This window comes from Triplophysa dalaica, chromosome 25 (genome assembly GCF_015846415.1).
Source record: "Triplophysa dalaica isolate WHDGS20190420 chromosome 25, ASM1584641v1, whole genome shotgun sequence".
In the NCBI taxonomy this organism is placed as follows: domain Eukaryota; kingdom Metazoa; phylum Chordata; class Actinopteri; order Cypriniformes; family Nemacheilidae; genus Triplophysa; species Triplophysa dalaica.
This window is the reverse complement of record NC_079566.1, coordinates 4,282,458-4,426,636: the sequence shown is the minus strand read 5'-3', so window position 1 is coordinate 4,426,636 and position 144,179 is coordinate 4,282,458. Positions and strand designations below refer to the sequence as shown.

At 39.7% G+C, this 144,179-nt stretch overlaps 5 protein-coding genes across 6 annotated transcripts in view; 2 read left to right on the top strand and 3 right to left on the bottom strand.

The window, feature by feature from the left end:
* Positions 1-10,997: 10,997 nt before the first annotated feature.
* Positions 10,998-31,174, bottom strand: slc39a7 (solute carrier family 39 member 7). The gene is made up of 8 exons (XM_056741157.1): positions 30,823-31,174; positions 19,511-19,920; positions 18,250-18,418; positions 12,981-13,040; positions 12,763-12,879; positions 12,584-12,673; positions 12,313-12,509; positions 10,998-12,125 (listed from the first exon to the last, which is right to left on the bottom strand). Exons 2-8 carry the CDS (start codon positions 19,913-19,915, stop codon positions 11,871-11,873), a joined length of 1,293 nt encoding a protein of 430 aa, XP_056597135.1. The 5' UTR covers positions 19,916-19,920; positions 30,823-31,174; the 3' UTR covers positions 10,998-11,870.
* Positions 31,175-49,051: 17,877 nt separating this feature from the next.
* On the bottom strand, positions 49,052-54,192 carry rps18 (ribosomal protein S18). Its single transcript, XM_056741319.1, has 6 exons — positions 54,047-54,192; positions 53,115-53,213; positions 52,952-53,038; positions 52,776-52,877; positions 49,850-49,941; positions 49,052-49,156 (listed from the first exon to the last, which is right to left on the bottom strand). The coding sequence occupies exons 1-6, from the start codon at positions 54,047-54,049 to the stop codon at positions 49,081-49,083; spliced, it is 459 nt and encodes a 152-aa protein (XP_056597297.1). The 5' UTR covers positions 54,050-54,192; the 3' UTR covers positions 49,052-49,080.
* A 125-nt stretch (positions 54,193-54,317) lies between these two features.
* vps52 (VPS52 subunit of GARP complex) lies at positions 54,318-93,014 on the top strand. Its single transcript, XM_056741316.1, has 20 exons — positions 54,318-54,469; positions 54,911-54,983; positions 58,762-58,814; positions 59,331-59,406; positions 60,833-60,900; positions 61,234-61,409; positions 61,711-61,861; positions 62,777-62,877; positions 64,508-64,640; positions 70,439-70,496; positions 70,739-70,872; positions 70,962-71,117; positions 71,212-71,330; positions 72,228-72,351; positions 73,793-73,888; positions 73,966-74,073; positions 74,158-74,223; positions 88,271-88,382; positions 92,435-92,553; positions 92,633-93,014. The coding sequence occupies exons 1-20, from the start codon at positions 54,335-54,337 to the stop codon at positions 92,777-92,779; spliced, it is 2,205 nt and encodes a 734-aa protein (XP_056597294.1). The 5' UTR covers positions 54,318-54,334; the 3' UTR covers positions 92,780-93,014.
* A 201-nt stretch (positions 93,015-93,215) lies between these two features.
* LOC130415537 (CMP-N-acetylneuraminate-beta-galactosamide-alpha-2,3-sialyltransferase 1-like) lies at positions 93,216-120,066 on the bottom strand. Its single transcript, XM_056741317.1, has 7 exons — positions 119,930-120,066; positions 119,504-119,756; positions 116,604-116,797; positions 107,245-107,424; positions 107,123-107,168; positions 106,272-106,391; positions 93,216-95,048 (listed from the first exon to the last, which is right to left on the bottom strand). Exons 2-7 carry the CDS (start codon positions 119,735-119,737, stop codon positions 94,884-94,886), a joined length of 939 nt encoding a protein of 312 aa, XP_056597295.1. The 5' UTR covers positions 119,738-119,756; positions 119,930-120,066; the 3' UTR covers positions 93,216-94,883.
* Positions 120,067-139,792: 19,726 nt separating this feature from the next.
* The window catches only part of LOC130415833 (uncharacterized), a 5,407-nt gene continuing 1,020 nt past the window's right edge, over positions 139,793-144,179 (top strand). Inside the window, exons 1-7 of one of the 2 annotated variants that reach the window (XM_056741799.1) lie at positions 139,793-140,039; positions 140,784-140,926; positions 141,331-141,471; positions 142,201-142,365; positions 142,599-142,665; positions 142,842-142,960; positions 143,093-143,297. In XM_056741799.1, the coding sequence (XP_056597777.1) occupies positions 139,835-140,039; positions 140,784-140,926; positions 141,331-141,471; positions 142,201-142,365; positions 142,599-142,665; positions 142,842-142,960; positions 143,093-143,297 (1,045 nt within the window). In that variant the 5' untranslated portion in view covers positions 139,793-139,834. Of the gene's footprint in view, positions 140,040-140,783; positions 140,927-141,330; positions 141,472-142,200; positions 142,366-142,595; positions 142,666-142,841; positions 142,961-143,092; positions 143,298-144,179 lie in introns of both variants that reach the window. The other variant, XM_056741798.1, reaches the window with a different exon arrangement.

Genomic DNA, 144,179 nt, shown 5'->3' with positions numbered 1-144,179 from the left:
ATACATTTTGTGACATAATTGCCTAAAAGCCTAACTTTATTTTGTAATCTGCAAACATCTCCAAACAACTATTCACGTCCTCAACAAGTTGCTTTAATTTGAATGTGAGCATTTCCACCTATTTTGTGTTTGCAAACAGCGATGTCTGAACTGGTGACAAAAAATAACATGGGTCAGTGCTAAAATCAGCCTGACAACATAGGTTTGTTGATTGTCCGAACACCTTATCAAATTATTCAGCAGAAGAACGGTTGACGTTAATAAGGTAACCCTAAGCAACAAGTGGATGTTCCCTGACCTGTACACACTCTCAGGTCACTGGTTGAAGATCGTGGTTATTGTTCCTTTACAATCCGCAACTTTACATTTACATTACATTTTTACATTTAGTCATTTAGCAGACGCTTTTATCCAAAGCGACCTACAAGTTGGGTAAACAATGGAAGAAACTTGGTAAACATTAGGACATCAAAAAGCATAAGACCAATAAAAACATGTCTCACAAAGCCTACTACAGTGTACAGAGCCAATGCTTTTTTTAAAATTATTATTGAAAAGATCAGAAATCAGAAAATCATAAGTGATCAATCAGGTGCAGACAGAAGAAATGTGTTTTCAGCCGATTCTTAAAGATGGTGACAGAATCTGCTGATCTTGTAGCAGCAGGCAGGTCATTCCACAAATGTGGAACCAGTCCAGAGAAGTTTTTTTTTTTTGGATGGCACCACAAGACGTTGTTTGTTTGCAAAGCGTAAGGATGTGGCGGGTACATAAATCTGCATAAGTGAATGAAGATAAGGGGACGCCAAACCCGTGGTGGTCTTGTAGGCCAGGAGCAGAGTCTAGAATTTGATGCGAGCGACTATAGTGAGCCAATGTAACTTAATGGAGAGAGGAGTGACGTGTGCTCTCTTCGGTTCATTGAAGACCACTCTTGCTGCTGCATTCTGGATTATCTGTAGAGGTTTGGTTGTGCAAGCAGGAAATCCAGCTAGTAGCACATTGCAATTGTCCAGTCTGGCCAGAACAAGAGCCTGGACTAGGACCTGCATAGCATGCTCTGATGTGAAAGGTCTAATTTTCCTGATATTGTAGAGGATGAATCTACAGGACCGAGTGGTACTGGCAACCAGCTCAGTGAAGTTTAGCTGATCATCGATCAACACTCCCAGGTTTCTGGCCATTCTGGAAGATGAAGTTGTGATGGAGATTAGGGTCGGACGGGATTACAAGCAGTTATTGCAAGGTTCAGCTTCAGGTGATGGTCCTTCATCCAGAACAAAATGTCACTCAGGCATGCTGAAATGCGTGCAGAAACCGTCAGATCGCCAGGCTGAAATTTTAGATTAGATTAGATTCAACTTTATTGTCATTACACATATACAAGTACAGTGTAACGAAATGTAGTTTAGGTCTAACCAGAAGTGCAATTAGCAAGAGCAGGATATACAGTGTGAATAAATACAGAATACAATATTAGGAAAATACTATACAATGGTCATGTACTATGAAAATGTGACAGTCGGTATGTACTATGAACAATATAAACAGAAGGATATATACTGTGAACATTAATGTACAGGTGGTTATGAACAGATAACAACATAGACTATACAATAGTGCAAGTGACTTGAGTTTGCATTAGTTACAGACTTTAGCTATTAAAGTTACAGTGCAGTAGATGAGTTGATGCGGTTATTAAAGGTACAGTGCAGTACATGAGTTATTGAAGTTATAGTGCAATACATGAGTAGATGCAGTTATACATTTACAGTATAGTAGATGAGCTAGTGTAGTTATTGAGGTTACAGTGCAGTAGATGAGTTAATGCAGTTATTGAAGTTACAGTGCAGTAGATGCGTTAATGCGGAAATTAAGGTCACAGTGCAGTAGATGAGTTAATGCAGTTATTGAAGTTATAGTGCAATAGATGAGTAGATGCAGTTAGTTATGCAATAGATGCAGTAATGCAATAGATGAGTTACAGTGCAGTAGATGAGGTAATGCAGTTATTGAAGTTACAGTGCAGTAGATGAGGTAGAGCAGTTATGAAAGTAACAGTGCACTAGATGAGGTAATCTAGTTATGAGAGTAGTTCATTAGTGCAAATGAGCATTCAGTGTAATATTCCTGGTGTGCAAGTGAGCAGTATAGAGTGCAAATGATGCTGTGTGTGTAAACAGTCCGATAGAGCAGATACATGAAGTACTGGTGTGTACAGTTCAGTCATGCATGGCAGCCCTGTAGTGCAATGTAAACAATGTAATAGCAGCATTAAAGTTAAAGTTATGAAGGGAAAGTGGTATCAGTGGGGAGCAGCAGCTCTGGGAAAAAAGCTGTTTCCTAGTCTGCTGGTTCTTGTCCGGAGGCACCTGAAGCGCCTGCCGGAAGGCAGGAGAGTAAACAGTCTATGAGCGGGGTGAGAGGAGTCCTTGAGAATGCTGCGAGCTCGACGCAGACAGCGTTTCTTCTGGATGTCCTCAATGGAAGAGAGTGTAGTCCCTGTGATGCGCTGGGCTGTTTTCACCACCCGCTGCAGTGCGTTGCGCTCAGCAACAGAACAGTTCCCGTACCAGACTGTGACACAGTTGGTCAGGATGCTCTCTATCGTGCAGCGATAGAAGTTCACCAGGATAGTTGAAGACAGTTGGTTCTTCTTCAGTGTCCTTAGAAAGAAGAGACGCTGGTGAGCCTTTTTGACCAGGCATGAGGTGTTGGTGGTCCAGGACAGGTCCTCTGAAATATGGGTCCCCAGGAACTTAAAACTGGAAACACGTTCAACAGCCATCCCATTAATGTGGATGGGGTCGTGTGTGCCTCCTTTCGCCTTCCTGAAGTCCACTATGATCTCCTTTGTCTTGGAGGTGTTAAGCAGCAGGTTGTTGTTTGAGCACCATGTGGCCAGGTGCCGTACTTCCTCCCTGTAAGCAGTCTCATCGTTGTTGCTGATGAGACCAATCACTGTTGTATCGTGTGCAAACTTGATGAGGGAGTTAGATCCATTCACAGGTCTGCAGTCGAGTGTGAAAAGGGAGTAGAGAAAGGGGCTCAGTACGCAGCCCTGTGGTACACCAGTGTTGAGGGTGATGGTGGTGGAGCAGATGTGGCCTAACCTAACAATCTGAGGCCTGTTCGTCAGGAAGTCCATAATCCAGTTGCAGGTTGAATTGTTAATGCCTAGGTTTCCAAGTTTGATGATTAGCTTGGAAGGGATGACGGTATTGAATGCAGAGCTGAAGTCTGCAAACAGCATGCGTGCATAAGTGTCCTTATTATCCAGATGTGTTAGCACGGAGTGCAGCGCCATGGACACCGCATCATCTGTGCTCCTGTTGCTACGGTAGGCAAATTGGTATGGGTCCAGTGTGGATGGTAAAGAGTCTTTTAGTTGTGACAGGACCAGCCGCTCAAAGCACTTCATAACAATGGGTGTGAGAGCTACAGGGCGGTAGTCATTCAGGCATGTCGGGCTGGAATGTTTTGGAATGGGCACAATGGAGGTGGATTTGAAACATGCTGGAACCACTGCTTGGGCGAGGTACAGGTTGAAGATATCCGTGAAGACCCCAGCGAGCTTCTCCGCACATGCCCTGAGTACGCGACCAGGGATGCCATCAGGACCAGCAGGTGGAGGTGGAGTTGACAGGTGGAGTTGGGTTTTCCTACCACTGCTATGCGGATGATACACATGTTTCCGAATGAAAGAGCCTATGGATGACATGTATACAGAAAAGTGCAGCGGCCCAAGCACCGAGTCCTGAGGCATCCCAGTATATATGTTGGGACTCTGAGACCTCTCCAGGATACTCTAAATGACCTACCTGAAAGGTAAGACCTAAACCACTGAAGCACCATTCCAGAGACACCCATACCCTTGAGAGTCGACAGGAGGATATGGTGGTTAACATTGTCAAAGGCAGCAGATAGATCCAGCAGGTTGAGTACAGATGAGTTCGAAGCTGCTCTTGCCAGTCTCAGGGCTTCGATGACAGAGAGCAGCGCATTCTCAGTTAAATGACCACTCTTGAAACCTGACTGGTTGCTGTCCAGCAAGTTATTCTAGGTGAGAAAGGAGCAGAGCTGGTTACATACAACGCGCTAGAGAGATTTAGCAATGAAGGGGAAATTAGCATTAGTAGTTATGTATGCATGTTTTCTCTAGTTATGTATGCATGTTTTCTCTAGTTTGTGGGTTTAAAAGCTTAAGTTAATGTTGTTCCTAACAACCATGGATTTTGCTCAATGACTATATTTTTATAAACACTATACTTAGAGAATGTTCAATATACTTTATATGAATGTTTCACATTCTGCCCTTATTGTTGTGTGTGTTCAACAACATAGTTAGTAGAAGTTGGAACATTGATTTGTGTACATTGCAAAAAAAATCTTCATTTTGTCTACATTAAGTCCTTTAGTTTCCAGTTAAAGAAGATAAACTTTCAATATTTAAACTTTGTTTCTTCTTTAAATCAATATTTATTTGTCACATAATTACGTACACAGCTGACTTGTACTGACTACAGTAAACAATATTTTTAGATATTTTAGAAACAATTGAAACAGTGGCATATACAGGTACATTTCACAAAATTATATTGTGAAAAAGGTCAATATTTTTTGTCACTCATTTCAGAAAGTAAAACGCATATATTATATAGATTCATTACACATAGAGTGAAATATTTCAAGCCTTTATTTCTTGATATTTTGACAATTATGATTTACAGATAATGAAAACCAAAAATTTTGTGTCTCCGAAAATTAGATGTCACATAAGGTCAATAAAAAAAGGATATTTTAAACAGAAATGTCAGGCTTCTGAAACGTTCATTCTATGCACTTAATACTTGGTTGGGCCTCCTTTTGCATGAATTACTGCATCAATGTGGCGTGGCATGGAGGCAATCAGCCTGTGGCACTGCTTTGACAGCGTCCTTCAGATCATCTGCGTAGGAATGGTACACTGACTTGAAGCTGCAATAAAAAAAGAATAGTACAAGGACACGTATAATAACAAATATGGTAAGAAGAAAGATGACTGGGGGAGAGTTAGGTGATGAGGATACAAAAAGAGAAGGACAGATAGAGTTACATACTACTTTTCCATATTGGAAACCAGATAAAGAGGCAGTGAGAAGTGCGCTCAGAGTACTTGATGAGGTGAGGTGATAAGGTTCAGGTGCATGTGCTTAGTATTCTGGTGACTGGGTGCTTTTAAGACGTGAGAACGACCCCATAGAGTTGGAATTCTGGCAACAGATTTAACGGTAAGAGTTAGCATGTGATCACACTGTGCTATGTTGTCTCTGAATCTGAGGACACTCGCATGCAACCGCTCGTGTGACACCAACGCAAAACTAAGACTTTAAACTGTCTGGATATTTCCCTCTGCCCATCTTGTATTCTTTGTAGGGCGTAATAAATGTGCGAACAAGTGGCTGATTTGAGGCGCCTCTTCTGCAGCTTTCATACTCGCGTGGGTGGAGATTTTTGGAGTCTAAAGCAGATATGATTTGACAAAAACTTTGACGAGAGGCTGAAATGTAGCGTTATGTCATGCAATTTCCATTTTTTTATGAGCGCGCGTTCCAGGTCGTCTGCTTTGTATGCTTATATTTTCAAAATGTGAATTTTGTCAGCGCATAGGAGAATATCTGTTTATTGAAGCCCTAAAGGCAACTATTTTTAATAAAAGGAAGAAAAAAAAACTTTCATTGTGATTTCACTGTGGCTTTAAAGTGTCCTTTATGAGCTGAGGTGATGAGGTTCAGTTGACTGGGTGCGATGAGTGGTGAGCGAGCCTTAAATTGCTGTGACATTAGAACATATTTGGAAAACTTGGAATAATACCTACAATTAAGTAGGGATGTGACCAGATCTCATCTCGTGTCTCGTCTCCATTTTCAGAGGTTTTACACCCACCTGACTTTACATGAATGGTGTTGACTTTGTGGGCAGCACTAAATGTTTCTATCTATTGTAATAGTGTGTATGAGTCTCTTGAATCTCCTCAATGTAAAAAGATGAATCTCAACATCTTACAGTAACTGCTGGACAGGAGTAAAATATCCAGAAATACTGAAAAAGCAAGATTGTGGAGGACCTGTGTGATTTGTTTAGAAGATCATTGCAAAGTCTAATGACTTATGACAAAGAAGAAACCCTTAAACAACTATGACGAAACATAAAAACTGTCACATGATTGTTTAGGTAGCATCATAAAGGATTGAGAATCAGTATGTAAACTTTTACCCTGGGCTATTTATAAAAAAATCTGTTATTATTCTTTGGTGTGAACTTTGTTAACATTTCTTTAGTGAAATAACTTGCTCAGGGCAGGCCTAAATAAATAAAAATCCTCTTATTTATTCAAAAGTTTCAGCTTTTTCCAGATTCTGCAAGGGGTATATAAACTTTTGAGCACAACTGTATTTGCTGCAGAGAGACATGAAGACAACAGATGTGATCAGAGCAATAAAGCGATATATATAAGGCAACGAGACCGAAAGAACAGCTTATTGTCCTAGCAGAACAGTTATCTCTAGAGCCAATCTCTCACAATATCCAAAACTTGTTTTTTGGTCCCGCTCCATTTTCTTCGACGTTCAGAAATGTATCTGTAATTTCTATTTTATATCCCCATATATCAATTATTTCTATGTTTATGCAAATATTTACATACTTGTTAAATATGCTGAAGTGAAATCAGTTTGCTAAGTAATTATAAATATATGTACTTGTATTTCATTTAGCCTTTTTCTAATGTCTTGTCTGGCCTCAGTCGGTGATGTGAAAGGTGAGCCCTCAAGTGCAGAGCTCCCACGAAAACATTTTATTTAGGAAGGTAAAAAACAGAGTGCCGCCTTAAGCTGTCATATGTGCCTCAGCCAATCGGAGTGCATGACTGGAAAAAGAGAAGTTTCCAAAGACATCACATGATGTGCAGCAGCATAGATGTGCGAAAGCAAGTGTCAGTATATTACATAAGATGAGCACACACAGGGCTTTACTCTATCTCTCGCTGTATGGATTCATTCTCACAGCACATGGTAACATCTGTCTTTACATTCACTCTGTATACTGTGTAGTCTGATCTGGCAGTCTGTGTGATGATTTGTGAATTTCTCTCAGCTCTCCAGGACCAGCGAGTCCGACTCAACGGCATGGGCATTCTGTCCTGTGGTGACGTGAAGGAAGGAAAAGTGACCTGGAGCAGATTCATAAATGGAAGTCAAGTGTTCATCCTAAGCACTGATGATGACGGACAGATAATCAGACATACGAAGAATAACAATTACAGTGTTTTAACAGACCTGTCTATGATCATCTGGTTTGTCACACCTCAAGATGAAGGCTTGTACTATTGCAATGGAAGAGCTGTGGCATGTCTAACGGTGAAATCAGGTGAACAGTCTTTACTGAGCGTTACACTCACAATGTCTGAAGCAGAGCTTAAGCACTTAATGCCTCCACACAAAATGAAATGAAACAATCCAAAACTCTGAACCATATAATCACCCATGATTATATAAGCACACAAAGTCTTGAAATGATGGTCAATGCAGGAACAAAGTTTATGATGTTTAACCTTTTAAGGCCATTTGTGTAATATACAGCTAACCTTCTTGTATTTGAAACAAACACATGAGCACAGAATTCTGCTATTCACTTATTCAAAATTGATAATTTCTAAATGTGGACTGTTTGACAGCTAATGGACAGACTCTAGAAGATCTGGCATGTCTCACAGGTCAGTAGAAAACAACCACTTCTTTATTTTAACGCTCTAGAAGGAATATCTTAGGTATGAACTTTACAGATTTTGTTTTCATATATACAACCTAAGCTGTTTATTAACGGAGTACATTCTTAACACATACCTGCATTTATTTAGCTAAAACTTTTATCCCATTAAAAGTTGTATGTGTGGTTTGTATTGGTAGTATGGCAGAAATATATTACCCAACTGTCTAAATATGACCACAAAGCAACAGAAAGAGGAAATTTGCTTTAGAAGAAGGACCTTAAGAAATTTGTTTTTTTAAGAAGAATCTGAAATTGAAAAGTCATATGTTAAATACTGAATCCACCACAAAACACATTAAGTTGAGCTGAGAATAGATGCTCAATGCATTTATTATGAAATGTTATTCTTTCTTCTGAGGTGCCTAACAGTGCAGGTAAGCAGCATGCTAAATTCACTTATTGTGCCTGTCGATGAGTAACATACAGGGTTTTTGAGCTGCTGTCATAAAATTTGACCTGGTTAAAATGATGTGATGTAATGAATTGTGTTGACTGATCTCCAGATGCTGTAAGTGTGATGGAGCGAGTGCTGATGTTCTCTGGTGTTGGACTGGCTGCTTTCATGCTTCTGGTTGTAACTGTAATTGCGCTGAAGAAAAGGCAGATTGTATACAAGACTGACACAGCGAAGCATCAGAACGAGATAAACTACATAAATCTGAGATCAGTCCATCTCTGAACACTGAATTCTGCTACATTCATGTGTGGATCTACTTCAATAAAATTAAAAGATTTGATTGTAAAATGCAGAGCTGGTTTGTTGTGTCCATTACCATAAGAATTTTACAGGCCCCTATCTTTTGCCTTAACTAATATGGTTTAATTTATGTAAGAAATAAAACTTGCGTATGCACAGATAAGCTTTTGGTAAAGGATCATTGATGTTTTGTTTAGAAGCTAATGGTCCAGCCAAGGGCGTCGAAATGTGTAGTAATGGTGACTGGTAGATTATTATTGTGTGTGTGTAGTGACGCAGATGCTAAGTCTGTTTCTGACGCGTGCTTTGCCTTGAATAAATAGTCATTGTCCATACTATTGGAATAAAGTCGGATACGCCAATCCACTTATTGTCCTTTGGCATTGCAAATACCTAAAATAAAATAAAAACTTCATACTTAGATTTCTATTTAATGAACATAAATTCCATTCAAAACCTACTGTGCATGAGCACAGTCCAGCACATTACGGTGCACGCTCGACACTGCACTGTCGAAAAGTTAGTTTGACCTTCCATTGCGCCATCTGTTACTCATCAGCACTTGACTTAAATATACTCAAATACTCATATGCCCTCTACTGTTACAAACAAAAATGACAATTCAATAAAATGGCTCCAACAGTGTGTCGGTGTCCCTTTGTCTAGTTTTTTGTTTTCTCTCTTGTGTTGATGTTTTGTTTCTTGTGAGCAAATAGTTTGGTAATAACTTTCCATGTGCTTTCTTGTAATTGTTATGTTCCCGTTATTTTGGACTTTTAGGTTACTTCCTGTTTACGTACAATGTATGTAGTCTTTTGTAGTTTTTCGTGTTAATTAACTCGAGCTAACCCTAACCTAACCCTATAATCACCAAAGAGACGGTTGTAGATCCACACTATTTTCCAATGTTGTTTCATTATCCAAACTGTTACTTGAGTTGATCCACATGTGTTGGCCCTCTATATGCCCACAGGTTGTTGCTGTTGACCGTTTTTGTAGGTTAGCCCGTCTCATAGTCCGGGCCGTTAGTGAATTTGTTTCGGTGTTATGCTGAAAAATGCACCCCTCCCAGATTATGCACCCCCTCATCCCCACAATGGTTAAAGTGAAGATTAAGTGTTGGGGTGGGGTTAGGATTAGGTGTGAGGAGGGGTTAGAATTAGCCATCAGATAGCGTGTTTTTGAAGGGGGTGCTTAATCTGGCAGGGCTGCATTTCTCAGCACAACACTGGCAGGAAACAGGAGCACATTTAACCGACCGAACAAAACTCTGTTGCTGTCACAGACTGCCTGGGCAGATGAATTTGAACGTAGTTTGTCTGTAAATTTTCACATCATTTCCCAGACGGACATTTGATTCTCTAAGAGTTACATTGAGGTGTAAAATATTACAAATGTAAATGAGAGTGAGAACAGCTTTTTGCATTGTGTTGTATAAAAATGCAGCACAATATGTAACAGTTAAGAGAGTAAACGAAAGTACGACAAGATGACGCAATGAATATGATGATTCGCATATGAAGAGTTGCAAAAAAACCTTGCTTATAAAATGTTTAAAAAAACATGTTTGTATTGTGAACTCAAATTAATATCAATGAAACTGCAGTTGGGTTCTTTTGATTAAGTAATCATTTAAAATACAGCCAACTAACAAAATTTAAAATCCAATAAAAACATGATAAAACATGATTTAAAAAAATGTAAATCTGTTTTTTTAAATAAACTCTTCATATAGAGTTGATTTGTTATTCAAAGTTATTTATAATGTTCATTAAAAGCAAGTTAGTAATAACAATTGTACCGGACTAAAATCGATTTCCAATGTGTCTTAGTCACAACCAAACACAAGCAATAAAAAAACGTGACACAATATGCTTTGTCAGTGGCGCATGAGCAAGTAGTGCATTGAGCGCACACATGCAGACAGTTAGGAAACAAAGGCACTTCTTCCCGGCAGATTCTCACCATGGATTGACTTTTGTTAATGGCCATTATGTAAACTTCTATGAAATTGAATTGTAATCGAATGCTTCATACTGTAACAAAGAACTCAAGTGAAATTAACTGAACATTTTACAAAGTCTTGAGAACCTATCACATCTGACTGTACTTTTAAAAGGCCAATGAACTTGGTGAATGGCAAAGCATGCCAGTCTCCGCCCCGTACATACGGGTATAAAAAGGAAGATGGTGTGCCCACTCATTGACTTTTGTTCTTTAGTTCAAGTCTGATGCAGATCGTAAACTTATGCCGGTAAAGGTTTAATCTTGCCTGTATATTTAGTGGCCCCAAAGAAGAACACATTAACGCCCCCTTTTAAATATCTTGCTTCCATCGCCTCACAGAAATCACCAGAAAACAGTGATAACCTGTGAAGTGTCTATAGTAACAAATAGGTTAAGTAGGATATTAACAGCATGGTAAACAAATATATACTGTACATTTTGTATGTATGTGTGATCGACTAACATAAGAAAAAAACCAGGCCTGTAAATCCCAAAATCATTCATTTTTATATAGAAAACAGTTAATCACACACAAAAGACTTTAGACGGTTAGGCTTTTAGTAGACAGATTGACAGAAGGTTGTTTCTACTCAAAATTTATTTCTAAAGCAAATGCTTCACGAAAAGTATACAATTGAATGTTTCGCACCCGAGTTATAAAGCATTTTCATTAAAGGGAATTATTGTTATACAGACATTCAGGTAACGTTTACCAAAACAAATTGTGAATAAGGCTTCAAACTGCAGCAACATCGTTTTTCTTTTAAGAAATATGTTTTAGAGACTAAACTAAGAGCAAGTTAACTAATAATGTGAATGTAGAAGGTGAAGTGTGTGCGTGTTATAAAGATCAAACAGAGACAAACTGAACGCACATACCGACTCCTCCGTCAAATGTATTGCTTCCCAACAGCTGACAAGAAATAACACACATTTTCAGCAGAAGGAATGAAATATCAGTGGTGTCCAGCAATAGTCACCCTGTCAACACTCAAATGACTTCCTACGTTCAATCACAGTCAGCTGATGAACACACAAATACAAAATAGCAACAATGCATCATGGGAATGAAAGGGTGATCGCTGGAGAAAACAGTACCAGAATTCTCTGACATCACCAGCAGAAACGTCTGGAGCCAATTTTCTAGCCATTGGTCCCGGGAACTCTGCTTTGTTCCTCTAAAATGACTAAGCGGTCCATTTGTCTTGGTCTTTGAGTACAATGTCAATTTTCACTTGTTCTTTCAGTCACGGATGTTTATCTCGGTGCTCATCTGGAACATTCCTTAGAAAAGGTTCTTCTGCTTTACTATCTTTAATGATTCAAGGATCACAGGCCACCGGTCTGTCTCGCTCCTTCACTCATACTCTGCAATGAGGACCATCATTCCCACTCCGAACAGAAGGGCCAGGATCTCTAACATGGACTGACAGAAACTAGAGCGTCCCACCAGCAGCTCGGGCAGAACGGTGACAGTGGCGATGTAAACGAAGCCTCCGGCCGTGAATGGGAGGATCCATGCGGTGGCCGCGGCACCTATCCCTTCGGCCAATAAGGAACAGGCGGTTCCGGCTAATGCTCCAATAGCCGTGAGAAGCTGCAGACACATGGCCTGGTAATAGCAAGAGGTGAGAGTTTACAGGCTTGTTGTCAAGAAACTAAAGGTTCTGTCAGACGAGCCCACTCAACTTTGACATAATTTTGGACCAAAAATGTTGTCTTGGTATTCAATTTTTTATTCTTTTATCTGAATTAATATGCATTTACTGTAAAGCTGTTCCGCAAAACACTATACGTACCTTCCTCTTGGTGCAGCCCGACTGGACGAGGATAGCAAAGTCTCCAATCTCGTGTGGCACTTCGTGTAGAAGGATGGTGATGGTGGTCACGGCACCAACCGCCGGGCTGACCAGGAACGACGCTCCGATTGCAAGACCGTCCGTAAAGTTGTGTGTAAAATCAGCAGCAAGGTTGAGATAGCCAGACACTTTAATATCTGCAGAAAGACAGATACACACTTACAGATGCCACAAGACAACATCATGTGAACGTCATCTGTCCTGCTCATACCAGAGGTCTTCTCGCTCTTCTTTTTAGAGTCGGTCTTCTTTTTTTCTGTCTTCTCATCTTCTCCATCACTATCCTTTGCATTATTAGCAGCTGAGAACATGCAATAACAATCAGTGTCCAACAACACACACATGGGAAACATTTACAAAATTAATTCTATGTTAATGCATCACACATACCATGAGAGTGAGAATGTCCTCCCTTCAAAAGACGAACGAATTTCTCGACCATGAGAAACGCAACAATGCCACCCAATACCCACAATCCCACAGACATCATGTGACCGTGAGCCGCTCCTGTGACACACAAACAATGATCTCGCACTGTAAGCACTCAGATTCTCGAAAAACAAAAGAAAAGCCACAATATTTAAATGCTTGGACAGGCAATCACCTACCATGGGAGTGACCATGTGACTCCTCAGAGTCGTGTGATTGGCCCTGGTGTGAATGAGGTTCTGTGATGGGGGACGAAGAGAAGCAAAATGAATACATGACACAAAACAAATAAAAAGTTGATTTTGAGACTATATTTACAGGATGAGATTGCATGAGAATATAATTATAAGTGATTAAACACAAATCATGTTCATTCTGTTCTTGGGGTCATAGTCAACATTTCTCTCCCTACAAACATATGAGCCAATTCAAGCTTCTGTCTCTAGCCTATTCAAGGTCTTTGCAGGTCTACAATCTTGTCCCGGACATCCTTTAAAACCTATTTGGTCTAGACCATGGTGGTGGAGACGTTGAAATTGAAGATACAGATTCTGTTGGCAGGCATCTTTTATATACTTAAGAAGCTGATATAGGAGCACTTTCTTAAAGTGACAGGACTAATCGGTGGTCCTTATAGGCACATGAACAATCTGTGGAGCCAGAATTCTTGCTAGTTGGCAGAATGAGCATGAGCAGATAATCCACCCGGCTGGTTCGCTATCAGCAATCTCAGCATTTACCTTATCAGCTCAAGAGAGAAACACTACAAATAGTCAAAGCTGTCTGTGTTCACTTGGTTTATGAAGCTGCTAGCATCTGTTTTAAATTATAAACTAAAAGGGCCGCAATCCCAGGTGTTTTCTTCAATGTGAAAATAGTCAGTAGTATCCCCAGAACTGTGTCTAAATTTTCAGCTAAAAATACATCACATATCTTTAATTACAATATGTTGAACGTGGCTGCAATGGAAAACGAACCATTTTTGTGTGTGTCTCTTTAAATGCAAATGAGCTTCTGCTCCATTCCCAGTATGCAAAATATGACGTAGAGCGCTTACACATGTGCTTTTCAAGACGAACAATATGGCGGAAAGCGCAATTATGTCTGTAATGCCCTTTCCAACCAAAACCATACACTAACTTCAATAAAAATAACCTTAACTCTTTCACCGCCATTGACGAGTTATCTCTTCAATTAAAAAAAAAAGGTTCCCCGCCAAAGATGAGTTATTACGACAATCAGTGTTTGTACCGTTTTAGAGCAGGTGGCGCTATTACACACCACTGGGAAAAAGTACAGAATCCCAGAACCTAAAACGTATATGTTTTAGCGGTTTTTAGTAATTGTTCTGAGTGTAATCTGGGCGGAATCTTTCACAAAAAAACTCTCATCTGTTTAATCAAAATGATCCATTTTAGAAGAAACCTACCCACATCTAAGGAGTGATAAAAAATTAACAAATGAAGATAGAAGAATACGGTTTCTTTTGATTAAAAGCTGAGACTCTGTTCTTTCATTTGACATATTGTTTGTCTTCACAGAAAATTTACTGTAAGCCATTAAATTTGGGTGAAAATGTTAAAAAAACGCTGGCGTAGTCGGTCAACTTTTTGTTGAAAGACTACGCCAGGAAAGAGTTAATGCCTTGTTCATGAATACGAATTAAATGGAGAAGACAAAAACATAGATAGAACATTATATAAAATGTTGGCCATTGATGATTAATCATGTGCATGCATATTACTAACAGACATAAATACGGATATGGGCATAAACATGCATTCAGAGAACTTGTATATGACAGACAGGTATGTAAAGATCAGCAACCAGGTTGTCTTACAAAAGCGAACTCTGTTCTATCTGCTCCAAGTATTGTCGCACATAGGACATACGAGAAAACGCTGAACTCACAGAGAAAGACACTATTATAACTTCCGTTCGTTGTAATGACTAAGCTTTACAGAAATGATCACAAGTCTTCTGAACCAATGGGCGCGATGCATTACCACTAACATAATGAAAAAACAACTGTCTTTGGACCAATGTAAACGCGTCGTTCGATGCCCTGGCGGAGACATTTCCAACGAGGCCCAGATTGTTGCTTTCTCTCGTTCTTTCCTGACCGGAGATACGGACCGGGTGAAAGTTGGTTTGTCGATACGAAAAAATGTAATTCGTACAGTACGCCAAGTCATCACCTTGCCGGCCGGGACTTTCGATTGTTATAACACCGGCCCGAGAGGTCGCACCGGGACGAACCCTGGCTCGTCGGAAAATTCTCTTCACGGCCTACTTTAATGTTCCATTTTACATCCAACAACACACATTTGTTATTTCTTAGACATTTTTGTCTCTGACTAGTGGCTACATCCGCTTTGCCTGAAAATGGCAGACAGCGTGTCTCTGGCTGAAGGTGGAACTATGCGCTCATAAGGCAGAGTCTATGAATGGTCCCGGACAGGCGTAAATCAATGTGACATCAGATTGTTAGGGGACTGCCAACAGTCTGTTTTGTGTCACTGTTGTGGTTTAAAGGAGATTACAAAAAGAAGAATAGATGGATTTGTATAATTACAGGGTGTTTCCGCACTCATGCTGGCGATTCAATTTCTGCAACATAAACATTCAAAAGAGCATTTTCTGGGATTGCTGCCCGTTAAGGAGTAAACAGTGTTTTTCAGTGTTTTGTTTTTTTTAAACGTCTTTTTCTGCAGCTTTTGAGGTTGACTAATGTTCAACTTTTCTAAAAAAAAAAAAAAAGGCGTCCCGTCAAGCACCTTTTTCACAGCTAACCAATGACAGAGACCTGTCGTTTCCATAACAACATGCCAGGAACACGATGGGATGAGAAGGCTAAAGCTAAAAAAATAAAATGGCAGCCAAAATGCCTTTATTTGTAATCACAACGCGCTCTGGGTTCGAAGCGAATATCGTGCCCAGATCCTTCTCCCGGCCAGCACGCCAAATACGCTTACCTTTTAACCTGCTCCTGAATTATCTGAATAGCGCACGTGTTTGAATTCTAATCCACCCATAAAATTTATTCACATATAGTCTACTGGGCTGGGGACTCAGATTGAGCTACTGAGTGGGCCTGGCTTCAGCAGACAGATAATGACCTGGTAGCACCAACGTACCGGGTCAACCGAGTACTGATGCGCTGTCTGACAGGTTGTCAGTCAGAAACTTTTCATAGACACAATAAGAAGTGATGAGCGGATAAGCGAGGCTCTGATCCACAAGAGATGCTCACAGAAATACTTCAGATTTAAGTCATATCACAAGAAAGCAAAAAGAGTTTTTGTAGTGAAAGGAGGAAACTTTCTGATTTATTTGAACCAGTTCAAGCGGTAGGTTTCAAATTCTGCTAGAGTTTGCATTATGAATGTTGTATCATATGTTAAACTAAAGGTTACATTAAAATAATCGTCCCTGTTTGCGTGTTAATTTGTTAGCGTCAATGGTAATCCAGTCGAGTGTCCTTATTAACCATTTAATGCTTTAATAACTGTAACCGGGTAAAATAAATAAGACATGATGGGGTTTACAGTACCTATTTTAAATAGGCCTATCTGAAATCTATGTTCTAGAAACAATATATGTTTGACTAGAAATGTGTGCATATGTGTTGGATTGATAACTCTATAAGGTTTAAAAAGACAAGTTTAAACTAAAGCAAAATATAGCTGTTGTAAATATTTTTTACCCTAATGCAAGTTAATCTTGGATAAATGCTGTAAAAACTGAGGTTTGTTTTAATATTGTATATGCATGTGTGTTGAGTCAGTTGACTTACTGAAGTTTATTCTGTTTGTCTTCTACAGAGCAGACTGAGGAGGATCTTATCAGCATCACCAGTGTTCAGCAACAATTAACTTGGCATTTCTTTTCATACATTTATATTAACAATGAGCTTTATTAATAACATTGTGTTTCAATTAGCATGTAGTGGTGTTTTGCTTTGGTACTGAAATTGATACAGAGAACTGTGGAATTTTACTGGTATCTGTACCGAATACTGAAATGTTGGTACCATGACAACACTTCACTCTACAATACCCTACTTATTCTATGACAAATAAATGTACAGTTCATCCGCATTCCAAACCGCAAAGCACGATCCGTACTGATCACAGATCAACCGTGATCCATTTGACCACTAATAAATAAGTTGGATGGTTTGCTTCTGGTAGATGGTTTACCTCAAATTGTATGCTACTTTCTGAAAATGATGCGACTACAGGAGAAAAAGGGGGCATCATGATAGGGATTGCAATCAAGAGTATCAGATACATCTCAGGGACAAAAAATTATTGAAAGTTTTTAACCATTAAAATTATATTAATAACAAAACATAACAAATTCTGAGGAATGTTATATATATATATATATATATATATATATGACTATACAAGTGTAGTACATATTCAATTTTCTTAGTTATAGTTGACGTTAAGAATACATGACTGGGGACATGACAGTTCAGCCTACTTGTACTTAAAACAAAGTCTTTATTATTTATTTAACTTCATTCCGTTTACAAATCATGTGTTCTATGATGGAGATGGGTTAATTGTAAAATACAAGCTTTGGGAAATGATCAAAATCGTATTTTAAATCAAGTATTCTGTACTATGTCTTGGGGGACATAATAGAAATGGGGACAGTAGGAATGACCCATAAACCAATGACAAGTGGCACTTGCAAAGGACCAACAAAAAGAAAGTCAATAAAAAGAAAGACAGGTCGCACACTTATGAAGATTGCATACTGGACGTACCACGATGCGTCTGGGACAACAGCATCCAGATTTGAAGACGAGCACTGCCAGCAGAGGTGTGTGCCCTTTTATTAAACCATGTGTTTGAATTTAAAAATAGGTGGCGTGATGAGGTGCTGCCTGTTGGGTGTGTGACCCGCTTTAGTAACAGCTAGAAGGAATACACGTCTGGATCAGCGAAGAGCTAAAAGCCCAATGGTTTGCAAGGTGATGCATAGTTGCATTGATTCTTTTGGACTGTTTGCTACATGATGATTCGATATTGATGGGTTTTTATAGTGAAGCATTATGTGGCTAATGTAGTTTGTGCATCTTTAGGCATTAGCCCAACGACTGATCAGGAACTACTTACTGTATTTGCTTTTGAAATGACGGCAAACTACAACATCCACACACACATGTGATGACACAACTTCTGCTCTGTGCGTGTGCGTGCGTGTAATTAGCAGGTGTTGCTTTGGACAGTGATATGCAGAGAGGGTGGGATCCTATGATTTCAGAGCTAGAAGGCTAGAGGAAGCATTTCACCTTTAAATGTTATGTCTTGGCCTATAGATGATTTCCATCATGACCAGTTTGAGCATTTAAAGAGTTGAACGATGAAGGACAATGTTCTTTTACACTTCTCTGGTGTAGCACGTGATTTTAGGTCATGTGACAGGACTCACCCAGAGCGTGAGGAATGAGATGAAGGAAGGCATCACCCAGCAAACCTCCAGATGCAAAACTCAAGAGCACTTTAAGCAGATTCTGGTGCTGGTCTGTGTTTGACTCCACTGGGATAAGGAAGAGGATGAGGAAGGGTGCAGCGCTGATCAGCAGAGTCGCTCCAATCGCCTGAAAGCATCAGATGAGAGAGAGCATAAAACTCAGAACTGAAGAGAAAAGAATGGCAGAGTTTGAAGAACTGGATGTGATGGAAAAAAAATGTGTTCACACGTATCAAAAATATTCAATGCAAAGCTTATTTTTGTTTATAAACGATTGATGATGGTGCTCAAGCCTAACTTTAAGGAACAGAGACAAACTCATGTATTACAACATTAATTTTAATTCAACATCTAACCATGACATGAGAGTAAATAGACTGAGGATGGTGGTTCTGCTCTAGAGATGTAACAGGGTGAATATTATCACGCTTATCAATAATAGCACGGTTTTATTGACATGTTCTGGAAAAATACTGATGTAAACCAATTTTCATATTGAGTTTACCAGTAAATGTACTTTTGTTTGATTTACATCAAATAAATAACATTAATATTAGTCCTGGCACATTGAGGGCTTGAGGTAAAAGTTTCCCAGTTCAGGTTAAACACAACCTTAGGTGAGAAATTCAGATTGTCATATAAACACAACACAATTCAGCAAATCATGGGGTTGTGAGAAACGGGGTGTACTTTAGGACCTAGGAGAAAGTGGCGCGACATTTACTCTCAGAACAGCACTCATGGCAGAAGAAACAAGCTCATCATATCACATCATATAATGAAAAATGAATAGAAATGATGGGTCTGTATAAAGACATATGAAGCAAACGTGTGTCAGTATCTCAATTTCCACAGATGTGCAGATTTCTTTTCTAACATGCACTAGTAATGACTTCAGTGCGCACAAATGAGAACAACTTGCGCTTTAAACCCTAATGTGCATAACACAGACACAGTCTCAAGTCATGTTTATCTGTAGAATGATGATAGAGCATCAGTCTGTTTGTTTCTCACGAATGCATCAGCACATTCTTTAACGGAGACAAAATCAAACTCTTGGCCCATCAGTAACACCTAACCTTACTGGAGTAAAATATCTCCAGCTGATTGTTTCGCCCTTGATATGAAAGCTCAGTTTGTTGACCGTTTGCATCGCTGTCCGCATTACGGTCAATATGAATGAACGAATGTCATTTACTACTGTATTGTAAGATTTTACCTGCATCCAGAGTTCCACCAGGTTTCGTTTTCCTTCCTCCAATTCTCTTTTCACTCGCTCCGTTCCGTGATCGTGGGCATGGCCATGATCGTGGGAGTGTGCGTGGTCATGGGCATGATCTTGGCCGTGATCGTGGCCATGATGCTCCTCTTCAGCAGACGGCACATTAGCCTCAGAGCTCCATTTGCTTGCCCCTTGGTGCATCTTCACCCCACCATGAGAGTGACCATGGCAACCACCATCCCCATGTGTGTGTCCATGCTGGTGGTGGTCATGTGTGTGTCCATGCTGATGGTGGTCATGTGTGTGTCCATGATGCTGATGGGCATGAACATATGCCAGCTGGGCCACCAAGATCACATGAATGATCAGACTCAGAAAGCCAAGACTGTTAAAGGACCGCATTCCACCTGAAAACAAAAACATTATAATCAAAACATATATCGCTACATAAATCGATACAATTAAAAAAAGAGCCACAAAACACCGGTGGATGACATTAAAGAACAATATATTCAATTATGAAAAACAATAAATAAATAAAAACAATTACACAACAATTTCACAATGAAAGTTTAAAGTGAAATGAGCATGGACACTAACATTGCTATAAAGAAGTTATAGTGTTTACTGTTTAGCTTGTTTCCCCTCCAGCTTCAACTAAATGTTGACCATAGTTGAATATATCAACAGATAAAGTCCATTTACAGAGAGCCTTCTAGGTTACATTATATTTGCATTATTTTAAAGGAATTAAAATCACAATTTTAACCCCAGATTTTTTATATAAGAGCGAATTGTATTCACACAAAAACCATGCCCTTGATACTGAGATCTGTTATTGACACCAGCCCCAGGTTCTGGAATGCACCTATCTATGATTGGCTGAACATCGCCAAAATCTGGAAAAATATCAACCACTACTTCTTTAGCCCGCACACTGGTTTGCGCATTACAATTCTGAAGTGGTGCGGAACCAGATAGAGGGAGCAATCAATAAACAAACAAACATGGCGTTAATATTGTGCCACCCCTGGTTGTGGAAAAATACAGTCACTGCAGAACCTTCCTTCGTATTCTGATATTAGGAATGTGGGGTAAAGTTTATTTTTAAAGACGTTCCAGCACATGTGGGAAAAACATGGAGCGTTTGTTCGTTTCACTTCTCCAAGGATTCCTTCATCAACAAGGCACAGGTTGACACTGTATTAGTGGAGAGTTAAAATTAAAAAGCAGTTCTGTGCCTTCAATATTGGATCTGATAGGAATGGTTAGGGGTGGGCGATCTAGAAAAAAAATTCAAATCACGATTTTTTCCAGATAGATCACGATTCACGATTTTATAGCGGTTCTTCTTCAAGTTGGTTTTAAGACTATTTTCAAATTAAAGGGGCTTCAATACAGCCAAACTAAGTCCCCATATAAAAATATACTCTTTACCATTTATATTTTGAAGAATATTTTAATCAAGTTAATATTTAATGCAAGTGCAAGACCATAAATCAGCTGTTAGCAAAAAACTTTACATTTAGAATTTTGTTTTTCATCTTGTATCCTCTGACACTTGGTTCACCTCACATTTGTTCCTGGTCTAAATATTAGTGTATTTTACTATAGTTACCTATCATTGTCGTTGCCGAATTATTTATAACTTTATTTTCTAAATCTATATTAATTGAAGCGTAACGCCGCTAGCATATTAGCGTGTTAGCTTGCCTTCTGTTTACAGTGTGGGATATCATCTCCCCCTATTTGTCTTGTGTGCTAACTGTTTCTCTTTTTAAGCGTATATACTAAGACTCATCAAGCAACCTTGGTAAGTTAGGATTGCACTTCATACCCGGTGAGTTATGGCTTCTATTCCTATTGTTGTTACTTGCACCTCATGTCATATGTTTAGTTTAGCCTTCTCTGTCAGCGGCGAGGGTTTTACATGTGATAAATGCAGGGAAGTAGTTAGGCTGACGGAGAAGATTTTAGAATTAGAGTCTCGCATCCAATCTTTATTTGAGGATAGTAAGAGTGTAAGGACCGTAGAAAACACTTCGGATACGAGCAATGTTAGTGCACACAGCTCGGTTCCGGTTGAAAATCCCCTGCAGCTGGGAAACTTTGTGACGGTGAGACGGCATAGTCGCAGGACAAAACATCACTCAACCGTTCCGATTAAAGTCTCGAACAGGTTTGCCCCTCTCAGTGACGCACCGACTGAGAAACCTGCTGAAAGTGCCCTAGTGATCGGTGATTCTATTGTCCGGAACGTTAACATAAAGACACCAGCCACCATAGTCAAATGTTTACCGGGAGCCAGAGCGCCTGACATCAAGTCAAATTTAAATGTGCTGGCTAAGGCTAATCGTAAATACAGTAAGATTGTTATTCATGTCGGCACAAATGATGTTAGACTCCGTCAATCGGAGATCACTAAAGATAATATTAAAGAGGTGTGTGAGCTCGCAAAAACGATGTCAGACACTGTAATATTCTCTGGCCCCCTTACTGCTTACCGTGGTGATGAGATTTATAGCAGATTATCATCATTAAATGGCTGGCTGTCTGAGTGGTGCCTGCAGAATAATATAGATTTTATAAATAACTGGAAGAGTTTTGAGGGCAGACCTGACCTGTTGAAACGAGATGGTCTCCATCCCTCCTGGGATGGGGTTTCCCTCCTCTCTAGAAATTTGGCACACAGTCTTAATAATGCTAAAATCTGACTACCTAGGGCCCAGGTCAGGAAGGAGACAGAATGGCTTAACCAACTGTCTGCTTGCCGTCTCGCGTTACAGAATACACAAAATATACAACATGTAATAATCCCTTCTCACAAACAACATAAAATAGAGACTGTGTCTGTCCCCCGGATTAGCAAATATAAGATATTGCGTAAACCTCTTGAAAGTAATTTAATAAACGTTAAACAAATCAAACATGAACAAAATACAGATAATCAGCTGTTACGACTCGGATTGCTTAATATTAGATCTCTCTCAAATAAAGCACTTTTTGTTAACGATATGATAACCGATCATAAAATAGACATGCTTTGTTTGACAGAAACATGGCTAAAGCCAGATGATTTTATTACTCTAAATGAATCCGTTCCCCAAGATTATTACTATAAACACGAGCCTCGTCTAAAAGGTAGAGGGGGAGGTGTCGCTGCACTTTACAAGAATTCTTTTATTACCTCTCAGAAGTCTAATTTTAAATACAATTCTTTTGAAGTTATGGTACTTCACGTATCGACACCTAATACTAAGGACAAAACATTTTTAAAATTTATTCTAGCTATTGTATATAGGCCTCCAGGGCACCACACAGATTTTATTAAAGATTTTGGTGGGTTCTTATCAGAACTAGTACTGGCCGCAGATAGAGTCCTTGTCGTCGGTGACTTTAATATCCATGTAGACAATGATACAGATGCCTTGGGACTGGCTTTCAAAGACACTCTTAACTCCATGGGCGTTAGTCAACATGTGTCAGGACCCACTCACCTTCGTAATCATACTTTAGATTTAATACTTTCTTATGGTATAAATGTGGACGATGTTAAAATCGTTCAGCAGAGTGAAGATATTTCGGATCATCATCTGATATTATGTTTGCTTCAATGGCCTACGGCTGCAAATCAAACTCCTTGTTACAAATATGGTAGAACGATCACTTCAACTACCAAAGATGCGTTTCTCGATAATCTGCCTGAATTATCTAAAATATCTAGCATGAGTAATAACGTTGATGATTTTGACACTACTATTGAAAATTTTAACTCTACTTTCTCGGAAATATTAGACATAGTTGCTCCTCTGCGTTTAAAGAAAATTAAAAATAGCAGCCCAACACCGTGGTATAATGAACACACTCAGACTCTAAAAAAGGCATCCCGTAAAATGGACCGCAACTTTAAGAAAACGAATTTAGAGGTATTTCGTATAGCATGGAAGGATAGTACTCGAAATTACAGGAATGCAATAAAAACGTCTAGATCCGCCTACTTTTCAACACTAATAGAGGAAAACCATCACAACCCTAGGTTCTTATTTAACACCGTGGCTAAATTAACAAAAAATAAGTTGTCATCGACATCAGATTCTGATTATCAGCATAACAGTGATGAATTTATGAACTACTTCACGAGTAAAATCCAAGATATAAGAGAAAAAATTATAACAATGCAACCTGTAGTGAAATCCGCTGAACAAACTAACTACAGCACCCCTAAGGAGAAATTGCAATTATTTTCTACAGTAGATCACGATGAACTGTCTAAAATCATTAGATCATCTAAATCATCAACATGCATGCTAGACCCTATACCTACAAAACTACTGAAAGAAATGCTCCCAGAAATTATAGATCCTCTTCTTAGTATTATTAACTCATCTCTGACATTAGGACATGTGCCTAAAGCATTTAAGGTGGCTGTTATAAGGCCTCTTTTAAAAAAACCCAAACTCGACCCTAAAGAACTAGGGAATTACAGGCCTATATCGAATTTACCTTTTATATCTAAAGTTCTGGAAAAAGTAGTTTCAACTCAATTATGCTCCTTCCTCCAAAGGAATGACATTAATGATGAATTCCAGTCTGGATTTCGAGCATGTCACAGTACAGAGACTGCTTTGATCAGAGTTACAAATGATCTGCTTTTAGCGTCTGACCGTGGCTGTATTTCGTTATTGGTGCTGCTAGACCTCAGTGCTGCATTTGACACCATTGACCACAGCATACTTCTACATAGACTCGAAAATTACGTTGGCATTAATGGAATAGCATTGAAATGGTTTAAGTCTTATTTATCCGACCGTTTTCAATTTGTAGCAATAAACAATGAGGTGTCCCGCAAATCACAAGTCCAGTACGGTGTACCACAGGGCTCAGTCTTGGGACCCCTGCTCTTTGCATTATACATGCTACCTCTAGGAGATATAATAAAGCGACACGGAATTAGCTTTCACTGTTTACATTTACATTTACATTTAGTCATTTAGCAGACGCTGTTATCCAAAGCGACTTACAAGTGGGGTAGGTAATGGAAGCAATTAGGACAGCATAAGTACAACAAAAGCATAAGTGCAATTAAAATGAAGACTAGTCTCATATAGCCTAACATGTTATGCTGATGATACTCAACTTTATATTTCCTCGATGCCTCATGAAACCCAGCAGTTTCATCGAATTAAGGATTGCATAGTTGACTTAAAAATGTGGATGAGTAACAATTTTTTACTACTAAACTCGGACAAAACAGAAGTGTTACTTACTGGACCGAAAACTGCTATGCGTAACAACCAAGAATACTGCTTAACGATTGACGGATGCTCCATAAAATCCTCGTCATCAGCTAAGAATCTTGGCGTTGTATTCGACAGTACTCTCTCATTTGAAAGCCATGTCGCAAACACCTGTAAAATTGCATTTTTCCATCTTAAGAATATATCTAAATTACGTCATATACTGTCACTTTCAGATGCAGAGAAATTAATTCATGCATTCATGACATCAAGACTAGATTACTGTAATGCACTTCTAGGTGGTTGCCCTGCGGGCCTATTACAAAAACTGCAACTGGTTCAAAACGCGGCAGCTCGAGTTCTTACACGTACAAAAAAGTATGAGCATATAACCCCGGTTCTGTCAACCTTGCACTGGTTACCTATAAAGCATCGCATTAACTTTAAGATCTTGCTTATTACCTATAAAGCCCTACATGGTCTAGCGCCGCAGTATTTGAATGAACTTCTATTGTATTACAGACCTCCACGTACATTACGCTCTAAGGGGTCCTGTCAGTTGGTAATACCTAGAATTTCAAAATCAAGTGCAGGTGGAAGATCGTTTTCTTATCTAGCGCCTAAACTTTGGAATATTCTTCCCTGCACGGTCCGGGAGGCAGACACACTCTGTCAGTTTAAATCTAGACTAAAGACTCATCTTTTTAATCTTGCATACACTACACCTCCATAATATTAATCCTCAGAGGATTTAGGCTGCATTATTTAGATCAACCGGAACCAGGAACACATCCAACAACAAATGATGCACTTGTTGCATCAAAGAGTGCAGAACAGTACTCTACTCTCAGCCAGTCTTGTCTCTTTGTTCCAAGGTTACCGCAGGATGCAGTTCGTGCCCAGACCTGATGGCAGAGCTGAGAATGGAAAGCGGTGACCTGACAAGTGCTAAGAGGATAGAGCTGGATAAAGGACGCGACAACTTTGTTTTTCCTACAACATTTCAAATGCTATTAGATTGTTAATGATAATCTTTAATCCTTAATTTTTATATTTTTACTAAGCCTTGTTGTGCAAGCACTGTTGAGCTTGTGCAGAGGCAGCAGCTTTTGCCAGAGGGGAACTGGAATCCCCTGGTTGGGCCTGGGTTCCCCTGAGGTTTTTTTTCTCGATGGGAGTTTTGGGTTCCTCACCACCGTTTGCATATTGTTTTGCACTATCTGCCTGGCCGGGGGGGCTGCTTTAGAATTCATACTTGTATTAAATGTGTCTCATGTACAGCTGCTTTGTAACAATGAAAATTGTAAAAAGCGCTATATAAATAAAGTTGAGTTGAGTTGTTGCGGCACTCGGAGTGAAGCTGTGGAATGGACGTGGAGGATAAATAATTTTGGCTGGGTATTTCGTAACGTGGACTTTGAGCAGTTTTTTTAAGCCCTCATTTTCCACAGTCTTTATGGGAATCATGTCTTTGGCCAGGTAAAATGCGACCGCGTCAGTGACATCTTTCCAGCGCTTGTTCATTCTGTCATACGGATACGGAGTTCCTTTCTCAAATGGTTCTTTCGCTAAAGTCGTTGTTTAAGCCCTTTAGTTTCCGTATGCTTGGTTGTACCTGATTTACTCGCGTGGGATCCCTTTATAATTTGACTGTCGGCATACTCTTTCAGTCCCTTTTATTTTGAGGTGGTTAAAAACGTTCGTTGTGTTGCCTTACGACGCTCGAATCTTATCATTGCCACATTTGCAAATATCTGTTGTTTGGGCCGTGTCAGTTGGGGAAAACCCAAACCATTTCAATATTACTGATGTAGAATTTTTATTAGGGACCAAGTCCTCCGTGTTTCCCTCCATCTTCACTGACCGCGTCACTTAATCTTACTGAATTCACAAGCAACGTATACGAGCTTGTTAACATGGTGCAATCTATCGCAAGTATGTTGACGAATTCTATAGAACAGCACTATATAGGACGATTTAACGATTTTCCAGAAAAAGTGGATCGTGCAGTCATTTTAATCGTTCGCGATCTAACATCGTCATATCGCACACCCCTAGGAATGGTGCAGCAAAATCTTATGTGAGTAAAACATGTTTGTACTATGCGTCACTATTGCTTTGTTAGAGATCTCTTGATGTGCCCTGAGCACTATTCACACGAGATTAGTATTACCTGGGGACCTCTAGTCATTTGTATTAATTGCATATGTTGTCTGTGATTTTAAGCCCGTGTGAATCGTCATCTCTGTTACTTGGTGGGCTCATATATCATTTTTTTAAGGTTTAATCCACCGTTTGTGAATAATGGAGGCTGTTTTGAAATGTTTTGGTATTATTTCGGGGTGCTGGGTGATATCGATAAATTACCGGGAGTCTCCCGTTTGTTTATTTATCATGGAGACTCTCGTAACATTTGTGGCCGGTTCGTGATCACTGTTCTCAAATGCTGACAGGTACGGATAGCCTAGGCATAACATCCTGGAAAAAAGAAAGTAAATTTGAGTAAAATCATGCCGTGCATGTGCGCCACATGAAATACTGATGTGTGTGGGTCATTTATAAATCACAGGAGGTCTTCAGATGATACTAATGCCGTGTGAAAACTGTGAAAGGTGCTAATGTGTAACCTAACGTTACTTCTCCAACCAAATTCACAGAATGCTCCAACTACACAAACTGCTATTCAATCTGCTATCTATGTTTACCTCAAAGTGTCTTCAATGCGGCACAACCATTAAAACCGAGCGTTAGCAGAGCTGGGCTCTAAACCCGTGTAGAAAATAGCCTATAACTTATTGATTTTGATGTTTTTGGATGTAAAAAAACACTTAAATGTAAGTGTTTTACATAACTAGACCTCATATAACAGTATTAAACAACATCACTTAATCAGACCTTTAAAAAACAGACAGTATTTATATTGAATAAGTATAATTATATGCCTAAACATGCAGCCAGATTAAAAAGCTTGAGTGACTGATGTCTAGAGATGTGCTATAAGGTTTTAACACTTTCACTGCTGTGTCTCGCTGGTCTATCTTTTCAAATGCATTACTGTGTTAAGAACGAGCTCTGCAACACACAGCATGTGCTTCATTGATTTTAAATGCAGTCAACAGTTAGATTGCATTACAGACACATCATGTGTGTCGAATTAACGTTAGTTTCACTTTAAAATTTGCAGCTGTTGAAGTTAAAGACTGCACCCAGTGATGAATGCTGAACACGCCGAGATAGAGAGAGGGTGGAGCGAGAGAGAGAGCGCATGTACTGAAACTGTCATTCACGATGATCAATCCACAGGTCATGTGCCTTCTGATCCGTGGGGCGCAAGTGATGCATGCGGATCACAGATCATTTGCGATCCATTAACGCATTATAATAGATGTGATGAATGTGTATTATCAGAGATTTCCGACTCGTTCCGTTTCGGTAGCAAACCCTACTTATAACATTACAGTGTAATACACATAGGCAGTTTTCAAGGGTTCACCTTGTAAATAACAGAATGTAAAACTTTTTTTCTACTTGCGTTTCGTTTTAATGGTGTCGTGAATTAATAAAATGTACAACAAAAACTACTTCTGTAGCCCCGCCCTCTTGTTTTACACATTACATAGTAGGTCAAGCCGTGGAAGACTGAAAAATATTGAGCAGTGCCTGGTTGTGAAGAACACAGTCGAGCGAGAGATGGGAATATAGTACAGAGATGGGAATATAGTACAGAGATGGTAATATTTCACAATGTTCTTTTAATTCTATTTGATGAGGGGTAAAGATGCGACCTACTCTGTGCCAGCGCGTCACGTGTGCTTATCTCACATATGTGGTGGAGAGAGAAGAGGAAGCAGAAGACAAAATCTTTCAAAGCGTCGCATTTTCCTTCACAATCGCCGGTAAAACACCAAATGTAAATGCTGGCGAGTCACCCCGAAACTCATCACAAAGGCAGCAGAAACTTTTAACGGTATATACATACCTGAAGGAACAATCAATTGAGTCAAAATGAGACTTAATGAACTCAGGGCTCCAAATTAACCCGCTACTAGGAGCACTGTAGCCCAACTGACAATTTATGAGGACAAGCATCAAACTGGATCATTTACTGTCATTTACATTTACACTTACATTAAGGCAGTTGGCAGACGCTTTTATTCAAAGCGACTTACATTGCTTTATCCTATACATTTTACATAGTTATTAGCAATCCCCTGGGATCGAACCCACAACCTTGCTGATCCAGGGTTGTCTCAAGTAATCCACTGATAAATTATGTTTCCTGAATCTCTCCAAATTTAGTTTAGCTTTAAACAACTCACAACTTTACATTGTAGCAAAGTGTCATTTCTTCAGTGTTGTCACATGAAATGATATATATAATTAAATATTTACAAAAATGAGAGGGGTGTACTCACTTCTGCGAGATCCTAGTATACATCATATCATTTGGCCTCGGTCATACCAAACAGAGACTCGTAGTAATGTGCTCACATTGTCTGTCTTCACTACAAAAACTGCTATTAGATTATTTATGATAATCTTCAACCTATAATCTACTTGATTACTGATTTATTATTTCAGTTTTAGTTAACCTAGTTGTGCAGGCACCGTCAATTTTGTGGAGAGGTTGCAGTTTTTGCAAGAGGGGAAATGGTTCTCCCGGATGGGTCTGGGCTCACCTGAGGGGTTTTTTTTTCTGTTGGAGTTTTGGGTTCCTCCCCACCGTTTGCATACTGTTTTGCAATGTGTGCCTGGCCGGGGGGGCTGCTTTAGAATTTTAAAGTTTTACTTCACTTATTATTACATATAGGAATTTATAGTCTGAATAATATTTGACCTGTGTTTCTCTCTCCTTTATCTAAAATGTGTGCTTCTCTGTGAGAAACTGTGGGTGCGCATGTGTGAGTGAACCAGTCTTCTGCGAGTTCACCTTTTTTCATTTTACTTTTATAACTTTAAATGTTTTGCTTTTAGTCAAAATGTTTAATGTACAGCTGCTTTGTAACAATGAAAACTGTAAAAAGCACTATGTAAATAAAGTTGAGTGGAGTTCAATCCGCCCATATAAACCAAGCATTGTCCTCAAACCAGGTTAAATAGCCTATTACTTATTGATTTGGATGTTTTGAATGTAAAAACCGTCATAACCAACATCAGTTTAAAATGAAAAAAGGCCAGTTCAGGACACCTTTCATTTTTACATGCCGAATATCAAAATCACATTCATTTTTTGGCATTGACGGCGAAAAACACCTTAAAATATTTTCACACATTTACATTTCGGTGTTATTACTTGTAGCAGTAATGTCAAGGTAAAGACATAAGACTGGGCTAAAAACAACAGTTCAACAGAAGAGTTGTTAGACCAAATGAGTCGTCCTAAACTTCACAAGTGTGGGTTACATTTCATGGGTTTTCTCTTTTATGACTTATACTGTCCTCACGAACCATGTTCCAGGTGTAGTCACCCCCTGTGCTACAGACATTTAGAATTATCTGACGGTGACCAGTTGAAATTTTTTTAACAAAGATTACATTTTTTGTTTGTTTGCAAGGTAAACATTTACTTGAGCTAAACATACAGCAAAACATTGAAGCTACATGAAAATAAATATTACCACAATAATTAGCACCACACAACTGCACAAGAAGTATAAAAAGGTCACAAGCCGAAACAACAATTTGTGACACTGTGTGATCATACTTGTCAACAACGTTTGACGTTAGCAGCAATACAGCAGAAACATCAGAACGTTACACCTTCTGATCAGTGACGTTGTTGTGTACAATGTTAGTCAAGACGATTTAGAGATAAACAGAGGGGGGAAAATGCTAATTACAACTGTGGATAAATCTCTAATGTATACTAACTGAAGCAGAGCAAGTTCAGTTCCGTTGAGTGAGTTTGCTGGTGTAAAGTTTTAAACACAGATGTGATCTGATGTGATGCATCAGCTCCGTTTAAACATCATTATACGGGCCACATCACATCAGAGGAATCAACAAAAACCAATTTCACACTAACACAAGATCACTAATAACAGCTGTAAATCAACACACAAACACACTTACCGCTATGATCGCGTTATATTTCACAAAACAATTCACGAGATGGATTATTATAGCACCGCACTCGGGTCGTAGATCCTGCTCACCCTCGAACTGACGTGGCATTCACTCAACCCACAGAAATCCCGCGAGATTTCCTATTCTTGATCGTTTTGGCGGTTTGTACACGTAGACAAATGCTGCGTCCCAACTCGCCTACTTATACTTTGCGCTTAAAGTATGATCTGTTTTTGTTATGGAAAATAATGTGCATTTTAGTGCAATGCAAAACTATGGGACATACAGCGTAACGGGAGAGGCCGTTGTTGCCTAGACGACGCCGATAGAGTGTTCAGCGAAAAACGTCAGCAGGAAGTGGCAGCCCGGAGCGTTATGGCTAGAAGGGATACAGCTACATCCACTGGGCATGCGCACTTCAATACCGCATCAATTACTATTTGTCTATTATTATAAGGTTAGGTTTAGGATTGGCGAGAGTGTAGTCGTTATCTTATGTAATGTATTGTTATTTTATGGCGAGATGTATCACTTCCGGGCGTAGCTGTATCCTTTCTAGCTAGAACCCTACCGGATCCGTGGAAAACAGAGTTACGACACTCCCTCAGACGTCAAACGGAAGAATGGAATACGGAAGTAACTCGTGTCATGAGCTTCGTACCAAGCAATGGCTGAATCCGCTGAATACATTTATTAAAACCATAAGCAAGTAAAAGACGCTTTTTAACGTCTGTGTTACATGTGACCTTTTTCTTGATAAGTATTGCAAATGAGCACATCACAACATAAAATAACTATCACAGTAATGTATCTTACGAAAGTTAAAGTGTGGTACAGAGCATTGTTCACTGCTTGCACAGATACATGTAAGTAATGTAAATAAACATTTACTTAACTAAACATAATGTTTATATTTTATTTGTCTATTAGTATTGTTGATTAATACAGGAAAATTTGAGTTGAATAAACAGCGAGTTAACACATGTGCAACTACCTCCACATTTAAATGCAGTATTGAGCAGATATCACAGAGGTCACTTGAATCTTGTTTGACTGTTACTGGGACAGATGAACACACTCCCTAAAATCATGAAGGTGGCAACGGTGGTCAGCTGTGCGATGGCAGTAGGATGTGGGGTTCAACGCCTGTAGATACAGGATTATTTGTTACAACAATAAATTGAAATAAAGCTTTGATTTATGTGATGTTTACGTGTATACGTATTAATAATTATTAAATTCATTTATTTTCTTACATCAAATTTACGTATGTTTTATTCATGTTTGTTCTATAGTTTTTTTGTAATTAAAACATATAACATTACTTCAGGGGGACACGGTGGCTTAGTGGTTAGCACGTTCGCCTCACACCTCCAGGGTTGGGGGTTCGATTCCCGCTTCCAACTTGTGTGTGTGTGTGTGGAGTTTGCATGTTCTCCCCATGCCTCCGGGGATTCCTCCGGGTACTCCGGTTTCCTCCCCTGGTCCAAAGACATGCATGGAAGGTTGATTGGCATCTCTGGAAAAAATTGTCCGTAGGGTGTGAGTGTGTGAGTGAATGAGTGAATGTGTGTGCCCTGTGATGGGTTGGCACTCCATCCAGGGTGTATCCTGCCTTGATGCCCGATGACTCCTGAGATAGGCAAAGGCTCCCCGTGACCCGAGGTAGTTCGGATAAGCGGTAGAAAATGGAATGGAATGGAACATTACTTCATGCATTCTGTTATTGCTTCACTGAAAACAAATGCATTCACATTTTTTTAGTCTGGGTAAATGCATAGATGGGATACGGCAATACAATTACATTTATTGGCCCATTTTAATACAATATATAATTTTCAGGGAAAAATGTAATAAGTATTACTCAGCACATCTAAATAATATTGTGCAAAAGATTAGGTGTGGGCTAGCAATGCATTTCTACGGTACACTTAATGTATTAGCAATAATACTTATATTGCTTGATAATAAAATCACAAGTGCTCAACGTCTCCTTTGTGTAGACATTACAAACATATTGCATATACTGGAAAACTCATGGAAGGTAAAGTTGGCATTACTGATGTTAATGCACCTGCCTCTCATAACTTAAGTTGTTGCGCTTGTAATTACGTCACATGGTTAATTTCTGGGCCATGTACACTCCAGTACAGAAGGTGGCGGATATGCACCACAAATGTATTTTGCTCCCCGCCATTAAAAAGTAAAAGAAGATCATCAATATGGCGGACAACGGCCGATAGCATTACTACACCCATTCAGGGAAAACAGTACGTACCCATTTAACATCGTTGAGTACATACCTACTGAAATTGAGTACCTACTCATAGATGATGCCATTTCGGACTCAGCCTGTGCCTCGTTTCATAAGACTGCGTCCTTGTGTCCTCAAGAGGTAGCATCCTCTAAACTAAAGGATGCGGTATACGGAGGATCCTCATCTTAGAATTAAACGAGACATCCTTCGTAGGACATACCGGCAGAAAAAGAAACTGGAAGTACCACGTTACTATGATAACACTTTGCACTGGCACACCTGTCAAATTATTTAAAATCATTTCTACATGATTTAAGAGGTATAAACATGGTTACTTTCTACCCTAAACATCTTACTGTTTCAAAACGTTTAAAAATCACTAAACCCTTGTTAACCTATTTACTACATATGTCTGCTAAGATTTAAAAAACGTGACACAAATTGTAAACTGTGAACATTTAAACCACATATGTGACCATGGAACACAAAAGCAATCTTAAGTACCACGGGAATTTTTTTCTAGACAAGAATACATTGTATGGGTCAAAATGTTCGATTTTTCTTTAATGCCAAAATCCTTAGGATATCAAGTAAAGATCATGTTCCATGAAGATATTTTGTGAATTACCTACCTTAAATATATCAGTGTGGATGGCCTGCCATTAACTTCACAAGCAATGTTTTCAATATTTAGATTTTTTTGCACTCTCAGATTCCTGAGTTTTAATATCAGCCAGATATTGTCCTATCCTTAACAACTCATACATCAATAGAAAGTTTATTTATTCTGCTTTCGGATATAAAAATCTAAATTTCGAAAAATTGACCCATAACACTGGTTTTGTTGTCCAGGGTCACATATTTGATGGAATGTGCAGCTGCTGCCGTTTTCCAACACAGGTTAATTTAATAGATGTTGACCGACGCAAAGAATTGTGGGTTATCTTTAGCTACTGAGGATACACCTCATGTGTCCTCCAGATTCTGGTGAAAGTAGTTCTCTTAGAAGGGTGCAAACAGAGTGTCCAACCTGCTTTTATGAAACGACGATGAAGTAGCAGGCTTCAAATGAGACCTCTGGAGGTCACAGCCTTCCGAACCCAGATACAACCCCAGACTTAAAAATGAGGACACGGGGTGAACTCAATTCTTATTTGTGCATCCTCGCTTCCATTCCTCGCGTCTTAGATCCGCCTCCACCCCTTAAGGATACGAAGGAAGAGAAAAACAAAAAGACAGGAGGACGGAGGAATTAAAACAAGTGAAATGGTATATTCTCGTCATTTCAAAACGCCGTCAGTTAATGATGACTGTAAACATTGCACAATGAGATAATAAAAATAAAATAAAATTCATACTTTACGAAAATTATATAATCCAACTGTCATGGTTTCACCTCTCCTTGTCAGGTATTTCTTGGTTTAGAGGTGGAATCATACAGAATCCTCTGTTTCATGTGGGAGAGAGACGATTTCATCTCTCTCTTGTCTCGTCATCGTTCCTACCCTCCTGTTTCCTAGTTTGTGTTAATTAGCTTTCCTTGAGTGTAATCCCTTGCACCTGTTCCCTCTTGTTATCTCTCCCTATAAAGAGTCCTCATGTTTTATTGTTTGGTGTGCGTTCATTGTTTGATGTAAGTCTTACCTTGCCAATTCCTTGTTGATGTATCATTGTGGATGTTAGCTTTTTATGCCCGTGCCCGTGCCTTGCCTTGTTCCTGTTTTCCCTGTGTCTAGTAAGTCTTAGTTTAGTGTTTGTTCCCAGTGTTTGTTTTCTTAGTTTACTTAGTCCGTGTTCTTATTTCTGTATTTAGTTTTCAAGTCTTGTTTTCCCCATTGTGGGTTTTGTTTTGCCGTTTTGTTAGTGTTATTTGTATAATAAATATTGTTAACCCCTTCATCCACCGTCTCTGCCTGCAATTGGGTTCAACCACTGAGATCCCATTGACACCTACAATAAAATTGATACAAATAGATATACATTTTTTTTTATAAGGGCTCCGAAATGTATATGAAATACATCAAATATATGTTATTTATAAATATGAACTTAATAGATAATATTCACATAGTTAATATATTTTTATTGTCTGAAATAGGTCTACATGTACAATAATATAATGCCTAATTATCACATTAATGCATGTTTGAATATAATCTAAAGATGTGAGGATGTGCAGGGGAGGAGAATTTAAACATGGTCACATTTAGTGGATAAAACACTTCCACAAAGGAAACACATGTTATGTCACACGTCACTCAAAATACAAACTTACTAGCTAATGTACGTAGCCCCTCCTCTTCTGGGTTTGCACGCTCTATGGCAAGACGGAGGCCCGTATCATCTTAAATACATAGTTTAACAGCTTAACTTTGTGGAAAAAAAAAATGGAAAGAGATGAAAAAAACCCCACTGAAAAGAAAAGCATATAACTAATGCAGTATGTTCCAGTAAGCTATGTGTAAAATGTGTAATGTCAAATTAAGTCAAGTCATGATTAAAGGTACCGTTGTTCCCCTAAAACAAATTTCTGTCATCATTTACCAATGGTCCCGATTCACTTCTATTGTATGAAGTAAAGTCAATGAGGACGAACAGTTTTCTGTTACTCACTTTCTTTCAAATATCTTCTTTTGTGTTTATACGGTTTACACATTATACAGAGACACAGGTTTGAAAAGTAAAGAGGGCCACTCCTGTTCCTGATATTAACCACAAATTAAATGCTGAAATATAAATAAACAATCCCTGTGACACGGATAAACATAACGAGACCAAGAATGTAAAAATCTGCAACTGGTCCAAGCGAGACTCGAACCAGTCAAACACAAGACAAGCGGTTGCAAGCCAACCAATCAAACCTTTAGACTAGTAATGATATATATTGAGAGTCGCATAAGCATAGTCAGAATTCTGTAATCATTTACCCACCCTCTTGACTTTTAAACCTGTATGACTGTATAATGTGTAAACCGTATAAACACAAAAGAAGATATTTGAAAGAAAGTGAGTAACAGAAAACCGTTCGTTCACAATGACTTTTCTTCATACAATAGAAGTCAATCGGGACCATTGGTGAATGATGACAGAAATTTCGAAACTACGGTACCTTTAATCATGACTTGACTTAATTTGACATATTACGTACTGCATTAGTTATATGATTTTCTTTTCAGCAGGTTTTTCTTTAATTTCCTTCCATTTTTAGTTTTTCCACAAAATTAAGCTGGATATGGATTTGTGACGACACGGGCCTCCGACTTGCCATAGAGCGCACAAACCCAGAAGAGGAGGGGCTATGTATATTAGCTAATAAATATTAGCTTTAATCTGACTTCATAAATACGTGAGAATGTGCTTTTTTAATATGCTTGCGCAGATACCTGCTCCCCTGCACGAGCACTGCGAGTTAGAGAGAGAAAAAGTGCCGGAGTGGAGCGAATCACGAAACTACAGACTGAAAGACGGTCAAAAGAGTATTCCCAACTTGCAGAGCACCGAGTTAACAACTCCTACTTATTTACATTCAATGCGAAATCCAAAGTGTCCCCAAACTTTTAATTTAAGAGACGCTGACGCATCTCGAATTTGTTGTTGGTCCGCCATTATGCTCGTATTTCTTCTGCGCTGTGAATCACAATTTCAGTTCATCCGACCATCCGTAATCTGGGAGCATCACCACAAGAAATATGTGTGTACTGACGTTCTGGTAAGGACTTTGTAGGTATGGTATAGTATGGGTTAGGGTTAGTATGGAGGAGTCAGGAAACGAGGAGGCATATTGATAAGCAGCCGTGGTCTTTAAAGCACACAGCCTCACCCTTATGAAAATTAACCATGGAGTACAGGTAACCAAAACCACGGTTGCTGCAGTAAGACCATGGTTACCACAAAATGACCATGGTTATGAAAAGCAGTTTTTTTAAGAACCGTAGTAAAAGCACACCAAAAAAACATGGTTACAATTGTACCAGAAAAAAACATGGTTCGTTTAATTGCGTCACCGGCTGCTCTTGTTGCCTGATGACATCAACGGAACACAGCAGAGTTTCTGTCTTTTTAAAATAATTACGGAGCCTAAACATGATATTTACTTTAGAGAACAACAGCCCAACCGTTTCTTAAATAAATTAAACTCATAAATGTAATACACTGATAACGTTTACATTTACGTTTATGCATGTGTTATTTCAAACCTTTATGATTGTCTTTCTTCTGCAAAACACAAAAGAAGATATTTTGAAGAGTGTTGTGAACTGGGCCACTTTCACTTGCATTGGTTTTGTGTCCACGATAGAAGTCTATGGGGTCCAGTACATATTCTCTGGAGTTGCTCAAGTGAACGTTATGTTGGCGTTTCCAGAGGCAAAAACAAGAAACAAATAAACAGAAACATTGTGTAATATGTGAGGGACGCTTCCATAACTAACCCAATCCATCATCATTGTGTCCAGTGTCTTTGTGACAAAGATGGCCTTCAAGTTCAAACATGTTCTTCTGACCTCTGACCCTAGAGACCCCTCATTGTCCTGATGCTAATGTGAGGAGCATATTAAAATCCCTCCATTCAATTACATTCATCTGCATATTGAGCATCTGCACCCCAAATCTGGACATCCATCCCCCCGACCCCCCAGCTGCCCTCCACCCGCTCGCTCCTCATCCAAGAAACAGAGCGCCCGAGTTCAAGGTAAATGCCCTTCACCGCTCATAATGACATGTGGTGTTCAGAACGTCTGCTCCTCTTCAACTAATGTGTGTGTGTGTGTGTTTTGCTATGATGTACCATCATTATATGATCAAGCAGAATAAGAAATGAAAACTGAGAAAGACTCGGCACGGGTGATGTCTGCAGCCTTGTGTCCATGATAGTCCGAGCAGATTTGTATTGCTTGAAGATGCACGAACATGTCACACTGACCTCAGAGGGCCATTCACAATCCTCTGAATGAACCCATCTATAAATGTGTTGGTGGAAACGCTGTCAAATCCACTGACTGATGACACATCAAACATTTCAGTCAGAGGAGGTGGAGGTCTCAACTAAGACAACTACCGAACAAACATGCCCCTTTGACAGCGTCATAGCAACACACCGTCAACAGCCTTCAGGCCTGCTGCTGTAATTTAAATGTCAAACATAAACGTTTTGTCCTTTATTTCATATTTATACTTACTACATCAATTTACTAATGGTGTGTTTCTGAGCAGTTCCAAACTCTAAAATCTGTCGGAACACACAGACACACATGGCCATGGAGTGAATAGATGCAGTATGGGTGATGATTTTGCTGTTACTCCTACCAAGTGGTGGTCAGTGGTCTCTTTCGTTCACACACCAGACCCTCGGTTCAATGCTAGCATCCACTTCTCTGGTGCTCTCCAGCTGCCTGTAACCCCTGACCTCTTGACCTTCACTCCTGACCCTTGGGCTCGTTCCCACGCCACACCTTTATATACGGGAAACGCCGCTGCCACGGTAACAGATGGACTGAGCCTTGCTTATAACTTCATGTAGCAGAGAGACTGTGTGCTGGACAAGCAAAGATCATGTGATCTGACACAGACAAGGTTTGCTGAAATGTTTGCCACATTTTTTTTCATGATATCATAAACATTAGTCTTTGTTCAGTAAGAGGATTGTGCCAAAGATTTCTGAAATGTACAGAGGAAAAAACACAGAAAAGCTTTCAAAGGAGAATGACATTGCAGTTGCAGTTCTGAATGCTGATTGGTGGAAACACCGCCTCACAGATACTCTCTCTATCTCTCTCTCTCCTTGTGACGAATTGCTGTATTGTTAATTTCCCTGTTAAGTCGCTTTGGATAAAAGCATCTGCTAAATGCCTAAATGTAAATGTCATTATCATCAGGTACAGACCAGTGCTGAACATAGTGATACAAATAAAGTGTCTTCAATAAGTGTTTATAACAGCAAGAGCACGAGGTCAACACAAGGCAGGTGTGTGACTCACTTGAACATGTCGTGATAGTGAGACAGACCTCACAGCTCTCTGTGCCATCAAACTTCATTCAGTTTTCCGTCTAAATTCAAAGAAAGATTTTCGTTATGATGAAGACCATCATAGTTTGTGGTACACACACACACATACTTAACCTAACTGCACGCACATACACTCACACACACACACACACACACACACTCACACTCATAAATTGCAGCATATTTCAACAAAGTTTGTTCTTAAACACATTTCCGGTTCGGGCTTAAAATGTAATTGTAATGGTCGGGTTAAACAATCTCGGAAACGCACCAGCTAAGGGCTTTCGTTTAAAGCCTGTGCAGACCTCTAACACACACACATGCACTCACACGCGCGCGTGCACACACACACACACATTTGTAAGTCAAGGAGTGGGTTAGGCATGATGTAGAGTGAAGCATATCTGCAATACTGTCAAGCATTATTTCTTTATTAAGTTGATAAATTTCCTGATATTCACAGTAAGTATACTGTACTTGCTGTGCGCTGCTATTGAACACATTTTGAACATTTGGTTATGACATCATATCCTAAAACATATTGATTCTGCACTAACCAATCAGTATCCAGGACCACAAGCGTCTCATAAGTTCATAGTGATTCCAGCGGCTTTTACAGGTGAACTGATCAGTCCTGCAAAACAAGATGAGCAAAACTTTCCTGACTGCTTGAAAGCGGACAATTGAGTCCAACCACACAGGCAGCAGATTTCCAACTCTCTGTGCTACATCTGTATCCCAATGTCTCTCTCTCTCTCTCTCTCTCTCTCTCTCACCCGCTTCATTGTGTCAGCAAAGATTTTCTCCATTGAGCTGAAGTCTCTTAGGAAACCCCAGTCCTGCAGAAAATGAGGAGCAGAGAAGTAAAGAGTTCTTGGAGGGGGAGGAGAAAAAGCAGAGAAGAGAAACAACACTTGAGGGACAGCATGAGGATCAGACAGAAGATGTCGAGGACACTCTAGGAACACACCAGAGAAGAAACTATGAGCATCACACGGAGGAGGAATGTAAGAACATATTTCACCTGACAAAACAGCTGCTTTTTATGGCTCTTTTATTGTTCAGCTAACTTTATAGTGTTTGTTTCATGTAACAAGATGTTCCTACTTACATTCCCTAAGAGAAATAGCAATAGATAACGATGTTCTATTCTGGATCATTTGCTTTGATGATAAATGTTGCTAACTCTGTATCTGGTTCTATTGAGCACAGTTTGAGAGGCACCTGAAATCTCCAGCGAAAGTCAAGAAGAGATTTATGCGAGATATCTTTGGGTTAGGAAAATGTGCGGAGAAACAAGTTTTTATTCTGAGTGACTTCATTGTGCTTTCATCTAAACCAAAGAAACAAATAAGATGCGGAAAATGGGAAGATCTATGGAATGGGTGAAGTGAGTACTGCACTCTTCTTCAGTGTTATGTGTTGTGACTGATGATGATGTGTTGGTAGATCATGTGAAGTCATGTGTGTGAGAACCCAGTTTCTTTAACTGTCAGTTGGGTTTAGTTGATCTTCAGCGTGAGTGTTTTCAGGATTCACAACTGCTTGGACCGCTGACCCCCTCAACACTGACCATCGATGTGTCTCATCTCCTCCTGTCATCTCTCTGTCCGATGCTGTGACTTGTGTCTGGTTTGATCTTGGCTGCCTGGAGCTGATTGTCCAAACGCAATTCTTGTGCTTGTGTGAAGCAGGAGTTGTGGATGGACATCACGCTCCTGACTGTCCCTCACACTCCAGTAACATTCTGAAGATTTATCAACATTTTCAAAGTGATCTTTGCTTTGTGACTGCAGCGATATCAACACAAAACTCAAGCGGTGCACAGAGAAAGATTTCTTTATTCCCAGTTGTTTCTCCAAGCAATGATATCGATCTGAGAATTTCGATTTTCGTTTTTCTTCTGTGACTTTCAGATTTTATCCTGAGAAAATTACCAAAGTATTCTCACCAAAGTCCTCTCTAAAGTTTCAGATATGATCTCAATAATGTCTCACATTGTGCTCAGAAGAGTCCTCCAAGAGCAAACGATCCAGCTGGATTATTGTGTCTTTTGTGACTGAGATGGGAATTTTACAAGAAACTTTTTGAAATTTAAGACAAGCAAATAAGAAACAAGCAGAAAGAAAGAGGGCTATTAATATGCTAATAACTGAGGTGAATACACAACAGCTCTACTGACCAGACCAATGACTGCTGGACACACACTGAGTTATAATCCCCCCCCCACACACACACACGCACACACGCTGATATTTACTCAAGAGATTTCAACCCATCTGTCAGAGATTCAGTGTAGGCAACATTTACACCATAAAAATACTGAAACATTTTCTTTTGCATTTTTGAAAAGTTTCAAATCAAAAACAGTTTTATCAAAAATCTGCGTTGACACCGATCAGGGAAAACAAATAAAACGCTGTATTGTGCATGCCAGGCCAGTGGATGGCGATGTTGCGCTGTAAAGAAACTCTATGTGCCTGCACACATACAAATACCCTTTTTTAAGGTAAAAACTATTTTAACACACTTTGTCGGTGTGTATGTGTGTTTGTAGTTTGTGTATATGAATACTCTGCTGGTTGTAGAGGTTAATCTATTTCTATTTACTGTGATATAAAAACGGAAAGAAAACATTTTTATATAAATTCTTAGCTCATTAAAATTATTTGTAGTTTATTCCATTCCAACTACAACACAATTAAGGCATAGATAAATGTTATATAACATAAAAAATTTCAATGGGGATTTCAATTTAAGGTACAATGTCAAATTTTCGGCACATATCAGACATTATCATGTTGTAAACTAAACAAACTACATGTTGTACTGAAAACTAAAGGAATAAATTAGATTAGATTAGATTCAACTTTATTGTCATTACACATATACAGTGTAACGAAATGTAGTTTAGGTCTAACCAGAAGTGAAATTAGCAAGTGCAGGATATACAGTGTGAATAAATACAGAATACAATACTATACAATGGGCATGTACTATGAAATTATGACAGTCAAAAGAACAAACAAAGAAGAACAAGAACAAACAAACAATGATAAAGAGTTTGTTAAATAAAGCATTTTGTGATTTGCAAATCATTTTTATTTTAATACGCTTACCACACCCAATAGGCTAAACATAGTTTCAAAGTCACACATTTTATCATATTTGAGTGATTTTTTATTCGGCAAGTTGACATGATAGGATCGCCACCCCATTTTCTGAGGGATGTCACAGCCTCTTGATGACTGATATCACTGCCCTCTTCTCACACATTTAAAGTCTGGCTTTAAAAAAAGTTGGGTTTGTATGAGCTCGTCGGACACTGGTGTACACCGGGTAACTGCTTTTGACACAGCGCTGTCAAGTATGGCGTATAAGAATGGCGCAAACAAGCACGCATTTTAGGTTAAAGTGTTTCAAGTGTGAGAACTAAAAACCAACTGACTTATGAGAATGCGGGACATTTTCTCAATATGCGAGGTGGGGGACAAGGGGGGAACGGGACAGGTGGTCACCCTATACGCAGCATAAACATACATCAGGGAGGCCGCCATTATTGTTTGGGTAATACTCACACACGTCTGCAGAGTGAACGCATATCACGAATACACATGACTTCATCATTTTTGGAAAATGCCGCCTTCAGAGTTTACATGGAAACGATAACGCCGTCTTTTCTTAAAGTCTATATTTTTTTCTAGAAAAGTCTATATTTCAGTCCCCCAAAAAGGCTATTGTCATGTAAATGAATAGCGAAAAAGGCATATATCACTGTTTTACAGATGTTGGAGAAGTGGCTTTAGCAGATCACTATCAAATATAACACCTAAGTCCTTTCTTGACGATGTATTCTAGTTTTTGGTTCGATGAGTTTTGTCAAGGTTTAAATAGAAGGAAGTTGCTAGCCATCCAGGTTTTATATCTATTATAGATGGTGTCATATTGATGAGTTAATGTGTTTCGTCAGGGCGTGAGGAGATACAGAGCTGAATGTCTTTAACAAAGCTCTGAAAAAAAACTCTGTCACTCTGTGTTTACATGAGACTGTTTTCAACTAAGAAAGGCGAACTTTTTAAGCTTTTCGAATGTTCATTTACATGAAAAAGACATTTTGGGGGACTGAAAATGCAAACCTTTAAAATGGGTCTCAAAGTGCAAGTTTTTGAAAACGATGGAATTAACCGTTTCTGTGTAAACCCTAAAGGCGGCTGTAATAAAGTTCAAAGTCGTAGGGAAGGAAGGAGGTCGGAACCGGCGAACATTCACCAAACTTTTAATTAAACAAACAATCAACCAAACGAAAGTAAAAGAACATTAACACACGTCCGGGCCCGGTCCTCTCTCCTCAGAAGTCCTTTCCTCTTATACTCCCGATCTCCTCCATGAGATATGCGGGACCGGTGTGCGCACAGCCTATTCCCATTATCACTCACGCCACTGGCCCCGCCTCGTTGCCTTACAGCTCTCGTCCCGCCTTCTTTGTTACGGCAGCATTTTGCAAAAACGATGAGGTCATTTGCATGCGTAGTAGGCGTTCAGTCTGTAGACTTGAGGGAGTACTCCCCCAAACAATAACACCGGCCTCCATGCTGCATGAATCTGCCCCGTGACATTCTTATGAACATTTCTCCAGAAAAAACTAGATTAAGACAAAGTATTTATATATTCAAAACTATAAACATACATACAGGCCGACAAAGTGTATTTAAAGCACTTTTAGATTAAAACAGTGTGTGCGTATGTGTGTAGAGTTTCTTTATAGCGCTACAGCATCATCCACTGGTCTGGCATACAGAATATATCAATTTCATATTTGTTTTCCCGGATCCATGTAAATGATGACGCTTTAGTACATTTAACTTTTCAAAACCAAAAGGAAATCTTTTCAGTGTTTAATCATGTAAACATGCTCCTAACCTATTGCTAGAATGTATAATGTGAAGAGCAGATGGCCAAGAACTGAGCGCTGTAGCACTTCATAATGAACTTGTGAACAGTGTGATACCTCTTCATTCACTGCTACAAACTGAAAATGGTTGGATGAATATGATTGATACTATGTCAGAGCTAAGCCACTGATGCAAACATCATTTTGTAGACTATTTAAAAGGACAATATGGTCAATAGTGAGAACGGCAGTACTAAGGTTTATTAAAACTAGCAGAGAGATGCGACCACGATCAGACGACTAAAGCAGATAGTTTGTGACTTTGAGGAGAGCAGTCTCTGTGTTATGGGGTGGTCTGAAACATGACTGCAATTTTTACAGATGGTGTTACTTTCAAAGAAGGAACGTGGCTGCGAGGATACATAAAAGGTAGAGTTGAGAATTGTAAGATCAGCTAACTCTCTGGGATCAAGTTATGCCTTTTTGATAATGGGCCTAATAACAGCCAGCTTGAAAGTTATAGAATAGAATCTTTGATTCAGGAAGCATTTATTGGACTAGACTAGTCAATATTGGGTCCACATGTTGTGGGCGTCAATCATTCATCTCTCTGATTTCAATTTTTGACATCATGTCATTACTCAGTCTATATAAAAAATATAAAGATTCAGATCAGTGTCATACAATTTTGACTGAAAATAAACATGTTAGGGTAAATTGTATGTGTGTTGTGGAGTTGTATGTAGATTTTAAGCCCTAATTGGCCACGACGCAAATCTAAGCGAGTTCCCCATTATCACCGGGCTCTTAGCGACGCCAAGAACAGCTTGATGGCAGCAAATAAATATCAAATTGTCCTCTGCCTCTAATATCACTTGAGTGGTAATACGGTTGATAGACTAGTTTAGGTTACATTTCATAATAAGCAATGGTGTGTCTGATGAATCTATTAGTTTTGAGACGAATCATTTGAAAGTATTCTTGGAGCGCTGCCTGTGTACTTCTGTCTGAATTGTGTTACCCTATTGTGCTTCTTTAATTATATTTCTACCATTTTTATGAATATTTTCTTGTGTTTTTTACATATAATTGCACTGTTCATTGAGCGGAACTGACCTGACTCTGATTATATTCTGTATAATTGTGTATGTGACAAATAAAACCTTAAGTCCTACTTTACGATGAAATGTGTTTTGTATCATATTTGATTTGATTAAAAATGAAAATAATCACATCAAATTACCTTAACAATATACATAAACATGCTTTCCTGTAGCTCAGTGGTAAGAGCATTGAGTTAACAGGTTGTGGGTTCGATCCCTGGGGATTGCAAATACCTATATAAAATTTATAGGATAAAGCAATGTAAGTCGCTTTGGATAAAATGCCTAAAGGTAAATGTACATATATTTTGAATGAAAAGCAGGTGTTAATATCATATTGTGTTTTATTGTTAATGTAAAATGAAGGTACAGGGGACTCACATGTTAGATTTGAACTATTTAGAAATAACTGATATTTAAGAAACAGCCGATAAGTTTCACATTCAAAAGAGAATTACAATTATTATTTAAAGGGTGGTACAACTGTCTCTAAAATAACACTTACAACTGCACTGGCGTTTTAGTACAAAATAATCATGGTGTCATGATAGAATAACAACATGTCTTACTGTTAAAGGCATGTCTACTGTTTTAGTACAACCATGATTTATTATGATTTAGTATTACTTTGAGATGGTGGTCTAGTGGGTTAAACCACTGAACTGGTAAATCAAAGGTTGCTGGTTTGATCCCAGCAGCCACCACCAGTGTGTCCTTGAGCAAGACACTTTACTCCATGTTGCTCCAGGAGGATTGTCCCTGTAATAAGTGCACAAGTTGCTTTGGATAAAAGCGTCTGCCAAATGACTAAATTATTATAATTATAATTATTAGTGTTAATTAAACGAAAAAGACTGAAATTCTATTGAGAGCATCCATGAACCACCATTGCTGTGAAAAAGCTGTTCCATTAGGGTCAACGCAACTCTCTCTCAGTGGCTCTGGCAAGGAAGAGCACCTTTGATCAATGAGAAACATGCAGTTTCCTCTTTGTCCCTTGAGTATAAAATTTCATCATTTAATAATGCTCTCAAATCCAACTGTAACTCATCTATTGCATTATTGCATCTATCGCATAACTAACTGCATCTACTCATCTATTGCACTATAGCTTCAATATCTGCACTAACTCATCTACTGCACTGTAACTGTATATCTGCATCTACTCATGTATTGCACCGTACCTTTAATAACCACATTAACTCATCTACTGCACTGTAACTTTAATAACTGCATTAACTCATCTAATGCACTGTAACTTTAATAACTGCACTAACTCACCTACTGCACTGTAACTAACTGCATCTACTCATCTATTGCACTATAGCTTCAATATCTGCACTAACTCATCTACTGCACTGTAACTGTATATCTGCATCTACTCATGTATTGCACCGTACCTTTAATAACCACATTAACTCATCTACTGCACTGTAACTTTAATAACTGCATTAACTCATCTACTGCACTGTAACTGTATATCTGCATCTACTCATGTATTGCACCGTACCTTTAATAACCACATTAACTCATCTACTGCACTGTAACTTTAATAGCTAATGTCTGTAACTAATGCACACTCAAGTCACTTGCACTATTGTATAGTCTATATTGTTATCTGTTCATAACCTCCTGTACATTAATGTTCACAGTATATAGCCTTCTGTATATATTGTTCATAGTACATACCGATTGTCATATTTTCATAGTACATGCCCAACGTAAATTATTTTCCTAATATTGTATTCTGTATTTATTCACACTGTATATCTGCACTTGCTAATTGCACTTCTGGTTAGACCTAAACTACATTTCGTTACACTGTACCTGTATATGTGTAATGACAATAAAGTTGAATCTAAAATCTAAAATCTAAATCTATAATAAATGATTCTTTGTCAACTGGTGTGGTGCCTGTAGCACTTAAAACTGCTGCCGTAAACCCCCATTTAAAAAAAGCAAAGCACTGATGTGAACTCTCTTTCCAACTATCGTCCAAAACTCTTAGAGGGTATAATTGCGGCCAAATAGAAAATAATCTAGAATATAATCTTATTCTGGCTTTCTATCCCTTCTCATTTTCTTGGATCTTAGCTCAGCTTTTGATACCATTGACCATGCAGTGCTACTTAATCGCCTTGAATATGTATTTGGTCTATCAGAGACAGTCCTAGACTGGTTCAGGTCTTATCTTAATGACCGCAGACAGTTTGTGTGGCTACAGATCCAAGGTCGGTCCCTTATATACTGGTGTTCGACAGGGGTCAGTTTTAAGTCCCCTACTTTTCAGCATGTATATTTATCCACTTGGTCAATTACTAAGATTTTCATTTTTACGCTGATGACACACAGATTTATATTCTTTCAAGATCAGTCCAAAATGTGGACATTGTGCCTCTAACTGTGTACCTATGATCAAGAACTGGATGTCTGACAATCTTTTGTCTTTAAACAGCTCCAAAACCAAAATTATGCTAATCGTCTCTCCCCATCAACGGCGCAATGCCAGTCCTATGACAATGTCTACTGATGGTCTTGCTTTAGAGTTTCAAAGCAAACAAAAAAATCTTTGAGTCATCTTTGATGCCTCGCTAACATTTGAGCCTTTTATTCAGAACTCTGATAAGACATCCTTTTTCCACTTGAGAAATATTACTCGTTTACGTCCTCTGCTGTCCTTCTCAGTTGCTGAAAGGTTTTTAAATAGTTTTGTTATCTCACGTATTGATTATTGTAATGCACTTCTTGCTGGAGTATCTAAAACCTCAATTAGCAAATTACAATATGTACAAAACTGTGGCTACAATTCTGCCTGGGGCTAAATCCAGTGATCATATTTCTCCAGTTTTAGAGTCTTTACACTGGCTCCCTGTTAAATACTGTATTGATTTTAAAATCCTTTTAACTTTTAAGGCATTGCATGACCTGGCCCCTCAATACCTGCCTGATCTTTTTTAATTCCTTACAAACCATGTCGAAATCTACAGTCTTCTCAGAATGGTCTTTTAAATGTGCCCAAGACACAGCTTTCTTCTTATGCTCCCAAGATCTGGAACTCTCTACCGATAAACATCATGGAGGCAAATGCTCTAGCCACTTTCAAAACTCGTCATTTTATTTCAGAACTGCTTTAATTTAACTGGATCTATTGCTTTTTTTTCTTTTAAAGTATTTCGTTGTGCTGCTTTATTAATGTGTGATGTGTTGTTTTGATTTTTTGTTCAGCGCTTTGAGAAGGAAACTTTTAATGGTGCTATATAAAATAAATGTATTATTTATAGGCCTCATTACAGAAAGTTTGCAGGTTTTGGTTTTATTGTTTTTTTTATAATTATTCAACAGGAAAGCAAGGGCCGGTTTCAGAAAGGAGGTTTAGTGAAATGGAGTAGATTAAGCCTGAAATGAGGAAACCTCTGGGTTTTCAGTTTCAGAATGTGAGGCATGTTAAACCTGAGAAAGCGGGGTAACTCAAGCATGTTTCTGAAGGAGAGGTCACTTATACGCAGAGTCAGTAACCATAGTAACTTACTCTGTCAACCTCACCTGATTGAGAGCAGCTTTTCTTTGGTCAACCCAGAGATTCTTACCATCTCCTCCCCATTTTAAAGCACAAGTGGTGAACCTCATTCATTAATACATTCATTAGGATCACACAGAAACCATATCAGTGACGTATATGTCTTATGTGCTTTTATGGACGATTCAGTATGAAGAGGCTGAAGTCATTCATAGCGATGTATTTTGATTTCAGGAGAGCAATTTAGGAGCAGTTTTTGTCATTTCTCTGCTCGTTTATATTATGTTATATATATATACACACACATCTCTAAATTATCCGATGGTGCGGACGCATACATCACCACAGCGACAGTAATCGTAATGTGAAAATCACTTAGAGTAGTTCACATTCTAAATGTAAATTCTGTCATCATTTATATGACATATTGTATGTCTTATAAAAAAAAGACAAGGAGACAGAATGGCTGAACTCTTAACTTTAATTGAATGTTTACTTCTTCTTGGACACACCCACAGTACGACCGCGACGTCCAGTTGTCTTGGTGTGCTGACCACGCACACGCAGACTAGAGAAAAAAGAAGGCAAGGGTTACATGAAGTCTGAAATGACAAAATGAGCACAGACTGTGCTGCTAATGCAGAGAATTTTCATTTCTATCCATCTAAACGACTCTGATCCACCCCGATCAAACTCACATGTCTTTAACTCTAGGAATAGGCAGCACAGACTGATCGGGGCATGACATCAAAGTACAGAAAGAGCCATTCTAAAGGGTAACTGCTCACAGCTGGAGCTTAACTATGCAGGAAAGACCTGACAGGACAGCGTCGAGAACCTCTGTCCTAAACAAGTTCATTTATCTATATAGCACATTTAAAACAGACACAAGACTGACTTAAGTGCTGTACATGAGAAACAATAACCAAAATCAGACAAACAGAAATAAAAAAACTATTAACAACCAGAGGAAAACAGATCAGCACTAAGAGAACACAGAAATGAGCATAAAAACACCATAAAATGGAATAAGGGTGGGTTATTGGTAGTCAAGATCAAACAAGTATGTTTTCAAGTGAGATTTAAAACTGGGAAGAGAAGGTCAACATAAGATGCTGATCCAAGAACATGTGACCCTGATGGATAAGACTACACCTAGCTTTTAGTCAGACTGTGGACATGAGCAGAGCTTTTCACGTTCATGAGAGAATAATTGATGTCCAGTGGCTTGTTTTCTGTTTAGTTGAGCAGTGACACTCACCCCCAGAAGTGGCGCAGACCGCGGTGAGCACGGATCTTCTTCAGCCTCTCCAGATCTTCTCTCAGTTTGTTGTCCAGACCATTGGCAAGGACCTTGAGAAACAACATTTCATCATTTAGCCATACCATTCACGTTCATCACTTTTTCCAACTTAAGACCAACATTTCACATTTAGCATGACGAGAACATCGACTTTCAACAATAAAAGAACACACAGAGGGACGATTACACAGTGTATGACATTAACCGTTGTCCTTCCGACAAGTACATTTGTCATTCACTTGTCCCGAATACAAAGATTACATCGTTGTAGTTCATCTGTGGACCTCATTCACACAGAAAAGCCAAATGAAAACAACAGGATTCCACCATCTAGTTATATGGACTCAATGCAGTTATCCATTGATTATTGTCACACAAACACATACCTGCAAACTCTGTGGAGGTGAAAAAGGTGACTTGTATACTGTATCTTATAAACAGGTTAAGTCATATTGTGAAATGCTATTTCCATTACACTACATGTCCTAAAAGCCATGTTTCACATGTAACAGTCTGCTTTTTTAAAATGTGTACATCGAATGCTGTTTATTTCATGGTTTCATTGGTTTATCGGGGGGAGCTGGGTTTTTTTGGATGTATAAGTGGGTTGCAGTGTTTACCCTATATTTACTGCTTTGGGGAGGGTATATGCGTTCTCTATATTTTCTTTGTGGCAGGTGTCCGGACAATATATTTCAATAAATAATATTTAATGAACTGAGACCAGTCGAATATGAATATAAAAAGTGAACATCTAATGTTTAATCAGGCCATTTATTTTATATTCTAATGCACAGTTTGTAGGCTCTGGTGCTAAAGCGAAGTCCTAGTGGCCTATTTTAATATTTAATTAAACTACTGACAACAAAATGTAACAACTGAAATGAATTTATCTCATAGAAGTACTTACAAAGTTACTAACAAGTAGCCTTTCCATGCATTCATACTACAACTGATTCTAAATAACCTCACATTAAAACAGGATTCATTATGAAATGCTCTTAACATGCTATTGATATTGGTAATATCATTCATGCTAAAACAAGACGTTATGGTTTATAATGTCACAAACCTATATAGCAAACCGTAAACTGACTGACAGCTAAAATACTTTATTACTGCAGCATTTTGTTTACTTAAGCATTGCAGTAAAAGTGTTCATTTATTGACCTGCTCTTGGTGTCCGCAGGTCTTTATATGCGACGCGTCTTTGGCGGGAGAAGCAGCGTTCTCAGAGCGGAAAGGGTTCAAATGAAGAGCGTTTGGCACTATATGAAGGTATTGTAAGATATCGGCCAAATATAGTCAACATAAATGTCCCTGAGTGCGCGGGATGTGTACAGAAAAAGTCTGATGACGTGAATGGTTCATTCAGTCTCGCAGTGCGGATGGAACAAAGGAAAGCTGGGTGAAAACCTGTCATCCGGTGGTGACTGGACTGCTTGTCAGGGGCAGGGAGTGCGTCTTCTGTATGTAGCCATTTTCACCACCCTGGTAATGTTTTTATCTGTTTGCTTTTCAGGTGGTTGACCCGACATATTGACACGTGCTCTCTGTCTGCTGGTGGGAGTGTGCTTACATGTGTGTGCGAGCACGCATTGGGACAGAACTCAATACGGAGAGCAAATGAGAATTGTTAATGTAGAGACTAAAATGACCATAATGATATTTAGTTTTTTTAATAAAATACCCCCATTCCCCACAGAAAAAAATAACCTTCACATAAATGACCTATTTTTGATTCAAAACGGCCCAAATTTTTTTTGCCTAAAAGTGACTAGTTTGCAGGTATGCAAACAATTTATAACACCACACAGCTCTGTATAATGCACTCATTCTTATTCTTAGCACTGACCAATGTTTTTCATTGCACTTTTAGCGGATTCATCTACACACGCGTGCGTGCCTTCGAACTGTTGTATTGAATGCATGTTCGCTCTCATAGTTGTGCAGTGTGCTCTTACAGAGGCTGTGATTGGCTCCTGTACTCGTGCATCTGACCTAATCACAGCCATGCTAATATAAGAGCACGCTATACACACCTGTTCCAGCAATATTACATTAATAATGGCACCAGATGGAACTCAACAAAGGAGACATCTTATTTTGTCTAACATTATGTTAGACCCGGAAGACTTTTCATTTCATACGGTCATGTGACCGCGATTACATTGAGAGAATACACCTATTGTGATGACATGATATCCATAATATTGTTACATGTTTAGTGAGGTAAAAAGAATCACTTCCAAAGCACAGAGCAGAGAAAGAGTTCACTTTAACCTTGAGTTTCTTACATTTGTTCAAAATGACAGAATTTGTATTTTTGTGTTAACTATCACTTTAAGCACTGTGGGTGTATCATACAGGACTCTTGAGTCTCTCCATCAGATAACCTCACATGCATGATGCACCATTCACACACATTTTCCTCAACCACCACAATGCTACAAAAACAATTCTTTATGATCATGATTTTGCTTTGTTTTTCAGTAACCCTTGTTAGTTTGTTTCATTTATTTTGACGTTAAATGTTTTTGACGAGTCGTTTTCATCTTGTTTTAGCTTTTATTTAGGACAGTCCTGGAGGGCCACAGTCCTGCAGAGTTTAGCTCAAACTTGGCTCAACACACCTGTTTGGAAGTTTCAAGTCTCCTTTGTGAGTTTGATTAGCTGTTCGGGTGTTTATTAGGGTTGAGGCTAAACTTTGCAGGACACCGGCCCTCCAGGACTGACTTTGGACACCCCTGATTTAGGATAATATCATTGTAAAGGTCAAAACAAGTACAAGCTTGTATAACGGTGACAAACCATGTGAAGTGTTGTGAGCTCGATCATTAAAAGAACCTTTGAAAAGTGCAAACAAACAGTTGTCTATCCGTACCTGACTGTACTTTCCATCTTTAACATCCTTCTGTCTGTTGAGGAACCAGTCTGGGATTTTGTACTGGCGAGGGTTCTGCATAATGGTCACGACTCTCTCAACCTGCATCATTTAAAAGATGAATAAACCTCATTTGATTTAAGCATCAACTGTTCAACACTGAGCGACACACTCACCTCATCTTCAGTGAGTTCTCCAGCCCTCTTACTCAGGTCAATATCAGCCTTCCTCAATACCACATGAGCGTATCGCCGTCCAACACCCTGCAAGAGAAACGTTGGCACATCACTCAAGAGTTATGAACAGACATCAGTGCGTTCCGTTAGTAACATTACTCACCTTGATGGCAGTGATGGCGAAGGCGATTTTACGTCTTCCATCGATGTTTGTGTTAAGAACACGCAGAATATGCTGGAACTTCTCTGGAATGACGAGCGACTGCGAGAACAAAGAAGAGCCACCATTGGATGATGCTCAAAACTCTGTACTTGCCTTCACTACACACATTTATATTGGTGTAGACGTTAAACACGCATATTAAGTGGTTTTCCATTCTTGGATACAATTAAAGCCAGTCGACAAACATCTCTTTATTCTAATCTATTAATGCTGACGCTTCAGCTAACTCTAGATTTTACAACTAGCTGGAATACACTTCATTCAAGACTTTTACAATCTGAACAGACTAAAATCTTAAACTAGATATCACACACTTACAGACTTTTTGAGAGTTTCAGATAGAAACACGCAAACTGATCAAATCTGCAGACTGACAGACTTTCTGCAACAAGACCAGACTGAAAATCTGAGCAAAAGTCTAGTAGTGTATTTAAGCCTTAATGTATATGCCAGTAGAACTTATCACTGAAACTTCATTCACGACACCAAATAAAATGTAAGTTTAATCAACAACCGGGTTTATGTCGGCCGTGTTATCCATAAGAAGCAGTCACGTTGATATACAGTTTACGTAACGGCTGTTAGACAAACTATTTCAATGTTTAAGCCATTCAACATCTACAGATAATAACAAAAAGAAAAGGAATTTTATGCTTCTGCTATATTCATCTGCACCAGCGCGCGACTGTGAGATCGGACTTTTATTCACTCACATGATCAATCTATACTTCACATCACAAAAATTTTAACCAGCATATAACAAACACGACATAAATGTGTCAGTTGTTACAACTGTGAAAAGATTCTAAGCCAAAACAAGAAGATGTTGAAAGATATCATTCAGTTTTTTGAGGATTTCGATCGGCACTCACCATCTTGGACGCTGGTTCCGCGCAAAGAGGAAGTTTACACGTTCTCGCGAGAATTTTTACCACCAGCTCGAGAACTTATACAGGAAGCGATTGCTTCAATTGAAGCATGCTGTTTAAATATAATTATGATGCAGTCATTGTCACTTTGTACACTTCACTAAATATTGCAGAACATTTACTCATTTTTAAAATATGTCCCTTAGTGTTTTATCGCGTTAAATTAAAGAACATAACAGCGGTCCAAATATCCGCGGAACTAAATATAAATGGGAAGTCAATACGGACGGGATGTATAGTTTAGACTACATGCAGACGGGAATTGTAGTTTTATGTCCAACGATCGAGATGGCGGAAGCACAGACTGTATGTGCTGATTCTTCTGTTGATTATGTGTCTGGTGCGATGGCTTATTTACAGAATGAGGTAAAGAGTTTTCATTTATTTTATATCAGAATCAGTAACGTATTCAACTGTACGTAATTGACGCATTTAAATCTTGATAAACGTCATAAACACGGGGGGCTGACACTCGGACTGTTTGTGTTTCTGAATGAAGCATCACAAATATCACACACAACAACAACAACAACCCCCTAAATGAAAACACAAGCACACACTTTTATTAAAAACTCTTTGAATGGAGAAAAATACTATTAAGTGTTACCAAACCTGAAAATAAAACAGCTGTGTGAAGTCATGAACTCTGGAGTACAGAGTTGCGTGCGTGTCCGTGTGCCTGCATGCGTGCGTGTGTATGTGTGCGTGTGTGCGTGTGTTCACTCAGGCGGTTCTGTTGTTTGCCCACGGCTGTCATCAGATGTGAAGCATGTTTATATCATGTGTGTGTGTTTTGTGTGTTGGTAGAAATCATCTGATCCACTGAATCTTGGTGATCTGGATCTCACAACAGATGAGTTCATTCTGGATGAGGTGGACAGTAAGTTCTCCATTATCTTAACAAATCCTTTTCTTAAGGACACTTTTAGGGTAATGCAGTTGCTTTTAAAGTGATATTTCACCCAGAAATTAAAACTCTGTTATCATTAACTCACCATTGAGTTGTTCTAAATCTGTACAAATGTCTTTGTTCTGATGAACACAGAGAAAGATATTTGGAAGAATGCTTGCTATAACCAGACAGATTTTGCTCCCCATTGATCCCCTTTTAAATGTGATAAGAAATAAATAAAGTACATCAAATACAAATGGGTAGTCGACAAATAAAAATGTGCCCTATGGTCTGGCAGTAAAGTATTAGAATAAAACGAACAATCAAAATAAATCTCTCTTACGCTATTTTATATAATATAAATATTGGTCATTTAAATGTAATATTTGTTTTCTAAGCCACTACTGCAATCCTTTCAGATAAACTAGCCAATTCATCTTCTTTGTGTTTACGGAAGTTATGTAATGACTCAAACAGGAACTGCCCGACCTGGGCATGCAAATCATAAATGATTAATATAAGCTTACCGTTGTGAATCGGGCGGGACTGTATGTTCACTTTTTTTGCAGATAACACCAGTGCTATAGAGTTTTAAAGTTTTGTAGCACAAGCCACACCGTTGTAGCACAAGTATACGTCTGTTATCATCTTTAAAAAAAACAAAAATGCAGGTCGTCAAATAAATAGACAGGCAACTGACAAAGGACATTAAAGTTATACAAATGGATAAATAATGGCAATATAATTTTTTGTTTTAAACAAATTCTTTTTCCCTTTTAAATTTTAAGTTTGGTATTTTCAATGCTGTAAATACATTTGTCCATAAAAACACTGTATACTTTAGTATTAACTAGAGTAAACTACAGTAAAATTCTTTTGTACTATATTTATGTGCTGTTTGACAGTAGCTTCACACAAACAGTTAAATGCTCGTAAAATAAACTTCAAACAACTCTTAGGATGGAGTTAATGTGTTCAAGTCCTTGCATAGTAAGATTAAGACAAATTCAGAAGTGTTGCACTTGTAACATGTTTAAGAGCAGCTCATTCACTCACAGACACGCAGAACAAACAGAGGAAATTGAATTGTTTCCATATTTTCCCACATCATTCAGATCGTAGGGCTCTAGATCAATGGAATCGATGCAGCTGGAAGACAGGTTTTAATTGCAAAACATAAATAAATAGTGGTGCTCCGTTACTTAACCTCACACACGAACAAGCACAAGACAAATGCACTTCACATGGACAAGCGGCTCTGTCTAATGCACCTGCCAAACTGTTTCATACGTGTGCTATGAACACCACACAATGGATTTCAAATGCAACGAACAAGGTGTGCTTTAACTGCAGACAGTCAGCTTTCATTTGAGGGTATTTACATCCAAATCAGGTGTGATACACAGATTTTCAGGGCTGCCAAAGCTTCACTCTTCTCCCCCAAACATTGTAGCTCGTGAACCTCATTCGCGGTAGACCAATCACAGCAGACTAGACCATCTGCCCAATCATAGAAAACTAGACCCTATGACCATTCACAGCAGACTAGACCCTCTGACCAATCACATCAGACTAGACCCTATGACCAATCACATCAGACTAGACCCTCTGACCGATCACAGCAGACTAGACCATCTAACCTATCACAGCAGACTAGACCATCTAACCTATCACAGCAGACTAAATCCTCTGGCAAATCACATCACACTAGACCCTCTGACCAATCACAGCAGACTTGACCCTCTGACCAATCACATCAGACTAGACCCTCTGACCAATCACAGCAGATTAGACCCTATGACCAATCACATCAGACTAGACCCTCTGACCAATCACAGCAGACTAGACCATCTAACCTATCACAGCAGACTAGACCATCTGACCAATCACAGCAGATTAGACCCTATGACCAATCACATCAGACTAGACCTTCTGACCAATCACAGCAGACTAGACCATCTAACCAATCACAGCAGACTAGACCATCTAACCTATCACAGCAGACTAAATCCTCTGACAAATCACATCAGACTAGACCCTCTGACCAATCACATCAGACTAGACCCTGTGACCAATCACATCAGACTAGACCATGTGACCAATCACATCAGACTAGACCCTGTGACCAATCACATCAGACTAGACCCTGTGACCAATCACATCAGACTAGACCCTGTGACCAATCACATCAGACTAGACCCTGTGACCAATCACATCAGACTAGACCCTGTGACCAATCACATCAGACTAGACCCTGTGACCAATCACAGCAGACTAGACCCTCTGACCAATCACATCAGACTAGACCCTGACTAGACCCCATGACCAATCACACAGACTAGATCCTCTGACAAATCATATCAGACTAGACCCTCTGACCAATCACAGCAGACTAGACCCTCTGACCAATCACAGCAGACTAGACCCTTTGACCAATCACAGCAGACTAGACCCTCTGACCAATCACATCAGACTAGACCCTCTGACCAATCACAGCAGACTAGGCTAGCAGAAAGGACTGGATTGGTCGAATAAATCGCAGATCGAATCATTTGAGAGTCAGTCAAGAAGCAAGGAAAGAATAACTGCCTATTATTACAAAATAATAGTGTTTTTACATCTTCTATGGACATAAACTTGTTGTTGGAAACCAGAGTAGAACATTAAAAATCCCTAGTTATGTTCTCTTTAAACATTTTTTTTTTTTAGTGGTGTGACGTCACTTTCCACCCCATGTGGTTTAAAATAATCATCTCAAACAGGTGGGGTTCGTTTGTGCTCGATTTGTGTCTTAACTGTCCCTACCAATAATTTCGACCAAACAATGAATCTACACATGTAACCACCGATTTCCGTCTGTTTCATGTGTTTTTACTTATTTGATTTAACATTTGGGATATGGGTAAGGGCTAGGCTAATTTGTCCAGGCATCATTTCATTGAAATTAAAAGCTTTAACAACTGCAAGTCTGTAAAGATAGCTCAGTTTGTGGGACACAAATGGCAAGTTTCAGTTTCTGCAGTAAGTTCCAACCTCCGTAGCTTAATGATTGGCTTTGCCTTCTCTCGCTAACGTGTGATGTAGGCTGCAGCTGATTCAGTTGTACAAACTAAATGCCAAAGCTCTATCAACAAGTTGCGATGAGCATGATTAAGGAGGCTACTGTAAGAAAACATTCTTACCAAGAGTTTATTGACAAAGATATGGGAGAAGTTGCATCACATCCATTCAGGAATAGTGTTTTTCCCAATGCATGACAATCCCCTATTAAAGGGATAGTTCATACTAAAATAAATGAGCTGTTTATTTACTCCCCCTTAGGCCATCCCAGATGTAGGTGACCATGTTTCTTGAGCAGAACGATAAAGAGACTTATGTAAATGGCTGCCATGCCTTCAAGAGTTCTGAAAGCACACATATTTAACACAAACGTGATCCCCGCGGCTCCTGGTGACATATTGAGGTTCTGTGAAGTGAATCGATCGGTTCTTGCAATAATTTGAACTAGGGTTAAAAAGTGAGGTGCGTCTAGGCACGAGCTGCGCAGATTCGCATCTTCTTTATACCACGCAAAGTTGGGCATTTATAAATCCAGGCGTGTGTCATCCGTACAGCGCGAGCTGTGTTCTGTCACAACGTCTCTAAAGGCAGTCGCAAACTGGACAAGAAGCACAGTGACACGTCTACGACATGCAAGATTTATCTTTAATAACAATTTAATTATGTAATGAGTGATGTCAGCAATCTCTTATTTTTCTTTTCTCAGTTCACATTCAAGCAAATCTTGAGGATGATCTGGTGAAGGAGGCTCTGAAGACGGTGAGATACATGTAAAGTATGCCATTTGTGTGTTGTATTTGTGTGCCTGCTTGTTTTTATGTGTGTGTGTTACGTTCGTGCAAGTTCTGTGTGTGTGTGTTATATTTGTGTGCCTGCTTGTTTTTGTGTGTGTGTGTTGCGTGCGTGTCTGTGTTTGTTGCATGCTTGTGTGTTTTTTGTGTGTTGCGTGTGTGCGTGTTTGTTGTGTGTGTGTGCGTTTGTGTTTTGTGTGTGTGTGTTGTGTGCGTGTCTGTGTTTGTTGCATGCTTGTGTGTTTTTTGTGTGTTTGTGTTGCGTGTGTGCGTGTTTGTTGTGTGTGTGTGTGTGTGTGTGCGTTTGTGTTTTGTGTGTGTGTGTTGCGTGCGTGTCTGTGTTTGTGTGTGTTGCATGCGTGTGTGTTTTTTGTGTGCGCGCGTTTGTGTGTTTTGTGTGATGTGTGTGTTTTGTTTGGGCGCGTGTGTGTGTTTGGTGTGTTTGATGTCCTCACTAGTGTATAACGTGTTTCTCTGGGCACAGGGTGTTGACCTGCGTCAGTACTCTAAACAGGTCGAGACAGAACTTCAGCGCATTGAACAAGCATCGATCAAAGACTGTATCCACACTGTAAACCATTTCACGTTAGAATCTCAAGAAAAAAAGAGAAATGCTTTTCCTTATCAGTTAAATAAAGTGCTGCTACTTAAATCTGATATCAGCACAAATGAAAGAAATGTCAACAGATGTGGCATAAACGTACCACACAATGTAAATTATTTGTTAGTGTGCATTTGAGATCAGTTGATGCTTTATTATCATTTAGATTTTCCTTAAGCGGAGTATTGTTTCTTTCTTGATTTGTGTGACATGTATCTGGAGATTCACCTGATTCCTATAGCTGGTAGGACTGTTTCATGAAAAGCACATATGCCTGGTTTCCACTGAGCATTACGGTTGATCACAGTACAGTTCGGTACGCTTCGTCACGGGTGACCATTATCAGGCTTGTGTTTCCACTGACAACAGGTAGGCTTGGTGTACGCCGGAGAGTAGTGATTGACGTTGTAAAAAGGTTCAATAAAAGCAAGGAAGGACGCGGGAACCGGCGAACATTTAAATAAAGTTTAATCAAAATAAACAAACAATAACAAGGAAGTCCGGCACCTCACGACTGCCGGCCACAAGAAAATAAATACAAACTTAAAACATATGACCGGGTCCTCTCTCGTCAACAGTCCCGTCGCTCGTCCTCTTATGCACACGATTTCCTCGGTGAGATATGCGGGACCGGTTTGCGCACAGCTGATTCCAACCATCACTCACGCCACCGGCCCCGCCTCACGGGTCTCGTCCCACCTCCCTCACCACAAACGTCATTATCACTCATCAAAGTAATCTGTAAATGGCACTTCATGTTGTAGTTCCCCCAAAGAGTACAGACACCAAGAGGAGCAACTATGGTGCTTTTTTGAGAGAAAACAGTGCAGCTGCCATTTTGGGGTGAAATGCTTGATATTTGACAAGGTTTCTAGAGAGCCAAGGCTTTTGTCGTCATGTATTATCATCATTCAGGTTGAATTTCAGGTTTAATGTTTTATTTTTTAAACAAAGCAGCTGATATTGCCATTGCCACAGCAGATTCGCTTTCACCCAAAAATGGCAGAGGCCCACGTGTTGCAATGGAAAGTTCTCACGTTGTCACAAGTGACGATTCTCTGTAAACCAATCAGCGTTCTGCAGTAAGACTAGCTCCACCCATTAGGTTCCGTCACTATTGGTACTATTGTGCTAGGTACCCTTACGAAAGGATCCCAAACAAGTAGTACGGTACTGTACCGTACCACTTAGTGGAAACGAGGCATTAGGGATCGAGTGAGAACTCTTATACAGTCTTATAATACCTTTAAACTGGATAAAAGAAGGTGAATACAAAGGGTTTGGTTTACAGCTATTACATTGTGTTACATACTGTCATACTGCCACCGGGAGTAAGAATGAGGACTTGTCATGTTATTGAGAAGCCTTGACATCAGCTGATGTAGATATTAAAGAGAGTCAGAACATTGCCTCTTTACACAACCAGATCACAGCCTGTGACTCAATCCTAGAGGTGAGTTTACACTCTTATCTCTTGACAAAGCTTCAGGGACACTTGATTTTGTCTGAAGATTTGCGTTCTACCTTGTTTACCTTGACTTTATACCCTTTTCAATATTTACTGCATATATTTGTCAAGTTGGAGGAGTACACTAGCATAATAACATGATCATTTTCAGTGTGTTCTTTGGGACAGATTTACACTAAAATGTATTCTTTTATCCACATCCACTTAGAAATGAGAGAATATTGGACATTCTGTAGTCGTAGTATTGTAGTTCACCAAGCACAGGAGACGAGATTTCTCTCAGATGTATTTGATGTATGTGTAATCTTGTCTCTCTAGCGCATGGAGGGCATGTTGAGCAGTTTTCAGAGCGACCTGTCGTCCATCAGCAGTGAGATTCAGACACTACAGCAGCAGTCCGTCAGCATGAACATGAGACTGAAGAACAGACAGGCTGTCCGCAGTCAGCTCAGCCAGCTGGTGGATGAACTGGTCGTTCCCAGCACAATGATCTCGTAAGACTGAAAGTGGTTGCTTGTCACCAGACATTGGAACTCCTCCACTAATTATTGTGTAGTTTTTCCGTATTCATACACACATTTGAACTTCTCATGAAAACGTTCGTCCTAATTCACAACACATGTGTACGCACATGAATTTGACTTTGTGATTTGTATGTGAAAACATTTGTACGTTCACGCACAGATTTGTGCACACGTATGCTCAGTGAATGAGACAAAGGGTCTGTCTTCTGTTCTTAAACAGTCAAATCAATACTATTCTGTTTGATGAGAAGAGCTGTGTGTTGTGTTGCAGTGTGATTTTGGACAGTCCGGTCACGGAGCAAGAGTTTCTGGAGCAACTTCATGAGCTCAACAACAAGATCAACTTTGCTAAAGAGCTCAGCTTCAGAGAGACACTCGCCTGCTCAGACATACAAGACATTGTAGATCGTCTCAAAATCAAAGTGAGAAAAATCTTTTGTAGATATACCAAAAGACGAACTGAATCGCTTTGGAACGCGAGGCATGATTTGATGTGTAGACGTAATATCAACTGAAAAATGCAGAGAGCCCGATACATATCGAGTGGCACAAATGACACACCAGTGATGTGTCATTTGAAGCTTGTTATTTACGTTGGTGAGTGATCAAGACTGTGATTTCTGAACTCTTCCATAGAGCCTTAACCATAAATATTCCGTGCAGACTTGAGACGGCTCAAATACGTTTTGTTTTATTAGCAGATTTGCACGTATGATTGACAGATATGTTCCGCTCTGTGCTATCGTGTCCCTGAATCGGAGGACACTCACGTGTACCTGCTGGCGTGACACTAACATGAAATCCCCTATCTCCCATCTTGTGTATAATGCGTCATTCACCATGTAGGACATAATAAATGTGCAAACAAGTGGCTGATTTGAGGCGCCGCTTCATCAGCTCTCATTGTGAAGTGGGCGGAACTCTTGGGATTGTAAAGCGGATGTGATTGGAAAAGAACTTTGACAAATGGTGAAGTGTAGTGTGATGTCATGGAATTTCTAGATTTGTTTGAGCGCACATGCCCATTATCTCCTAAATGCATTTTTTTTTTTTACAGCGCTTAATAGCAACTCAGTTTATTGACGTCCTTAAGGCTGACTCATTTTTAATAAAATAAAAAATACTTTTAATTTGATTTCACTGGGTCTTTAAAGGTGAACTGTGTTGTTTCTGTCCTTCTAATTTCACCAAACAGAACTGCTTATATAATGACAATTAGTCTTACATGGTGTTTGACAGCAGAATACTTCAATGGAATGAAATGTTGATTAGTCGACAAAACACAGTTAATAGTTTTATGTTTTTTATGGTAATTAATGCACAGATACTTCCCGCAGGCTGTCTCGAAAATCCGTGAGTTCATTCTGCAGAAAATCTATTCGTTCAGGAAGCCCATGACCAACTATCAGATCCCTCAGAACACCTTACTCAAGTACAGGTACAGAACGCATAACCCGACTACAGGTACAGAACACACAACTCGAGTACAGGTACAGAATGCAGAACCCGAATACAGGTACAGAACACACAACTCGAGTACAGGTACACAACACACAACTCAAGTACAGGTACAGAACGCATAACCTGACTACAGGTACAGAACACACAAATCGAGTACAGGTACACAACACACAACTCAAGTACAGGTACAGAACGCATAACCTGACTACAGGTACAGAACACACAACTCGAGTACAGGTACAGAACACACAACTCGAGTACAGGTACAGAACACACAACTCGAGTACAGGTACAGAACACACAACTCGAGTACAGGTACAGAACACACAACTCGAGTACAGGTACAGAACACACAAATCGAGTACAGGTACACAACACACAACTCGAGTACAGGTACACAACACACAACTCAAGTACAGGTACAGAACGCATAACCCGACTATAGGTACAGAACACACAAATCGAGTACAGGTACACAACACACAACTCAAGTACAGGTACAGAACGCATAACCTGACTACAGGTACAGAACACACAACTCGAGTACAGGTACAGAATGCAGAACCCGACTACAGGTACAGAACACACAACTCGAGTACAGGTACACAACACACAACTCAAGTACAGGTACAGAACGCATAACCTGACTACAGGTACAGAACACACAAATCGAGTACAGGTACACAACACACAACTCGAGTACAGGTACAGAACACACAAATCAAGTACAGGTACACAACACACAACTCGAGTACAGGTACAGAATGCAGAACCCGACTACAGGTACAGAACACACAACTCGAGTACAGGTACATAACGCATAACCTGACTAAAGGTACAGAACACACAACTCGAGTACAGGTACAGAACACACAAATCAAGTTTAGGTACACAACACACAACTCGAGTACAGGTACAGAACACACAAATCGAGTACAGGTACACAACACACAACTCAAGTACAGGTACAGAACGCATAACCTGACTACAGGTACAGAACACACAACTCGAGTACAGGTACACAACACACAACTCAAGTACAGGTACAGAACGCATAACCTGACTACAGGTACAGAACACACAACTCGAGTACAGGTACACAACACACAACTCGAGTACAGGTACAGAATGCAGAACCCGACTACAGGTACAGAACACACAACTCGAGTACAGGTACACAACACACAACTCAAGTACAGGTACAGAACGCATAACCTGACTACAGGTACAGAACACACAAATCGAGTACAGGTACACAACACACAACTCGAGTACTGGTACACAACACACAACTCGAGTACAGGTACAGAATGCAGAACCCAACTACAGGTACAGATCACACAACTCGAGTACAGGTACACAACACACAACTCAAGTACAGGTACAGAACGCATAACCTGACTAAAGGTACAGAACACACAACTCGAGTACAGGTACAGAACACAAATCAAGTTTAGGTACACAACACACAACTCGAGTACAGGTACAGAACACACAAATCGAGTACAGGTACAGAACACACAAATCAACCCTAACCCTAAAAGTGTTATAATGTTATTTATATATACATTTTTTAAGGTATAGATGTGTGTTATGGTCATATGCAGGTTCTTCTATCAGTTTCTGTTGGCTAATGAGAGGACAGTTGCTAAGGAGATTCGGGATGAGTATGTGGACACCATGAGCAAGATCTACTTCAGTTACTTCAAATCATACAGCGGTAGACTGCTGAAAGTTCAGGTGAGAGACTTTGATTGGTGTTAAGTTTTTCAACAGTCCCACATGCTTGGATCTTGGACTGCTCTGACGCAGCATTTACAGTTTAGATAGCACTTTTTAACAGTTTTAAAGCAGCGCTGCAGTAAAATATATTAGGTATATAGCATACATTTTCAGTTCATGTCTGAAGTACACTGTAAACCCTGGAGTGAAATTTTCCAAATATATTCAGTTATTTTACTACATCGTAAAAAAAGTTCACTTAAACACTTAAAATTTATCCAGATTAATTTCTGCTCCTGTTACTGATTTTTCATATTTAATAAAAATACTTATTATTTAACCATAACCCTTACTAATTATTTTAATTACATAATTCATTTTATCAAGTATGTCCATGGTTAAAACTAATTTATACATGAATTATATTAAATTATTTTATTATATTTTGGAAAATAATTAAACACACATTTACAACATACTTGTGTTGTTGACATGACATGGCATTTTCACTGTCACACAAGATAGAAATGAATATGATTAGTATTGTCATCATTTAAAATGCAGTAAGTGGTCAAGCATATCTTTATCTTACATGGACCTGTTGTTTTATAAAACTGCTTTGTTGTTAGATTTTTTTTTTTGAGCCATATCTCAAAATTGTGGTGTGACTGTCTCAACCATGGTTCAGTTAATTTAAACGTTTATGAACTTGACTGAAAATCATGTCCTCTGGTGTGACACCAGATCCTTATTATAGTTCTGGAAAATCCACAGACAACATTAATTAGCTAAAGAGACCCCATTCAAGATCATGTTACTGAAGCCCCTGTGAGGCACACGTGTTCATGGTACATTTTCGTCTCAAGATTGTTAAAATATTTCACCACTGTAAAAGTGTTAAGTTATGTTGTCCTTTGGTGTGACGACCAGAAATTATATTTTTTATTAAAACACGATATGTTACACTACATACTCATGGAAGATAATGCAAATAGTTCTTGCTAACTGCTGTCGACATGTTAGCTAGAAACAGAAAGGTCAATAGACGTCTGACGGATAAAGTCCACTGGGGTGACCCCTGTACTGTCACACAAGAGGACAAGCTCTTTTTAACAAACATGTTAAACTATTTCATAATAAATGTTTAACGCATTTGTTATTCATGATGTTATTGCTGTAAAGCACTAATTCAACATACGTCTGCATCTGCTCGAGCTTAAATCAAGGAAGCGCGCTTTGCCAAAGATTATCAAGAGCCGCTGCATTAAAGGGTGAGTTTCAGAGAGAAGTAACAAGACAGACTCTATAAACACCACCTCATAACACACCCGTCTCATTTATAATCTGATCAAGATATCTGTTTGTTAAATACAGCTGTTCTCTGATGTTTATATATATATCTATACTTATCCTCTGTCTTAAATACATTGTGTTAGATTTCTGTCGGTTTGTGGTCTTTCTGCAAGTCCCCACAAAGCTAATATATCCTCCTTAATCGTCGTTAACATTACATTACAGAAGTGTTTTGTGTCCACTATTACTGCTGACTAACTGAAAAGCACACAAAAAACACGTTCTTCAGTTTTTTAAACAGCTGGATAAAAAAGTGTTTGTATTATAACTAACACATTAGAATTTGAGGACGAGGTCTGTCATCATGAGGCAAGTAAAGGTCTACAGCTCTACTATTCATTCAGTGTTAATTCATCTGTTATCTATAGAGGTCATTAGGTGGTACTTGGAACAACTCATTTTTATAAAAGGTGGTACTTGAAAAATTTGAGAACCACTGTCCTAAGGTAACAAAACATTTTATTGAGTCAGGTCTATGGCGTAAAAAATCTAAAAAAACCATTTGAGCGAGTAAACAAAGACCACAAGCAGATCACAGCAGCGCTAGCACACTGAAAAGCTCGCACATATAATAAAAACCTCCAGAAAGGGCAAATCTCTAACCCTTAACACAAAACCAAGACTGTGCATGTAAATCAACACTTGTGAGGGGAAATGACAAACCCCAGACCCGCAAGTGCTACTCTACACACGTGGGAGTTGGGATTCTTCACACGCGCAAAGTGTTTTGAATTTTGGCACTAACAGGGCGACGGGGCTTTCCTGTAGCTCAGTGGTAAGAGCATTGAGTTAACAACGCAAGGTTGTGGGTTCGATCCCAGGGGATTGCAAATACCTATGTAAAATGTATAGGATAAAGCAACGAAAGTCGCTTTGGATAAAAGCGTTTGCCAAATGCCTAAATGTAAATGTAAATGTGACACACTGCGACTTTGTGACACCAAACGCCATTGGCTCTGCTCCTTTCTGGAACTCCCGTTGTGATTGGCTGTTGCTGCCACCCTCAAGTCGATAACAGAACGCGAGAGATCGCAGAGAATTGGAAAAGGTAGGGTCTAAGGTATTCCCCATGAAAGTTATATTTTATATGTTGGCCCAAATGGAGAAAAAAAATGAATGCAGTAAAGTGATTTATGAGAAACACTGGGTTGATATAAACATTTTTGATTTATATGAAAGCACTTCCTCTCTGCTTTCATCTATAAGAAATGTGCATTACCAGTGATCACCTCTTTGTAGATTAGCCAGTGATATAGATAAGTAAAATGGGTTATATCGTTGAACATACAGTTGTGTTCAAAATTATTCAACCCCCACTGAAATGGATTGTTTTGGTAGGTTTGACATTGATTATGATCATTCAGTCATCCTGCTTACAATTAAATCAAAGAGGCACGTGTAGGTCAGACAAATATAACATAACATTTATAATGAAATAACCACAAATGTCATTTCTGAGCTCACATCATTATCAGTTTTATTCAACCCCCAAGTGACATTCAATCTTAGTACTTAGTACAACATCCTTTTACAGTTATAACAGCTTTTAAACACAAGTGTCTAGCAGGGATCTACGGGTATCTTTGCCCATTCATCATGGGCAAAAGCCTCCAGTTCAGTCACGTTCTTAGGCTTGCGCACTGCAACTGCTTTCTTTAAGTCCCACCAGAGGTTCTCGATCGGATTTAAGTCTGGTGACTGCGATGGCCACTTCAAAATGTTCCAGCCTTTAATCTGCAACCATGCTCTAGTGGACTTGGAGGTATGCTTGGGATCATTGTCCTGTTGAAAGGTCCAACGTCTTCCAAGCCTCAGGTTTGTGACGGACTGCATCACATTGTCATCCAATATCTCCTGGTACTGAAGAGAATTCATGGTACCTTGCACACGCTGAATCTTCCCACTACCTGCAGAAGCAAAACAGCCCCAAAGCATGATTGATCCCCCGCCATGCTTCACAGTAGGCAAGGTGTTCTTTTCTTCATAGGCCTTGTTCTTCCTCCTCCAAACATAGCGTTGATCCATGGGCCCAAACAGTTCTAATTTTGTTTCATCAGTCCACAGAACACTATCCCAAAACTTCTGTGGTTTGTCCACATGACTTTTGGCATACTGCAGTCGACTCTTCTTATTCTTTGGGGACAGCAGGGGGTGCGCCTGGGAGTTCTGGAATGGAGGCATGCATTACGCTGGGTGCGCCGTATTGTCTGAGCAGAAACTTCAGTACCCACATCTGACAAATCTTTTCTCAGTTCCTCAGCAGTCAGACAGGGACTTTTCTCCACTCTATGCTTCAGGTAGCGCACAGCAGTCGAAGTCAGCATCTTCTTTCTGCCACGACCAGGTAGCGTTTCAACAGTGCAGTTTGCCTTGAATTTGCGAATGATGCTTCCTATGGAGTCTCTTGGTATGTTTAACATCTTTGCAATCTTCTTATAGCCATTGCCCTTCCTGTTAAGAGTAATCACCGTTCTCTTGTCTTCCTGGACCATTCTCTTGACCTCACCATGTTTGTAACCACACCAGTAAATGTCTAGAAGGAGCTGAGTATCACAGTCATTTTAAAGCTGCTTAATTGGTGCTTATTAGGCTTTATTGCTGCTCCCTGATATCCACAGGTGTTTTCAATACCTGATTGAAAACACTTCATTGAACCTCTGTTCTTCAGAGTGGTAGTCTTTAAGGGGTTGAATAATTATGTCAATGAAGAATTCACAAAAGAAACATTTACTACTGTATTACAAAACTAATTGATGTCATTTTAGTTGCATATGGTTCTTTAAGAAGTCCTTGTAGGATTTCATTCTGGATACAATTACAAATGTACACTTAATTCCCTAAAACCATTTACAGCATTGGGGGTTGAATAATTTTGAACACAACTGTATGTATTCATTTATAATTTCACGTTTTCAATGGTCTGAGTTTAAACACCCCGGCATGAGGGTCCACTTGGTGAAAGTGCTAGCATTAGCTAATGCTAATATTTGACCAACACTGGGGATAGTGACTCAGACAGAGTGCAACATAAAATGTAAGTAGAGACATGTGTAATCTTTAGGATTAGCCCTTTCACCAACAGCCCATCTTCAGCAGCCGAAGCGATAAGAGCAGAGGTTATGGGCCCCAGTATGACCTTTTTTTATTTAACAAATTTTTATTTTAATTGGTGTGTAGTCTCATATGATGGAACACTGAGCACTCTTTTGTATTGTGAAAATGCACCAACCTTTCTAGTGTTGAATACGGCATATCGGCATGACTGCGTTGTCTTTGCGATGTGATCATTGAAGGACAGCTGTTCATCAAATATGACTCCGAGGTTCCTGACTGTTTTGAAAGTAGTGATTGTGGTATTGGCAAGTTGGATGGTGAGATCGTGTTGAACCGTGGTGTGTGCCGGAAACACAAATAGTTCTGTCTTGGCAGGGTTCATTTGGAGGTGATTCTTTTTCTTCCATTGTATCGTCTGGGTAAAAAGAGATGTAGATCTGGCTGTCATCAGCATAACAGTGAGGCGAGAAGCCATGTGCCTGTATGAGGGTTCCCAAGGATATCATGTAGATGGAGAAGAGGAGCGGTCCCAGCACCGATCCCTGAGGGACCCCAGTGATCATGTGGTGAGCAGTGGATAGCGAACTCCTCCATGACACCCTGAAGGATCTGCTAGAGAGGTAAGATTTGAACCAGCGGAAAGGATAGCCTGAGATTCCTAGAGATGACAGGGTTGCTAGCAGTATCTGGTGATTCACAGTGTCATGTCATATCAAGTACTCTCTTTCGAAGCGATAGTGACGCATGGTAAAATATTTTTACTAGTATAAGATTGCTTTTTTTGCTTTTTAATTTTAGTCTCTCGAAAAACCCAGCATCGACCTGTGCCTTGTTCACAAAGGAACTGTGGTGAAATGAATCGAACAAACGCTCAAAGTTTTACCCACGTGAGCTTGAACGTCTTTAAAAAATCATTTCAACCACGCATTACTAATGTCGGAATCTGAAGGAAGGTTATGCAGTTACTGTGTTGCGATCTTTAATGGCATGTTTATTTCTTGCTCGCTCTATCTGGTTTTCCACCACCTGTGTTTCTTCAGAATTGTCATGCACGAACCAGTGGGCGGGGCTAGAGAAGTAGTCGCTGGTATTCTTCTGTGGAGGTGGTGTTCAATTTATCAATGTGGTCATAGATAGGTGCATTCCAGAACCTGGCGTTCGCTTGGTCTTGTGTCAATAGCAGATGACATCTCAGTAACAAGGGCCTTTCCAGTTCTGACACTTACGCGATGTTCGCTTGTATATGATTCCCTCTTATATAACAAAAGCTGGTGTTAAAATTGATGTCTTAGTTTATCGCTCCTTTAACAAGTCTTCCAGTATAAGTTTCTGACCTTATGAAAATTTTCAACTGTAAACACCTCAGGGTTCTGATCACTTCATACATCATTTTTCTTTCTGTCTTTCAGTATGAAGATGTAGCAGAAAAGGATGACCTGATGGGGGTGGAGGACACAGCCAAAAAAGATATCCTTTTAAAGCCCCCTTGAACGCTCCTGGAGGTTCAGTTAGTGTCCTCATCAAAAGCAGGTAAAACAGATCATTAGTATATCACTTTGCTCAGTAGAAACTCAGCGACGTGTGTGTTGAGGAGCTAAACTATGCTGACCCTCCAGGACGACCTCTGAATGGACGTGTGTGCTTCAGGGCCATCATTAGTTGTGTTGTTCTGTGAGATGTGCTAGATGTTTTCTTTAACTGCAGTGAAGGTTTCTTCTCCAAGCCATCTTTGAAGAGCAGGAACACTATCTTTACTCTGGGTCAGCGAGAGGCCGTTTTGAGTCCTGTGGAGCTGGAAGGGCCGATACTGATCCCACACGCCGCTCAGAGAGGAGACTGCAGGGTGTGACATGGCTTCAGATCCAGCATCATCAGAACTCTTTGTCAGATTTGTGTGATCTTACTCTCTCTCTCTCTCTATCTGTGTTTCAGTACCCGTATGAAACTCTCTTCCGCAGTCAGCATTACGCTCTACTGGACAACAGCTGTCGGGAATTCCTCTTCCTGTCAGACTTCTTCATGGTGGCAGGAAACTCTGCGCTGGATCTGTTCAACAGCATCATGGGAAAAACGCTCGGGATGTTTCTGGTACAGTCATGAGAGAAGGTTCATCGTTGAACAAAACGCAGGAGACTGGAATCGCTGTGTTTGAGAGTGAAAGTCTGTGTTTCTCTGTCTGCAGAAAAATCTGGCAACGTACCTGTCTGATGGTTATGACAGCATCGCAGTGTTTCTCTGCATTCACATCATCCTGCGCTTCAGAGCCATCACAGCCAAGAGGAACGTTCCTGCGCTCGACAAGTCAGTGTCTCTGTTTCTTTACAGATGTTCTTGACATTTGTCCCCACTGCCCCTCTGTGCTCACGCTGCACTTGACCAGCCGCACCCCAACATGCGTCCATCATTACGATGTGACTGCTTTGAAGTAAACATAAACAAAGACCGATCCGCTTATGATATCATTATCAACGAGAGCACATCCTCATACCTTATTCTCACACACACAGCGTTGCATTATGTAGTTTGACAAACCTAATATCTGGAGTAGTTTTGGCTGCTGTGACAGACGTATCACCGCTATGCGCTAAAGATGTTTTTAACATGACAGTTGAACTGAGGGAGGAAGATAAACAGTCGCATAATGTCATCATGCTTTCAGTTGGTTTCAACTCATACTGCATCCTTTCCAAACCAAACCGTGCGTGATTCCACCTACTCCAACCAGGCCCGGGAGTGAACTTAGTAAGTAGGAAATGAAAATTCTTGGCTGAAGCAGAATAAAAATTAAACACTTGGCAGAAGGCAGAATACCGAACATTGTTTTGCACATTGCAAAGTTTTTCAAGCTGATTGTTAAGTGGCTCGTGGCCGGGATGCACAGAACTTACTTTGACAAGTTGTTTAGTAACTGTGTGCACGTGACCGCTGCATGAATGTCTCGCTCCAGTCTAAAGCACACAGGTTACCAAACGCTAAAGACCAGTTCAATGTTGTGTCTTTCTCTGATACTTCAAAATGCTCCAATAACGGCCGACATGTTTGTTGCATTAATGAAGCGCACGTGTCTCTCTCTCTCTCTCTCTCTCTCTCTCTCTCTCTCTCTCTCTTTGTGCTGATTGCTTGATCATATCACACATCATGTTGAATATTTTTGGTTGCTTAACATTCGGTGCATACCTAAATGTGTGTGTGTCGCAGGTACTGGGAGGCTGTGCTGGAATTATTGTGGCCGAGGTTCGAGCTCATTCTGGAGATGAACATTCAGAGCATTCGAAACACTGATCCTCAGAAACTGGGAGTACTGGACACCAGACCGCACTACGTGAGAACACACATGACACACATGATGAAATATAAAGCAGCGCATCCATCACCTTCACATGGCGTTACAGTACAGGGGAGTAACCAAAGCTCAACCGGGGGTCTGCGGACCCCTAGTAGTCCATGGCGTCATGGCGTGGAGTCTGTAGAACCCTTTAAAAATATTTTGATTATTATATTTAATTCAAGGTTTGATATTAACAGCCACCAGACGCAGATCAAAATCAACCCAGGCGGCTATTGCAGTCAAACTAATTCCCATAGTGACTGGTGACATGTGTTCATAACCATTAAATGGTTGCATGTTATTGTTTACGTTAGACTTACATATAATGGGCCCTATCTTGCACCCAGCGCAATTGACTTTGTACACCGACGCATGTGTCATTCCTATTTTGCCCCTGCGCAAAGCGCGCTTTTCCCTCCACAGAAGCACGTTGCTAAACTAGTGAATGAACTTGCGCTCCCTGGGCGGTTCAGCACATAAAAGGAGGCGTGTTCCGGCGCAAACAATCCCTGGTGCTATTTTGCTGTTCCATTAAACAATTGCGCCACTGACCAGAAAGAAAACTAGTCTAAAGTCAGTGGCGCGTTGCGCGTTGTTCATTATGCTATTTTAAGGGCGCATGCTTGACCATAAAGTATAGCGTGCACAACGCGCATGCACTTTGCCCATGTAATCTACACAGATGCAACAGTTATTTTTGCAAATCATAAATTGTTACACTAAAAACATATTAACACATGAGATGACGGAAATCATTGTGGTGTGCCACGAAGATGTGAAAAAATAGGCATAAATCTAGCTTACAAATTATTCAGGCTAATTGTAGTAATTAGGGTTAGATCTGTTTGCCCAATTTTGGCAAGACATATATGTATATAAGGACATCTGACAAATCGGTTTGTCCGCCAAGAACCAGGAAAAAAAATCGACTGAAAAACTGAAAAAACTGAAAGACTGAAAAAAAAAAGACTGTGAAATCACCTTTACCATAATGTAAGTACATTAAAAACCTTAGTCTTCAACTCACCAGTTAAGTTGAGCGTGCTCATATTTTTGCGCCTGGTAAATACCCCATAATAATAGCAATCCATAATCGAACTTGGGCACCTGCTTTTAAAGGGAATGTTGGATGACGCTCTGATTGGTTTATTTCACGTTACGCCCAAACCACACCTATGAATAATGAAGCTACTTCAAACCAACCCATTTTAGATTTGCGCCGGGCGCAAGAGCCATTTATCCCGCCGGGAAAATAGCAATAGCGCCGAGGCCCAATGACTTACCAAATATAACATTTTTGACTTTACTAATCTTTTTACTTTCCTCATTGAGTGGAAATATATTGTGAACGGGTGTGAGCACATGAGGTTGGTTTGAGATGTGAGGGGGTCCAGTAGAAGAACTTATGAGCTGAACTCATTCCTGTGTGTTGTAGATCACGCGGCGATACGCTGAGTTCTCTTCTGCTATTGTCAGCATCAATCAAACCTTTCCTAATGAAAGGACCAACACCCTCCTCGGACAGCTGCAGGTGAGCAGAACACATCACCACGCGTGTTTCTTTGCCGACATGTTTCGGTAAAGATCTGACATGATTCATGATTTCAGATCGAAGTGGAGAACTTTGTGTTAAAGATGGCGGCTGAATTTCCATCCAGACGAGACCAGCTGATCTTTCTCATCAACAACTATGACATGATGCTCAGCGTCCTCATGGTGACGTTTAAAACACCAACCGTGCTTCATGAACACACTGCTGATGTCCGTTCATGTGATGGTTTGTGTGTTTGTGTGGTGTAGGAGCGAGCCGCTGATGACAGTAAAGAAGTGGAGGGATTTCAGCAGCTGCTGCTGGCCAGAACACAGGTACTCTATACACTTTTCTCTGTGTGCGTGTGTTTACTAGGATTACAGTGATGAAAACTTGTAAAGAAACGACTTGAGACTAGGATTTAGACACTTGGGTCGTTCCTAAAAGAGAACTTTTTGGGCAGCAGTGACCTGGGCTAGGGAGAAAAAACTGGACTGGACTTGCTTATTGGTCCAAAGTTCTCATTTCAGATGAAAGTAAACAAGTAGCTTGAGGTCCCCCGTGAAGTTTCCTCAGTCTGTGATGATTTGGGTCATCATGTTCAATTCAATTCAAGTTTATTTATATAGCGCTTTTCACAATGTGTATTGTTTCAAAGCAGCTTTACAGGGGCAAACAGGAAAAACAGATAAGTTAAAACACAGCACAGTGCATGGTGTTTATACAACGAGTAAGATCATTCTAATAATAATATCTTATTTACAAATAAATAAATGAATGAATGCAGTCTCCCGGTGAGCAGGCCAACACTGCCCTGCTGTGGCGAGGAACCCAAACTCCAATGATTGATTAATGGAGAAAAAAACCTCGGGAGAAACCAGGCTCAACCGGGAGGGCCAGATCCCCTCTGACGTGTCATAGCTGCACTCAAACTGGTGACATGTGATTTTAGTTTAGCATTTAATACCAAATATTGTAACTTCAGCATTAATAAGACAAATAGTCCGTCTTTTGCTCTTGGTTGGGGATGTAGTGGTCTGAGCTGGGATGGTCTGATGGTCATATTTCTCTTGGCTGGTGGTGGAATTTCCTTAGATGGAGCTGGGATGGTCAGTCAGTCTGCAGCTGTAGCTGGCGTAATCTCAAATTGGGGATGGGCATCTGTCGGTCGTCTGGACACGGTGGAACTTCTTCTTACCTCGGGATGGGCATCCCGAGGCAGAGGCGGAAAGAGAATAAAGAGAATAATTAGCGTAGCTGCTGTTCATTAACTATGCATTAAGTGAAAGCTTGGCTGAAAAGATGTGTCTTTAATCTAGATTTAAATTGGGAGAGTGTGTCTGACCCTCGAATAGTATCAGGAAGGCTATTCCAGAGTTTAGGTGCTACGTATGAGAAAGCTCGTCCCCCTTTGGTGGATTTTGTTATTCTAGGTTTTATCAAAGTTTTGAGATCTCAGCAAGCGTGATGGGTTGTAACGTGATAAAAGCTCGGTTAAGTAAGTAGGTGCTAAACCGGCTTTGTAAGTAATTAAAAGAATTTTAAAATCAATACGATACTTAATGGGCAGTCAGTGAAGTGATGATAAAACTGGGGTTATGTGATCGTATTTTCTTGACCTGGTAAGAACTCTGGCAGCAGCATTCTGAACTAACTATAGTTTGTTTATTGATGATACAGGACAAACACTAAGTAGAGCATTACAATAGTCAAGCCGTGAGGTCACAAATGCATGAATAAGCTTTTCTGCGTCTGCGACACATAAACTATTTGTAATTTGGCAACATTTCTAAGGTGGAAGAAGGCTGTTTTTGTAATATTTGAGATGTGATTTTTAAATGACAGGTTGCCGTCTAATATAACGCCTAGGTCTTTAACTGTATTTGTTGGAGTAACAGTGCAGCTTTCAATTTGCAGGCTGTAGTCGGAAATATTCTGTTTACTTGATTTTGGTGCTATAAGTAATATTTCTATTTTGCTAGAGTTTAAAAGGAGGAAATTACTAGTCATCCAATGTTTTATGTCCTCGATGCACTCTGCCAGTTTGGATAGCTTAAAGGAATCATCTGGTCTTGATGAGATATATAGCTGAGTATCATCTGCGTAACAGTGGAAGCTAATTCCATGTTTTCTAATAATGTTGCCGAGGGGCAGCATGTATATGGTGTCAGGGTTCCGTCATTCATGTTTCGAGTTTGCATGCTTTGTGTACGGGACCTTGAAAGTACCATGTCTTGTTTGTGTTTTGTTATATGTGGAGACACGTGGCGGTATGTTTTGATTATTCGCCGCGTGTCCTCCTGTCTTCCGTGTAGCTCCGTGTGCGTCACCTGTCTTCCATTAATGTTTAGTATTGTCACCTGCCCGTCTCCTTTGCTGTGTAATCTCCCCTCGTTATCTGGCCCCTATTTAGTCCCTCTGTTTTACCCTCACACCTCGCAGGTTCATTGTAAATGTTACTCTGTTTGTGTTACGTTTGTGATTCATTGCATCAGTTCTAGTATTGTCTTCGAGTCTAGCCCCGAGTAAACCTTCCTGAGGTTTTGTGGATTTACCCCTTTTGTGGATTTACCTTTTTCCAGTTTTTCAGTTTTGGATGTGTTTCCTGCCCGAGAATCCCTGCTCTGGATTTTCCATCCATCCATCCATCCATTTTCTACCGCTTATCCGGGGCCGGGTCGCGGGGGCAGCAGTCTAAGCAGGGATGCCCAGACTTCCCTCTCCCTAGCCACTTCCTCCAGCTCTTCCGGGGGGACACCGAGGCGTTCCCAGGCCAGCCGGGAGACATAGTCCCTCCAGCGTGTCCTAGGTCTTCCCCGGGGTCTTCTCCCGGTGGGACATGCCCGGAACACCTTACCGGGAAGGCGTCCAGGGGGCATCCGGAAAAGATGCCCGAGCCACCTCAGCTGGCCCCTCTCGATGTGGAGGAGTAGCGGATCTACTCTGAGCTCCTCCCGAGTGACCGAGCTTCTCACCCTATCTCTAAGGGATCGCCCGGCCACCCTGCGGAGAAAGCTCATTTCGGCCGCCTGTATCCGGGATCTTGTTCTTTCGGTCATGACCCACAGCTCATGACCATAGGTGAGAGTAGGAACGTAGATTGACCGGTAAATCGAGAGCTTCGCTTTGCGGCTCAGCTCCTTCTTCACCACGACAGACCGGTACAGCGACTGCATTACTGCAGAAGCTGCACCGATCCGTCTGTCAATCTCCCGCTCCATCCTTCCCTCACTCGTGAACAAGACCCCCAGATACTTGAACTCCTCCACTTGAGACAGGAACTCTCCACCTTCCTGAAGTGAGCAAGCCACCCTTTTCCGGCTGAGAACCATGGCCTCAGATTTGGAGGTGCTGATTCTCATCCCCGCCGCTTCACACTCGGCTGCAAACCGTCCCAGTGCATGCTGAAGGTCCTGGTCTGATGGGGCCAGCACGATGACATCATCCGCAAAGAGCAGAGATGTGATCGTGTGGTCACCAAACCCGACGCCCTCCGGCCCCTGGCTGCGCCTAGAAATTCTGTCCATAAAAATTATGAACAGAACCGGCGACAAAGGGCAGCCCTGCCGGAGTCCAACATGCACCGGAAACAAGTCTGACTTACTGCCGGCAATGCGAACCAAGCTCCTGCTCCGGTCGTAGAGGGACCGGATGGCCCTTAGCAAAGGGTCCCGAATCCCATACTCCCGGAGCACCCTCCACAAGATGCTGCGCGGGACACAGTCGAATGCCTTCTCCAGATCCACAAAACACATGTGGATTGGTTGGGCAAACTCCCATGAACCCTCCAGCACCCTGAAGAGGGTATAGAGCTGGTCCAGTGTTCCACGACCGGGACGGAAACCACACTGTTCCTCCTGGATCCGAGGTTCTACTATCGGCCGGATTCTCCTCTCCAGTACCCTGGCATAGACTTTCCCGGGGAGGCTGAGAAGTGTGATCCCCCGGTAGTTGGAGCACACCCTCCGGTCCCCCTTCTTAAAAAGAGGGACCACCACCCCGGTCTGCCAGTCCAAGGGCACTGTCCCCGACCGCCACGCGATGCTGCAGAGGCGTGTCAGCCAAGACAGCCCCACAACATCCAGAGACTTGAGGTACTCAGGACGGATCTCATCCACCCCCGGTGCCCTGCCACCGAGGAGTTTCTTGACTACCTCGGTGACTTCATCCCGGGTGATGGGCGAGTCCGCCTCTGAGCCCTCGGCCTCTACTTCCTCAATGGAAGACGTGACGGCGGGATTAAGGAGATCCTCGAAGTATTCCTTCCACCGCCCGATGATATCCCCGGTCGAGGTCAACAGCTGCCCTCCTCCACTGTAAACAGCGTTGGTGGGGCATTGCTTCCCCCTCCTGAGGCGTCGGACGGTTTGCCAGAATCTCTTCGAGGCCGACCGATAGTCTTTCTCCATGGCCTCGCCGAACTCCTCCCAGGCCCGAGTTTTTGCCTCCCCAACCACCCGGGCTGCAGTCCGCTTGGCCTGTCGGTACCTGTCAGCTGCCTCGGGAGTCCCACAAGCCAGCCAGGCCCGATAGGACTCCTTCTTCAGCTTGACGGCATCCCTTACTTCCGGTGTCCACCACCGGGTTCGGGGATTGCCGCCTCGACAGGCACCGGAGACCTTACGGCCACAGCTCCGAGTGGCTGCGTTGACAATGGAGGTGGAGAACATGGTCCACTCTGACTCAATATCTCCAGACTCCCTCGGGATCTGGTCGAAGCTCTGCCGGAGGTGGAAGTTGAAGATCTCTCTGACAGGCGATTCGGCCAAACGTTCCCAACAGACCCTCACAGTACGTTTGGGTCTGCCGAGTCTGTCCAGCTTCCTCCCCCGCCATCGTATCCAACTCACCACCAGGTGGTGATCGGTTGACAGCTCCGCCCCTCTCTTCACCCGAGTGTCCAAGACATACGGCCGTAGGTCAGATGAAACAACAACAAAGTCGATCATTGACCTCCGGCCAAGGGTGTCCTGGTGCCATGTGCACTGATGGACACCCTTATGCTTGAACATGGTGTTCGTTATGGCCAAACTGTTACTAGCACAGAAGTCCAATAACAGAACACCACTCGGGTTCAGATCAGGGGGGCCGTTCCTCCCAATCACGCCCCTCCAGGTGTCACTGTCGCTGCCCACGTGGGCGTTGAAGTCACCCAGCAGAACGACTTCTTGTCTTCGAGTCTAGTCCCGAGTAAACCTTCCTGAGGTTTTGTGGATTTACCCCTTTTGTGGATTTACCTTTTTCCAGTTTTTCCGTTTTGGATGTGTTTCCTGCCCGAGAATCCTGTCTCTGGATTTTGTGTGGACTTATTATTTATTTTCTGTTTTGTGAGTACGAGTCTCTGTTTTGCCCCATAGTGGGTTTTGTTTTGCTTTTATTTAAATAAACTATTTTTGTTCCATCCACCTGTCTGCATTTGGGTTCTGCCTTACACAATCCTGACATATGGAGAAAAGCAAGGGTCCTAAGACCGATCCCTGAGGTAATCCGTAATTTACTTGCGTAAGATTTGATGATTTCCCATTTAAATGGATGTATTGATATCGGTCTGTTAATTAAGATCTGAACCATTGTAGTGCCTGTCCCTGAATACCGAAATAACTGTGTAAGTGATCTAGTAGTATTTTATGATCTACAGCAGTGGTCACCAACCCTGCTCCTGGAGATCTACCGTCCTGCAGACTGTAGCTCCAACCCTGCTTCAGCACACCTGTCTCTAATTATTAAGCAAACCTGAACGCCTTGATTAGATAGTTCAGGTGTGTTTGATTGGGGTTAGAGCTAAAATCTTCCGGACGGTAGATCTCCAGGAGCAGGGTTGGTGACCACTGGTCTACAGTATCGAAAGCAGCACTAAGGTCAAGCAGAACTAAGAGTGAGATGTTACCTTTATCTGAAGCAATAAGGAGGTCATTTGTAATTCTAACAAGCGCAGTTTCAGTGCTGTGATGCGGTCTAAAGCCAGACTGAAACTCTTCGTTCATGTCATTATTTTGTAGGAAGGTACACAGTTGAGTTGACACTACTTTTTCTAGTATTTTAGACAAGTACGGTAGATTTGAAATTGGTCTATAGCTTACAAGTTCATTGGGGTCTAAGTTTGGTTTTTTGATGAGAGGCTTGATTACAGCCATCTTAAAGTCCCTGGGACATGTCCTAGATTAATTGACGAGTTGATTATGTTACAAATGGGCTCAATTACAGCAGGTAGTAACTCTTTTAATAAAGTAGTCGGAATGGGGTCTAATAAGCATGTCGTCGGTTTGGATGTTGCAATTGTTTTAATTAAATCTTTCTGATTTATAGGAGAAAAACACTCTAGCTTTTCTTTTTGGGTGACGGTTGAAACTAATTCTTCCGACACACTTGGAGGTTTGGTTTTAGCTATGTTGTCTCGTATTATTTCGATATTCTCAGTAAAAAACTTCATGAATTCATTGCTACCAAGGTGCGGCGGAATACCCAGGTCAGGTGGAGTCTGTTTGTTTGTTAGTTTAGCAATTGTACTAAATAAAAACCTTGGATTGTTTTTGTTATTTTCTATGAGGTTACGGAAGTGCTCGGCTTTTGCCGCTTTTAGTGACTTTTTGTAACAGCTTGCACTCTCTTTCCATGCAATTTTAAAGACCTCTAATTGGGTTTGTTTCCATTTTCACCAGTTTACGCGTTTCTCTTTTTAGGGCGCGAGTGGTGCTATTGTACCATGGTGCTATGATCTTTTCATTTATCCTTTTTGACTTCATAGGTGCGACCGCTTCTAATGTATTAGAGAAAATGGTGCCCATGTTGCTGGTCATGTCATCGAGCGATTCTATATTAGTTGGAAAGGTTATTAGAGGAGTCAGATCTGGCAAGTTCTTTACGAAACTATCATTAGTAGTTGAGGTGATTGTTCTACCCTGTCGATAACGAGATATACAACTGATTTCTGCATTGCGCAGTGTACATGTTTTAAGATGGTGATCGGAAACATCGTCGCTTTGAGGTATAATATCAATATTGGTTAGATCGGCTCCGTGAGATATAATCAAGTCTAGGTTATGATTAAGGCGATGAGTAGGTCTATTGATGTATTGTGTTACACCACAAGAGTCTAGCAGTTCTTTAAACGCCACAGCTAATGGATCGTTAGCAATATCTACGTGGATATTAAAATCTCCATCAATCAGTACTTTATCGACGTTAACCAATAGATCCGATAAGAAGTCTGCGAACTCTATCAGAAAATTAGTGTAAGGCCCAGGGGGTCTATACACAGTAACCAATGTAAGAGAGACCAATGGTTTTTTACTTTTATTTGAAACAGTTATGTTCAACACAAGCACTTCAAATGATTTAAATGTATGCATTGTTCTCTGAGTAACGGTAAGAAAGTCTCTAAAGATTGTTGCGACACCACCACCTCGACAAACCCGACGTGGATCATGAATATAACCGTAACTTGGTGGAGTAGACTCATTTAGACCGAAGTAATCATTTGGCTTAAGCCAGGTTTCAGTAAGGCAAAGTATATCAAAACTGTTGTCTGTGATCATTTCATTTACAATAACTGCCTTTGGATTTAGTGATCTAATATTAAGTAGCCCAAACTTTAGGCGTTGGTTTTGCTCATTAAATATATTGTCTTTTGGTTTAATCATGCTAAGATTTTTTATCATACTTTTAAATAAATTATTATTTGGTTGTATTATTCTGGGGACAGACACAGCATTTGTAGTCTCTATGCATTTGAAAGCAGTTACATTCTTAACTGTAACATTCTTAACAGTTGGGAGAGAAGAACACAGACTATGGTTAAAACTTGTACTTACTAGTCAGATGTTGCGTAGCGTCTTTGAGATGTTGTCAGACAGAATTTCCGCTCCAATGCTGCTGGGGTGCTGCCCGTCGGGGCGGAAAAAGCCTTGGTCGCTCCCAAAACAGATCAAAATTATTTACAAAGAGCAGCTTCTGTTCAATACACCATGACATTAACCAATTATTAAGCGTAAATAGTCTACTGAACTTTTCGTTCCCTCGTCGGTAAGTAGGAAGCGGCCCTGATACGATGATCCTCGCCGTGGGCGATGCGTTGTCCTCTGCTGGTGTTGGTCCACTGTGCTTTATCAAGTCCTCGAGTCTCTCGCGCTCCAAATAAACACAGCAGAAGTACCATAGAATTAGTCGGTGTCGTGTCATAGCTGGGGGCGTGGCCTGGGGCGGAATCTGTGTGGGGGAAAACTATCCTTTCCCCCGGATTTAAAATGAACGATGGTAGCCAGTATGGCCAACACAAAACCACTTTTTCCGTTCAACAGCACAATATATAAAGAAAATCTGAAGACTCAACGTGTGTGACTGAACAAACGACCCAATGGGATTACCAGAGGTGTTACCCTGAGTCAGTATATATATATATATATATATATCAGTAATCAGTATCCCAGAGTCATTCAGCACTCTATATTGGCATCCCTTGTTCATTAACCCTATGATATAAAAGACTAGTATGTCTGAACCTGTTAAATGAATACATGTCATGTACAGTTTTGACTGTAGCACGCGACCTTCCCTCACATCATTTATAAACAGCCTAAACTGGCTCAATGCAGCGATAAACTGTGAAAAACACATTTTCTCTTATTATGTTGATGTTTGATATCGGTGGTACAGATGTTCAGTTATACAGACCCTTGTTTCTGTACATTAAGCCACGAACATGTTTCATTATTATGGATGTCATTTATGATTTAGCGACTTAGTTAGTTTTGTAGTTACATCATAAACTATGAAAGAGTGTAAGATAATAATCAGTCACAAAAACTATACCGAACTCAGTGTACAATTTACTAAATCACAGAATCAATGAATAATGGTTAGTGTTTTTCACATTAAATGTTTTAGAAAGTCTGATAGGTTGCAGTGCAGGAGGAGGGGACTACACTGCTCTGTTTTTTCACTGTATATTTCACTTCAGATCAGGGTTTTTTAAAATAAGTAGAAATTCAAAACACCATTGCATCTTTTCCACGCTTCACCAAGCAGAACTCAATCATAGTCATTACAAAAAGCTAAGATCAAATGGACTGTTTTCTCCACAGTAGAAACGAATTAGTGATGCTGTCCCAGCTATGCCGACCAAGTCTATAACACACGCAGTTCCAGGAAATGCCTATGAGCATCTTTCTATTTATTCCTCAGGTATTTTCATGATATTTATAATGATGATGTTTGATGGGCGACTACAAGCGACTCTAACGCGCACTGCATTCAGATCGAGCAGCTTTTTTCACTGATCACACAGCTGAGTTTACTGAACAAACTACGCATGAAACATAATCACAGACCTTCTGATATCACAGTTGCTCTAGACAGGTGGATATACGCCATATTTAGTGTAAATCACAATATAACGTGCAGGCCTACATTGAAGCAGTCATTTGTGCCAAAGGAGCCCCAGCCAAGTGTTGGGTGTGTAATTAAAACACACTCTGGCATCTTGAACATTTCTGCTTTGTAAATCTTTTTTTTAATTCATTTTTGAGAAAATCTTTTTTTTTTAGCTGTAAGTCGTAGCCACTAGTATTAAACAAAATTAAAATCGTTTCACTTTCCGTGTAGTAATAATAATAATAATTCATTACATTTACATTTAGTCATTTAGCAGACGCTTTTATCCAAAGCGACTTACAGGTGGGGTAGGCAATGGGAACAATTGGGACAGCATAAGTACAACAAAAGCATAAGTGCAATCAAAAAAAAGAGGACTGGTCTCATATGGCCTAACACAGTATACAGAGCTAAGTTAGAGTTTTTATTTTTTTATAAATAAAGAGTAGAAAAGAAATAGAAGTCAGAACTGATCAGTCAGGTGTTGACAGAAGAGATGTGTTTTCAGACGTTTTTAAAAATGGCTACAGAATCTGCAGATCTTGTAGCAGCGGGCAGATCATTCCATAAATGTGGAACAGATCCGGAGAAGGTGCGCGAGAGAGATTTTTTACCTTTTTGGGATGGGACCACAAGACGCCGTTCATTTGCAGAGCGTAGGGATCAGCCGGGTACATATGTCTGCATTAGCGAGTGAAGATAAGGGGGTGCCGAACCACTTGTGGTCTTGCAGGCCAAGAGCAGTGTATTGAATCTGAGAATTCAAATGAATCATTACATTTATATAGCGCTTTTCTGGCCACTCGAAGCGCTTTACATGGAAGGTTGAATCTCCTCAACCACCAATGTGCAGCATTCACCTGGATGATGCGACGACAGCCATATTGTGCCAGAACGCTCACCACACACCAGATTATTGGTGGAGAGGAGACAAAGCGTGATGAAGCCAAAATAGGTCATTTATGTGAAGGTTATTTTTTCTGTGGGGAATGGGGGTATTTTATTAAACAAACTAAATATCATTATGGTCATTTTAGTCTCTACGTTAACAATTCTCATTTGCTCTCCGTATTGAGTTCTGTCCCAATGCGTGCTCGCACACACATGTAAGCACACTCCCACCAGCAGACAGAGAGCACGTGTCGGACAATATGTCGGGTCAACCACCTGAAAAGCAAACAGATAAAAACATTACCAGGGTGGTGAAAATGGCTACATACAGAAGACGCACTCCCTGCCCCTGACAAGCAGTCCAGTCACCACCGGATGACAGGTTTTCACCCAGCTTTCCTTTGTTCCATCCGCACTGCGAGACTGAATGAACCATTCACGTCATCAGACTTTTTCTGTACACATCCCGCGCACTCAGGGACATTTATGTTGACTATATTTGGCCGATATCTTACAATACCTTCATATAGTGCCAAACGCTCTTCATTTGAACCCTTTCCGCTCTGAGAACGCTGCTTCTCCCGCCAAAGACGCGTCGCATATAAAGACCTGCGGACACCAAGAGCAGGTCAATAAAATGAACACTTTTACTGCAATGCTTAAGTAAACAAAATGCTGCAGTAATAAAGTATTTTAGCTGTCAGTCAGTTTACTGTCAGTCAGTTTAAGAGCATTTCATAATGAATCCTGTTTTAATGTGAGATTATTTAGAATCAGTTGTAGTATGAATGCATGGAAAGGCTACTTGTTAGTAACTTTGTAAGTACTTCTGCTATGAGATAAATTCATTTCAGTTGTTACATTTTGTTGTCAGTAGTTTAATTAAATATTAAAATAGGCCACTAGGACTTCGCTTTAGCACCAGAGCCTACAAACTGTGCATTAGAATATAAAATAAATGGCCTGATTAAACATTAGATGTTCACTTTTTATATTCATATTCGACTGGCCTCAGTTCATTAAATATTATTTATTGAAATATATTGTCCGGACACCTGCCACAAAGAAAATATAGAGAACGCATGTACCCTCCCCAAAGCAGTAAATATCGGGTAAACACTGCAACCCACTTATACATCCAAAAAACCCAGCAACCTAAGCAGGTCCGAGCCTCGAGACCTCCCAGGAATCACAATAGACCACCAGTCTTGGGCTGCAGGTTCATATGGCTGCCACATCTCTGAATGAATCTAGAATAAAAGAAAGTACGCTTTTTATTTTTACAAAATAAACAGAACTGGTCCATGATATTCACCTGCAGCTGAACCTTTCAAAAAAAAGAACTGCTTGCAATCCCGGCCGATACTAAGACTCATCACAGCCTCTCCATTCTACTGGGCTCATCAACCATCACATCTTCCAGAAAGGCAGGAAACCTGGGAGTGGTGATCGATGATCAGCTTAACTTCACAGATCAAATTGCTAGCACCGCCCGGTCCTGTAGATTCATCCTCTACAATATTAGGAAAATTAGACCCTTCCTATCAGAGCATGCTACGCAAGTCCTCGTACAGGCTCTGGTCCTGTCCAGACTGGACTACTGCAAGGCGCTACTGGGTGGACTTCCAGCTTGCACAACCAAACCTCTGCAGATGATCCAGAATGCTGCGGCAAGAGTTATCTTTAATGACCTGAAGAGAGCACACGTCACTCCTCTATTCATTAAGCTCCCTATAGTCGCTCGCATCAAATTCAAGACTCTGCTCCTGGCTTACAAGACCACCACTGGTTCGGCACCACCTTATCTTCACTCGCTACTGCAGACATACAGTTGAAAGAAAAAGTATGGGAACCCTTTCTTTTTCTGGATTTCTTCATAAATTGGTCATAAAATGTGTTCTGATCTTCATCTAAGTCACAACAATAGAGAAACACAGTCTGCTTAAACTAATACCGCATAAACATTATATGTTTTCATGTTTTTATTGAACACAACATGTAAACATTCATAGTGCAGGGTGGAAAAAGTATGTGAAACCCTAGGCTTATGACTTCTCCAAGAGCTAATGGGGTCCAATCAATGTGATGAGATTGGATGTGTTGATTAAAAATGGCCTGTCCAATAAAAAACACACACCAGTATTGAGTTTTCTGTTCTGAAGAAGCGTTGTCTGATGTGAACCATGCCTCGCACAAAAGAGCTCTCAGAAGACCTACGATCAAGAATTGTTGACTTACATACAGTTGTGTTCAAAATTATTCAACCCCCAATGCTGTAAATGGTTTTAGGGAATTAAGTGTACATTTGTAATTGTATTCAGAATGAAATCCTACAAGGACTTCTTAAAGAACCATATGCAACTAAAATGACATCAGTTAGTTTTGTAATACAGTAGTAAATGTTTCTTTTGTGAATTCTTCATTGACATAATTATTCAACCCCTTAAAGACTACCACTCTGAAGAACAGAGGTTCAATGAAGTGTTTTCAATCAGGTATTTAGGCTTAGTGTTGCGGTTAATGTTCACATCATGCAAGGTCGCTTAAAATATAACAATTAATGCGAAACGGCTTCGGCGTGTTAGTTGCAGTGTGTGAAGTCCTATGTAACAAGCTAATGTTAACTAGCTAAGTAACGTTTAAATCGCTAACATAGCAGATTCATGGAAAATGCATCGTTAATCAGCATTTTCTGAAACAACTAATTTATTAATGAATCAGCATCAACTACATTAAAGAGAATCACTTCATTTAAAGTGAATAAAATATCCTTCTTACTGGAGTTCAACAACCACTGATGAACTGAGCCGCATAACTGACTTGAATGTGTTTTGCAATGCGCAGGTGATATGAACGTGGAGAGCAGGCATTGGGCCAAACCATTGTGAGAGGCAGGGGAGGGGGAACTCAACAGTTTCTAAATTTAAAACGCATTTTTGCTTTTGTATTTTCTACTAATTACGCAATTAGATTAGATTAACATCAATATATTTATGACAATAAAGAATTTAATTGATCGAGGGGGGGACAACTCTCGGATAGAGGGGGACATGTCCCCTCCGTCCCCCCCGGGATTTACGCCTATGCTCGCGCACCTTCTCTGGATCTGTTCCACCTATATGGAATGATCTGCCTGCTGCTAAAAGATCTGCAGATTCTGTAGCCATCTTTAAGAAACTTCTGAAAATACAGCTCTTCGTCAACATCTGACTGATCTGTTCTAACTCTATTTTCTTCTCTACTCTTTAAAAATGTTTTTTTTTTTAAATGGACCAGCCCTCATTTTTTTGATTGCACTTATGCTTTTGTTGTTCTTATGCTGTCCCAATTGCTTCTATTGCCTACCCCACCTGTAAGTCGCTTTGGATCAAAGCGTCTGCTAAATGACTAAATGTAAATCTAATGTAAATGTATTCACTTTTATTCTTGAGACAGTGACATGTGTGACGCTTCTTCAAATGAATCGGATGGAGGGAGTCATTAGGACGTGAATCTGACATTAGCAGACACACTGCGTGTTCATCACAGCTCATCACAAAAGATAGAAGTTAACACGAGAAACACTTCATCACTGGTTAGGATTTATTTTCCTTTATTCATTTATAAAAGTTTCTGTCCACTGCATGTGCAGAACTGTTGTCAGAGAGGAAGAGGCTACATGTTCATCCAGCGCTAATTCAGGTGAAATGTTCTCTGAATACACTTTGAGAAACAACATTTTCTTTTGATGAATAGGGGGAGAGAGAGAGAGGTCAGACACTCTTTCAGCTGCTCAGACCAGACGCCATATGATCGATCAACATTCCACGAGATCAGGAAACCCCTGGAGTCAGGCTTCATTACATGTTCTTTTATTGAACATTTACAGATAACCATATCAATCTACTCACTCAATCCTGATTTTTTCTGATCTCTGCACAATGTCAAATGGACATGCACTTAACTAAGCAGCCAAAGCAACTCTGATGAGTTCTGTTTGTTTAGTTGAAAGAGTCTTGAAGAGTTTAGCACGGCAGTTTCATTTTGAGCCAATGCTTTTATAACGCTGCCACCAACACCAGTGGTTTCAAATGTTCATGAAACAATGTGATATATTGACATGTATGTGTTTGTGTGTGACAGGAGTTTATTGAGGAGATTCTGTCGCCTCCGTTTGGAGGAATGATTGCATTTGTGAAGGAGAGCGAGGCACTCATGGAGAAAGGGCAACTGGACAAATTAAAGAATGATGAAGGTGAGATGGTACAGTAAATGTTCTCAAAAGTATAGTTTAATTACAAACATATGTAACTATATTAGCAGTGCCGGAACCAAGAAGAACGCTTATGAATCAAGTTCATTGAAACGGCACCATTAGATGTGCTAGAAGGATAGCTGATGACTTCCATGAAGATGTGTTGAATAATCTCAGTTAATGTCAAGGGTTCAACCATGTTCACAAGTCTGGACGAGAGACACACAAGAAACACATAAAACACCCTTTAAAGAGGATTTATTACTATGTTCTTTAAATGACATTTCATTCAGTGTGTAATGTTGCTGTGTGTGAATGTGAGCAGTCTGTGGAGTTGTAAAGCAAAAGGTGAATATATAAAGTTATTGGCTTGAGAAAGAAGGAGTCGACTCTGAATCATGCGAACGAGTCATCTGTTGTTGTCATTTCAGTTCTGGGTCAGATGTTCGTCACTCGGTGTAATGGCCGAATATGTTCCATTTGCGACACCACGCTGTAGACCAATCACAGCAGACTAGACCGTCTGACCAATCAGAGCAGAGAAGTCTGACAGAAAGGAGGGATTAGACAGATGAATCGCCAAATGAATCATTTGAGTAAAATAATATTAACTGAACCACTATGATCTGGGCGTGGAACACTTACAATTCATATTACAAGTGTTTCTCGCTACAGAACATTCGAGCAGAGACATAAGAGCTCAGTCTCTTGTGTTACCAAAGCTGTTTAAATGTAAGAGGTGTCTTGATCAAAAAGAACTTGTGCGATCAGTCCCATTGATTTGTCTCATATAATAGACATTTATCACACAATGTAATACATTTTATACCAGACATTTATTACATTTTATACAACAGTTCTTTCTGGTTCTGGAATCTGATTGGCTGAGAGCCATGTGATATTCCACCAGGATCACCATTGGAACTAATGTTCAACCGCTTCACTGACTGTTTGTATCACTGCATCACTAATCTAGCATCTTGAACCGAAACTAATGAGATCTAAATCTGTGCATGTGTAAATACTGGGAAATGTCCACTAGGTGGCGACTTGAAGACGCACTGAAGTTCAATTCAATTCAAGCTTATTTATAAAGCGCTTTTCACAATGTGTATTGTTTCAGAGCAGCTTTACAGGGGCAAACAGGAAAAAAGAAAAGTTAAAACACAGCACAGTGCATGAGTAAGATCATTCTAATAAATAATATCAAATTTCTAAATAAATAAGTAAATGAATGAATGCAGTCTCCCGGTGAGCAGGCCAACACTGCCCTGCTGTGGCGAGGAACCCAAACTCCAATGATTGATTAATGGAGAAAAAAACCTCGGGAGAAACCAGGCTCAACCGGGAGGGCCAGATCCCCTCTGACGTGTCATAGCTGCACTCAGACTGCTGACGTGTGGTTTAAGTTTAGCATTTAATACCAAATATTGTAACTTCAGCATTAATAAGACAAATAATCCGTCTTTGCTCTTGGTTGGGGATGTAGTGGTCTGAGCTGGGATGGTCTGATGGTCATATTTCTCTTGTGATACTAGTGGTTGTCAGTGTTGGCAGTGTCTCTTAGCAAACCTGAGCTCATGATTTAATAAAATGGCAGCGAGGGTCTCGATCATGACTGAGGGCTAGTCCAGGACCCCGCCCTTCAGGGGGCCAGCCTGCTCTCGTTCATTTGATTTGTTTAGTTATCTGACAGTCCTTTTATTTGTCATTTAAACTTTTTTCATTGGCCCTACCAAAGTTCAATAGCACTGCCTTATGTAAGGAATGATGTTGTTTAATTGGCTAAGCGGTCCGTCAGTCATGTTGGCGTTTCCTGATTGGTTATTTGTGGATTCTATCCATCGTTTTAACTGCAGTTGAAACCGGTCTGCTCATTAAGGTGCTTGTTCTAATGGATGACAAGGGCAATCGCAGTGACGCGCTAAAAGAAAACCAGCACCTGAGAGACAAGAACAAGGAATCATTTAGGAAATATTGATTCTTTACACCCATGGCACCACACCTTGATCTTTAAGGCAGACAATCTAAAGAGTATCTGTCACACTCCCGTTTTTCACACCCATCTCCCGTCAGGCCACCACCCTCCGGTTTTATTTCAGTTATTTCTCCTTTGAAACTCTCGAATCGTGTTCACAGGGTGGATCTGATTGAGCCACAGCCCATTTGCCCTCACAGGCTGGCGCCCATTGGTAGGCGAAATAGAACGGTAGATTACATGTCTACATTTGTTAATCTTTATTTTCAGTATTTACAGTATTTAAAAACCTTGAACATGCACCATGAACTAACATGAACAATTGTATTTGGCATTTACTAACAATAAACAAGATTATTAAATGCTGACAAGTGTATAGCTCATTGTTGGTTTCGTGTTAATGCAGGGGTTCCCAAATTTTAGATCTGAGATGTTTAATCTCTCAAGATCCTCCAGAAATACAGGCAAAACTCAGACATGTTCCTTTTTAGTAGTTTTCTTATTCTGATTCAATAATTTTAAAATACAAAATGGTACGGCTGTATGATATGTCAAAAACAAATGAACGAGAGCAGACTGGCCCCCTGAAGGGCGGGGTCCCTGGACTGGAGCCCAGTCAAGCCCAATGGTAAGTCTAACCTTGGTTATAAAGTCAGGCGCGTCTGATCTGTATAGTGTGAGGTTTTATGTCCCTTAGCCTCGTTCATATTTGTTTGCAACACGTTTCACGTTACGAAAGTGAAACATTTGTTGGAATCATGATGCTTGCTCAACATGTCTGTCAGCCACCGGCTATCGGCCCAACCCTAATAAACCCTCATTTTCCTGTTTACATGCCAAAATTTGACTGTTGTATTGCTTAACAGTTAATCAGTTAACAGTAAAAAAATACAGCAGATGTTTACTCTTATTATGCCTCCAGTTTCATCTTCTGCAAATAGAAACAAGTTTATGTGAAATGTGGTAAAAAATATCGTTAGTATTTCACAGAATGAAACAAAAAAAATGATCATTTTAAAAATACAACGGTATAACGGTCAGTTCTGGACCTTGATTCTGATCTTTGAGTTCTAAGTTCTGTCTGACTGCATTACAGCCAAAATATGATCGTATTTACTTTATTTAATGAAACATTGCTATGCATATGGAATAAGTGTTTTATAAAAGGAATTGTTCATGTGACGCAGTGAGTTGCAGTGCATTATATACATCTGAGGGGGTTTCAATGACTCGTGCCACAACACCCTCAGCTGTTAAGAAATGCACTGTAGCCCACTGCTTCACACGGCTTATTGCTTTAATTTATAATGCTACTTACTTTTTCCTCTGGCAGTATTATATTAGAACACAGACAAGAGCATTTTTTGCAGAATATTTACTTCATACCTGCAAACTCATCGTTTTGTGGGGGAAATATGTCATTGTTAATTAAAATATGCCGTTCTTGTGAATTGTGTAGAACGGAGATGTTTTTTATTTTTTTATATCAAGTCCTCAGGTGCCATATTAAAAAAATTCAAAAGACAGAAACAAGCAGCATCGTAACTAAAAGTCTTGGGTTCTGTCTTGAAGATGATTTGAAATTTGTCAAACAGATAACTATTGTTTTATTTTCCGCGACCACGTTACACCTTTGTTTGGTTGCTTTGCCTTGGTTGCCTTTGCAAGTAGATTTCAAAATCCTTTTGTTGGTCTTTCTTACCTTTGAAAGTTGTTGACAGAACATTGTTCAGTTAGTTCTCTTCAGTGGTCTACCCAGAGATCCCTTGGGGTCCTGAGGTCAAGTAGAGCTGATGGAGCATTCACACAGACTGTTTATACCACACCTCACAACAGCACAACTGTCTTCTTAAGCCAAACACTACATTTGAGAAAATGACAAATTTGCACATGCCGTCTTGACGTGTTTCATCACTGATTCAGATGGAAATGTCAGTTGTTGTTGAGATATGTGAAGCTGTGAGATGAGCCAGCACAATGAATAAACTCACTCGTCTCTCCTTCATCTTGAGTCTTTATGGAACATAGATGGAGTTTGTTTCAGCAGATGTTTTTAACGTCTCTTGTCCGTCAGCTCGTATCACTCAGTTGGTCCGGGGATTTTCAAACACATGGAAGCAGTCTGTGGAGGTGATGAGTCAGGATGTCATGCGTTCCTTTACCAACTTTAAAAATGGAACCAGCATCATTCAGGTAAAACCCTTTTGTGTGCGTGGGAAACTTCTCAATTCTTCATTCATGATGCTCAACAGTTTTGTCTTGTGTTCAATAGGGGGCGCTGACACAGCTGATTCAGTATTATCATGGTTTCCATAAGGTCCTCTCCCAGCAGACGTTTCGCAGTGTGGCAGCTCGCTCGGAGCTCATCAACCTTCATCATCTGATGGTGGAGGTGAAGAAACACAAACCAAACTTCTGAAGCTGCTCATCTCCTGTGTGTTAACATGAAAATGTTTGAAGGGATTTTGGCCTTGAATGTGGTTTGATGCAGCTTTAGGTTTCATGTTCATATCTTTAGTGCTCAAGTTTGAGCAGTAGATGCAAAGATCTTTTACCTGTGAGAATTATGGAGCGAGAGAGCATCTCATCTGTGTAGAAGCTCCACTGTCACGAAATCATTACATGTCTCAAAATAAATGTGTATAATGTCATAACGTCTTGCATTTTTTTCTTCAATCTGAAACTGCGGTGTAATGGCTTAAACACGACACTACATCATATGTTCAGACCTGAACATAATGTGACATGCAGTGTGATTGGTGAATGAAAGATGAGTTTATCTCCACTTCATAATACAATGTGTAACAAATACTGGGTAATGCAATCTTCTGTTATGGAAATAAAAACACTGTTCCTTGTGAAATATTCTATGTTTAATAGATATAGTGCTCAAGGATGCTGTACATAGACAAACAATTCACAATATCAAAATCAATCAAACAGTGAAGTGGACAGTTAATAGACTATCGATTAACAAATCATAAACAGACATTTCACTATCAATTTGACAGGTATGACAGCAGTTGCATATCATGGTGCAATAATGTATCCATAGGAAAATAATAGTGTCAAAAAGAAACAAACAAAGTACAATAAATACACTCCAAAAAAAGAATGGCATTCCGTGAATTTAGTAGAAATATCAAGAAGATTTCATACTTGAGGATGATTGGAAAACCTACATCTATACAGCTATTTTTCTTATTCTATGAGCTTTCATCTATTTCCCCAAATGTGTGAGATTATATGTCTTCAACTATTCACGGCTAGTCATACAATAAAGGGTTTGAATCTTTAACGTAACAGCTTGCTGTGGATGATCCTGCTTATACCATGGTCATTTGACAAGTTAAAGCTGTTATTGATGTTGGAAGTTTGTTTTTTGATCAGTCAGGTGAGAAGTACACTTACTTTTGTCAGTTCATTTCAAATGTTGATCAAACGGACTGCAGCTACCCGGGTAATAAATGGTGTTAATGCACACCTTTCAGACAGGGGCAGCTGTAAGGCGGGTGGATATCTGGGGCAGAGCCCGGAGAATATAGGAGACTAGTGACTAGTGAATACAGTGGCGTGTAAGGTCCGAGCCCATATTCAAAACCTAATGGGCACCTCCGTCTGTACACAACCAGTGTTGCGCATGACTGGACATCGGTTGTTTACTAAGGTTTGTTATTTAAATGCTAATGCATGTCAATCACGTTTAAATAGTAACAGCAGACCCAAAGAGAGCACAAACTCCCAAGTGCCAGAAAGAGGGAGAAAGCGTCGGTGTCAATGGCCGTGTGGTTAGTGTGCTGACATATAGAGCATGTGCACATGCGGCCCGATCCGAGTTTGATTCCCGTCTCAAGTGTGTCTTGCTGGTCCCACTCCCCTGTCTCTAACCAAAGCTTTCCTGTCTTTTCTCCACTGTCCTATCAAATAAAGGTAAAATGCCCCTAACATATAACTTCAACAAAAGAAGATTAAAAATTATGACAACTAATAATACCTCTCTACTGCCCTTAACCTCACCATACACTTTCTTATAAACACCTGTTAGCAATTTTTATATATTTTCTTCATTTTGTTGAAAACAATTGCCTGTATGATCTGATTTGTGATGTGAATGTAGTTTGTTAAAAGCTGGATTAGATCTTGCACTCATTTGTAGCGTCAGCTCTACTTGTAACGACTCGTACTTATTACGCCACTGAAGCTGCTAGGAGAGTTATGTTGTTTTTACACTCTCAGTGTTTTTTTTCCAAGAAGGACCAACTCACCTTTGCCAATAGGAAGAGACGCAAAATGTAGACGGCCCGTAAGTGATTCGTACACGGCATGGTAACAAAACATTTGGGGCTTCAGACCCCTTAGCCCACCCCTAGCGCCGCCACTGATTTCAGCCAATCAGAATCCAGTATTCAAACACACCATGGTATGACAAACTAAAAACAACATGAATGTTATGTATACAGTACTTACAAGAGCACAATATGTGTTTCTCCAACACACATAAACCTGTTGACAATACTGAGTCATTACCATCCTTTATACATCATGATGATTCGTTTTTGATGGAGTTCAGCGATCACTCTTCTCTCAAAGTCTCCGGCATGAGGGCCGTCATTAGAGCCGATAACAAAATCATCAAAGTAATGATGCCAAGCATGATCACGTGTGGGTCCAAACCCAAAAACACTCACCTAAGAAACAAGAGTTCACTGTGTTAGAGAATGTCTTCAAATCTGCCCTCCATAAACATTTACATAGTCATCTGTCAATGATCATCAAAACAAAACCACAGCGGCAGTTAAAATAATAATAATAATAATATATAGCGTGGGTCCGTGAAATCAGCAACACATTCTAGAAGCTGCGCTGGACGTGTGGAGCTGGAGGAAGTAGACACCAGAAAGACATTAACAGAATGAACACTTGTGTTGTTCACTATCACAACAATCTCAAAAGAGACTCATTCTTATCTTTCTTGTTTGGAAATACCTCGCACTGGAACAACATTCCTCTACACATGTTTGTGTTGGAGCCATTTTTTTTAAGGACAGTAAGGGAGGTTCAAGTAATTCTTTATTGTAGAAATGGCGTGATGATGAGGCACAGGTGCCAGTATGGAAGGTCAAACAAACGTTCATATGGTGGTGATGGCTGTAATATTGTTGTTTTGAATTGTGAATGTGAAGTTTAAGATACATTCATTATGCAGACAGTAAATCAGTTAACCCTTTAAATGTATGCTTGGATATTGGACTCTTTTCATTCAGTACAGAAGCACGTGTCAAACAAGTCTTTAATTCCATAATGTGTCACAACAGTTTGTTTGTATTTATTTTCACAGCACTCCCGAATCAAGGCGAGAACATGACATTTATTGACAAGGTTGAGTAAACCATCAAACAAAAGGTGTTAACTTTATATGTATGAAGTTAAAATAATACCTAACGACGGAAGTACTTAAATTCTACATCTCTTTATTTGTGTATCTCTATACAGTGAAACAATTGTGTGCTCCAGTGTTTTAGTGAGTCTGTTGTGAATCCACACTGCTCCAACATCACTTTGGTTGCAGTCGCTCATTGAGATCTCCAGACCAGTGTTTGCGTTCATGCAGATCCGGCCTGTTGCATTTCAACTACCTCAAGTCCACAACTGTGCTTTATTGTTGTACTGCTATATATTCAAATAAAGGTTTTAATTGTAACTTAAGTGTCACTTGTTAAACAAATATATGTTTAGCTCATTGTCTGCATCATGTAAACAGTTTACAGGTATTCATTTGATTGATCAGACTAGAATAATCACGGCTGCTAGTCGAGACCTTTCTAAAAGCTGTCATGTTGCCGCTGTAACAGTTGTTTAGGATTGTTGTCATTTGGTTTAAGGGTTCCTCTTGACTACTATGAACTTCAAGGATTTTGGAGCTGATTTTAGTGCTAAAAGAGTTTGTGGGGCATTGGGGGGACATTTCCACCCCCTTAAAAATTGAGCCAATTAAAATATTGTCTCAGCTATAATTGAAAAATACAGCAAACATATTTTTTTCTTACATTGAACTTTTATTTACTATTAGCATTTAATGCTATACAAAATCATTAATGTTAATAGTAAATAAAAATTCAATTTCAGAATAATAAATATGCAGAAAGAAGTGTTTCCGCTACAGCAGAAGTCGGCCACGTGACGGCTACAGCTTGCTTAACTAATCTTTCACTAGATTTAGCGACTTTTGTTCAGAATACGTGTATAACAACAAACCAAGTTTCCTTCAGATCAGTGATTCTCAACCGCTTTGGTCGCCCTCGGAGCGCCATCTGGTGGGCCATATAGACAGTATTAGACTACCACCAAATTAATTTATTGTATTTATTTTTAAATTGACATATTTTGTTATATTCTAATGATTTTCATAGTCTTATGAATTTACATGTTAAAGAAACACGTTAAAGAAACACTAAAGTGGAGTCAAGATGCATTACCTAAAAAAGAAATATGTATTTGAATGTCGCAGCACCAAATAAGTCACAATGTCAGATTCAATCTGGTGTTGAGAAATTCAAATATATATATAATGTTACAGTAAATGATGTTCTGCCAAAGTGTGTGAAGAGAATATTAGTGTGTTAGCTTGCCTTCTGTTTACAGTGTGGGATATCATCTCCCCCTATTTGTCTTGTGTGCTAACTGTTTCTCTTTTTAAGCGTATATACTAAGACTCATCAAGCAACCTTGGTAAATTAGGATTGCACTTCATACCCGGTGAGTTATGGCTTCTATTCCTATTGTTGTTACTTGCACCTCATGTCATATGTTTAGTTTAGCCTTCTCTGTCAGCGGCAAGTGTTTTTCATGTGATAAATGCAGGGAAGTAGTTAGGCTGACGGAGAAGATCTTAGAATTAGAGTCTCGCATCCAATCTTTATTTTAGGATAGTAAGAGTGTTAGGACTGTAGAAAACACTTCGGATACGAGCAATGTTAGTGCACACAGCTCGGTTCCGGTTGAAAATCCCCTGCAGCTGGGAAACTTTGTGACGTTGAGATGGCATAGTCGCAGGACAAAACACCACTCAACCGTTCCGATTAAAGTCTCGAACAGGTTTGCCCCGCTCAGTGACGCACCGACTGAGAAACCTGCTGAAAGTGCCCTAGTGATCGGTGATTCTATTGTCCGGAACGTTAACATAAAGACACCAGCCACCATAGTCAAATGTTTACCGGGAGCCAGAGCGCCTGACATCAAGTCAAATTTAAATGTGCTGGCTAAGGCTAATCGTAAATACAGTAAGATTGTTATTCACGTCGGCACAAATGATGTTAGACTCCGTCAATCAGAGATCGCTAAAGATAATATTAAAGAGGTGTGTGAGCTCGCGAGCACGATGTCAGACACTGTAATATTCTCTGGCCCCCTTACTGCTTACCGTGGTGATGAGATTTATAGCAGATTATCATCACTAAATGGCTGGTTCTCTGAGTGGTGCCTGCAGAATAATATAGATTTTATAAATAACTGGAAGAGTTTTGAGGGCAGACCTGACCTGTTGAAACGAGATGGTCTCCATCCCTCCTGGGATGGGGTTTCCCTCCTCTCTAGAAACACACTAACTACCTGGGGCCCACGTCAGGAAGGAGACAGAATGGCTTAACCAACTGTCTGCTTGCCGTCTCGCGTTACAGAATACACAAAATATACAACATGTAATAATCCCTTCTCACAAACAACATAAAATAGAGACTGTGTCTGTCCCCCGGATTAGCAAACATAAGATAATGCGTAAACCTCTAGAAAGTAATTTAATAAACGTTAAACAAATCAAACATGAACATAATACAGTTAATAAACTGTTACGACTCGGATTGCTTAATATTAGATCTCTCTCAAATAAAGCACTTTTTGTTAACGATATGATAACCGATCATAAAATAGACATGCTCTGTTTGACAGAAACATGGCTAAAGCCAGATGATTTTATTACTCTAAATGAATCCGTTCCCCAAGATTATCACTATAAACACGAGCCTCGTCTAAAAAGTAGAGGGGGAGGTGTCGCTGCACTTTACAATAATTCTTTTATCACCTCTCAGAAGTCTAATTTTAAATACAATTCTTTTGAAGTCATGGTACTTCACGTATCGACACCTAATACTAAGGACAAAACATTTTTAAAATTTATTCTAGCTATTGTATATAGGCCTCCAGGGCACCACACAGATTTTATTAAAGATTTTGGTGGGTTCTTATCAGAACTAGTACTGGCTGCAGATAGAGTCCTTGTCGTCGTTGACTTTAATATCCATGTAGACAATGATACAGATGCCTTGGGACTGGCTTTCAAAGACACTCTTAACTCCATGGGCGTTAGTCAACATGTGTCAGGACCCACTCACCTTCGTAATCATACTTTAGATTTAATACTAACTTACGGTATAAATGTGGACGATGTTAAAATCGTTCAGCAGAGTGAAGACATTTTAGATCATTATCTGATATTATTTTTGCTTCAATGGCCTACGGCTGCAAATTAAATTCCTTGTTACAAATATGGTAGAACGATTACTTCAACTACCAAAGATGTGTTTCTCGATAATCTGCCTGAATTGTCTCAATTCTCTAGCATGAGTAAAAACGATGACGATCTTGACATTACTATTGAAAATTTTAACTCCACCTTCTTGGAAACATTAGACACAGTTGCTCCTCTGCGTTTAAGAAAGATTAAAAATGGCAGCCCAACACCGTGGTATAATGAACACACTCAGGCTATAAAGAAAGCGACCAGGAAAATGGAGCGCAACTTTAAGAAAACTAATTTAGAGGTATTTCGTATAGCATGGAAGGATAGTACTCGAAAATACAGGAATGCCATAAAAACGTCTAGATCCGCCTACTTTTCCTCACTAATGTAGCGTCCACGGCTATAGCAGCGCTGACTACGCCACCCCTTGGACCAGACTGGTAAGAGCAAGGGGAATATTTTACAAGAAGCACGCACAGGCTCGGCTAACAAAGTAGAAAAGTATGATCTTTATTTTTGTTACAGTAAAACATTGAGTCGCTTTTGGATTTCAATAAATAACACACATAAATTTATCACTTGACATAACACTAAGCCATAAGGGGGTGGGCCACCGAAGTACAAGTTGATCAGGCCTGAGTTTCAGTACCACACGTGAGCTAGGGCACACCACTTTAGAGTAGAACAAACACTACACACTCTGCACAACAATGACACCCAGGCTCTTTGAGCTATTTCTAAGAATACACACTTCACAGCAGTACACTACACACATCGTGCTAAATGAGTGAAACACCCTAAGGAAACCAGGCAGGAGCCCGTTGGAAAGTATATCCAGTGGGCCCAACCCACACAAGGCTACTGTAATGAGTGACGACAATCAAACAAACAACAAAAATATATATATAAACCGCTAGCCGGTGGCCACAGTCAGTTCACTACACACAGATATTGCAGCCCACCGGCTAGTAAAAAAAAGAAATAAACAAAACAAAACAAATGAGTGTCTAAAAAGCAGAACCTGCCCATTCATTCAAACACCCAAGAGAACAGCATCAGACAATCGGATTGGCTGAAGACTCTAAAACAAAGAAAAAAAAGAAACAAGGGCTCTAATTGAGTGCTCTATACGCCTAACATTCATAATCAGTAAACATATAGCTACACACACGCTAAACACCAGGCCCACTAATCGAATGAACGCTTTACTTTTTACCCAATACGTTATAATCAGAACCATAACATACCTTTCTGCAATAGCGATTGGGTGAGTAGACAGTGTTCCGACGCTTCACGCATTCACCCGTCACAAATGCTGGCGAGCATAACAACAGAGCCCTATTACACCGAAAGTAGTAAACGAACAGGATACGCTAAAAGAGCTGGATAAAAGTGTACCTCCTCTGTGCTCGTCAGTCCAGGCATTCCATACGCGTTTCGGAAGCACACACACACACACAAACAGTAGCGCCGTTGGCAATCACTATGCACCCCTTGCGCTACCAACGCACCCCAGAACACTGCTGCACTCCTCCACGTTAGCAGCTAACTTCAGTCTATCGCTACAGGATGAGGACCACAGGTATCTATACACCTGCCTGTTAACAATTACCGACCTCTCCCACCCACATTAGATGACGTAGCGATAAGAGGAGGAGTGAAAGCTAGCGGGGGTTGAAGAAAGAGGGAAATGAGAGACAGAGAAAAGAGTGCCTCAAACCCTTAGGCCACACTAATAAAAGAAAACAATCACAATCCTAGATTTTTATTTAACACAGTGGCTAAAATAACAAAAAATAAGTCGTCAGGGACTTCAGATTCTGATTATCAGCATAACAGTGATGAATTTATGAACTACTTCACTGGTAAAATCCAAAAAAAAAGAAATGCTCCCAGAAATTATAGATCCTCTTCTTAGTATTATTAACTCATCTCTGACATTAGGACATGTGCCTAAAGCATTTAAGGTGGCTGTTATAAGGCCTCTTTTAAAAAAAAAAAAACTCGACCCTAAAGAACTAGGGAATTACAGGCCTATATCGAATTTACCTTTTATATGTAAAGTTCTGGAAAAAGTAGTTTCAACTCAATTATGCTCCTTCCTCCAAAGGAATGTCAGTAATGAAGAATTCCAGTCCGGATTTCGAGCATTTTACAGTACAGAGACTGCTTTGATCAGAGTTACAAATTATCTGCTTTTTGTGTCTGACCGTGGCTGTATTTCTTTATTGGTGCTGCTAGACCTTAGTGCTGCATTTGGCACCATTGACCACAGCATACTTCTACATAGACTCGACAATTACGTCGGCATTAATGGAATAGCATTGAAATGGTTTAAATCTTATTTATCTGACCGTTTTCAATTTGTAGCAATAAACAATGAGGTGTCCCACAAATCCCAAGTCCAGTACGGTGTACCACAGGGCTCAGTTTTAGGGCCTCTGCTCTTTGCATTATACATGCTACCTCTAGGAGATATAATAAAGCGACACTGAATTTGCTTTCACTGTTATGCTGATGATACTCAACTTTATATTTCCTCAAAGCCTCATGAAACACAGCAGTTTCATCGAATAATGGAATGCATAGTCAATTTTTTTACTAATGAACTCGGACAAAACCGAAGTGTTACGTACTGGACCGAAAACCGCCAAAATCCTCGTCGTCAGCTAACAATCTTGGCGTTGTATTCGATTGTACTCTGTCATTTGAGAGCCATGTCGCCAACACCTGTAAAATTGCATTTTTCCATCTTAAGAATATATCTAAACTACGTCATATGCTGTCACTGTCAGATGCGGAGAAATTAATTCATGCATTCATGACATCAAGACTAGATTACTGTAATGCACTTTTAGGTGGTTGCCCTGCAGGCCTATTACAAAAACTTCAAAACGCGGCAGCTCGAGTTCTTACACTTACAAAAAGTATGAGCATATAACCCCGGTTCTGTCAACCTTGCACTGGTTACCTATAAAGCATCGCATTAACTTTAAGATCTTGCTTATTACCTATAAAGCCCCTACATGGTCTAGTGCCGCAATATTGAATACATTCTATTGTATTATAGACCTCCATGTGCATTACGCTCTCAGGCGTCCTGTCAGTTGGTAATACCTAGAATTTCAAAATCAAGTGCAGGTGGTAGATCCTTTTCTTATCTGGCACCTAAACTTTGGAATATTCTTCCCTGCAATGTCTGGGAGGCAGACACACTCTGTCAGTTTAAATCTAGACTAAAGACGCATCTTTTTAATCTTGCATACACTACACTTCCATAATATTAATCCTCAGAGGATTTAGGCTGCATTATTTAGATCAACCAAAACCAGGAACACATCCAACAACAAAATGAAGTACTTGTTGCTTCAAAGAGTGCAGAACAGTACTCTACTCTCAGCCAGTCTTGTCTCTTTGTTCTAAGGTTACCGCAGGATGCAGTTAATGCCCAGACCTGATGGCAGAGCTGAGAATGGGAAGCGGTGACTTGACACGAATTCATTACAAGATTTAAAATGCTATTAGATTGATAATGATAATGATAATCTTAAATCTATAATTTACCTTATTAGTAAAAATATTTATTTTTTATTTAGTCTTTTTGTGCAAGCATTGTTGAGCTTTTGCAGAGGCAGCAGCTTTTGCCAGAGGGGAACTGGAATCCCCTGGTTGGGCCTGGGTTCTCCTGAGTTTTTTTTTTCTCGATATGAGTTTTGGGTTCCTTGACACCGTTTGCATACTGTTTTGCACGATTTGCCTGGCCGGAGGGCTGCTTTAGAATTCAGAAGTTATACATAATTCATTTTGCATATAGGGATTTATAGTCCGTTTAATATTTCTTGTTTTTACAGGTGTATGACTTTAGTTGTTTTAGTTGTAGTCAATGTGTCTCATGTACAGCTGCTTTGTTACAATGAAAATAGTAAGAAGAGCAATATAAATAAAGTTGAGTTCATTCACTAACAATGCTTACGTACACATTTGTGTACGAACGCTTTCACAAAGAAATCATGAGTTTTTTCACAAAAACTTTTGTACATACATTTGTTCTAAATAGGCTATAAGAGAAAAGATGGGAACAGTTGAAAGCACACGTACGCAATCACCAGTCTCTTTCTTTCCTTTTTTCTCCCTCTCTCTCAAGACAAAAGGACAAAAGGCCTGTTTCATCTCAGGATAATTATATATTTTAAATAATAATAATATATATATATATATATATATATAAAATATGAAAAATCTACGCAATAATTAGTGAATGAGACCCAATGTTTTCATCTATTTGGCTGACTTTACTAAATCTGCTACTGTGGCATAACAGATTAACAGCAGAGTATAACATTGTACTTTTTGAATATTTTGTGTTCATACTATCATATTTGGAAATATGGTCCTCGGATTGTTTTTAAACAGCCCTTGGTGGGCTATGAGTTGCAAAAGGTTGAGAACCTCTGCTTTAGATGACCATGATTACAGATTACAGGTAGTGGCTGTGTGTGAAGACGATGTTGTTGACCAGAGAAACAGAAGTGTAAATGAGAAAGGCTTTATTTAAAAAGCCTACAGAATGTTCAGAGTAGGGGAGCGCTGGGCACAAAATAGCGAGGGGTTAACCAACGCTTAAGAGAAGAACGATTATAAGTATATTAATGCATCATACACATTTAATTTCACTCCATATCAAACATTAGATCCACGTTATCAGGAAGATTAAATCCAGTTAATTGCGCTTGTACTGTGTGTTAATTGTTTCATAAACACCTTCTGGTGAAATCCATGTTGCGTGTAACGTGTTTTAATGTTTTAATGACAGTGAAGATTGTAAGGTCCCCTTAAACTAAATTGCAGAACTTGTGTTCTAAAACATATTTAATGTACATAAAAACATTTCTAGCGAGATCAACTGTGCGCACTTTGATATTATTGTGGACACTGTGAGATCTGGTGGTGAAGCGGTCTGTTGGCTCTTATCTTGCTCATTTCTCGTATTGTCACGCAGGGGCGCCGCTAGGAATTTTGGGCCCCATGACAAAAAATCTAATTGGGCCCCCTCTGCGCAGCTGTTGACACCACATCTCTAGGACCTAACTGTCTCATCAAAAACTTTACATAACTATAATTAAAGGCTTGCAACTGTCTTGCTTCTTGTAGTTCAATAGTACTAGCAGAATATTTACTGCTGGTGATTTGTACATGCATGCAAGTCTAGAATGCAGTTCACTATTTGATGCAAAATTAAAAACAACCATAAAAAATGTGCTGCAGGCTATCTTTTAGAGTCTAAATGTATTTTTTTTTGTCAAATTTGGCTAAATTTGAAAATTCTCTTAACAAAAATAATTATTATTATAATTATTAATGAAAGATTCAATTAATGAAAAACAACAAACTTAAAAATTAACATCACCCTCTCAAAACAATGAAAACGGCAGATTTTTTTACTTGGCTGCACATACACTCACCTAAAGGATTATTAGGAACACTATACTAATACTGTGTTTGACCCCATTTCTCCTTCAGAACAGCCATAATTCTACGTGGCATTGATTCAACAAGGTGCTGAAAGCATTCTTTAGAAATGTTGGCCCATATTGATAGGATAGCATCTTGCAGTTGATGGAGATTTGTGGGATGCACGAAGCTCCCGTTCCACCACATCCTAAAGATGCTCTATTGGGTTGAGATCTGGTGACTGTTGGGCCATTTTAGTACAGTGAACTCATTGTCATGTTCAAGAAACCAATTTGAAATGATTGGAGCTTTGTGACATGGTGCATTATCCTGCTGCAAGTAGCCATCAGAGGATGGGTACATGGTGGTCATAAAGGGATGGACATGGTCAGAAACAATGCTCAGGTAGGCCGTGGCATTTAAACGATGCACAATTGGCACTAAGGAGCCTAAAGTGTGCCAAGAAAACATCCCCACACCATTACACCACCACCATAATTGCATTAATGAGAAATTGAACAGGTGTTCCAAATAATCCTTTAGGTGAGTGTATATGCCAACAAGAAGACAAAGTGGACATGTAAAATGGGATTTCCACACCAGGGTTTTTATAGTGCTAAACGTTTCCGTGCACTGATTAAATAGTGATTAAATGTAGGCTAACACTGGTCTGTTGCTAGCTAGCATATTTCACTATGGACATTAAGCCAACAGTTTAATACCACTCACATCTAGAATATATGCGTTCAATTTAATGTTTGGCTTCGCAGATTGTTTGGCATATCGCATTTAAGTACCGTGAGAGCGATTAAATGTCATACGATGATAGATTTGAGGAGAGTTCCTGAAGTCACTGATTCGCCTCTTCAGGTGTTTTATTAGAGTTGGTGCTAAACTCTGCAGGAAAGTGGATCTCGCGCGCCGCAGTTGAGAACCACTGCTATAGGCTACCCACCTTTCTTGGTGAAAAACTGGGTTACAGTTTGACACCCTTTACTTTGTCTTTCCTCTGACTCTTTTCTCTCTTTCCTTTTTTGAAAACCAGATTTTGATTTAACTTTGATTTTCTACTGACTGCAACTAAACACTGTCATTGAGAGCTCTAAGGCGGGATCGAACTACTTCATGCAGATTCAGGGGGGTGGTCGCTCAATATGGATGTTTCATTTTTGGTCAATGGGGATTTTTAACTTTTATTGCCAAAAAAAAGAGATCATTAATTGTATTAAAAATAAATATATGTAATGAATGATGATGGTTTGATAATTTTATATTAGTTTTAGCTATTTTTGGGGCCCCTGTCAGTCATGGGCCCTTGGAATTGTCCCAACTTTCCCCCCATACGGCGCCCCTGCCGTCACGTAAATGTAAATATGCACATGTAAATGATATGCAGATGAGGTTACTTTTAGTTAAACAAGGCGTCGTAAGCTCCATTTTACACACAGTCTTCCCCTCTCAGGGATTTATTAAGGGAATCATGTTCTGGAGTAGGCCTACACATGGATTTATAAATCTGGAAACGTTTGTGCGTACGCAAAAATCTTCCATTTGTGTGTGCACACTTAAGGATGAAATCTATATAAATGAGACCCCAGAACAGTATGAAGACTTCAGCCCATTGCACATTGAGACCAAAATTTCTGTACTTTAAAAAGTAAATATAACCTCACGTTGTGTCAATCACATTTAAACACTGCCTCCAATATATTTGTCCATCATATAAAAATTCGGACCTGGTTCGATTTTCTGCGTTTTTCGCATCTGTCAAGCATTTTTTGTGGCCTTTTATAACAATTCAGAGACATCAGAGCCAAAGAGAAAGAAGTGTCTGCTCATTTTGGTTTGGCTGTTGGTGAAACACTCAAGCATTAAAAAACATTTGGAACAAAGTTTAGTTTACAGTCCTGTAGATTAAAAGTAGGTTGGCAGGTTTTTGTTTTACCTCATCACAGATGTGCAGGGCCAATATAATGGAAGTGAAACCAGTGGATGGATATTTTCCCTCATTCTGTGACCAACTCTCATAGACATATTTGATAAATGCAGGATGAAGAATCATCACCTGTAAAGAGTGAACAACAGGAGGAAACATGCGGTCAGATTCATCTGTTCAGTTATTTATTTCTATTTCATTTATCTACATTGATGCATTTGACAGACGCTTTCATCCACTTTACATTACATTGGATTACATTGGATTTACATTGGATTGTACTACACATTTGTTTCTGACATGTGCAACCCCTGGGATCAAGCCCATGACCTTGGTGTTGCTAACCCCATTCTCTGACCACTGAGACACAGGAAAGCTCTTCAAAAGGTCTTAGAACTCTACTCAGCCAATCACAATCAAGGACCAGAACTCACCGTTTTATAAGTTGGGTTATAGAATACACAATACTACATGTTATTCTTACCATTCATGAGCAACAGTATCTTTATGTGAAGCTCAGTGGAAGGAGCACAGCGCCAGCAACAACAAGGTCATGGGTTTGATCCCAGGGATTGCACACACTCAGAAACTAAATGTAGAGGATAATGAAACCTAAGGCACTTTGGACAAATGCATCAATGTAAATATATATGTTTGTGGTGTAAAATACAGAGCTCTATGTAGTTTGTGTGTCAAATGTCATGTACGACGTGATTATAACTCTCCAAGTAATTGTCTCTAGCATTGTATACAAATAAAACAGTGATTTCACAGTAAATATATGTCATGCTTTCTCATTTTAAGTCACTTTGAATTGATGAATGTGAATGTGAATGTAAAAGCAGTATTGTGACGTCTACCTTGCTCTTGTCTGCTTTTATTGAGGGTCTCACAGGTACATATGTGCTGATAACAAAAGATCAAATGCAAATGAATGAGAAACCCCAGCAAAATGAAAAGAGAAATGAGGTGCGAGTCTCACTGATCTATGTGTTTGGTGGTGAAGACGCTGATGAGCCACTGCAGGTCCAGAATCTTAAAGGGTAAAAGTACGAGATGTGTCTGATCCTCCAGATCCACAGCGCTCTCAGGGTAGATGATACGGTGAGTGGTTTTATGGCCCACGTCCCGCTCGTATCCTACTGTCGGACCCCCATTCATCCTGAGGAAACACAACACACAGATCACTACAATCATCACATCCGAAGGGCCAAGTTGGAATATAGACGGAAGATAGAAGATAGAAGATAGCTTTAAAAGCAACAACACAAAGCAGGTGTGGCAGGGGATCCAGCACATGGCCAATCACAAACCAAACATCACGGCTGTCAAAATGGACCCCTCGCTGGCAGAGGAGCTTTGTGGTGAAAAAAAGGTTCCTCAGATTATAAAAAGGTAAGAAAGTGGTGGTTCTTTATGCCTGACCTAAAGTATGCTCGACAACAATGGGAGACAGGTAACGTTAGCACATTCCATATCAGTCTGGTTTGTCTGTCAGCAAACCGAACCAAGATTTGACTTTAGGATAAAAAAAATTAGGATACTTTTAGGATTTTAGGTCAAAGAATAATCTTGCTAAGTATGCTGAATGGCCTGGACGGTCATGGATTGGGTTAAATTATCTTTAAAACTCACTTTGGATTGCCAGTTCTTTAGCATGGTTTCATTTCTTGGCATATGAAATTAAAGAAATGCACAAAAACAGGCAAAAGATGAAGCGTGTTTCGATTCAGAAGGTGTTCTTGTAAATAGACTGAGCCAGGGACCGTCTTTCACCTTATCATTTAAATAAGTTTTCTCTACCTCCATTTAAAAGATTAAGTGAGTTTTCTAGTTCTGCGTGAGGTAAAATGCTTGGCATCATGAATTTAAGAAAAAGCTGACTATTAGGTAAACCTTTATTAAAGAGCTGTACAATTTTATACAGTAAAAAAAGTTTATTGTTTAAGGACATTTTAAATTCTAAAATGAAATAAAATATTACATTTAATTTAAATTAAATAAACTCAAATTGATTAGAATAGAGGGGGCACGGTGGCTTAGTGGTTAGCATGTTCGCCTCACACCTCCAGGGTTGGGGGTTTGATTCCCGCTTCCCGCTTCCGACTTGTGTGTGTGGAGTTTGCATGTTCTCCCCGTGCCTCGGGGGTTTCCTCCGGGTACTCCGGTTTCCTCCCCTGGTCCAAAGACATGCATGGTAGGTTGATTGGCATCTCTGGAAAAATTGTCCGTAGGGTGTGAGTGCGTGAGTGAATGAGTGAGTGCGTGTGCCCTGCGATGGGTTGGCACTCCATCCAGGGTGTATCCTGCCTTGATGCCCGATGACTCCTGAGATAGGCACAGGCTCCCCGTGACCTGAGGTAGTTCGGATAAGCGGTAGACAATGGATGGATGGATGGATGGATTAGAATAGAATTTGGGAACATTTATTTTGCCATTTTGGAAAAATATCTGAAAAATATCTTAAAAATAACCAATTTTTGTCAAATACTGTCATTTCTGTGTCTGCTACTGGCATGAAGAAAACGGATGCAACATTCGAGGAAAAATCAAATCATTTAATTTCTGCTTCAGATAGCTATTCTTAAAAAGGTTTTATGGAATTTAATGTGCTGGTTTAAAAATGTCTGCCATTGACATTGACATGACCATAATTTATGCATAATGCTAAGTCTGCAAAAAAACGCCCCAATGTGAAACTGGCAATTGATAACCTGCGACAAAGCATGGAGGAATGTTGCTGGCGGACCAATGAATACTTGAAGTTGCTTTACTGCTGAGCAAGGGTATGTATTTTCACAAGGTGAAATCGCTTTGTTAAATAAAGAGGATAACACTGAATAGTGGAAAGAAGTGTGTGTGAGGCGAAGGATCAGCATGCTGGAGAAGGGCATCGGAATCAAAACTCTTCTTTAAAAACCCTGCTGGATAACAGGTTCGCTGCAGTACATACAGTTAATGATACCACACTAATTGTCATGTTAAATATTTTTACTAAATGTCAAATAAAGGAATAGCTCCCTAAAATAATCTGTATATTGCAGAACAGCAAAATCAATGAGATTATATCAACTCCTTAGCATGAAAAACCTTAGTGGAAAAGAACAAATGTGCTACTTTGTTGTTATCAATGTAATTTAAAATGATATAACGATTACATTTACATTTGCTCATTTAGCAGATGCTTTTATCCAAAGCGACTTTCAAAGAAGCAATAAGTGATATGTCATACAGGAGCAATAATACAACAGGTGCTGATACAAAGTTACTGGTTTCAGCAAAAGCCAGAACACTACCCGTTGAGAGAGAGAGAGAGAGAGAGAGAGAGAGGGGAAGTGGGTTTTTTTCATTTGTGAAGTATTCACAGAAGAGATGAGTTTGAAGTAGTTAATTGAATGTTGTGAGAGATGTGGTTGACCGGACCGAGTTTGGAAGAATGTTTCCTTCAGGAAGGAGTTGTGAAGGAAAGAGATTTACTGCCCTTATGAAAAGGCAATACAAGACGCTGCTGGTTTGCTGAACGCATGGATCTTGGTGGGGTGAAGGAGTGTAGGAGGGTTTGAAAGTATGCCTGTGCAGATCCAATGATAGTCCTGTAGGCAAGCATTAGTGACTTGAATCAGATACGGGCTTCAACCTGTAGCCAGTGTAGAGAGAAGAAAAGGGGTGTCACATGGAAGACGAGGCATGCTGCTGCGTCCTGAACCAGCCGGAGTGGTTTGATAGCTTTTACAGGAACACCAGCAGGGAGAGCATTGCAGTAGTCCAGGGGTGTCCAAAGTCAGTCCTGGAGGGCCGGTGTCCGTCAAAGTTTAGCTTCAATCCTAATCAAACACACCTGAACAGCTAATCAAGATCTCACAAAGCAGACTAGAAATTTCCAAACAGGTGTGCTGAGCCAAGTTGGAGCTAAACTCTGCAGGACTGTGGCCCTCCAGGACCGACATTGGACACCCTTGCAGTAGTCCAACCTTGAGATTACCAGGGCCTGGACAAGGAGTTGTGCCGCATGATCAGTGAGATAGGGTCTAACCTTTTTAATGTTGAATAAGGCATATCGGCATGACCGCGTTGTATTTGCGAGGAAATCATTGAAGGACAGCTGTTAATCAAATATGACTCCTAGGTTCCTGGCTATTTTGGAAGGAATGATTGTGGTATTGCCAAGTTGGATGGCGAGATCGTGTTGCAGCATGGGGTGTGCCGGAAACACGAGTACTTCTGTCTTGGCAGGGTTCAGCTGGAGGTGATGCTCTTTCATCCAAGTTGAGATGTCTTCTAGGCAGGCTGTAATGCGAGCTGCTACAGTAGTATCCTCTGGGTGAAACAAGATGTAGATCTTGGTCTCGCCAGCATAACAATGATGCGAGAAGCCGTGTGATAGGTCCCAAGGATATCATGAAGATGGAAAAAACCAGTAGTCCAAGCACTGATCCTTTAGGGACCCCAGTGATCATGTGGTGAACAGTATCTGGTGATTGACAGTGTAAAATGCTCCAGATAGGTTCAGCAGAATCTGGACCGAGGATTTAGATTCCGCCTTGGCTAGCCACAGTGCTTCTGTGTCTGAAAGCAGTGCAGTCTCAGTGGAGTGGTTTGTTCTGAAGCCAGACTGCTTGTCATCCAGTAGTTTGCTCTGGGAAAGGTAGGAATACACCTGGTTGAAAGCTGCCCTTTCAAGTGTTTTTGCAATAAATGGAAGGAGAGAAACAGATATGTAACTGTCAGTAGTAGAGGGGTCCAATGTGGGTTTCTTAAGTAGGGGCCTGACCTGGGCCTGTTGGAATGTGGATGGAAAAGTGCTGGTGAGCAGGGAGGTATTGAGGATGTGTGTGAGTATGGCCTGAAGGAGATGGGAGGGGATTGGGTTAAGGGAACAGGTGGTGGGGTGGCTGGAGAGAAGTCTCGTGACTTCAGTGTCAGTCATTGGGGTGAAAGAGGAGAGTTCAATGTTTGAAGTGAGGGTGTGTGTCTGAGGTGCTATAAAATGTTACATTTACATTTAGGCATTTGGCAGACGCTTTTATCCAAAGCGACTTACATTGCTTTATCCTTTATACATTTTAAATAGGACTTTGCAATCCCCTGGGATCGTTGTTAACCCAATGCTCTTACCACTGAGCTACAGGAAATCAAGGATGTTTGCTGATGGATGACGTTTTTTTTCAGTGAAAAAATAGCGAAGTCTTCAGACGTCAAAGATGAAGTGGGCGGGGGAGGAGGGGGGCAAAGAAGAGAGTTAAATGTCTTGAAAAGCTGTCGAGTGTTAGGTGTAGTGCTCACCTTGGTGGTATAGAAAGACGTTTTAGCTGTGTTAACACTAGCAGAGAAAGAAGAGAGTAGTGACTGGTAGTAGTCCCTTAAGTCAGCAAGGTTCTTGGTCTTGTGCTATTTCCTTTCAGGAACCCTGGTACGAACTGCAAACCACACCGTCGGAGGTGAGGTTCCGGCCCTCTAGGAAATTTACACCAGACAGTGTGTGGAAAAAAGCGAGGAGGATTACTAGAGACACTAGCCACGAGAGTCACGGTCTGTTATCATTCCTTCCATCACTCCTTCCATCAGAACCCGTACCAGCAGACTACGTGACAGCTTCTTTCCCCAAGCAGTCAGACTCTAAAACTCTGGACTTCCACATCTACTCATTAGCACTGCACTTTATCCCCCACTAGCATGCACCACTTTATACACTGTCTTACTATAATACAACAATACATATCAATCACTGTACACTACGCACATTGTGTACATTTGCTGCTGTGTATTATTTTTATGTATATTACGTGTCATTTGTTGTATTCTGGTGTAAAACTTGTACAGAAATGTTTACTGTGTGTAAATGTGTACACAAATTGTCTGTCATACTGCCATGTTGGTTGGAACTGCACCCAAGTTTTTAACCTACTGTTGCACCTGTGTATTTGGTTGAGTGACAATAAAGGGATTTGATTTGAGTGTAATCCGTTGTTCATTAAGGATGTCAGACAGCCATGGGCAGGATGGGGTGGCCAAACTTGTCTGGAGGACAGAGGTTATCTAGACAGGATGTAAGAGTTGAGCATAAGGGGGCGGTTGCAGTTTCAGCATCTAGAGATGCAAAGTTGGAGGGAAGAGAGGATGTCATTTTAGCAGAGAGGGTGTTAGGGGAGAGAGAATGAAGGTTCCATCTAAAATAAATGGGTGGTGGTGTTGGTGTAGTGCATGTAGGAAGGAGCATGTTGAAAGTGATGAAGAAGTGGTCCTAAATATGAAGAGGTGTGACTTGAATGTTGTCTGTGGTGCAGTTACGGATGTAGATGAGATCAAGCTGGTTTCCTGATCTGTGAGTACAGGCTGTGGTGAGGCGCTTGAGGTCGAACGAGGCGGTGATGGTATGGAATTCAGAAGCCTTGTGTTTCACCAGGTGGATGTTGAAGTCCCCAAAGACTACAAGAGGGCCGCCATCCTCTGGGAAAGATGAGAGCAGCACGTCTAACTCTTCAATGAAGTTGTGAATAGGACCTGGGGGGCGGTAAACTACAACAACGCTGAGCTGAGTGGGAGAAGTGATATCAGCATGGTTTTCAAATGAGTAGTTGTTGCATAGGGAAGATAGTGTGATATATTTCCGATTATTGTTGATAAGCAAACCTGTGCCTCCTCCTCTTCCGGTTTGGTAGGAGAGTGAGAGAAGGAGTATTTTGTGGAGAGGGCAGCGGGTGTGGCTGAGTCTTTAGGATGAATCCATGTGTTAGTAAAACCAAAAATGTGAATGTCATACTGGCTGTCAAACGCATGCCTTTTTCACTGCTGACTGACAGTTCCAGTGACCCACAGAGAGAGACATAGGGGTAGTAGGGGAGGTGTGAATGGGAAGCATGTGAGAGTGAGCCTGTCGTGCCTTGGGTGAGAACGCTGCCTGTGCTGGAGTACAGGAATAAGCTTGAAGCACATGATGTTAGTCTACAATTAAATCAAAAGCAAACTATGTTAAATATACTTATGTCTCTTGCCTGTGTTGCTCTTGCTTGTTGAAGTCGCGCAGGTAGAGTCGCAGGCCTTAACTCTCGTTGGTCTTCACACGGGGGGCTGCTGTTTTGAATCCCTTTGTTTTCTGTTCTCTTTGGTTTGGTTTTGTTTTACAGGTCGCAGTTGGTTGAGGTCATTAGTGAGAGTGGTTTCACCTGCGATGAGGCTGATGCCGGCATTTCTTGAGCAGCCTTCCATCGTCGCTCCAGGCTTCCTTTGTTATCTTTTCGTTAAGTCTTTTGGTATTTATTTTTTATTCATTTGTTAATAAAATTCATTAGCTTTTGATTATAATCTGGTGCGTGGCTTCCTTCTTTGTCACAGACTTGGAGCGGCCTGTGACTCTGCACACAAGGGCTGACGCTACCTTAAATATGTGTTGAGATTAGCGTGGACAGAATTCAGGTGGAAAACGGCTTCTCGATTAGCAAAAAAAAGCTGGAATGACTTGAATGGGCCACGGATCAAACAGCGATCAACTAGCTATGTGTTTCAGTCCTTGATTCACTCTAAAACACAGCTATGACTGCTGCACACAAACATCATTATGTTGCTGTTCACAGTCCGCCAGTCTTAGTAATTTACTTCATGAAAGTTCAACTGATCCATAGTTTTGTCTATAATATTTGTTTTGTGTGGTAACCAATAAGCTGCTTGAGGCAAGTGCTGTATGGTGAACTAGACTAGACAGAACTTTGTTTTTAGCACCCTTAACCCATGACTTACTCACATAGCTAAAGCACAGCCTTTCTACACTCATGCAGTTCACACTACTGACCATTTCATTCAAATAAAAAAATATAGTAAATGGGTTTAAAATAATTTGTCTTCACAATAAATGATGCAGAGTGAAGGATATCGATTTGTGTATTTCTATTGTACATTGTACCCTGTAACGGAAATCCTGTGAAATTCAACCAATCAGATGATGTCTTTGAACTTGCTGAAGTGTTTCCAGAAAAGTGTGCCTTATGCATCAGATGTTTTGCCAAAGGCCTGGGAATTACCGCTCAGATAACATGTGGAAAAAGCTTGTGTCTATTAAAGATCCAAGAATCGATATTCTGTACTCAATTATTCCTTTATGTGGTTGTCAAGCTGTATCTGACTCTTCATACAATGGGAGTCAATTGAGGTCAGTGTTGTTCATGAGTACATGCTTCATTTGCAGGAATGTCATTGTGTTCAGACACTACACATTTGATAAGTGTGATATAAGAAGTCATCATTGCGTAATGGAATGAGTTAATTTCTTCAAGGAAGCTATTCTTCAAGTATATAACATTTTGCTCACTAGGTTTAAAGACATCCATAGAAGTCAAGTCCAGTCAAAGTTTATTTATAGAGCACTTTCAACACCATTATAGTTGTCCAAAGTGCTGTACAGCAATAAAAAAATGTCAATCAACAATGTAAATGACATCAATGTAAAACAATGTAAATCAAGCACATATCATGACCCTAAAAATATCAATAAAACCAATACTTAAAATAGCCCAATGGTTTGGAACCAGTCAACCATGAAAAGCCATCGAAAAAAAGGAAGGTCTTTAAATTATTTTTTAAAGTGTCCAGACTTGGGGATAACTTCAGTGATATACAGTTGTGTTCAAAATTATTCAACCCCCACTGAAATTGATTGTTTTGGTCGGGTTGACATTGATTATGATCATTCAGTCATTCAACTGCTTTCTTTAAGTCCCACCAGAGGTTCTCAATCGGATTAAAGTCTGGTGACTGCGATGGCCACTTCAAAATGTTCCAGCCTTTAATCTGCAACCATGCTCTAGTGGACTTGGAGGTATGCTTGGGATCATTGTCCTGTTGAAAGGTCCAACGTCTTCCAAGCCTCAGGTTTGTGACGGACTTCATCACATTGTAATCCTATATCTCCTGGTACTGAAGAGAATTCATGGTACCTTGCACACGCTGAAGCTTCCCAGTACCTGCAGAAGCAAAACAGCCCCAAAGCATGATTGACCCCCCGCCATGCTTCACAGTAGGCAAGGTGTTCTTTTCTTCATAGGCCTTGTTCTTCCTCCTCCAAACATAGCGTTGATCCATGGGCCCAAACAGTTTCATCAGTCCACAGAACACTATCCCAAAACTTCTGTGGTTTGTCCACATGACTTTTGGCATACTGCAGTCGACTCTTCTTATTCTTTGGGGACAGCAAGGGGGTGCGCCTGGGAGTTCTGGCATGGAGGCCTGCATTACGCAGGGTGCGCCGTAATTGTCTGAGCAGAAACTTCAGTACCCACATCTGACAAATCTTTTCTCAGTTCCTCAGCAGTCACACAGGGACTTTTCTCCACTCTACGCTTCAGGTAGCGCACAGCAGTCGAAGTCAGCATCTTCTTTCTGCCACGACCAGGTAGCGTTTCAACAGTGCCCTTTGCCTTGAATTTGTTTGGAATGGCGTCACTCAGTCAGGTTTCAGTGAAGCACAATGCAGCAGAGTTTGAACAGTCCTTGTTGATGCTGGTGAGGAGAGGTAGTTCATCCGTTTTGTTAGGAAGGGAACGGACATTCGCAAACTGAATGCTTGGGAGCGATGTTTGAAAGCCGTGCTCCCGAGGCTTAGCAAGTGCTCCAACGCACTTGTGTTTGAACAGCTGCGCTATTTCTACGACCAGGATGTCCAACAAATGTCCGAATAGTCAAAAACCGGTAAAATGTGGTGTGGGTTGTGTTTTTTAATGTTAAGGATTTTGTCGCTGGTTAGCATTATTAAAGAAGAATGACAAAGCAAACAAAGAAAAGCAGTAGAATGATTGTGGAGCTCAGCGCCGTGGCTGCCATCCGCAGCGCCATCCTGCACGTCATTGCTCTCATCCAGTGCTGAGGCAAAATGTGCAAATTCTTTCACTTTCTCCACTAATTCACTTTCGGTTAAATATCCTTTATTCTGAATCAACATTTCTCTTTCCCAACCGTTTGCCATTTTGTCGTCTCTTATCTCACTGACTTATATATAAAATAAATAATATAAATATGATTTAAAAATCTAAAATGAATTCAATCTATTAAAAAAAGTATTCGGTCCAAATAAAAATTCTGTAATTATTTACTCACCTTCGAGTTCTGTATACTCCAAACCAGACAAATTTAGCCCCCCATTGACTCCCATAGTTGGACAAATAACTTGATCATTTCTTTGTTGTCAATGATGACAGAATTTTAATTTTTGAGTGAATTATCACTTTAACTGTGGTTTATGAAAACCACAGGTGGTTTTTTTGTAGTACAGTAACCATGTTTTTTATTGTAAATTTTTATAAGGGAATGTACAGTAGGCAAATGTATTCAAGTTAGTAAATGTCGTATGTTTACCTTATAATGAAGTCATTTGAATCGATGAGTGCACCGTATTGTGATCCCACCATGTTCCCAGAGTTCCCCACCACAGCGCAACTCCTGCAGCGACTGGGACTACGGTCCAAGTGATGACGTTTATCTGGGAAATGAGCAAACAAAACCTCCACCACCTCTGTGTAGTTGGCTACATTTGACTCGTTTTGCAGGCTCTGCAAAAAGATTAAAAACAATATGATCTTTTTAAGAGCTGCATGTGAATGTCTTATTTATAACTATAACAAACTTTACTCATATAATGTTCTGAAAGTGACCTCTTTGGTGACCCATACCCGAAATGTGACCTCTGCATTTAACCCATCCAGAGAGTAGTGAACACACGTACACCCGGAGCTGTGGGCGGCAATCACTGCAGCGCCCGGGGAACAAGTGTGGGTAAAGTGCCTTGCTCAAGTGCACCTCAGTCATTACCTGCCGGCCCTGAGAATCCAACCAGCAACCTTCTGGTCACGAGTTCAACTCTCTAACCATTAGGCCACGACTGCCCAAATCAACTATTTGTATATTTTGTAATAATAACACATATTTAAATATTTTAAATTATATTTAAAAAAAAAGAAACGTCCCTTTTTCAGGACTGTGTATTTCAAAAATAATGTTGTAAAAATCCAAATAACTTTACAGATCTTCAATGTAAAGGGCTTAAACAATGTTTTCCATGCATGTTCAATTAACCATAATCAATTAATTAACATGCACCTGTGGAATGGTCGTTAAGACTTTAACAGCTTACAGAGAGTAGGCATTTAAGGTCACAGTTCTAAAAACGTAGGACACTAAAGAGACTTGTCTACCGACTGTGAAAAACACCCAAAGAAAGATGCCCAGGGTCCCTGCTCATCTGCGTGAACGTGCATTAGGCATGCTGCAGGGAGGTGACGCATGCTGATGTGGCTAGGGCAATAAATTGCCATGTCCGTACTGTGAGACGCCTAAGACAGCGCTACAGGGAGACAGGAAGGACAGCTGATCATCCTCGCTGTGGAAGACCACGTGTAACAACACCTGCACAGGATCGGTACATCCGAATATCACACCTTTGTGACAGGTACAGGATGGCCACAACAACTGCCCGAGTCACACCAGGAACACAAAATCCCTCCATAAGTACTCAGACTGTCCGCAATATGCTGAGAGAGGCTGGACTGAGGGCTTGAAGGCCTGTTGTAAGGCAGGTCCTTACTAGACATCACCAGCAACAATTCCGCCTATGGGCACAAACCCACCTTCGCTGGACCAGACAGGAGTGGCAAAAAGTGCTCTTCACTGATGAGTCACGGTTTTGTCTCACCAGGGGTGATGGATGGATTCGTGTTTATCGTCAAAGGAATGAGCGTTACACAGAGGCCTGTACCCTGGACCGGGATTCGATTTGGAGGTGGGGGGTCCGTCATGGTCTTGGGCGGTATATCACATCACCATCGGACTGAGCTTGTTGTCATTGCAGGCAATCTCAATGCCTTGCGGTACAGGGAAGACATCCTCCTCCCTCATGTGGTACCCTTTATGCATGCTCATCCGGACATGATCCTCCAGCAGGACAATGCCACCAGCCATACTGCTCGTTCTGTGCATGAGTTTCTGCATGACAGCAATGTCATTGAGCACGTCTGGGATCGCAGGGTGAGGGCTAGGGCTATTCCCCCCAGAAATGTCCAGGAACTTGCAAGTGCCTTGGTGGAAGAGTGGGGTAACATCTCACAGCAAGAACTGACAAATCTGGTCCAGTCCATGATGAGGAGATGCATTGCAGTACTTCAAGCAGCTGGTGGCCACACCAGATACTGACTGGTACTTTTGATTTTGAGCCTACCTTCATTCAGGGACACATTATTCTATTTCTGTTAGTCACATGTCTGTGAAACATTTTTAGTTTATGTCTTATGGTGTTGACTCTTTTAGCGGTCATACAAATATTTACACATATTAAGTTTACTGAAAGTAAAAACAGTTGAAAGTCAGAGGACGTTTCTTTTTTTGCTGAGTTTATTAAGTAAATATTACTTAAAGTAAACATAAAAAGATTATGTTGAATAAATACATGTGTCTAACTCAAACTTCACAGTTCAAATACTTTCATATTGAAAGTATATTATACTATATTTCACAACATAGAGGGTCAAGTGAGAAGAGACTGGTGGTCTCTGCATTGGCATAAGAACACTTACTGCTCAATAAGTGAAATAACACCAATCTTCTGAACAACGATAACCACATATATAACGCAAACTTAAAAATAATACCAAAACTGTCCTAAATATCAAAGATAAGTCAACAAAAACACAAACAAGTCTTTCTTTTTACTGAAAAACACTTCAAACAGTTCATCTGGAACATCAATCTCCTAATACAGTCAGAGACAAAGCATTCTGAGAACTACAGATCAACTGCAAAGGTTATTATATCTTCAAAAATGATTCATGTTGACTCAAACCAAATTAAATTGGTTAAACATAATACAATTGAGTTGGATTTACTTAATAGTTTGTTCAATTAATATTACTAATAATAGTAAAATCTTAACAACCAAAATTAGTAGATTTTTCCCCCAGTATTTATTCGTTATTTTAACTCAAATGTTTTATTAAAAACAGGAACATAATTCTATTAAGTATATTATATTAATACCTTTTCATAAAATCTACTACGACACACAATCCTTTTTTTCAGAGTACTGTAAGGGCTTATCCAAGCAATAATGTTATTTTTAATTACTTGTTGATTTCTTTCAATAATTACATGAAATAAATCAAACTAAAGTCTTTACCTGTACATGAAGTACAAAGCCTATCCGGATTTTTATAATAATCGCTCAGAGTGACAGGTTTTGATCGAGACGTTTGCCATTTTGCACTCACCCGCCACCACCAGAAAGTGTTGAAATCCACAGCGTGGTTTTTTCTGTTGAGAAGTACACGAGCTGAGCTGTTGTATCGCTGAGAAAACCACTGATTTCCCTCAGAATCCATCCCACAATTACAGATGCAAAAGTCTAGAAAATGTCTGCTTGATGTTTGGTAGAGCAGAAGAACACACAGAACGATGGAGGCACACATGATGACATACTGAAAGATTCTGTTTATGATCTTCATTATGCGGATTTCTTTTTTTCTGAAAGCAAAGAAAAAAAACATTCAACACATTTCCTAAGTATTAAATGAACTATGTTCTTTATACAATCAAAGAAATCATTTATTTCATATATTGTTATGACATTATAAACGCACAATATTAAGACTATTGTCTATATTCAGATCGTATTCTTAAATAATAGAGTGCATTACCTGTTATGAAAGAGTCTAGTGTTCTCTGAGTTTAACTGAGCTCCAGGTTGAGAGTTACTGTTTAATTTCTAGTGTGCATGGTTAGTGGGAACAATGGGTTAGCTGTGAAGAATATAAAAAAATATTCACAATCTGTCAACCGCACAAATTAGTAACCGGTTTGACCTGATTCTGCACACGCCCTCATTCTAACCTCAGGAACACACGCACACATCCACACACGCAATAGGTTTCTACATTGTTGGGACTTTCCATAGGAGTAATGAATTTTTGCTGATGAATTAATAACGCTATATTCAAATAAATACAAAAATACTAAGATTAAATGCATTTAAATACAACACACTATTATAACCTAATAGCATTTTGTATTTCAAATGGATGTATTTGAAACACTGCCTATCCATGAAGTCTAATAAGGAGGTTTACTGGCAAAAAGTAGTTTAGTTTGAAAATTCAAAAATACTAAGATGAGGTTTATATTTATTGCTATATTTACTTATCTGTATGGTTCCCTAGGTATTGTATATATATTTTGTTCAGTTGCACTCAAAAGATTAAGGTAACCAAACAATTCCGGGTCATCTTTGATTATAATCTTTTCTGCTATGGTAGTTAATAATGCCAAAGAATTTTCAGTTGCTTCCATTCTACCAAATATATTTGTGTTCAACCGAACAAAGAAATGTATAAAGGTTTGGAACAACTAGAGGGCGAGTAATCCATAACAGAATGTTCATGTTTGGGTGGAGTGTCCCTTTATAAAAGATCCACGCTACTCGAGGCCACGCACGAGGAGATGGATGAGAAACGTGTTTTCTCTTCGTAAGACATGCAAAACTTGCTTAAGAAATAAGCATGGTTCACCTTTTTGCATATATTAAATGTGTACAAGCACATCACTGTTTTTGTTGTTTGTAGTAGAGTAGGCGGGGTGAGACCGTGGTTCGAGTCCGGTGAGTAATTCTGAATGAGCGCCAGCTGTGCGCACACCGGGCTCGAATCACGTAGGAGATTAGGAGCATATAAAAGAAACGAGCGACCGGACCGTCGAAGAGAGAGGACCGTGCCCGAACATGTTTTACGTTTGTGTTTATATTTATGTTAATTCGCCCGCGGTCGTCCGTGAGGGGCCGCCGGCTGTTATTATTTGTATTGAATCTTTGTTTAAATGTTTGCCGGTTCCCGACTCCTTCCTTCCATATCTTGAGATTTTCTACATTGGTGCCGAAACCCGGGAGGAAGGAGAGACATGCTGTCGGAGAGTCCTCGCCGCCGAGTGGCCTCGCGGGGCCGGAGAGTTCTGGCAGTGGACGAAGGGCGTCCGCCAGTGAAGCGGTGGCCCTGGGGAAACGGAAGTGCACAGTGCGGCCACCGTCAAAGCTTCGGTGGAACGGCACCCTTTGCACCTTTGCTGCCGCTCCCCTGGGTTGAGGTGGGGTGGCTTTCATCCAAGCGGGAGCGGGGGAATTGCCGCCGTCCGTCAGAGGCCGGAGCCTGCGTCCGTCCCCCGAGGGGGAGGAGCAGGGAGCGGAAGTGCCGATTGCGTCCACCGCCTGCCAGAGGCCGGAGCCTGCGTCCGTCCGCCCGAGGGGGAGGAGCAGGGGACGGGGAACCCGCCCCGACTCCCATATAAAGGAGGAGCCACCGCCGGCCGTCCACCGAAGCCCCAGGGCCACCACAAGGCACCGCGAAAGAGTACTCCAGCTGGTTGAGGATGTCAAGATGGCAGCATGTCAGGGAACCGGACTATAAATTTTTTTTCTCTCTCCCCTCTCTCTTTCCGCTCTCTTTGTCGCTCCGAGGGCTCCCGTCTCCGTTGTCTCGTCTCGTCGCTGCACCGGGCCCAAACATGTTTTACGTTAGTATTTATATTTATGTCATTTCGCCGGCGGTCGTCCGTGAGGGGCCGCCGCCTGTTATTATTTATATTAAAACTTTATTTAAATGTCTGCCGGTTCCCGCCTCCTTCCTTCCTTTTATTGAATCGTATTACATTGTTCTAGACTGCGTATAGCACTGCTCAAAACTGATTTTTGGCAGCTGGAAGAATCAACTGTGGTACACTCACAAATGATTTCTTTCATTGTGCAACGTGACATGCACCTTAATACGAAACATTGGTAAAAACATCGTTTGGATGCATTGTCTCATACATAGCGGGACTTACCATTGGCCTTGATGGGGCTGCAGAACATGGGCCCTCCCAATAGGGGGCTTCGCTCGCATTCTTTCATTTGATTGGTTGATTTTTCAATTAAGGTTTGTTGATTGGTCTGGCATTGATAACAGTCAAAAACAACATTTTATTAGTTAAATTATATGTCACTCATCATCTTGGTGTTCGCTGATTGATTATTGGTGATAACGATGCATCAGGTTTACGTTGTAACCTGTCAGAATTAATCCGTTATAATGGCGGACAAGCGGTATCAGAGTGGCACGCTTAAAGGAAAAGTTAAAAACAGAGAAACAGCAACGAGAAAAGGAGGCACTTAAAAAAATAAAAAGATTAACTGGATTTTTCCCACCTGTGACACCACAACCTGATGTGCAAGCTGAGAGATCATAGGACAACAGCCTGCTGGAAGAAACTAACGTTACTGGAGCCGATCTACGTTCACGTGCAGAGCAGCCTATCAGTGGATCAGCTTCTCTTCAATCAGAAGCCATTGGCTCTATACAGGCGGCAATAGAAACAGCGACTGAATCAGAAAGGCCTAACGCTTACACCGATCCTGCTCTTTGGGGTAAAATTAATGAGAGTGTGCGTGCTTACTGGACGCGGAAAGGTCCAGAGTCCTGTCAAAATAGGGAGGCTTATAATGTCAAAGCATCTGAACGTCACTACAAACATCAGAAGAGACTGTTTTCCAAGACTCATTTCAAACGGAAGCATCTAAATGTTGAGTCCCTGCCCAGGGAATGGTTGCTGTACTCGCCTTCCACAGGCCGTGGATTTTGTTTCGCTTGCTGTGTTTTTCACGAGGGTGACTATGAATCCTCTTTTGAGTCTGGTTATAATGACTGGAAACATGCTAGACGCTTTGCTGAGCATGAGAATAGTGACAGTCATAGGAACGGACAGAGCAGCAGCTGATTGCATTTTACCGCAATGCAATTATTGGAGTGAAGTTTTGCGAAGAGTGGTTGCGGTAGTAATATTCCTGTCCGCACAAGGATTGTCTTTCTGAGGCCGAGTGAAATATTTGGTAGACCTGACCAGGGGCGATTCTAGGTTTTCAATATTAGGGGGGCTCAGCCTCCAATGAGGATGTATATATAGAGTGAAAGCCACACTCTAATCACCACATATTGTATACGTTACTAAAATAAATAATAAAGAAAGAATATGCAGAAAAGCATAATCGTGCAGCTCAACTGTGTCACAGTCTGGTACGGGAACTGTTCTGTTGCTGAGCGCAAGGCACTGCAGCGGGTGGTGAAAACAGCCCAGCGCATCACAGGAACTACACTCCCTTCCATTGAGGACATCCAGAAGAAACGCTGTCTGCGTCGAGCTCGCAGCATTCTCAAGGACTCCTCTCACCCCGCTCATAGACTGTTTACTCTCCTGCCTTCCGGTAGGCGCTTCAGGTGCCTCCGGGCAAGAACCAGCAGACTAGGAAACAGCTTTTTTCCCAGAGCTGTTTCATTATTGAACTCTGCTCCCCACTGATTTCACTACCCTCATAACTTTAACTTAATGCTGCTATTACAATGTTTACATTGCACTATAGGGCTGCCATGCATGACGGAACTGTACACACCAGTACTTCATGTATCTGCTCTATCGGACTGTTTACACGCATCATTTGCACTCTATACTGCTCACTTGCACACCAGGAACATTACACTGAATGCTCATTTGCACTAATGGACTACTCTCATAACTGCATTAACTCATCTACTGCACTGTAACTTTCATAACTGCATTAACTCATCTACTTCACTGTAACCTTAATAACTGCATTAACTCATCTACTGCACTGTAACTTTAATAACTGCATTAACTCATCTACTGCACTGTAACTTTAATAACTGCACTAACTCACCTACTGCACTGTAACTCATCTATTGCATTATTGCATCTATCGCATAACTAACTGCATCTACTCATCTATTGCACTATAACTTCAATAACTGCATTAACTCATCTACTGCACTGTAACTGTATATCTGCATCTACTCATGTATTGCACCGTACCTTTAATAACCACATTAACTCATCTACTGCACTGTAACTTTAATAGCTAATGTCTGTAACTAATGCACACTCAAGTCACTTGCACTATTGTATAGTCTATATTGTTATCTGTTCATAACCTCCTGTACATTAATGTTCACAGTATATAGCCTTCTGTATATATTGTTCATAGTACATACCGATTGTCATATTTTCATAGTACATGCCCAACGTAAATTATTTTCCTAATATTGTATTCTGTATTTATTCACACTGTATATCCTGCACTTGCTAATTGCACTTCTGGTTAGACCTAAACTACATTTCGTTACACTGTACCTGTATATGTGTAATGACAATAAAGTTGAATCTAATCTAATCTAATAAATACAAATGATTGTTATTCAAATGAATATCACATTAATCAGTCAATCTGCAACATTTATATTTCAAAGAGACAACAGCCACAAATCCATAAAATAAATATCACAAACAACTGCTGAATCATTATTCAGTAAAAATAACTTAATATGTTTCCCTGCCATTCATTCTGATTAGCACTAGCGCTGTCACTCTCTCTGCATGACTGTGTGTTCATCTATTACCTCCACAATATGTTTTCAATTAATGATAAAAATACTGTAGAGTCTGAAAAACGACATAGAGCTTCTGTACACTTTTATTTCCTCTGAACTCAGAACAATGAATAACACTGCCGCACCGGGCTGAACTACAGTAACTCTTATCTGCTCGTCCTCTTTCCAGAGCTGTCAAAACTACCGTCACCTCTCTATAACTATTGCACATCATCTTTAATGACACTTTCTGTGCGCTACAATATCATCTTGATCGTAGAAGTATGACGTCATTGGTGTTTAGTGCTTTCATTTGGCTTGAGGTAAAGTTAACAAATAGTTAACAAGGGGTGAACGCACATAAAACTTTTAAACAGTGAATGGGAAAGGGTCTTGTATCGCTTCCACATCATATTAAGATGCATTTATAACAAAGAATGGCAAAAATGCATACGTCATGTTAATGAACACACCTTGTAAAGTTACTCTGCTATTGATGTTAACTCCAATGTGCTACTGTGTGAACTGAAGAATGCGCTAAATGACGCAGCCTAACGCCGTTTTCATAATAAGAGTTTTAAAGGGGGCTATAAAGCGATCTCGAAATCTTGTACAGATTACATTACACACAATATTTTAGGGGGCTGAGCTAGAACTTTAGGGGGGCTTTGCTCCCCTAAAAAGGGCCTAGCAACGCCACTGGACCTGACAATAGGAATTACATGGGCATTATGGAACTAATCAGTGAATTTGACCCATTTTTCAAATCACACAAACAAATGTATGGAAATGCTCGAGTAGGAACCCCCTCATATGTCTCGTCGAAAACATGTGAGGAATTGATCAAGATAATGGGCGACAGATTGCTTTCTGAAATTATTGCCGAAGTTTAAGAGGCCAATTACTTTTCTATTCGATTCAACTCCCGACAGGATGCACATCGATCAGCTTACATTTATTATGAGCTATGTTTCACCTGAGGGTCTCGTTGAAGAGAGATTTCTAAAATTCTTCCCTGTAGAAACACACACAGGGAAGACACTTTGTGGTGCAGTGCTCACAGTTTTACATGAAATGGACATAGACATCAATAACTGCCTAGGACAGTGCTATGATAATGCTGCAAACACGTCAGGAGTGTAAAATGGGATGCAAGCTCACATCAAAGACATTAATCCTGTAGTAGGATTTACTTTCACACCCTCCTGCACTCCTACACCCCATCAAGATCCCTGCGTTCAGCAAACAAGCGGCGTCTTGTATTTCCTTCTCATAAGGACAGTAAATCACATTCCCGCTCATTCTGCTTAACAACTTCTTCCTGGAGGAACATTCTTCCTAACTCTGTCCGGTCAACCCCATCTCTCACAACATTCAAAAAACTACTTAAAACCCATTTCTTCTGTGAATACCTAACAGACAAATAAAAATACACGAACCCTTTCTCTCAACAGGTAGTGGTCTAGCTTTAGTTGAAACCAGTAACTTTGTATTGGCACCTAATGTGTAATGGCTCCTGTGTGACATATCACTTGTTGCTCCCTAACTCTCTGTAAGTCGCTTTGGATAAAAGCGTCTGCTAAATGACTAAATGTAAAGGTAATCCTGTAGTAGAGTGAGTGTTGTGTGCTGCGAACGCACTAAATCTGGTTGGAGTCAATAGTGGAAACTGCTGCACTGATTTTAACTTTGCACAAACTTTGTTCAATTTCTGCTCTAAATCCACAGCTAGATGGAAGGTGGTAGTTGCAGGATTGCAGCCTTATGAAAACCAACGCATTGGACACTAAAAACTCTTTCTAACACCAGATGTGCTGCAAATGCACAGGACACCAAGGCACTTTTCTGAAATTACTTATGAAAATTGCAGACACTGATCAAAATCGCTGACAAAATCTGTGCTGACAAAATCTGTGCAAAATGATGCAAGGTCACTGCATAAAAAAATGAACAAACTTGAGACTGCTTTTCTTTGCACTATGTGGAATATTATTCTCCAACTGTAGCGAGGAAGGCGTGATGGCAGCCGTGGGGCGTGGCCGGTGGCGTGAGTGATAAGCTCATGAGCTGTGCACACACCGATCCCGGATCTCCCACAGAGGAGTTCAGGAGCATAAAAGCCTCTTGAAAGTAATTTAATAAACGTTAAAAAAATCAAACATGAACAAAATACAGATAATCAACTGTTACAACTCGGATTGCTTAATATTAGATCTTTTTCAAATAAAGCACTTTTTGTTAACGATATGATAACCGATCATAAAATAGACATGCTTTGTTTGACAGAAACATGGCTAAAGCCAGATGATTATATTACTCTAAATGAATCCGTTCCCCAAGATTATTACTATAAACACGAGCCTCGTCTAAAAGGTAGAGGGGGAGGTGTCGCTGCACTTTACAAGAATTCTTTTATTACCTCTCAGAAGTCTAATTTTAAATACAATTCTTTTGAAGTTATGGTACTTCACGTATCGACACCTAATACTAAGGACAAAACATTTTTAAAATGTATTCTAGCTATTGTATATAGGCCTCCAGGGCACCACACAGATTTTATTAAAGAATTTGGTGGGTTCTTATCAGAACTAGTACTGGCCGCAGATAGAGTCCTTGTCGTTGGTGACTTTAACATCCATGTAGATAACGATACAGATGCCTTGGGAATGGGTTTCAAAGACACTCTTAACTGCATGGGCGTTAGTCAATATGTGTTCACTGGCCTACGGCTGCAAATCAAACTCCTTGTTAAAAATATGGTAAAACGATTACTTCAACTACCAAAGATGTGTTTCTCGATAATATGCCTGAATTGTCTCAATTCTCTAGCATGAGTAAAAATGATGACGATCTTGACATTACTATTGTAAATTTTAACTCCACCTTCTCGGAAACATTAGACACAGTTGATGAATTTATGAACTACTTCACTAGTAAAATCCAACATATTAGAGAAAAAATTATAACAATGCAACCAGAAGTGAAACCCGCTGAACAAACTAACTAAAGCACCCCTAAGGAGAAATTGCAATTATTTTCTACAGTAGATCACGATGAACTGTCTAAAATCATTAGATAATGTAAATCAACAACATGCATGCTAGACCCTATACCTACAAAACTACTGAAAGAAATGCTCCCAGAAATTATAGATCCTCTTCTTAGTATTATTAACTCATCTCTGACATTAGGACATGTGCCTAAAGCATTTAAGGGGGCTGTTATAAGGCCCTGTGTCAAAAAACCCAAACTCGACCCAAGAGAACTAGGGAATTACAGGCCTATATCGAATTTACCTTTTATATGTAAAATTCTGGAAAAAGTGGTTTTAAACTCAATTATGCTCCTTCCTCCAAAGGAATGTCATTAATGAAGAATTCCAGTCTGGATTTCGAGCATGTCACAGTACAGAGACTGCTTTGATCATAGTTACAATTGAACTTCTTTTTGCGTCTGACCGTGGCTGTATTTCGTTATTGGTGCTGCTAGACTTTAGAGCTGCATTTGACACCATTGACTGCAGCATACTCCTAAACAGACTCGAAAAGTACGTCGGCATTAATGGAATAGCATTGAAATGGTTTAAGTCTTATTTATCTGACTGTTTTCATTTTGTAGCAATAAACAATGAGGTGTCCCACAAATCACAAGTCCAGTACGGTGTACCACAGGGCTCAGTTTTAGGGCCTCTGCTCTCCGCATTATACATGTTACCTCTAGGAGATATAATAAAGCGACATGGAATTAGCTTTCACTGTTATGCTGATGATACTCAACTTTATATTTCCTCGAAGCCTTATGAAACACGGCAGTTCCATCGAATAATGGAATGCATAGTCAATTTAAAAACTGGATGAGGAACAATTTTTTACTAATGAACTCGGACAAAATCGAAGTGTTACATACTGGACCGTAAACCGGCATACGTAACAACCAAGAATTTTGGTGACAGAAAACAAAAACTAGAAAAACTATTGACGGATGCTCCATAAAATCCTCGTCGTCACTTAAGAATCTTGTCGTTGTATTCGATTGTACTCTGTAATTTGAGAGCCATGTCGCCAACACCTGTAAAATTGCAGTTTTCCATTTGCAGAATATATCTAAACTACGTCATATGCTGTCACTGTCAGATGCAGAGAAATTAATTCATGCATTCATGAAAACAAGACTAGAATACTGTAATGCACTTCTAGGTGGTTGCCCTGCAGGCCTATTACAAAAACTCCAACTGGTTCAAAATGCGGCAGCTCGAGTTCTTACACGTTCAAAAAAGTATGAGCATATAGCCCCAGTTCTGTCAACCTTGCACTGGTTACCTATAAAGCATCGCATTAACTTAAGGATGTTGCTTATTACCTATAAAGCCCTACATGGTCTTACCTTATTATTAAGATTTTTTTTTTTTAGCCTTGTTGTGCAAGCACTGTTGAGCTCGTGCAGAGGCAGCAGCTTTTGGCAGAGGGGAACTGGAATCCCCTGGTTGGGCCAGAGTTCTCCTGAGTTATTTTCATTAAAATTTGTTAAATGTTTGCAGGTTCACCATCATGAGCCAAACAGGTGTGCATCCTTTCGTGAAGGCTGGTTGATTCACTCTGTCGACTTCTCAACCCAGCAACCACAACAAGACCCACACCAGCACCCTCTTCCGCATAAGTCATTCTGCGACCGTCCCATGATCAATCCTACACCGTACTCTGGCTCGGCGGACGATTTTTTACAGATTCTTGCTGCAATGTTTGCTCACCCTGGAGATGCAGCCACATAATTTTTCAACCGATTGGGCTACATTTTCATTTATTCTGACCCTGTTAACATGTTGAGCGCTCCAATGGGCGGAATCGCTGTGGCAGCAGAATGGGCCGGCTAATCAATCCCTGGACACGTTTGTCACCAACTTCTGCAAAATGAATTCTTCCATCAGTCTTCCAAATCGGTCAGCTGCATACAGATAACATCTGCCAGTTGGTTGTGAAGAAATCGAGCGCTGGGATTGTGACAGGGCAACCGTGGTCCATCACCTATAAACCTTCAATCTCATGGAAAACCGGTGAAGTCCTGAAGTGGTGTTATGTGTTGGAATGTTACGCCATACGGGACCGGGGGCACTGAGCATGTATTCACTGTGCCAGTGTGGCTAGAACAGCCTTAGCCAACGGGGTGGCGCATATGGTTACAAATGTGTTGTAATGTTATGCCATACGGCAATGAGCATGCTTTAACGGTGTGGTCAGTCGTGGCCTCTGTACGATTCCAGAGTGAAAAACATGACAAGAAAAATCATCATTGACTCTACACACCGTACACAAACTTTGGGAACTGTTTCCCTCTGGCCGGCGGTTCAGAGCACCAAACAACAGGACTTCCAGACACAGAAGCAGCTTCTTCACCCAGAGAATCTCCCTCCTAACAGATAACTGCTCCTTTAGAGCCATATTCCACTTTCACTACTCCTATAGTGTGCACTGTAGTGCCTTATTATATTTACACTCTACATGTATCAAACACTACCACTACTCATTACATTATCCATCTGCACAAGTGTACATAAAATCTGTTAATATGTGCATTCTACTATATACTACCCTGTACAATGTCTCACATGTTATTAAACCCTGATTTCTGTACATTAGCTTTTATTTGATATATGCATATTTTTTAATGTTTTAGACTGTAAATCTTATTATATTGTATTGTCTTTGTTTTGAATGTCCTAACTAGAAGCTTCTAGCACCAGAAATAATTTCTTGTGTGTGCAAGCACACTTGGCAATAAAGCTCTTGTGATCTGATTCTGATGTGTATCTCCCCTGTGTTAAGCTCTTCTTACAACCTACAAGAATTTGTTTGAGGTTTGCTGGAGCTCCACACAGGTGGCAGGCTGGATCCTGCCGAACCCAAACATGCAGATTTGTTGGTGAGGGCAGCATATCACATGTAGCTCCTATTATAAAACTTAGTCAGGTGACGATGTTCCTTTGGTGTCGCATTTTGCCGTGTGGGTGTGGTTGATGCCAAACCAGAGGCGTATGTAGGATATAAAACCATCAGGGGCTGAGCCTAAAACATTAGGGGCTAATGTAGAGAATTTGGATTAGGTTGTACATTTATTTTTAAAGAAAATATGCTTTGATTAACTTTTTTATGCAAAATAGTTTATTAGCACACACAAAATAATCACATACATTTAAATGAATTCTTCTCAAGGAAAATATGCTTTGGATGAACCCATTTTTGCAATATATTATCAAACATAAAATAATCATATGTAACTTTATACATCCAACCCATGTCTAGCTACTCTACTGTACTTCATTCTCTTATGGACTTTCCAAAGTTCTTTATGATTCTTTTATCAATGCACTTTTCCTGTTCATTTTTTAATGGTGGAATCATCACAGAGTATCTTCAAGACTTGACGAGCAAAAATAAGCATATGGTAATGTTTATAATGCATTAGTGCTTTCATGTTTATGAGCTGGGCGATAATTATGCATGAAATGAACAGTCAGTTCCTTAAGGGGTTTTCCTTGTTTGCAAATCGTGTAAATATTTGTAATATTTTTTCACAACTTTAATTAATTAAATACTTATAGTTTTTAGCATATATGAATAGAAATACTTAACTACAATTGTTAATAATAATTATAATGCGTAACCTAATATGTTAAAAAAAATGAAAGGTTTTTGAGGTTTACATGACATATGCAAATATTCACCTCACCTCAGACAAGAAAAAATGACCTGTTAAGTCCCACAGACCAGGTGGCAAAACACACCCACCTATTACGTAATGGCCATGGCCCAATGGTGTCTCGAGGGTGTTTACTGGGCAACAATAACTTTCCCTGAGAGTTCTGTTTGTTTAGTTGTGGCGAATTAGTGAAACAAATTGTTGTTTGGACCAGATTTTGTTTGAAATCAGGTCACAGTCGTTTTCAATTTCGAATGTGGGTCGAATGCGGAGCCCTTAAGGCCTCTTGGTAGCATAACACATTTTCACACTTGTGTACTCCCCAATCACTCCAGGTTCTTGGCATGAGACAGATAGTGGTTTATTTAAATGAACAAAAATTTCTTTCATTTTTGCTGAGGAGTTTGTCCTGACACAAAAAGTATTTTTTTGTCCCTCGACTTCCATGTTGTGTTGACATAGATCGTTGTGGTCCCTAAAACAGATGGCCGAAACTAAACAGACTTCTGATTCATCAATAGTACTTTGTGTAGTGGGATGTACATTTCTTTGATATTTCTGGCAAAATAGAGTGAAAAATCCGTCACGTGGGGCTGTGGCGAAAAGGAACCGATAGTGACCTCTAGAGGTTTACACATGAAAGGGCACAGTTAAAGAATTTAATCTAATTTTCTTAAAATACTCAACTACGCCACCTCACAACCATGTGAGGAATAAAAGTATAAGGACACACAGGTTCATTACCCACGGATTTTCAGGCCAGACACGTGGGTATAAATGTACAAAAATACATTTTTTAAAGTTAAAATTTGCTGTTTACTTGTCAAATCTAGACACACAAAGAAATACATTTTTTTATCTCCAACACTCAGGGGACTGGAGCAATTAGAATTTTTAAAAAGTTACAATAAATGGCGAACCAAACCCTTAACACACGCAATAATAGCACAGCACAACACACACAACATACAGCTTCTCCCCTCTGAGCACAGCAATAGATAAAAATAAAACAAAACAAAATATTAGCAGAAAATTGATCAAAATTGCTTTCTCTTATATTGGTAACTGTGTATAGACCCCCTCGGCCTTACACTAATTTTCTGATAGAGTTCGCAGACTTCTTATCGGATCTATTGGTTAACGTTGATAAAGTACTGATTGTCGTAGATTTTAATATCCACTTAGATAGTGCTAACGATCCATTAGCTGTGGTGTTTATTTAGTACAATTGCTAAATTAACATTCAAACAGACTTCACCTGACCTGGCTATTCTGCCGCACCTTGGTAGCACTGAAGAATTAGTATCGACCATCATCCAAAAACAAAAGCTACAGTGTTTTTCTCCTAGAAGTCAGGAAGATTTAATGAAACTTATTGCAACATCCAAACCGACAACATGCTTATTAGACCCCATTCCGACTACCCTACTTAGACCCCAATGAACTTGTGAGCTATAGACCAATTTCAAATCTACCGTACTTGTCTAAAATACTAGAAAAAGTAGTGTCAACTCAGTTGTGTACTTTCCTACAAAATAATGACATACAGGAAAAGTTTCAGTCTGGCTTTAGACCGCATCACAGCACTGAAACTGTGCTCGTTAGAATTACAAATGACCTCCTTATTGCATCAGATAAAGGTAACATCTCACTCTTAGTCCTGCTTGACCTTAGTGCTGCTTTCGATACTGTAGACCATAAAATACTATTAGATCGTTTATATAATTATACTGGTATTCAGGGACAGGCACTGCAATGGTTCAGATCTTACTTAACAGACAGATATGAATATGTCTATTTAAATGGGAAATCGTCAAATCTCACGCAAGTAGATTATGGATTACCTCAGGGATCGGTTTTAGGACCCTTGCTGTTCTCCATATACATGCTGCCCCTCGGCAACATTATTAGAAAACATGGAATTAGCTTCCACTGTTACGCAGATGATACTCGGCTATATATCTCATCAAGACCCGATAATTCCTTCAAACCATCCAAACTGGCAGAGTGCATCGAGGACATAAAACACTGGATGACTAGTAATTTCCTTCTTTTAAACTCTAGCAAAATAGAAATATTACTTATAGCACCAAAATCAAGTAAACAGAATATCTCAGATTACAGCCTGCAAATTAAAGGCTGCACTGTTACTCCAAAAATAACAGATAAAGACCTAGGCATTATATTAGACGACAACGTGTCATTTAAAAATCACATCTCAAATATCACAAAAAACAGCCTTCTTCCACCTTTCTGCTGACGCAGAAAAGCTTATTCATGCATTTGTGACCTCAAGACATGACTTTTGTAATGCTTGTCATTCATCATCAATAAACAAACTACAGTTAGTTCAGAATGCAGCTGCCAGAGTTCTTACTAGGTCAAGAAAATACGATCACATAACCCCAGTTTTATCATCGCTTCACTGGCTACCCATTAAGTATCGTATTGATTTTAAAATTCTTTTAATTACTTACAAACCTTTAAATGGTTTAGCACCTACTTACTTAACCAAGCTTTTATCACATTACAACCCATCACGCTCTCTAAGATCTCAAACCTCAGGACTATTTAGATATTTAACAAATACAACATATACACACTACATTTAGAAACAAATGTGCAGAATAAGAAACGTGTGTCTTTGCCTCATTATTGATTCTTTGTGGTTTTCTAATCATGTAGACTGGTCAAGTGGAAAATCTCTAAAATCATGATGTTCATATTCATTGACTTATTAAGTGAGCTCTATTAGATCAAGTACTGGATCAAGTTATTGACTTTATCCGAACATCATTTGTTGTTTAAATCACTACAGACCTGTGGGCTCAACCTATAAATAGTTTGACGTTATAATGATTTTAATCACCTTCGTTATCAATCTGCCCATAAGTGAATGTGTCTGTAGATGATGCCGCTTCCCTGTGTTTTCATCTACTGCGGTTGCAAAGACCTGACACTTAAACTATATACTACAACCCTTCTTTGATGACTCTGTATAAATGGTTGACAACTGTTGACGTTTATGTTTCTATTAAAACGTTATTCAATGCCAAAGCCATTTCAGCATGTGTTGCGGGGACTCAGTCTTCTCACCGAAAAAGAATCTCGCAGACAAAGGTTCCAGGTGCCAAAAGGTCAAAACTTTATTGCTCGAGTCAAGAAAGTGAGAAGCTCAGAAGTCTTCTGACAAATGCACATCTTTTACATCATCTTTCACCAAAAAGGTTTTAGTCATATCAAATCCCATTATTTTATTTACCAAATCAAATAAAAAAATAACGATCATCCACCACAGTTCTCATCAGGTCATGTTTTCCCCTTCTTCACCTTCTTCTCCCCTGGTGAAAAAAAAAAATACTTTTTTGTATTTTAAATATATTTTATTTTTAAACAATACACTGTAAACACAATATAGCGCACTTTTAAATAAATTTAAAGCTTATTAGTAACATACTTTTACTTAATTATTACCATTTAACTTCAAATATACTTCTAAAAGGTGTAATTTAGTATATTTAAAAAAAACACATTTTAGAAAAATATACTGAAAGTGAAAGTTTTGTACAATTTTATAAATGTATTAATTTTAGAATTATTTTAAAATATATTTCAGGTACATTGTAAGAGTATGTTCGAAATTATCATTGTCACAATATACTGACAGCATATTTTTAAAATACTTTATTGAATATATTTTGAAGATGCAGTGTATTTTAAATCAATTTTAAAGTTATTTATGTTAGGAACTCACTTCATATCTTATATTTCAAAAAGTGTTAAAAAGTTTGAAAAATATTTCAAACTTTACAATATACTGTATTTTAAATTAAATATATGTAATGCACAAATGTGTCTTGTAAAGGCGTTTTAAGTTCAGTAATGTTTATTTTGCTAATACTGTCAAAGAATCATGTTACATTCATTAATCCTTCCATGGAAAGTTGTCAATGCTAATACTGTATTGTGCACAGTGTCATACACAGAAATACATTAACACAACTTTTGTCATTAAACACAATATAACAGTAATTACGTAAAGTATGTAACATACAAAAAAAATAAACATTGAAATGTTATGCCATATATAAGAAACACAGTGAATTATGGAAACATGTTTGGGATCATTAACAGTTACCTCTTTTTCACTGGTAAATGTTCGCACAGGAATCTGTTTTTAGTCTCTTTCAATATTGTTCGGAAGAGGACTGACATACATTTTGTCCTTAGACCTAATTATTACACATTTACGCTGTAATGACTGAGGATGTACAGCAAAGACATTGCTAGTGTGAAACACTTCAGTTAGAAATGTACAGGGTATATTTAACTGAACATCTCTATAAACCTGTCTTCCACTCTTGGCAAGCTCCTTAACTAAAACACAGAATCTATTTGTAGTAGATGCAGAAGAGTGCTCATCCACAGATGTGTAAGCCACCAGTGTCATAATTTCACAGAATGTTCCATCACTTAACTGTACTACAGAATTATTTCTCTTTTTAAGAGTCGTGTTATTATATGACCGCAGTTGTGCACACTTGCTGCCAAGTGCATTAACAAATGTACATTGAAAGAGACATTTCTAGCACCATAAAGTTTCTCAAAATTACGCACAAACTTCCGAAGAGCTTTTTCTGCTTTATCCACATCGGTCACTTTGATTGCATCCTGCAGAAGAGTGTGAATTGCAAAAACAAATAAAAAAAGATGTCTCCAGTACTTCTTTTTTTAAATGCCACTCAAAACAGGCAAAGCATAAAACAACAAAAATGACCTCCATTCAGATGCCTTCCAGAATTTTCTGTCCTTAACTGATCTTGGTGCCCTTGTGACCTCCACAGGTGGGCTAATGGCCAACAGCGCCTTGTCTATGTCACTGATCTTGGAGCCCAAGTACCATTCCTCTTTATGGTGCTTACTATCTAACCACAGAGATGTAATCTGTTTAGTAACACCAAGGCAAACACAGTGCTGGTAGTGTGGAACAAATCCATTGATCATGTTAAAAGTCTCAAGTTCCATGAGAGGGGATGGGCCTTTCACACCCATTATTGGCTTTTCAGGGGTTGCCAGCATTGCATGACGGAAATGATCTGTCTCTGTCCTTAAAGGTGATTCTGGGGTTTCCCATACGTATGGGCCACCACCATAGTGGAGGCAGAAGTCACACCCGTATATTCCGTTAAACTGTTTAGTATTTTTCAGGAGGGGACGGGCAACTGAATCTGCGGAGCAGAGGAGTGAATTAATTTTGCTTGTGTGCTCTGTGTTTTCAGAGTCCCTCCATTTAATACCAACCTGTTCTAGCTCTTTGAGCTGAGCAACAAAAGCAGTTAAAAATGTAATCATATTTGGCTTGCTGTTACCAAGCCATAAGCATGGAATGCATATATTTGCTTGACGATCTTTTGGAGACAGTTCTATAATTTGACACTGGATTGGCCATATCTGAACATTGTTACTTTTGAAAAATGGAATTCCATCACAATTCCACAAGATTGAAAGGTCATCAGCCCCCAGTTTTCCACTTTGCTTGATTTTTCGATATTCTACCCCACACTGAATATCAGAAAATATGCCAGGATTTGATTCCTTTCTATCTAAATGTATTTCATTGTTTTCCAAAATGTCCACTATTTGTGCTGATAGGCTAAGAACAAGAAAGTAAGAACCAACTCTTAGTTTGTTCTCAATGTCAAATTCAGCATTACAAGAACAGTTTTTTGGTGCTATCCCAGTGGGTCCCATGTAGTTTTCACAGTAGATGCAACAGAAATGGGGCTCATACTGGCCAAACTGTCCATAGGCTTTATGAAAAAGGTATGAGGTTGCTGGCACTAAACCAGGGAAATGTTCATTAAACAATGTAAGAAGATCCTGAAGTGCTACACCTGTCAAATTGTGCCTCAGAACATATGACATGAGTAGGAGTAGACTCTGTCCCTTTGTGAGAGGAGCACCAGGGTATACAGGATCGTCATCTTGCTGTTTCTATAAAAGAGAAAATGTATCATATTTACACCTACAGCAATGCAGTGGCACTGACAGTGTTGTTGTTGTTATACAGACAGTTTACACTGCCACAGGGTAATCACTGAATTTAACCTAAGTAAATGCCGTAGACAAAATGGTAACAACAACTTAAAATCAGGGATTTATTTAAATAAATCGTTCAACATTTACAATTGTTTAACCAATACAACTGAACATTGTTTGTTCAGGGCATTAGCTTATGTTAACAGATACGTTTCCTTTTAGAGATGTATTAGTAAATGCTGAATTTAACATGAGATTAAAAGTTGTGACTCTGTTAGCTTTGTTAAGTAATGGTAACAGAGGGGTTATTAAAAAGTTTTCACAAGCAGAATGCACAGATCTGTAATTACACAGTACCTTCAATAGGTTTGAGTCTTTATCTCGATCTTGGCTTTTCTCCTCTCCGACTCTCTGTTGTTCACCATCATGTTCCTCTCTTTCCTCATGTTCACCTTCATGATCTTCCTCTCGGTCCTCCTGTTCATTTCCATCATCTTCCTCTCTGTACTCCTGTTCATTTCCATAATTTTCCTCTCTATCCTCCTGTACATCTTCATTATCTTCTTCTCTGTACTCCTGTTCATTTCCATAATTTTCCTCTCTATCCTCCTGTTCTTCTTCATTATCTTCTTCTCTGTACTCCTGTTCATTTCCATCAGCTTCCTCTCTATCCTCCTGTTCATTTCCATCATCTTCCTCTCTGTCCTCCTGTTCATTTCCATCATCTTCTTCTCTGTACTCCTGATCATTTCCATCATCTTCATCTCTATCCTCCTGTTCATCTTCATCATCTTCCACTCTGTCCTCCTGTTCATTTCCATCATCTTCATCTCTATCCTCCTGTTCATCTTCATCATCTTCCACTCTGTCCTCCTGTTCATTTTCATCATCTTCCTCTTTGTCCTCATGAGCACTTCCGTAATCTTCCTCTCTGTCCTCATGTTCATCTTTGTCATCTTCCTCTCTGTCCTCATGTTCATCTCCATCAGCGTCCCCTCTGTCCTCCTGTGCACTTCCATCATCATCTTTGCTTTTATGTTCTGTCCTTTTTTCTTTCTCTCCATGCTTATTTTTGTTATAGTCTTGCTGGTTTCTTTCCATTTCTTTGCAAGTATTTGCATTAGGAGGTGTTTTAGGAATCTGAGACAAATGTATGGCAAAAAAGTGCAGTTTCAGTAATAAAACAGCAGTAGCATCTTACAACAGAAAAGCAGTATTTAAATAGGACAAAAATATAAAATAATTTAATAAACAGCCTACAAACATAGTCTGTGGCTCTGAGTTGTGCTAGGCTTGACCTATACAGTCTAAACATTCTGATTAAATAAAACATGCTTTCTGTTATGCATAAAAATTTCTCTAAAAAGCATACCTTTTCACAAACTTTTCTTCTGTATAAAGATGAGGTAGTAACTGGAGATGTACAAAGAAATCTCTTGTATAATAATTTTTGTGGTTTCTGCAAACACAGTACAAACAACATTAACTTTAGTTTAAACAGATATATTTATCCACAAGTACGTGTAATGTTTCATGTTTAACCTTTAGTAAGCTTTATTAAGTAACCTTAACTTAAATTTAAGTGAGCTTGAGCACACATTTTAGAAACAACATGGAACTTTTGCCAGAGCAAAGTGTTCTTTTTTCCTCGAAAGTTACATTTTATGACATAGTCTTGAGTCTAATTAATACTTATAATACAAAAAATAATACAAGTAAATTAAACGTTACTTTAATAAAAAAATATATTCAATTAAATTAATCAAGATGTTTACCATCAGATTGGCCCAATCCTATATCTAGGGCAATAACCCACCTACTGTATATCGTGTTATTTATATGAAATAAAACATCTTGTTCATATCCTGCAAATTGATATTTATATGAAATATTTATCAGAAAAGAAAAGGCACACATCATATACAAAATAAAATAATATCTGTATACTATACACTTATTTAATTGTAAAATGTTCTTATATTTGTTATTGCTTTTATTTAATTTTTTACAAGATTTAACTCTGTAAAATACTATATTACTGTAATAAGATTTTAACAAAGTATATTGACTAATATACAGTACAGTTGAAAGTACTTCAATTAACTGTAATACTGTTGAATTATTAATTATGATTTTTCTGTATTTTGTTGTTCTTGGGGTCTCTGCTTGAGTATCATCGGAATTCAAATGTCTCTTCATCTTTCTTTTTGATGACATGATGATTTCAATGTGTTCCGTTTACAACTCTGACTTACACTGAATTTGAATTTGGCGCTAAATTCTGTGCATAAGATTTAGAGATCACTGCAGCCAATCAGAGCTGCTGACGTCCGACGGTGCACGTTTCATGCATGCGGCCCCAGGCAGTTACTCGGCCCCAGTGTTCTGCAGGTGAATAAAATTGCCGTCACGATGTCGTTCCAGTTCGCTATTTATTACCTGTTTAACAAAACACTACAAGTGGAAAGTACGTCGCTTATTGTTGGAAATTTGGACCAGTTGAATCAAGTGACTTCGCAGCCTGACCTTGATAGCGATGATGACTGGTTCAAAATAAGATGGCCCACACGAAAAGAACCGGAGAAGACAGTAGCAGCTAAAGTTCTGCTATTTGGAGGTGAGTTTACATTTACCAGTTAGTTTCCGTCTGCACTACTATTGTTTTGCTTAATAGTGTCGTTTGATTGCATCGTAATAAGCAATCACAGACACGATAAGAAAATCAAGAAATATCAATGTTTTTGCGAGATATATTTATTTGACCTTATAAGCGTTACGTGTATGTAACTTTGCGTTGATATAGTCGTTAAAATAACAATTTAACAGCAGATTAGTCAAAAAACATTCCGCGGGATTAGATTCAGTGCGCATGCGCAATGCCAAACAAGTTTAAAAAATCGAGCAAATTTATGGCTAAACTTTTCAATCCCTTAATTGATATTTTTTACCAAAAAGCTACATTCCATTTTGATGAACATGCAATGCACTGAAAGTCCAGAGTGTCGTCGTTGTGTATTAACACTATCTGTTGTTATTATGTCAAGCTTTTGCATGTTTACAGTGTGTCTGATGATTATAAAAAGGATATACAGGAGTGTACTTTGACAACAGTGCGTTTGAGATATATATTTGGGGTTTGTGAATATTGTATTGCATTGTTATAAACCCAATCTGTTAATGGAGTGCTTTTTATTGTAACTTGTACTGTAGTGTAGGTACCTACTGATACTAGATGGTTGGGTTGATGTGTAGCTTAAATGTATTTTAAGCACAGTTTCATGATAGCTTCCCAACACTGAAATACTATTCTGGTTTGCATGCTGGTGTAAGCTAAACTTCTCTGTTTCTCCCATTACATAAGATTCATTTAAAGACCTTGTCACCAAAAATAATTTATTCATTTTGGGGAAAGATATATGGACCGAGGAAGAAAGCATGGGTGAAAAAAAAAGACAAAAGAAAATGTTGGAGACCAATGTGGTGGCGGCAAAAAAAGCCAGGCTGGTGAGTTAAAATTGAAATTGCACAGTTTTTACTTATGCAGTTTTAACTGCATTTGTGTTTTAAAACATAGCTTACTACTTGCTTATGTGCTATCATAAAAAGTGAGGTATATATTAGAGATGCACAGATTGCAATTTTCTTTGCCGAATGAAACCTGTGAAACCTGCTGATTCCGATTTTTGCCGATTCCGATTTTATATCCACAAACTATAATTGACAGTATATAAAAAAGCATTAACTTTTCTTTAATACGCATTTTTTCATGTTTTTTTATTATCATTACATGAATTATAAAACTTTACAATTTACCTAAACACAGTTCTACAACCTGCATTCAATTACAGAATCTTCTCTTGCCCAAATAACTCTTAAATTGAAGAACTTTAATTGTACTTTGTCTTCAGGCAAAGCCAACCAAGATCAAAGACACAGCCAGAAACCAGATGTTAGAAAATTTAAAGATTTCCCTTTCCCAAAAAAGGGTCCAAGACACACAAGATCACCACACCAGTTCTGAGGATGAATTTCCACAACATCTTCACTGTGTAAGGGATGAAGTTTTCCTTTTGTTTTAGTGTGCTTTATATGCTGAACTTAATTAAAAAAAAATGGGGTAGAATTCATACCCTCTATTAACTAAAAATAGCACCATCTTTATACGTGCTGGTTATTGACTTATTGAGAACAGGGGTGCGCTTACTTAAGTATTCTAAGCCATCTTTTGTTGCATGTTCCATCATTGCCAGCATAGTTCAACAATTCTTGTCTTAACCTGAGTCATTTTTTCCAAAATTAAATTAAACTGTGTAAATAAAACGTAACATCAGAGAACACATAGATGACAGTTGTCTTCAGATTTCATGTTTGTTATTTGGAGCAGTAATCTGACAATTATTCAATCACAAATGAATTAATTATTGGACATTATTACTTCACAATCTATGTGATGGCATTAACTATGTTGTTGAACCAGTGGGGTTTGAGCAACAAAGCTAAAATGTTTTCAGGAATTAGTCAAGAAGAAATTAAGCAAAGAGTTATGTTGTTGTACGGGAAACGCACTCCAGACTAGTTGTTTGGTCATACTTTATTATTTACATTTCTTAAGTCAACCACAATTTAAGTGTACAGTCTACAGTTAATACAAATATGATCTGCTGTCATATTATACAGTTTTTTTATCAACTGTATTGTCATAAGTATAATTACAAATCCCAATTTTTATTACATTCCTAAACATTGTCTCACTTTTCCTTCATTGTTGTTCTCTCCAGGTAAAGCAAAGAAAGACTTTAAAGGCTGCCAGGCCTAAGCCACCCACTCCTGATCATCACACAAATTCAGATGATGCCACAGACATAGGGAGCCCACCATGTTCAGATCACCACTCCAGATCTGATGATGCCACCATGATATGGAGTCAAAGTCAACCTGACGTTGTAAGTTATACGTTGTTTGGCTATATTTTGTATATTCTTCCAGACACACATTCCTTTTCATTGCTTTTAACAGATCTCTTATTTTATTTGTTACATTTAAGGGCAATGACATGGATGAAGGATTATCCTCAACGCGACAAAATATAAATGTCTATTATAAGTTGATGTGATTTGACTTTAATAGAAGAAATTACAATATGTTAAAATATGCATTTCATTGTTTGTTTTAGCAGATGGTGGATAATAGCACTAGTCAGCCAATGGTTCACCAGATGGATCAAATCATGGCATCCCTTCGTGGTAGGTGTTTAGGCTTGTATTACAGGGGTTGACATTAAAGCACAGTTTGTTCCTCAGTTTGCATCATTGCCCTTTATAGGATTGAAGTACCAAAATCTCTGTCTAACATTTACAATTCATCCAACTGTCCTGTGCCATAGTTAATATAAAATTTTTTTTTCTTTATATTCACTTAGAACTTCCAGAAATGATTAAAGTAGTGAAGGAGTGTGTGCAGTGTGTACAGGCTTTGATGCCCTCATCTGGGGGGACTCCTTCATCCACAACATCGTCTTCTGTCAGTGACATTGAGATAGTATGTTACAGTTAAAGAATAAAAGATAAATGCATCTATAGGTTACATCATGAGAATTATCTTGTTAATGGGAACCTGTACATGACTGGTCATACCACTCAGTACATCATACATCACTTTTTCTCTACACAGCACCCCTTGGCTGGAAGTGAAGTAACAGTGTCAAAGAGGGCCTTCCAGCGGCTGAACCGATCTCGAATGACCATTTTTGCCCAGGAGCTGGCAGTTCTGGTGTTCACAAAAGATGTCCTTGCCCAGTCCACACTGACAGGGAAATCTGGAAATGGGGGCCCCCCTAAAGCACAGCTCGATCTTGTCAAAGTGCAGGCCATAACAGGTGTGTAATTGTCTTATTATTAAGGTATGTTTTGTGTACTTACAAAGCAATAAAACAACCATGAGCTTCATTTCACCGTAAGTGCATTATCATTAAAAACAATACATTTTAAATACAGTATAAGCAGAAGTGAGTAAACCTCTGTTCAACAGCAAATACAGGTTAAATAAAATTAATCAAACACTCCTCACTGTATTTGCGTTAGTTTTAAAAGGATATTTTATCCTAAAATTAAAATTCTGTCTTCTTTTGCTCAACCTCCACTTGTTATAAACCTGTGTAAATATTTTATGCTGAAGAGAAATAAAGATATTTTATTGAATGTTAGCAAGTACCATGTTTTGGGTCTACATTGACTTCCCTAGTAGAAAAGGTCATTTTCTAAAACTACTATGGAAGTCAATGTAGACCCAAAACGTGGTAGTTGCTAACATTCAATAAAATATCTTTATTTGTGTTCAGCATAACAAATAAATGTCAACAGGTTTGTAGTAAGTAGAGGGTGAGTAGAGGTTGACCAAAAATGAACATACCCTTTAAGTGGACCAATGTATAATTGGTTTCAATGTGTCGAATTTAATCTGTTTTGATTAACACACATATCAAGTGTGCAGTTTTGGAACAATTCTGCATCAAGATAACCAAAAACTACAGGCCATTGTCAATATTTTGTTCTGCTGAGTACTTGCAATATCTAAAATGTTTCCAACTACTTGTAAATCGTGAGAAAATCACCATTCTAAACAGTGACACGGGGCTGTGCAGTCTCCTGTCAATGGTGTCATATCTGCGTTACCGCCTTTACTGACGTAGAAACCCCATGATATGGCTTCTTTTTCCACTGTGGAGCTGGTATTGGTGCTCTTTGAAATGTACTTACTA

Bases quoted from the DNA above. Each gene is read 5' to 3' on its own strand.
- slc39a7 (XM_056741157.1), bottom strand. From the start codon at position 19,915: ATGCGGTCCTTTAACAGTCTTGGCTTTCTGAGTCTGATCATTCATGTG. The intron at 18,419-19,510 runs GTAAAATCTTAC...TGATGCTTTCAG, and splicing joins TGGTGGAACTCTGGATGCAG to GCGATTGGAGCGACTCTGCT. The intron at 12,126-12,312 runs GTACGTATAGTG...TGCTATTACCAG, and splicing joins CGGGCTGCACCAAGAGGAAG to GCCATGTGTCTGCAGCTTCT.
- rps18 (XM_056741319.1), bottom strand. The intron at 52,878-52,951 runs GTGAGTGTGTCG...TAAATGATGCAG, and splicing joins GAGAACTCACTGAAGATGAG to GTTGAGAGAGTCGTGACCAT. The intron at 49,157-49,849 runs GTGAGTGTCACT...TTTTTTCTCTAG, and splicing joins GGTCTGCGCCACTTCTGGGG to TCTGCGTGTGCGTGGTCAGC.
- vps52 (XM_056741316.1), top strand. From the start codon at position 54,335: ATGTATAGTTTAGACTACATGCAGACGGGAATTGTAGTTTTATGTCCA. The intron at 61,410-61,710 runs GTAAGACTGAAA...GTTGTGTTGCAG, and splicing joins GTTCCCAGCACAATGATCTC to TGTGATTTTGGACAGTCCGG. The intron at 64,641-70,438 runs GTGAGAGACTTT...TCTGTCTTTCAG, and splicing joins GTAGACTGCTGAAAGTTCAG to TATGAAGATGTAGCAGAAAA.
- LOC130415537 (XM_056741317.1), bottom strand. From the start codon at position 119,737: ATGAAGATCATAAACAGAATCTTTCAGTATGTCATCATGTGTGCCTCC. The intron at 107,169-107,244 runs GTGAGACTCGCA...TTTTGTTATCAG, and splicing joins ACCACCAAACACATAGATCA to CACATATGTACCTGTGAGAC. The intron at 95,049-106,271 runs GTAAAACAAAAA...CTTGTTTCTTAG, and splicing joins CCCTGCACATCTGTGATGAG to GTGAGTGTTTTTGGGTTTGG.